The sequence below is a fragment of the Colossoma macropomum genome, unplaced genomic scaffold (assembly GCF_904425465.1).
Source record: "Colossoma macropomum unplaced genomic scaffold, Colossoma_macropomum, whole genome shotgun sequence".
Taxonomy (NCBI): Eukaryota; Metazoa; Chordata; class Actinopteri; order Characiformes; family Serrasalmidae; genus Colossoma; species Colossoma macropomum.
In genome coordinates this window covers 15,082,796-15,204,691 of record NW_023494802.1, presented here as the reverse complement: position 1 = coordinate 15,204,691, position 121,896 = coordinate 15,082,796, and the positions used below count along the sequence as shown (strand labels likewise).

The 121,896-nt window shown below is 38.6% G+C and overlaps 7 protein-coding genes and 1 pseudogene across 7 annotated transcripts in view; 3 read left to right on the top strand and 5 right to left on the bottom strand.

The window, feature by feature from the left end:
• Nucleotides 1-749: 749 nt before the first annotated feature.
• LOC118822127 (acidic mammalian chitinase-like) lies at nt 750-7,291 on the top strand. The gene is made up of 11 exons (XM_036591002.1): nt 750-857; nt 970-996; nt 1,167-1,371; nt 1,640-1,696; nt 1,787-1,952; nt 2,129-2,253; nt 4,040-4,163; nt 4,275-4,457; nt 5,175-5,291; nt 5,375-5,507; nt 6,617-7,291. Exons 1-11 carry the CDS (start codon nt 833-835, stop codon nt 6,889-6,891), a joined length of 1,437 nt encoding a protein of 478 aa, XP_036446895.1. The 5' UTR covers nt 750-832; the 3' UTR covers nt 6,892-7,291.
• A 1,955-nt stretch (nt 7,292-9,246) lies between these two features.
• On the top strand, nt 9,247-15,607 carry LOC118822128 (annotated as a pseudogene).
• A 6,785-nt stretch (nt 15,608-22,392) lies between these two features.
• On the top strand, nt 22,393-28,800 carry LOC118822852 (acidic mammalian chitinase-like). Its single transcript, XM_036592164.1, has 10 exons — nt 22,393-22,429; nt 22,542-22,568; nt 24,783-24,987; nt 25,327-25,383; nt 25,474-25,639; nt 25,815-25,939; nt 26,739-26,862; nt 26,975-27,157; nt 28,373-28,489; nt 28,573-28,800. The coding sequence occupies exons 1-10, from the start codon at nt 22,408-22,410 to the stop codon at nt 28,783-28,785; spliced, it is 1,239 nt and encodes a 412-aa protein (XP_036448057.1). The 5' UTR covers nt 22,393-22,407; the 3' UTR covers nt 28,786-28,800.
• Nucleotides 28,801-34,787: 5,987 nt separating this feature from the next.
• Nucleotides 34,788-51,440, bottom strand: LOC118822599 (N-fatty-acyl-amino acid synthase/hydrolase PM20D1.2-like). The gene is made up of 13 exons (XM_036591750.1): nt 51,167-51,440; nt 45,978-46,064; nt 45,602-45,837; nt 45,416-45,502; nt 43,493-43,626; nt 43,266-43,385; nt 41,025-41,100; nt 40,839-40,900; nt 38,679-38,757; nt 38,519-38,590; nt 36,111-36,276; nt 35,695-35,794; nt 34,788-35,610 (listed from the first exon to the last, which is right to left on the bottom strand). Exons 1-13 carry the CDS (start codon nt 51,384-51,386, stop codon nt 35,481-35,483), a joined length of 1,569 nt encoding a protein of 522 aa, XP_036447643.1. The 5' UTR covers nt 51,387-51,440; the 3' UTR covers nt 34,788-35,480.
• A 503-nt stretch (nt 51,441-51,943) lies between these two features.
• lemd1 (LEM domain containing 1) lies at nt 51,944-61,125 on the bottom strand. Its single transcript, XM_036592344.1, has 10 exons — nt 60,617-61,125; nt 59,569-59,680; nt 57,952-58,095; nt 57,563-57,624; nt 55,659-55,724; nt 55,238-55,321; nt 53,686-53,772; nt 53,432-53,536; nt 53,004-53,068; nt 51,944-52,278 (listed from the first exon to the last, which is right to left on the bottom strand). The coding sequence occupies exons 1-10, from the start codon at nt 60,809-60,811 to the stop codon at nt 51,984-51,986; spliced, it is 1,215 nt and encodes a 404-aa protein (XP_036448237.1). The 5' UTR covers nt 60,812-61,125; the 3' UTR covers nt 51,944-51,983.
• Nucleotides 61,126-92,767: 31,642 nt separating this feature from the next.
• Nucleotides 92,768-101,134, bottom strand: mfsd4ab (major facilitator superfamily domain containing 4Ab). The gene is made up of 10 exons (XM_036591309.1): nt 100,824-101,134; nt 98,928-99,126; nt 98,387-98,629; nt 97,361-97,514; nt 97,162-97,277; nt 96,235-96,408; nt 95,489-95,636; nt 93,542-93,612; nt 93,077-93,197; nt 92,768-92,961 (listed from the first exon to the last, which is right to left on the bottom strand). The coding sequence occupies exons 1-10, from the start codon at nt 101,051-101,053 to the stop codon at nt 92,768-92,770; spliced, it is 1,650 nt and encodes a 549-aa protein (XP_036447202.1). The 5' UTR covers nt 101,054-101,134.
• Nucleotides 101,135-111,607: 10,473 nt separating this feature from the next.
• On the bottom strand, nt 111,608-117,600 carry nucks1b (nuclear casein kinase and cyclin-dependent kinase substrate 1b). The gene is made up of 8 exons (XM_036590927.1): nt 117,128-117,600; nt 115,754-115,803; nt 115,589-115,640; nt 115,260-115,288; nt 115,031-115,159; nt 114,671-114,838; nt 114,054-114,197; nt 111,608-113,605 (listed from the first exon to the last, which is right to left on the bottom strand). The coding sequence occupies exons 1-8, from the start codon at nt 117,142-117,144 to the stop codon at nt 113,304-113,306; spliced, it is 891 nt and encodes a 296-aa protein (XP_036446820.1). The 5' UTR covers nt 117,145-117,600; the 3' UTR covers nt 111,608-113,303.
• Nucleotides 117,601-117,821: 221 nt separating this feature from the next.
• LOC118822089 (acidic mammalian chitinase-like) overlaps nt 117,822-121,896 on the bottom strand; it is a 5,010-nt gene continuing 935 nt past the window's right edge. Inside the window, exons 4-11 of the mRNA XM_036590926.1 lie at nt 121,499-121,555; nt 121,232-121,397; nt 120,122-120,246; nt 119,822-119,945; nt 119,462-119,647; nt 119,212-119,331; nt 118,518-118,659; nt 117,822-118,383 (exon numbers count right to left, since the gene is read on the bottom strand). Coding sequence (XP_036446819.1) covers nt 118,085-118,383; nt 118,518-118,659; nt 119,212-119,331; nt 119,462-119,647; nt 119,822-119,945; nt 120,122-120,246; nt 121,232-121,397; nt 121,499-121,555 — 1,219 coding nt within the window. The 3' untranslated portion in view covers nt 117,822-118,084. The remainder of the gene's footprint in view (nt 118,384-118,517; nt 118,660-119,211; nt 119,332-119,461; nt 119,648-119,821; nt 119,946-120,121; nt 120,247-121,231; nt 121,398-121,498; nt 121,556-121,896) is intronic.

Sequence of the window (121,896 nt, the reverse complement as noted above, 5' to 3'; positions counted from 1 at the left end):
TAGTAAACAAAATGGAATATTTGCAATATCATGATTTCTCGTTCCCAACTCAAACCACTGTAAAGAAATGAGTCACTTTCTCTGCAAAAAAAAAACACATCAAACCACTCTGGATGACTGTTTACATCAGTGACTACACAAAAATGTTGAAAAATCAGTGGAATCCCCCTAAGTGAGAAAAACAGGTAAGGGGTTGTGATAGAAACTGTATGGGGAAGTGATTTCTAGAGGAAATGAGTAACTCTGAGGCCACAACATCTAGACTTGTTCTTTCGGCTGGTTGATTTTATACAATCACCGGTGCTGTTTGGATGTTAGCTTGACAAACAGAATGTGCCACTTTTTTCATTTAAACATGGTGAGTTTTGCATTGATGAAATGTTATTGTGTTTTCAATATATGATATTTTGTTGTTTTGTCTCCTGCAGATTTATTTTACGTAATAAGAGGTAATAAGAGGGGAAATGTTGATGCAGTCTGTACTGTAATACTGTAATAAAGTAAATACTGATGTTTCCTGCTGTAAAGTTAAATGATAGTCTATTGCATTGATAACATGCTTAGATTATTAAGTAATAATTTCGACTAATGGAAAGTCATAATTACCTTTAGACCCTGGGTTGTTTTAAAGTCATTTATAGTTATGATTGCACAACACTCTTTTTTTTTTCTTCATATGACGTGTGCGACACAGAGAGACCACATGACTGCTCTAGCGAAATCAGACTGTGCGTCTTGGTTAATCATTGTCACATGTAAGTGGGATCAATATAACCAAAGGATTTCACCTCATTCTTGCAGAGGCTGTGGCAGGACTAACACTGGGGCTACAATGACGAGACTTACTCTCCTGGCAGGTAGATACTGTGCAGCTGGATTTGGCTGAAATGGTTTTGCTGTTTTCATTTTATATGAGCTTTTGTATATTTTTTGCTTGAACATTTTCTCTGTTTTTGCTTTACCTTTTAGGCCTTTGCCTGTTACTGTGTCATTTTGGTGAGTTTCTTATACATCAGTTGAATCAATTGATGAAGGATTAATGTGTTTGTGTTTCAATAATAATAATAATAATAATAATAATAATAATAATAATAATATGTTTATATTACAATGTATTTCTTTATATATACATATAACTAATAAATCTGTTTTTTTATGTAAATTAGGTTCAGCCTCTCAGCTTATATGCTACTTCACAAACTGGTCCCAGTATAGGCCTAATACTGGGAAGTACGTGCCTGATAATGTTGATCCCGAGCTGTGCACACACCTGATCTACGCCTTCTCAGTCATTAACTATGCAAATGAGCTGGTCACTTATGAGTGGAACGATGAGACTCTCTACAAGTCTTTTAACGGTCTGAAGCAGAGGTATGTTTTCCTTAGGGGGGCAGATGATTTGACATGATGATTTGAGTTTTATTCTGAAATACTATGTATCCATTTAGTTTTAAGCATAATATAGCATTGATATTTCTTATATGTATATGGCAACTCCCAACAATATATATCATGAAAAAAAATCCTGAAAGTCATCTATAATATGTTTTGAAATGAAACCCTTCATGTTGATGATGTTTTCTGGGTTATTTTGTCGAGCCTGGTTGCTAATGCTAGATATAAATGTCGGATTTAACAGAAACCCCAGCTTGAAAACACTCCTGGCTGTTGGAGGATGGAACTTCGGTACAGCTCAGTAAGTGATTTGAAATAATAATTCGACGAATCGCTGCAGAAGCCCAAAGCACAGATGTCTTACCACGAAACTACATGCTTTTCTGTCCAGGTTCACCACCATGGTGTCCACTCCAGCAAACAGACAGACGTTCATCCAGTCCTCCATCAAATTCCTGAGAACTCACGGCTTCGATGGGCTGGATCTGGACTGGGAGTATCCTGGAGCCCGGGGCAGCCCAGCAGAGGACAAGCAGAGATTCACTGTGCTCTGCAAGGTCAGCACTCCAGCTGTTATGTAGTGACTGGATTCTGCAGCAGTATTCAGGCAGCTAAAGGCTTCTATTAAAAACTGCATTAAAACGAGTTCAGAATGGAAAGAAATTCTGACTCTGCTCACATTTCATGTTTAATTATAGATTTTATGACCTGTTCATATGTTTCTATCCTGCAGGAGCTTCTGGAGGCCTACGAGGCTGAAGGCAAGGCTACTGGACAGCCCAGACTATTGCTCACAGCTGCAGTGGCTGCTGGGAGAGAAAATATAGACAATGGATACGAAATTGCTGAAATCGCCAAGTAAGCTACAAACTAAAACATTTTCAATGTATTCAATATGGTGTGCAAAGTTTGGGCGCCCCTGGTCAAATGGCATGATTTGTTGATTTTCTAAGTGAAAATAATTTAACACATCCAGATCCGTAAATAGGATCATAATTTTGGTGAGGTTCATTTTGTAGAAGTGTGACCTGCATCTCATAGCGAATAAAAATAACTGCTGAATATGAGTATCACAGCAACCATATGTTTCTCCTTCAGCACACATTAAACAGATGTTATATAAAGCTGTCTGTACCAAACCCCAGCTAAAGGAAAAGTTAGCTACTCATACAGTTGATGAGACAAAATACAGCCTGATGTACCTGATGATTTCTTAATAATCTTAGCTACCTGATATTATACCATCAATATGCTGGTTAACAGTGAACTTGTAGTATATTATTTGTAGATAAAACAATACAACTTTCATTTCTCATCCCTTTGCTAATATAGCTGACTACAGAGCCTGTAGCCTAAACTGAGCAGCTATTGAAACTAGACTAAAGCAATATTATAAGTGGTCCAAATAAAAAAAGAAAAAAAAAATATTATGGACTTTGCATTTTACCAGCATAATTTGTGAATTATGGGCTGAGAAAATAAAGCGGAGCTTGGCAGATTTTGATTGGCCATAATGCAGTGACATCACTCACAGAAAACAAAACAAATTAAATTTTCGTAAAATAATAAATACAATAAATATAATAGATATTCTGTCCTTGTTTAATTGAGTAGGCTTGTGACACTGTGGCTGTGCCCCTGAGTAGACTAGCACACTATCTTAACAGCACTGTTTCTACATTTAATCTCATGAATGGAGAAATGTAAAAACTTCATAACAAGTTACGGCCATGAACACATCCCATACAGAGAACACACTTCGGCACAATTTAAAGCACATTTACTGTTTGTATGCTGAATTTAACTTATTGGAAAGAAAATAAAATATGAAATGTGGCATGTGCAAAATTTATGGTACATCTTACATGTTTTTTCAATGTGTTAAACTCCTCAAATGAATAGAAATACTGAACTAAAATTTGCAGGAAAAACACATTTAGGTGTGTTCTCTGTAGAGGACATGCTAACTTATTTTCACTTAGAACATCAACAAAATGTGTAATGGGTGTTTAAACTGGGGGTGTTTAAACCTTTGAAAATGACTGTATATTTTATTCAGTTAGAATCATGTACGTTTTGATGGAATTTAAGTAGTGAAGCAAAAGAGTCCTTTAATAGTATTAAATACTATTATTCATAAGTTTGGAATCACTTCTTACATTAATAATTTTTGTTATTTTATATACAATAAAAACTTTTGTATTAAATATAAATGTAGACTTCAATGCTACATTTTAAGAACCAGATGTTTTATTCAGTATTACACATATTAAGTTAATAATTATTATTAAACTCCACATTTACAGATTTTTTTTTTTCATTGTTGATGGCTATTTTAGATGAATATAGTCATCATCCTGGAAACACAAACATTAGAGCTTGTAGGCTTCCTACTAATTATTTAAAACTGTGAAGTAACACAGGACTAGCATACTACAACCATTATGTAACATCAGAATTTTATAGCTAATATACTTCTGTATTATTATATTATATAAAGTTATAACATTTTTGAATAGTACATGACATATATATCCCATTTTGTAGCTAAGAGAAAGAGAAAGTGATGTTTTTTTTTTTTTTTTTTTAAATTAGATTACCAGCATCACCCAAATGATTACAATGACTTCTATTTCTCAAACAGGTATCTGGATTTCATTAATGTGATGACCTATGACTTCCATGGGGCTTGGGATAGTTTCACTGGGCACAACAGTCCTCTGTACCGTGGTTCCCATGACCAAGGAGAGCTCATCTACTTTAACACTGTAAGAACATGCCTTTTGCTACTTTAGTAGGACCTTAACGCCACAACGGGGGCAATAAGAATAACAGAATGAAGAAGCACAAATTTACGCACTCTCGTGTTCATTTTTCAGGATTATGCAATGAAGTACTGGAGGGATCAGGGAGCCCCTGTGGAGAAGCTGAGGATGGGTTTTGCCACGTATGGTAGGACCTTCCGTCTGACGTCTACAGCCAGTGGAGTTGGAGCTCCAGCCAACGGTGCTGCTTCTGCTGGGACTTACACCAGAGAGGCAGGATTCTGGTCCTACTACGAGGTCTGTACACAGCTCAGTCAGCCACACTCACACATGCTTCATCATCTGCTGAAGCTCTTCATACAGAGTTTAAAGCAGTCGTTTGGTGAAGCATCAAGTGGACACACTATTGGCCTTTACTCCACATGTAGTTGATCAGGCAAAATACATTTGACATTTGAAGTTTAGTTTTGCACTGGAGCAATGAGGCAACGATTAGCATTGTGCAAACTGTGTCCCGAAATCACCACAGACTTCCCTCAGACTGTGCTGAGTTATATAATCTCAAATAGACTTCCATGTGTGGTTTCTGACACTGCACGGCATACAGTTATCTATAAAGGTAGAAATCTATTTTTATAGACAGCAGCATGTCGTACACTGATAACGGTACAACACACTGTTACAGTATGTACATTGTTATAGATAACAGCATGTCATACACTGTATGACTGTTTTATGGATAACAGTATGGCATAACAGTATCAAGCCAGTATGTCTATCTGCAAAACTAAAGTAGCACACTTACTAAACACCTTATAAATCTTTGCTGCTTGAATATATTTGGGGTAAAGGGAAAATTGTGTCCATTTGATTCTTGCCACACTATCATTTTAATAGACTGTAATGAACATTCATTCCCTATTAGATTAGATTTTTAGGGAAAAATTGTGTCCATTACATTCTGGCCAAACTATCACTTTAATAGCATTTTAATAAATGTTCATTCCCTATTAGATCTGCACCTTCCTTCAAGGAACCAGCATACAGTGGATTGAAGATCAGAAAGTACCTTACGCTACCAAAGGAAATGAATGGGTTGGATTTGACACTCAGGAGAGCTACGAAACAAAGGTATGTACAAAAGTTTGTCTTCTGCAATTTTATGTTTCTTCACAGGTTCTAGGAATGTCTTACTGGTTCCTGTCCTGTTTCAGGTGCGCTATCTGAAAGATAATAATTTTGGAGGGGCCTTTGTCTGGGCTCTGGACCTGGATGACTTTGCAGGGCAGTTCTGTGGGAAGGGAAACTACCCCCTCATCAGTCACCTCAAGAAACTCCTGAATACAGGTGCATTACACAGCTTTGTTATGGTGGAAAGTAATTAATTACACTAGAGTTAAGTACATTTCCCACTGTAATGGTACATTTTATTGATAAAATATTAAATTGCAATCATATTGTTGTGTATTACAACTGCAATATGCCTTGCCCCCTGTTTTGCACATTTTTGGGTTTTCCAGCCAAAATACACCCACATCATACAGTATTCTGTAGCACAGCATTATAACCCTCAGCCTTATAGTTGATAGAATACATTGGGAATCCCTGCAGTGCTCAACCAATCCTGACTGCTAGCCTAGCCACTGATTAATGGGCTAAATAGAACCAAGCTTGCATTACTGTAACTTTTACTTTGGTTATCTGACAAATTAGTATAGAAAACAGTGATTCTAACTTTATTCAGGACAAAATGGATACCAGAGACTATTTTCCTTTTTTTTCAGCCAGAGAAAAGAAGCCAAACTAGTGCTACCTTGCTAACTATAGATTTTAGCTTACATCCTCCTGATGAGTCATTTCAGTCATTTGAGTAATCCAGTCTGTTTAAAGACAGTCACTACAGTTAAATGGCTGCAATGAAAAAAAATATTTACACTTAAATCTTACCTCAAAAATCTATACCTATGCAGTTTTTTAAAAGGTCCTTCCACATTCAGGATACATCAGCAGAAGGGGGGTTTTCTAAACCTTTAAACCAAAAAATCTCACTGTAGGATGTGAATAAGCAACAATTTTTTTTTTTCATTTTGGTCGAATAAAAGAAGAAATAGCATTACTGATTCAGGACAAAAACACAGATTAATTCATTTGGAAAAGGAGTCCAAAGCACAGCCAATGTTACAAAAAGTTCTTCTGCACTGTGCGTGCAATTATACATTTCTACCAGAGAGGTCTCCAAATCCCCAAAACTTACATAGCGCAGCTTTAAAGTAGTAGATTTTCAGTTAACAATTTATTGACTTCTGTTTGAATTTATTAATACTTTTACTTTTGTTAAAGAGTAATGTCACTACAGGAGCAGTGCTCTTGCTTATGTAACGATTTCTAGCACTGTTTCTTCTTACGGTTATAAAACTGTGGATAACTAATGTCCTCTCTCTGCTGTTCTTGGATAGACCTGCCTCCTCTGCCTTCTCTCTCTCCAAACCCTACATCTTGGCCTGGAGCGACAGAAACCACACATGCTGAGCCCCATAAAACTACTGCACCCCTTGCTCCTCCCTCTGTAGCTCCAGTCTCTGAGTTCTGCGAGGGCAAGTCTGATGGTATCTACTCAAATCCTGATGACCAAAAATCCTTCATCCAGTGTGTCAGTGGCAGGACATTCACACAGAGCTGTCCTACAGGAACTGTCTACAATAGCGACTGCAAGTGCTGCAACTGGTCATAGAGCTGTAACTAGATGCTGTAGGCATAACTGAACACAGGCCATTGACCTGATACACATCCAGAAGCACTTTGTTTGAGTATATTAATATATTTGCAAAACATAAAAAGTTACATTCCTAGCATATATTAGTCATGGTTTATCTACTGGCTTGATACTGGTATAAAAAGTATTGCATGTATACTACTTAATGGTCACTTACATCCTTTAGTGTAAAAATTGTGTCGTTTGCCATTCGTTGTAAGGTGTAGACTTATACTGTTGAGCTAACTGCAATTAATAATTTTGTACTGTACAGAGATTATATGTCAAGTCTATAATAATAAATGTTAAAATGTTATTATTCAACCAGAATAAATTCTGAGACATATGCATCTGAGTCAATAAATATCAGGAAAGAGAATGTTTATTGTCAATTGTCAGTGCTTTCAGATCCAGCAATATCACATACATGAAAAAGATCCCAAACAATTTATTTCAAAGATGAAACCTTTGATTTACAACTTCATTTCCAAAAAAGTTGGGATGCTGTGCAAATCATTTAAACCCTGTATTTAATTGAAAATAGTACAAAGACAACATATCAAATGTTGTGTTATGTTATTGTTTTTTGAAAAATATATGCCCATTTTGAATTTGATGCCAGCAACATCAACAAGTTGGGACAGGGGCAACAAAAGGCTGGTAAGGTTGTGTAATACTTAGAAAAATGTTTCTCAGTGTAAAATAGCAAGGAACTTGAGGATTTCATCATCTATGGCACATAATATCATTAAAAGATGATAAAAGATGAAAAGAAAAGAGTGGTCTTTGATATTCTTAATTAACTAAAGCTGCAGCACTGGTCTGCCTTCGGGTGGCGCTGTAACAAACTGCTTCATTCAGTTGGTCCTTCATAAACTAGCAGGTGTAGCTATGCCTCTGAAAACTTTACAACATACTGCAGCATGTTTGTAAAAAACACTTGCTTGGTTTCCCAACTATGGTGGAAACAGTGAATTGTTACTCATTTCTCAAACCGGAGATGAAGAGGAGATGTGTAAGATCTCAAATAATGTGTTTAAGGCCACATTACCAACTAGAATAGAGCATTTTCAGAAGAGGACTTAGTTAAACCAATCAGCGCCACTATGGCAGGTGATTTAGCTGTTTGACTTTCTTTACAAGAATTTGAAATGGACATTGATGGAACCTCTACTAAGAAAAAAATATTGATTTTAATTTTAGCAGTCAATACTGAACACCAGATCATATAATCCCTTTAAGTATGACCAGGGCCAGAAAACAGTCAGGTTTTGATTTTATGTCTGCTGGTATCTGATAAAGTCCACAATATCATGTATCCAAATGAACTGTCCTTTAGAAGAAAGACAACCCACCTCTGCAATGGCCATCTTTGTGTCTACTGCAAACTCATCTCTGGTGTTTGTTGCCAAAAAGTTCTCCTTTGGTCTCAATCTGACCACAGAACACGGTGCCACTGAAAATTCAAGTAACACTTGGCAAACTTTAAGCGCTTGACTTTAACTGATGAATTAACTAATACATAGAACAGATTGGCTTCCTTCATGACAGCCAATAATATTCAATAAACGAAAACAGAATACATTAAACAGGATGGCATATTAACCGGTGTACGTCCCAATTGTCAGAGAAATAAATAAAGACAGCCATTTACAAAAACAGTCTCACCAAACCATTTGAGGTCACTCTACAGCCCACATGTCAAACACAAGGTCTGCGGTCAGGTCTGCGGCACAATCCTGTTCAGCCTGCAAAATTATTTTCATTTTCTATTAATATTAGCCCATTTCACCATGAGCTGAAAACCTATACTGGGGACACAGTTATCTAAAGCTAATGTAGTCTATAGCTTTATATAAGACAATGTGTTCTTTATTTAAAATTAATTTTGAATTGTTCACGTATTCAGCACTCATTGTTCAGTGCCTATTTTTTCCCATTGTGGTTTTGGCATATTTTGAACAGACAATGTCCAGTTGGGGTCATATCAAAATGGTTTGTCCATCTGAATTTACATGACCAAATCGTATGGCAAAGTATTCAGTAACTGCATGAAATAAATGTACATTTTTATTTTATTTATTTATTTATTTATTTTGGTAAAAGCTCCCCTCAAATGAACAGAACATGTGTTTTATGATAATACACATATTGCTATATGCTTACAATTTACTGCTGAAAGCCAAAAGGTTAATAAAAACACAGCTGGCCCACAGATTTGTTGAGGATTTTTTATATGGCCCTTTTAGTGGTTGAGTTTGACACCCCTGCTCTACAGGTTGAGTCCACCGCTGAACAGGACAGATGATGTGTAGTTGAAAGGTGTGCAGCACTTTCAGTTTCGCTGGATATAAAGGAAGGACTGCACACACCTGTTTTTCTTGTAAGGTGAGGGCAGATAGAAAGGCTTTGCGACACATCGCTGTATGGAGTAACACGTTAATCCGAGAGAAGCACTGGCCGAGCTAGGCCATGGGTCACCTGCGCTCCGGACTGCTGGTAAGGTTTGGGTAGGATGTCTTGCCTTTCATTGCAGTGCAGCAACTTGAAGGTTAGTATGTGTGGCTAATAGGTGTTAACATCCGGTATAAACTCGATGGGCTCTCTATCTCGAACGCATCTATAACACCTCTTCCTTCTTCATTCTCTGGTAGGGAGATTGGAGTGGCGATTGCGGTCTTCCAGTTCTCAGTAGTTTAGAAATGCTGTCGTCAGCCTCTTGATAGCATCCGGGTTCTGCGTTTGGGCTGCTTGAATATCCGTACGTTTGCCCAGCGTTCAAAAAATGGTTTATCCTCATTCTCATTGCCGAGGCTGTAGCGGGACCAACACTGAGGCTCCAACGATGAGACTTTCTCTCTTGGCAGGTAGAGACTGTGTAGCTGGGTTGGGCTGCTTTTATATATTAACTTTTTTATATTTATATTATATTTTTATGTATATTTTTATATCTATATTTTATATTTTTACTGTTTTTATTTTACATTAACTATTTTTGCTTGAACATTTTCTCTCTTTTTTGCTTTACCTTTTAGGCCTTTGCCTGTTAATGAGTCATCTTGGTGAGTTTTTTTTTTTTAGAAATCAATAAAAGAATCATTAATATTTTTATATTTCTATATTTTTATACATACATACATATATATATATATATATATATATATATATATATATATATATATATATATATATATATATATATATATATATATATATAAAACCAATGAATCTGTTTTTGTTATTGTAAATAAGGTTCAGCTTCCCAGCTTATATGCTACTTCACAAGCTGGTCCCAGTACAGGCCTGGTCCTGGGAGGTACATGCCTGATAATATTGATCCCCAGCTGTGTACTCACCTGATCTACGCCTTCTCCGCCATTAACAGTGCAAATGAGCTGGTCGCTTATGAGAAAAACAATGAGACTCTCTACAAGTCTTTTAATGGTCTGAAGCAAAGGTAAGTTTTTCTTTAGTAAGCAGATGATATGAAGAGTTTAATTTTGAAACACTGTATTTCCATTTGTAACAGTTTTGGACATGGAAAACACATTTTAATTTCTCCTGTAAAGGTGGTTTTAGTCATAATATAGCACTGGTATGTCTTGTATGTATATGGCAACTCACAACAACATATATCCTGAGAATAAAAGGAAGTTCTTGAAAGCCCTTACTAAAAAGTCACATATATTTCACACGTGAAGTGTGCAAAAACCATGCGTTTATGAGTGATCACACATTTTTTCACACTGTTAACACATTTTTAAAATGTGAAGTGTGCAAAAAACTTTTTTTTCACATGTGAAATTCAGGTGACTTTTTTGTAAGGGAGTGGTCTGTAATATGTTACCCTTCATGTTGATGGTGTTTTCTGGGTTATTTTGACAAGCCTACTTGTTTTTTAATGGATTTAACAGAAACCCCAGCTTGAAAACACTCCTGGCTGTTGGAGGATGGACTTTTGGTACAACTCAGTGAGTGATTTGAAATAATACTTTAATGGATCTCTGCAGAAGCACAGACATCTTATCATGGACCTACATGCTTTTCTGTCCAGGTTCACCACCATGGTGTCCACTCCAGCAAACAGACAGACATTCATCCAGTCCTCCATCAAATTCCTGAGAACTCACGGCTTCGATGGGCTGGATCTGGACTGGGAGTATCCTGGAGCCCGGGGCAGCCCAGCGGAGGACAAGCAGAGATTCACTCTGCTCTGCAAGGTCAGCACTCCAGCTGTTATGTAGTGACTGGATTCTGCAGCAGTATTCAGGCAGCTAAAGGCTTCTATTAAAACTGCATTAAAACGAGTTCAGAATGGAAAGAAATTCTGACTCTGCTCACATTTCATGTTTAATTATAGATTTTATGACCTGTTCATATGTTTCTATCCTGCAGGAGCTTCTGGAGGCCTACGAGGCTGAAGGCAAGGCTACTGGACAGCCCAGACTATTGCTCACAGCTGCAGTGGCTGCTGGGAAAGAAAATATAGACAATGGATACGAAATTGCTGAAATCGCCAAGTAAGCTACAAACTAAAACGTTTTCAATGTATTCAACATAGTATGCAAAGTTTAGGTGCCCCTGGTCAAATGATTTGAAGATTTTGAAGTGAAAAGAAGTTACACATCCTCTACAGAGAACAAACCTCTGTACATTTAGCTACACATTTACTGTTTATTTGGAAAATGTAACTAATTGGAAAATACAGCATCAAATGTGGCTTGTACAAAATTTATGGTACGTTTTATATTTATGTTTTTTTTTTTTAATTTTAACTCCTCAAATAAACAGAAATTCTCTGATAAACTTTGCAGAAAAAACATATTTAAGTTTGTTTTCTGTAGAGGATGTGTCAACTTTTTTTCACTTAGAAGAAAGACGTAATTTGACTGGGGCTGCCCAAACATTAGCATGCGACTATATCTCATTAACTTAATTTGTTATCACTTGTTATATTAAAAGGTTTGTTGTGTTGATGACTTTTTGTTATTTTATATATAGTAAAAACTGAGATTAAATCTAGATTTAAATATTACATTTTAAAAATCAGATATTTTATGCAGTACTACAAATATTTTTTGAGTTAATTATTAAGCAATTCCATATTAAAGACTTTTTTCCTTGAATTTCATTGTTGATGACTATTTATTTTAAAATAATCTATTAATTACCCAGGCTTCTTAGTAATTATTTACAACTGTGAAGTAACTCAGGGCTAGCATGGTTCATTAATTATCTAGTAATATAGTTTTATAGGTTATATAGTTTTATATTTTTGAAAACATTGTGATTTTTTAATGGTACATGGCATACAGAGCTCCTCCATCCCATTTTGTAGCCGAGAGAAAGTGATGCTTTATTTAAAATTAGATTAACATTATCGCCCACTTGATTACAATGACTTTTATTTCCCAAACAGGTATCTGGATTTCATCAGTGTGATGACCTATGACTTCCATGGGGCTTGGGAGAGTTTCACTGGGCACAACAGTCCTCTGTACCGTGGTTCCCATGACCAAGGATACCTTATCCACCTCAACACTGTAAAAAAAGCATCCAGCTTCTAGTAGTATTAGTACTAGTATTAACTCTGCAATAGGGGCAAAAGGAATAACAGAATGAAGAGACACAAACTTACTCACTCTCGTGTTCATTTTTTCAGGATTATGTAATGAAGTACTGGAGGGATCAGGGAGCCCCTGCGGAGAAGCTGAGGATGGGTTTTGCCACGTATGGTAGGACCTTCCATCTGAATTCTACTGCCAGTGGAGTAGGAGCTCCAGCCAGCGGTGCTGCTTCTGCTGGGACTTACACCAGAGAGGCAGGATTGTGGTCCTACTACGAGGTCTGTACACAGCTCAGTCAGCCACACTCACACATGCTTCATCATCTGCTGAAGCTCTTCATACAGAGTTTAAAGCAGTCGTTTGGTGAAGCATCAAGTGGACACACTATTGGCCTTTACTCCACGTGTAGTTGATCAGGCAAAATACATTTGACATTTGAAGTTTAGTTTTGCACTGGAGCAATGAGGCAACGATTAGCATTGTGCAAACTGGTTGCCAAAATTACCACAGACTTCCCTCAGACTGTGCTGAGTTAAGTAATCTTAAATAGACTTGCTTGTGTGGTTTCTGACACTGCACGACATGCTGTTATCTATAAAGGTAGATATCTATTTTTATAGACAGCAGCATGTCATATAAAAATAGATATTGATTTTTATTGCTAACAGTATGTCATAACAGTATCAAGCCATAAGCATGTCTACCTGCAAAACTAAAGTACCAAACTTCAAACACCTTACTAATCTTTGCTGTTTGACTGTATTCAGGGAAAAATTGTGTCCATTACATTCTGGCCAAACTGTCACTTTAATAGCATTTTAATAAATGTTCATTCCCTATTAGATCTGCACCTTCCTTCAAGGAACCAGCATACAGTGGATTGAAGATCAGAAAGTACCTTACGCTACCAAAGGAAATGAATGGGTTGGATTTGACACTCAGGAGAGCTACGAAACAAAGGTATGTACAAAAGTTTGTCTTCTGCAATTTTATGTTTCTTCACAGATTCTAGGAACTCTGGAAGTCTTACTGGTTCCTGTCCTGTTTCAGGTGCGCTATCTGAAAGATAATAATTTTGGAGGGGCCTTTGTCTGGGCTCTGGACCTGGATGACTTTGCAGGGCAGTTCTGTGGGAAGGGAAACTACCCCCTCATCAGTCACCTCAAGAAACTCCTGAATACAGGTGCATTACACAGCTTTGTTATGGTGGAAAGTAATTAATTTCACTAGAGTTAAGTACATTCCCCACTGTAATGGTACGTAAGGTGGAAAAACATAGATAAAATATCATATTGCAATCATATTGTTGTTTATTACGACTGTGATATGTCTTTCAACGTATTAAAACACATTAGTGCAGTGGTTCCCAACCCTGGTCTCGGAGAACCCCCTGCCCTGCACATTTTTGGACTTTCCAGCTAAAATACACCCACTCCAACTCAAGAAGGGCTTGTTAATTAGCAGATAAGTTGTATAAGGTGTGTTGGGAGCAGGGCATTCTGGCCTAAAACTAGTGTTTGTCATGTTATACAGTGTTTAACAGCTCTGACTGCGAGCCTAGCCACTGATTAATGGGCTAAATAGAACTGAGCTAGCATTAGTGTAACAGTGATTCAGCACAAAATGGATACCAGAGACTATTTTTATCTTTTTTATGGTCAGAGAAAAGAAGCCAAACTGGTTTTATGTTGCTAACTACAGATTTTAACTTCCTCCTGGTGTGTCACCTCTGTCATTCAAGTAATCCAGTAATCTGTTTAAAGACAGGTATATGAATGCAATGAAAAATATATACATGCAAAACCTGCCTCAAAAGTCTGTCCCTATGCAGTTTTTTTCCTTCCACCTTCAGGATACATCATCAGAAAGTTTTCTAAATCTTTAAACCAAAAAATCTCACTTTTTTCATTTTGGTCAAATAAGAGAAGAAGTAGCATTACTGATTCAGGACAAAAAACACTTGCTAACACATAGTGTCCGTGCGCTGCTGCAAGTTGCCCTGCAAAGCCTGAAATTGAATTTACAAGTAATTTTAAAGTCAGCATACTGACCAAGATATGATAACAGTAGTAGATAATTCACTTACATCTACAGAATTCAAGTCCTTCACTAGGTTTTGACTAAGTTCTCTTTGAATACACTTTCAGTGCGCTCACAACCATCAGATTAATCCACTTAGAGAAGGAGTCCAAAGCACAACCAATGTTACAAGTTCTTCTGCACTGTGCGCGCAATTATACATTTCTACCAGGGGGGGTCTCCAAATCTTACATAGGGAGTCCCCAAAACTTACATAGTGCAGCTTTAAAGTAGCTCAAAATAATTACCAAAGTAGTTTTTAAGTGAACAATTTATTGACTTTTATTTGAGTTTATTAATACTTTTACTTTTGTTAAAGAGAAATGTCACTACAGGAGCAGTACTCTTGCTTATGTATAGATTTCTAGCACTGTTTCTTGTTATGGTTATAATGATAAAATTGTGGATAATGAATTTTATCATGTGCTGTTTTTGGATCAACCTGCCTCTTCTGCCTTCTCTCTCTCCAAACCCTACACCTTGGGCTGGGATAACAGAAACCACACATGCTGAGCCTCATAAAACTACTGCACCCCCTGCTCCCCCCACTGAACCTCCAGTCTCTGAGTTCTGCGAGGGCAAGCCTGATGATATCTACCCAAATCCTGATAACTGAAAGTCCTTCATCCAGTGTGTCAGTGGCAGGACATTCACATAAGCCTAACTGAACACAGGCCATTGACCTGATACACATCCACAAGCACTTTGAATGAGTATATTAACATATTTGCAAAACATAAACAAATTGGTTTAACATTCCTGGCATATATTAGTCACGGTTCATCTACTGGCTTGATACTAATGTAGAAAGTATTGCATGTATACTACTTAATGGTCATTTACATCCTTCAGTGTAAAATGTGTCGTTTGCCATTCATTGTAAGCTGTAGACTTACATTGTTGATCTAACTACATTACTGATGTACTGTACAGAATATATATTGAGTCTATAATGACGTCTATAATAATAAATGTTAAAAATGTTATTATTCAACCAGAGTAAATTCTGAGACATATGCATCTGAGTCAATAAATATCAGGAAAGAGAATGTTTATTGTCAGTTGTCAGTGCTTTCAGATCCAGCAATGCTTGAACATGAAGTACATGAAAAAGATCCTGGACAATTTATTTCAAAGATGAAACCCTTGATTTCGTTTTTATTTGGTCACATTAAATAGACTATGGCTTAAACAATATTTTTCAGTATTATAGAATTGTAGAAACATTTATTTATGTTCTGGTTTGTGTTCAGCTGGATGAACACCTTCCCAAAATATAAGCAAGTTTTAATATGTTAATGAACCTTAATGATTTTGCCACAATTTTCCTGTTATATACATAACATTTAATATGACACATGACAATGCATATAAGAAGCTTATTAAAATAAATACTCCAAAAATAAGGCACAACGAGAGTGTAGCTGGTAAGCTACACTGAGTGTTGCAGCCTGCGTTTCTGTTTCATTAGTAGAAAAAAACACTAAATATAAAGGGGTAGTTGTTCCGATGTCAAGCTTGTAAAAATAGAGGAACGTTTTTTGGTGCTATATAGGACTCTTTTCAAAACGGTTCTACATAGAACCATATACAACACATTCTCCCTCAATCTGAAGAACCATTTCATGACACAAAGAATCCTGTAAGCTTGCAAATGAGTGTTCACGGTTCATGGTTCTACTTTGTGGCAACAGTTTGGGGAAAACCTCTCCTGTTTCATCATGACTGTGACCCTGTGCATAAAGTGAGGTCCATAAAGATTCACAAATTTGATGTGAAGGAACTTGAGTGGTCTGCACAGAGCCCTGGAGGCCCCCCACTGAACAACTTAAGGATGAATTGGAATATTGATTGTGAACCAGGCCTGTTCATCCAATATCATTGCCTGACCCCTCAAATGCTCTTTTGACTGAATGGGCACAAATGCCCAGAGACACTCTCCAAAATCTTGTGGAAAGACTTCCCAGAAGAGTGGAGGCTGTTATAGTGAGGGCCAACTCACTACAAGTGAGTGTACAACAACAAGCTCATATAGGTATGATGGTCAGCTGTCCAAATAGTTTAGCTGATAGGTAATCTTGAGAAATACCTCATACAATTTAAGACTTCATGACTTTCTCCACCAAGAATAATACAACTTGCTCGAATACCCTAATAAAGACTGAAATCATAATCCAGGTGTGAAAAACAGGGACTCCCTATTTAACCTCTTAGACCCTTTGAATGTCTCAAAGACAAAATTCCCTGAAAATAAACTATTTAAGTTATACTGTCCATTAGGGAATAACAGATGCTCAAATGCCAATTCAGGGAAAGGTCATTGTCAAGCTGCTTCTTAAATAAAACTGCGCTTCAGTCTTTGATATTCTTAACTAACTAGAGCTGTAGCACTGGTCTGCCTTCGGGTGGCGCTGTAACAAACTGTTTCACTCAGTTGAACCTTGATAGACTGTCAAGTGTAGCTCTGCCCAGGATACCTCTGAAAAACTTTACAACATGCTGCGGCATGTTTGTAAATCTAAAAAAAACTTGCTTGGTTTCCCAAGATGTTGGTGGGAAGAGTGAATTGTTACTCATTTCTCAAACCCTCAAACCGGAGACAAAGAGGAGAATCTCAATTAATGTGTTTAAGGCCACATTACCAACTAGAATAGAGCATTTTCAGAAGAAGAGTTAGCAAATCAGCGCCAACACTGGACAAACCAGCCAACATGGGACCATCCAAATACTATTTCACACACTGATTATAATAATATCTCCAAATATCTATCAGTGTAAATATCCAGTTAACATGAACTGACATTATTTTGATTCTTCATTGTTCTTGGGAAATGATAACTGGCCTAGAAATCTGCATAAAACAAACACATCCTTGTACAGTCCAGCGTGCCAGGCTAACGGTCATTGGTAATGCAGAGTTATTTTTTGTCTACAGCTGCCGTAACTGTGTTTGGTGGAGACTTTGTCAGTGCCTTTATTATTACAAGAGCTCATCAATGCTACATTCATAACATTATAAGCTTTTCTACTTAAGAGGGGTCATTCCTGAGACTGAATGTTTATCATAATTTAGCAATATGGATAAAATTTCTGACTGACTGTTCTTAATGGAATACTCCAGCACTTTTCAATCTTATCTCAATCTCAGGGGTGCATAACTCTGGTCCTGGAGGACTGGTGTCCAGCACAATTTGGTGATTTACCTGCTCAAACACACCTGATTCAACTCTTCTGTTAATTGCCAGGTTTAGTGGGTCTGTTTGAGTAGGGAAACTACCAAACTGTGCTGGACACCGGCCCTCCAGGACTGGAGTTGTGCACACCACAGACATTCTCAACACTTTTCCTTATACTTAGTAAAAGACTACAATGATTGACTGCTTCAGCACCCGGCCATTGGCGTCTATTATTATAGTGTTTTGAATGAACAGGATTATATTATGATGAAAACTGGAAGCAAACAGGACTTTTGTCTTTGTAAACATGCAATGAGAAAGTACAAAAGTGTTTTTACTGTGTTTAAATACAAATTTTAGGGGCAGCTGGTATAAATAGGCTAGTGGGGCTGAGCTCTCCCTCTCTTTCAAATATAAAAGGCAAAGGAAATTTCTTTATGAGAAGAATAAATGGAGTTTTGAAAATTGACTCTGTCGCAACTTTTTTTGAACATCACTGGGTCCTCTGAATTATGAAGTAGTTAAAGAGATGAAATATATATTTGGCTACATCATGTTAGCTAATACTACTGCGCACTGAATTAATGTCATCAGATTTGTAGCCCCATTAGATTTTGTTCCCCATTAAAAGATTCTGATTTTTGCAGCTCAACAACCTTTTGTCCTACATCACTGCTGTATTCTCTGGTCTTTCTCATAGTGATGGATGACTGAGGGAATTTGGCCTGTGTTTCATACATATTTATGGCTGACCATTTAAGTGTTCCTAATCTGTGAACTTGCTCAGGTGAACTTAAAAACATAAAATATAAATGGGAATTTACTTTAGGTTTCACTCTTAAGAATTTCTAGAGGTGCCAACAATTGTGGCATACATAGATATAACAAAAATATTTATTTCATAACAAGAATTAACTTTTATTTCAACCATCATACCTTAAATAAAGGTTAATGGTTAGATTTTTGCTAATATTTTGAATGAAAGGAATCAAAAGAATAAGTAATTAAGAATATTTTACAGTTCATTTTGCTCATGATTACCAGGGTTGTCAATATTTGTGGAGGGCACTGTATTTGTATATAACATAATATGACACAAGACTTAAACAAAATGAGGGAATTATAATCTGTGAGCAAATAACCATCATATAAGCAAATGATAGTGGCATGAATTATCCCAATTCTTAAAGCATAAACTGATAAAATAGAACAGATTAGCATCCTTCACAACAACCAGTAATATTCAACTAGAAAGGGAAGGTTCATGAACGAACTTTAAGTTGGCTTGAAAAAGCTAGTTAATTACGTTAAAACATCAAAATGGTTGAAAACTGTTGATAGTTGTAAAAATGTTGCCAAAATGTTGCTAAGCAGAAGCTGCAGTACCTGTGATGGATTGTAATTCGTTGCTAGGTGCTACCATGAATGAAGTTCCACCTTAAAGTCTGTGGCACCTTAAATTTAGTGCTACGTTATACTAAGTTCCACCTTAAATTCTGTGCTGCCTTAAATTTAGTGCTATGCTAATTTCAGTTCCATCTTAAATTCTGTGCCAAATTAATTTTCATATCACCTTAAATGGAATGCCACCTTAAATTCTGTTCCACCTTAAATTTGGTGCCAGCTTAATTTAAGTGATACCATAAAATGGAGTTCCACCTTAAATGTAGTGCTATCTTAATAGCAGTTCCACCTTAAATTCTGTTCCTCCTTAAATTTAGTGATATGTTGATAGCAGTTCCACCTTAAATTTAATGCTATGTTAATTGAAGTTCAACCTTAAATTCTGTGCCATCTTAAATTTAGTGCTACATTAATTGAAGTTCCACCTTAAGTTCTGTTCCACCTTAAATTTAGTGATATGTTAATAGCAGTTCCACCTTAAATTTAATGCTATGTTAATTGAAGTCCCACCTTAAATTCTGTGCCATCCTAAATTTAGTGCTATGTTAATTGAAGTTCCACCTTAAATTTAATGTTATGTTAATTGAAGTTCCACCTTAAATTTAGTACTACCTAAGTGCAATTCCACCATATATCGGTACTACGATCCTGCAAAGTTTCGTAGAATAATAATAAGAAGATAAATTGGCTTTCAAGCCAACTTAATGACCAAAGCAGAACAGACGAAAGAGAATGGCATATTAACCAGTGTAAGGGCCAATAGTCAGAGAAAGAAATGAAGGCAGCTGTTTACAAAAAGAGTGTCACCAAACCATTTGTGGTCACTCTACAGACCATAAGGCCCGCAGGCAAAGTCAGGCCTGTGGCGCAATCCAATTGGGCCTGAAAAATTATTTGAATTTTCTATTAATATTATATGGAAGTCCAGAGAGGCCATGAGTTGTTGCTATAATAACAAGATAAGTAACTTGTTATCTCAAGATTACAATTTTGTTACCTTGAGATAACATGTTATTTATCTTGTACAAGTAACTTGTTATTTCAAGATAACAATTTTGTTATCTTGAGACAACAAGATAAGTAACTTGTTATTTCAAGAGAATTTTGTTATCTTGAGATAACAAGATATCTCAAGGTAACAACTTTGTTATCTTGAAATATCAAGATAAATAACTCATTATCTCAAGGTAACACCTTTGTTATCTTGAGATAACAAGATGAATAACTCGTTATTTCAAGATAATGTTGTAATCTTGAGATAACAAGATATCTCAAGGTAACAACTTTGTTATCTTGAAATATCAAGATAAATAACTCATTATCTCAAGGTAACACCTTTGTTATCTTGAGATAACAAGATGAATAACTCGTTATTTCAAGATAATGTTGTAATCTTGAGATAACAAGATAATTAACTTGTTATTTCAAAATAACAATACAGAAAATGCTAACTACCTCACGGCCTCTCTAGACTTCTGCAATATTAGCCCATACGTCATGAGCTGCACTTGCCAGCATGCGCAATGTAATGTGCTCCCACCCTTTGCCTTTGTAGTTTTGGCATATATTTTGAACAAAAATAAAAATAAAAAAACTAAAAATAAATGACTTAGTAAATTAATATGTGAAGTAGAATTGCAAAGAATAATGATGATAAATCTAAAAATAAATGAATGTACACAACAATTAATATATTAATAAATAAAATCTTCATTAAATCTGCATTTATTTATGTCTATTTAGTAATTTCCCCTTCTCACAAATTTTTGTATTTATTTTTTTTATTATTTATGTTTCTTTTCTATTAATTTATTTTATTAGTTCATTTCCATAACTATTAATTTCTGTATTTATTTATTTCTGTATTTCCTTGTCCTTATGCTAATAAAGGGGTTGTCAGTCAATGATGTCACAGCGTCTTAATATTCCTATTGGTTGATCGATGTCAGATTCTGTAGTTTGATTGTTCATGTCTTGCTCTCTCAGCGGTAACTAAGGACCAGACAGTGCAGTGGTGTCTTCTTACAGCAGCAGACAGTCAGAGATCTGAGAGTCTCGGCTGATCTGGCTGAAAATGAAGGTCCGGATTATTGACTCTTCTGTTGGAGGCTGTGGGGACAGTTTGGTCCATTTTGCTGATCTGCTGGTTCAGAGGTCGACCCAGTAGTGTTCAGAACTCTGGAGGAGGTGGTTCATCGTCTTTTTCTGCAAATTTCAGATCACACAGACACACTTCTCACATACGGCCTGTGGAGGCATCGAGAGTTATTTATCGGCAGGTTTGTCTGTCTGTGGCACTGCAGCTCTTTATGGAGTGAAAGAACAGTTTAATCAGCTCTTCTCCTCCTGGGCTTGATTGCTAAGCCTGAACGTGAAAGGTTTCACGCCCCCCTTATTATCATATGAACGAAAAAATATAGAAATAAATAAATGAATTAATGAAAAAAAAAATGAATACATGAATCAATGAATAAAGCGAACAATTGTTAAAAATATAGATATGGAAAAATATATAAAAATGGCATTAATAAAACAATAAATAATACAGAAATAAATAAATTGAGAAATATATAACTGCAGAAAAAGGAAATTTGTATAATTACAATCACAATAAGCAATATATACTTTATTTAGGTTTTTTTTATTATTAATGAATTTACTGAGCCATTTTTTTTATTTTATTTATTTTTCAATTTGGCAAATCTGGTCCTCCATACATGGCAACATGGTAAGTAAAAATAAAAACACAGCTGGTCCACAGATTTGTTGGGAAATTTTTATATGGCCCTTTTAATGAGTTTGACACTGATCTACAGGTTGAGTCCTCAAAGAAACCCTGAATTGTGTAGCTGAGAGTTTTGCTTTCGGTTTCACTGGATGAAGAAGTGCTGCACTGCAGCGCTACAGAGTCAAGAGCTCAGCGGGCATGCTGTAAGAGCAACGACATCATCACCACTCAATGGGCTCTCTATCTCGAGCGGGCCTTTCCCCATCATAGAGAGGGGAGCCAGGTGGGAAGGCGCCGGTGGAGAAACGCAATAGCATCTCCTCCTTTATTCTCTGGTAGGTTCACCAAACTAAGGGTGGAGTGGCGACGGCGGTCTTCCAGTTCTCAGTAGTTTAGAAATGCTGTCGTCAGCCTCTTGATAGCATCCGGTTTCTGCGTTTGGGCTGCTTGTAATATGTGCATACTTTCGCCCACTGTCCAAAAAAGGATTTATCCTTATTCTTGCAGAGGCTGTAGCAGGACCAACACTGAGGCTCCAACGATGAGACTTACTCTCTTTGCAGGTAGAGACTGTGCAGCTGGATTTGGCTCAAATGGTTTTGCTGTTTTTATTTGATATGAACTTTTATTTATTTATGCTTGAACATTTTCTCTGTTATTTGCTTTACCTTGTAGGCCTTTGCCTGTTAATGAGTCATTTTGGTGAGTTTTTATTTGTTATTTCAGAAATCAATTAATGAAGGATTAATATGTTTATATTTCTGTACATTACATATACATACGGGTCATTCTCCATTTGGAGTGGGAATCCAGGTGGATAAATTTTTTAAAAATCAGTTTCTTTCATCCCAAAACTAAAAAATCTTAATATGTCCATTAACATCTCTTATCATATATGCTAAAAGGAGAGCTTGATTCCAAACATATGTTACAGCCACTGGTGTTGTATGAATATGGTGTAACTATGGAGTTTTGTGCCAAAATGTTTTATTTCAGTATTATGTCTAGTAAACAAAATAGGATGAACTGAAAAAGAGTTTTTTTTTTCATCAGTATTGTTTTTTGATGACGCCATTATACAAGATAAATATACAGGATTAACAAGATGAGCCTATGAAGACGAGCTCTATAGTAGAGTTCAGTAGAACACTGTTAGATACTGTTAGCCACATTCAAAGAAACCCTGCTAACGTCAGCTTAGTTGATTAATGTTAAATTAAGTGGGTAGCGCTGTCGCCTCACAGCAAGAATGGCCTGGGTTCGATTCCCGGCCGGGCGACCAGAGTCCTTTCTGTGTGGAGTTTGCATGTTCTCCCCGTGTCTGCGTGCGTTTCCTCCCACAGTCTAAAAATATGCAGTCAATTGGACGTGCTAAATTGCCCCTAGGTGTGAATGTGTATGTCTGCCCTGCGATGGACTGGCGACCTGTCCAGGGTGTATCCTGCCTTTCGCCCGATGACAGCTGGGATAGGCTCCAGCACCCCACCGCGACCCAGAAGGATAAGCGGTTTAGATGATGGATGGATGGATGGATGTATGTACCGTTATGTACCTGGTTGGGAGCTACCAATTAGATTAATACGTCATTATTTATGATGAGCATTACTGATACTGATCGTTTCTATTCATTTGCTATGAGAATGCCAGAAACCATCTAGCTAATATCGAGGCTACAAGCACACTAGCCGACTCAACACCACAGCCACGAACGCACCTTGACCAATTGGCATAAAGCTGCTTAAGAAAGGACACCATGATTGGTGCGCTGGCAGGAACCGCCCCCCGGCAGCTCTGATTGGCTGGAGTTTTGGCACAAACATTCAGACGTTTTACAGCGAACAGGTGTGAAAGTTGAGCGCGCGCTGTGGAGCTGAGAGCAGAAATGATTTGCGCGCCCGTGCGAGTTTTGATGGTAAAGAGCGCGATTGAGCACGTTTTCCAGTTTAGAGTGAAAACCGGAGTGTTTTGTTGAGCAAATCCGAAGGCGGTTACCTGCGCACCTCGTGCTGACAAGTGCGTTCAAGTTCATTATCTGCGCGCTCAGAGCACCGCTGTCCTCTCAAACCGGAACATTCCTCTCTCGAACATCAGGATCTTCTCTCAGACATTTTGGCACAAAACTAACTCCATATGTAACACCAGTGACGGTGACTCCAGTGACATTCTGGATAAAACTGAGGATTCTGTAAACTGGCTGACTCGTTGGTGGTCAGGTGACCTTGTGTATTTAAAATCAGTAATAAAAATGATATTTGGCATTATTTGGCAAACTTTTAATTACCCAGCCATTAAAGCACATAACACTGGTGATACAAAGAGGTTCTGTGCTGCCTGATAAACAAAATTATTAATAAATGAATGAAATATAGAGAGCAGGTGTGACTCGCCTTCTCATGCCTTGAGATGCTTCCTCTCTGATGAGCCTCGACCCAAAGAAGCAGTTTAATAGAGCTGAAAATACTGTGTTAGAATGAAATATAAGGGTCCTGATAACACCAGTGACCACAATCTCTGTGACAGATGAATTTTTTTAATAAAACACATTTTTTAAATGAAGTATAGAGTTAACGATATAAAAAACAAACATTAATCTGTTTTATACAAATTCCTAAGTTAAACCTCTTAAAAAATATTTTTATATTAAAAATGGTTTCTGAATTGCTGAAAGTTGGTTTTGTGATGAGTTGTTTTACAGAGGCAAAGCGATTACGAAACAGGATAAAAAAAGAAAAATCTGAGAAAATAATAAGGAAAAAGTCTTATTTCATCCTAGGTCGACTCTTTTGGTGTACATACAGACTTTTGGAGCTGTGTCTAATATTTTAAGCATCTTTTTAAGCCCTGCAACCTTTGTGACACGGTTTCCCACTACAAATGGAGACTGACCCATATACATATGCTGTAAATGTAAATTAGGTTCAGCCTCTCAGCTTATATGCTACTTCACAAGCTGGTCCCAGTACAGGCCTGGTCCTGGGAGGTACATGCCTGATAATATTGATCCCCAGCTGTGCACTCACCTGATCTACGCCTTCTCTGCCATTAACAGCGCAAATGAGCTGGTCATCCATGAGGGGAACGATGAGACTCTCTACAAGTCTTTTAACGGTCTGAAGCAAAGGTAAGTTTTCCTTAATAAGCAGATGATATGCTCATATTATAGCATTGATATTTCTTGTATGTATATGGCAACTCCCAACAACATATATTATGAGAAAAAAAGGAAGTTTTTGAAAGCCCTTACTAAAAAGTCACATATATTTCACACGAGAAGGGCGCACACATTCGTTTTTATGTGATCACACGTTTTTTCACAGACGCACGTTTTTCATGTGACTATTTTTATAAGGGAGTGGTCTGTAATTTGTTTTGAAATGAAACCCTTCATGTTGATGATGTATTCTGGGTTATTTTGTCAAGCCTGGTTGCTAATGCTAGATATAAATGTCGGATTTAACAGAAACCCCAGCTTGAAAACACTCCTGGCTGTTGGAGGATGGAACTTCGGTACAGCTCGGTAAGTGATTTGAAATAATACTTTAATGAATCTCTGCAAAAGCACAAAGCACAGACATCTAATCATGAAACTAAATGCTTATCTGTCCAGGTTCACCACCATGGTGTCCACTCCAGCAAACAGACAGACGTTCATCCAGTCCTCCATCAAATTCCTGAGAACTCACGGCTTCGATGGGCTGGATCTGGACTGGGAGTATCCTGGAGCCCGGGGCAGCCCAGCGGAGGACAAGCAGAGATTCACTCTGCTCTGCAAGGTCAGCACTCCAGCTGTTATGTAGTGACTGGATTCTGCAGCAGTATTCAGGCAGCTAAAGGCTTCTATAAAAACTGCACTAAAACGAGTTCAGAATGGAAAGAAATTCTGACTCTGCTCACATTTCATGTTTAATTATAGATTTTATGACCTGTTCATATGTTTCTATCCTGCAGGAGCTTCTGGAGGCCTATGAGGCTGAAGGCAAGGCTACTGGACAGTCCAGACTATTGCTCACAGCTGCAGTGGCTGCTGGGAAAGAAAATATAGACAAAGGATACGAAATTGCTGAAATCGCCAAGTAAGCTACAAACTAAAACGTTTTCAATGTATTCAATAGTATGCAAATTTAGGCGCCCCTGGTCAAATGATTTGAAGATTTTGAAGTGAAAAGAAGTTAAACATCTTCTACCTTTTGCCGAATTTAACATTTGGACAACATAAAATCTGTACAAAATTTATGGTACATTTTGTATTTTATGTTTTCTTTTCCTAATGTAATACTGCACTAAAAACATATTTAAGTTTGTTCTCTGTAGAGGATTTGTAAACTTATTTTCGCATAGAAGAAAGGTGTAATTTGACTGGGGGTGTTCAAGCCTTAGCATAAGAGTGTATATCTTATTTAGAATTATGTAAGTTTTTTATCTTTTGTTGTTACTTATTGTATTGATAATTTTTGTTATTTTTTATATAATAAAAACTGAGATTAAACTTAAATGTAGATTTAAATGTTACATTTAAAAAAATCAGATGTTTCATTTAGTATTACAAATATTAAGTTCATAATTATTAAGCAATTCCATATTTACAGACTTATTTTTCTTGAATTCCATTGTTGATGACTATTTTAGATTAGTCCACTCATCATTTGGGAAACACAAACATTATTACAGATTCCAGGCTTCTGTAATTATTTAAAACTGTGAAGTAACACAGGACTAGCATGGTTCAGGCATCATATAAGGTTATATAGTTTTATATTATTGAAAACATTGCACATTTTTGAATGGTATATGGCATATGTAGGTCATCTATCCTAAATTTTTATTTTAATTAGATTACCAGCATCACCCAACTGACTTTTATTTCTGAAACAGGTATCTGGATTTCATCAGTGTGAAGACCTATAACTTCCATGGTGCTTGGGAGAGTTTCACTGGGCACAACAGTCCTCTGTACCATGGTTCCCATGACCAAGGAGACCTTATCCACCTCAACACTGTAAAAACATACTTTCTGCTACTTCAATAGTAGATTAATTTCACAATAGGGGCAAAAGGAATAATAGAATGAAGAAATGCAAAAATACTCACTCTCCATGTTCATTTTTCAGGATTATGTAATGAAGTACTGGAGGGATCAGGGAGCCCCTGCGGAGAAGCTGAGGATGGGTTTTGCTACGTATGGTAGGACCTTCCGTCTGAATTCTACTGCCAGTGGAGTTGGAGCTAAAGTCAGCGGTGCTGCTTCTGCTGGGACTTACACCAGAGAGGCAGGATTGTGGTCCTACTACGAGGTCTGTACACAGCTCAGTCAGCCACACTCACACACGCTTCACCATCTGCTGTAGCTCTTCATACAGAACTCATAGCAGTCATTTGGTGAAGTACTGTACACATTATTAGCCTTTACTCCACATGTAGTTGATCAGCTGAAATACATTTGACATTTGAAGTTTAGTTTTGCACTGGACCAATGAGGCAACGATTAGCATTGTGCAAACTGGTTGCCGAAATCACCACAGACTTCCCTCAGACTGTGCTAAGTCAAGTAATCTCAAATAGACTTCCATGTGTGGTTTCTGACACTGCATGACATACAGTTATCTATAAAGGTAGAAATCTATTTTTATAGATAGCAGCATGTTGTACAGTGATAACGGTACAACATACTATTACAGTATGTGCGTTGTTATAGATAACAGCATGTCGTACACTGTATGACATTGTTATCTATAAAAAATAGATATTGATTTTTATTGATAACAGTATGTCATAACAATATCAAGCCATAAGCATGTCTACCAGCAAAATTAAAGTACCGAATTTCAGACACCTTACTAATCTCTGCTGTTTGATTGTATTTAGGGGAAAATTTGTGTCCATTTGATTCTGGCCAAACTGTTACTTTAATAGCATTCCGTACACAGCTCAGTCATCTGCTGTAGCACCTCATACAGAATTCATAGCAGTCGTTTGGTGAAGCATCAAGTGGACACACTATTGGCCTTTATTCCACATGTAGTTGATCAGCTGATATACATTTGATTTAGTTTAGTTTTGCACTGGAGCAATGAGGCAACGATTAGCATTGTGCAAACTGTTTGCTGAAATCACCACAGACTTCCCTCAAACTGTGCTGAGTTATGTAATCTCAAGTAGACTTCCATGTGTGGTTTCTGACACTGCACAACATGCTGTTATCTATAAAGGTAGATATCTATTTTTATAGATAGTAGCATGTCGTACACTGATAACGGTACAACACACTGCTACAGTATGTACATTGTTATAGATAACAGCATGTCATACACTGTATGACTGTTTTATGGATAACAGTATGTCATAACAGTATCAAGCCATAAGTATGTCTATCTGCAAAACTAAAGTAGCACACTTCAGACTATCTTTGCTGCTTGAATATATTTGAGGAAATGGGAAAATTGTGTCCATTACATTCTGGCCAAACTGTCACTTCAATAGCATTTTAATAAATGTTCATTCCCTATTAGATCTGCACCTTCCTTCAAGGAACCAGCATACAGTGGATTGAAGATCAGAAAGTACCTTACGCTACCAAAGGAAATGAATGGGTTGGATTTGACACTCAGGAGAGCTATGAAACAAAGGTACGTATAAAGGTTTGTCTTCTGCAATTTTATGTTTCTTCACAGATTCTAGGAATGTCTTACTGGTTCCTGTCCTGTTTCAGGTGCGCTATCTAAAAGATAATAATTTTGGAGGGGCCTTTGTCTGGGCTCTGGACCTGGATGACTTTGCAGGGCAGTTCTGTGGGAAGGGAAACTACCCCCTCATCAGTCACCTCAAGAAACTACTGAATACAGGTGCATTACACAGCTTTATTATGGTGGAAAGTAATTACAACCCCAAGTCCAAAAAAGTTGGGACGTTATGTAAAATGTGAATAAATGTAAATAAAAACAGAATGCAATGATTTGCAAATCTCATAGACCCATATTTTATTCACAAGACAACATAGAACACATATCAGATGTTGAAAGTGAGACATTTTACTATCTCATGAAAAACATTAACTCACTTAGAACTTGATGGCAGCAAAACAGTCGGGACAGGGCCGTGTCTACCATTGTCTAGCATCCCCTCTTCTTTTAACAACAGCCTGTAAACATCTGAGAAGTGAGGAGACCAATTGTTGGAGTTCTGGGAGAGGAATGTGCTCCCGTTCTTGTCTGATGTAGGATTCTAGCTGCTCAACAGTCCTGGGTCTTCTTTGCCAGATTTTTCTTCTTTGCATGATACAGCTTTAACTTGCATTTGTGGATTGCACAGTGAACTGTGTTCACAGACAATGATTTCTGGAAGTGTTCCTGAGTCCATGCAGTGATTTCCAGTACAAAATCAGGCCTGTGTTTAATGCAGTGCCGCCTGAGGGCCCCGAAGATCACGAGCATCCAATACTGACCGTCAGCCTTGTCCCTTATGTACAAGGATTTCTCCAGATTCTCTGAATCCTTTTATGATATTATGTACTGTAGATGGTGGGATATCCAAAGTCTTCGCAAATTTACATTGACACAATTTTCTCACAGTTTTTCGCAGATTGGTGAACCTTTGCTCATCTTTGCTTCTGAGAGACTCTGCCTCTCTAAAATGCTCTTTTTATACCCAGACATGTGAGTTAGTTGCAAATTACTCCTTCAGCTGTTTTTTTTATTAGTACCACTTACTTTTCCAGCCTTTTGTTGCCCCTGTCCCAACTTTTTTGAGATACGTTGCTGCCATCAAGTTCTAAATGAGTTAATGTTTTTCATGAAATGGTAAAATCTCTCTCACTTTCTCAATCTCACAGTCTCACTTTCAACATCTGATATGTGTTCTATGTTCTATTGTGAATAAAATATGGGTCTATGAGATTTGTAAATCATTGCATTCTGTTTTTATTTATATATATATATATATATATATATATATATATATATATATATATATATATATATATATATATATTTTTACACTTTACACAACATCCCAACTTGGGAATTGGGGTTGTAATTACACTAGAGTTAAGTACATTTCCCCCTGTAAGTAGGGCGGAAAAATACAGATAAAATATTGTATTGCAATTATATTGTTGTGTATTACGACTGCAATATGCCCTGCATATTATTAAAACACATTAGTGGAAAGCTACTGGTTTACCTTAGGTAGCCTAGTGAAATCTAGAGAAACACTGAGCATTGGACCTTCTTTCTATATGGTAAATATTATCTTAAAGAGACATTCTGGCCTAAAACTAGAGTTAGTCGTGTTAGACAGTATTCTGTAGCACAGCATTATAACCCTCAGCCTTACAGTTTGATAGAATGCATTGGGAATTCCTGCTGTGCTCAACCAACCCTGATTGCCAGCCTAACGCCTGATCTTTAAGCTAAATAGAATCGAGGTAACATTAGCGCAACTTTTACTTTCGTCATTTAACAAAATTATAAAGAAAACAGTGATTCTATCGTTCTAGTCGGCACAAAATGGGTACCAAAGAGTTTTTTTTCCCAGCCAGAGAAAAGAAGTCAAACTGCCAACAACTGTGCTATTTACACATTTTAACTTCTTCTTTTGAGTCATTTCTGTCATTTGAGTAATCCAGTAATCTGTTTAAATACCGTTACCCCAGTTATATGGCTGAAAAAATATATACATATAAAACAACCCACCCTAAAAATCTACTAAAAAGCAGTTGTAGTTTATCAAAAGTTCCTTCCATTTTCAACACACATCATCTGAAGGGGGGTTTTCTACTCTTTAAGACAGAAAATCTTACTTTAATGACTGTGGCACCACTGTAGGATGTGATTAAGCATGTTTACAACAAATTTTTTATTTTGTTTGGAGTGTCCCTTAAAGTTGTAAGATTTTTTTTTGTTAAAATTTAAAGAAGTAGAATTACTGAATCACGAGGAAATGATGCACTAAAATAGGGTGTCCATGTGCTGCTGCGAGTCAACCTGCAAAGACTGAAATTAAGGTGTTTCAAATGTAAAACATACTGTTAAGATATGATAACAGTAGATTATTCACTTACACGTCCTTCACCAAGTTTTGATGGAGTTCTCTTTGAATACTCTGTCAACTCGCTGACAATCATGAGATTAATCCCCTCAGAGAAGAGGTCCAAAACACAACCAATGTACAGTGTTCTTCTACACCGTCATGCAATTACACATTTCCACCAGGGGGGTCTCCAAATCCCCAAAACGTACATAGTGCAGCTTTAAAGTAACTGAAAAATTCTGTAAATTAGTAATTAAACTGTTTGAGTAAATAAAAAATTACCCAAGTAGTTTTTCAGTAAACAATGTATTAATGTTTAGTTGAATTTTTGAATACTTTGTTATATTAAAGATAACTATCACTACAGTAGCTGTACTGTTGCTTAAGTAGAGATTTCTAGCACTGTTTATTATTATGATTATAATAAGTGACTAATTTCCTGTCTCTGTTATTCTTGGATATACTCTCTCTCTCTCTCTCTCTCTCTGGGCCACATAAAACTACTGTGCCCCCTGCTTCCCCCATTGTAGCTCCAGTTTCTGACTTCTGCGAGGGCAAGCCGGAGGGTATCTATCCAAATCCTGATGACTGAAAGTCCTTCATCTGATGTGTCAGTGCCAGGACATTCACACAGTACTGTCCTGCAGGAACTGTCTACAATAACAACTTCAAGTGCTGCAACTGGTCATAGAGCTGTAACTAGACGCTGTAAGCATAACTGAACACAGGACATTGACCTGATACACATCCACAAGCACTTCTTATATTAATGTACACTGATCAGGCATAACATTATGACCACCTCCTTGTTTCTACGCTCAGTGTCCATTTTATCAGCTCTACTTACTATATAGGTGCACTTTGTAGTTCTACAGTTACAGACTGTAGTCCATCTGTTTCTCTGCATACTTTGTTAGCCCCCTTTTACCCTGTTCTTCAGTGGTCAGGACCCCCATGGACCCTCACAGAGCAGGTACTATTGTGGGTGGTGGATCATTCTCAGCACTCCAGTAACACTGACATGGTGGTGGTGTGTTAGTGTGTGTTGCGCTGGTCTGAGTGGATCAGACACAGCAGTGCTGCTGGAGCTTTTAAATACCTCAGTGTCACTGCTGGACTGAGAATAGTCCACCAACCAAAAATATCCAGCCCACAGTGTCCTGTGGGCAGCGTCCTGTGACCACCAATGAAGGACTAGAGGATGGTGCATCTGATAGAGTGTTTAAAAAGTCCAGCAGCACTGCTGTGTCTGATCCACTCAGACCAGCACAACACACACTAACAAACCACCACCACGTCAGTGTTACTAATGATCCATCATTCAAATAGTACCTGCTCTGTGAGGGTCCAGTGGGGGTCCTGACCACTGAAGAACAGGGTAAAAGGGGGCTAACAAAGTATGCAGAGAAACAGATGGACTACAGTCTGTAACTGTAGAACTACAAAGTGCACCTATATAGTAAGTGGAGCTGATAAAATGGACAATGAGTGTAGAAACAAGGAGGTGGTCATAATGTTATGCCTGATCAGTGTATTTGTGTATTTGTATGACTATCCATAATGATTTCTGACTAGCATAGCAAAAAAAACTGGCTTAAGGTTACATTGCTAGCATATATTAGGCATGGCTGACCTTCTGGCTTTATACTAGTGTAAAAAGGTGTGGTTCGCCACATTCACTGTAACATGTATACTTACATTTTTGAGCTGGCTCCATTTATAATACTGTACTGTAAAGAGATTATATATTGAGTCTATAATAAAGTCTATAATAAATGTAAAAATGTTATTATTCACCAAAAATTCTGGGACATATGCATCTGAGTCAATAAATATCAGGAAAGAGAATGTTTGTCAATTGTCAGTGTTGATCAAGCAATATCACATACACAAAATGATCCCAAACAATTTAATTTCAAATATGAAACCTGATTTATTTTTTAAAAAAATCATACCAAGTCACACCAAAGAGGATATGGCTAAAAAATATTTTGCAGTATCATAGATTTATAGAAACATTGATTCATGTTCTGGTTTATGTTCAGCTGGATCAACAGCTCCCACAAATATAACCAATTTTAATATGTAAATGAGCCTTAATGATTTTGCCACAATTTTCCTGTTACATGCATAACATTTGTGATGCCTGACAATGTATGTACTGTGTTTATTAAAATAAATAATCCAAAATAAGGCACAACAATAGCATGACTGGTAAGCCACAATGGGTGTTGCAGTCTGTGTTTCTATTTCATTAGTGGAAAACATATGGAAATAAATTAGAGGGGTACAAGGCTTTTGTAATTAAAAAGTATACAAATATGACTGCAGATGTTTGGAGGGTCCCCATGCATGCAGACCCTTCAGTGATCAATAGATGTTCCTCTTAAGAAACATCTATTGATCACTGTATTTTTCACTATATTTTCAGTGACAGATTTTGTATTTGCGAGTACCTGCTTCCCATTTGCACTGATGTGTGAACCACTAACACCAGTGACAATCAATCAAGAGAGAATTAAAGAAATTTAAGGTTAAATCAGATGAAATCAATGTATGATTATTATTATCTACACTAGCATTTAGTCCCTGCCTTTGCGTGTACATTTTTTAAAAATGCCACAAAAAGAACAAACTAAGTGCCAGACTGACCCTGTATGCACCATTTAGCATGTGTTCCTATAAACACCATTAATTCATGGTCCTCATATGGGAAAATATACTATATGACCAAAATTATGTGGACACCCCTCCTAATTATTAAGTAAAGGTGTTTCAGCCACACCCATTGCTAAAAGGTGTAAAGAATCAAACACATTTCCATGCAGTCTCCATAGACTAACACTGGCAGTAGAGTGGGTCATACTGAAGAGCTCAGTGATGTGGCACTGTCGTGTGATGCCACAAGTTAGTTTGTGAAATTTCTTCCCTGCTAGATCTGCCCCAGTCAGTTGTAAGTGCTGTTATTGTGAAATGCAAGTGTCTAAGAGCAACAACAGCTCAGCCACAAAGCGGTAGACCTCAGAGCGCAGTGCTGAAGTAAGTAGCATGTAAAAGTTCCATAGTATCTGTTGTATCACTCACTACAGAGTTCCAAATTGCCATGTTAGACAAGCTTTACAGAATGTCTCATTCAACGTAATGAGAGTGCAGCACACTTAGTTTCCCTACATGTTGTTGAGTTTCCAGTTTAAAATGCTGTGGCTAACCAAACGATGACAATTATTGCCCTCATTTGCCATGACATTAGCTAATTTCTTTAAACTATCTAAGGGTGTGACCTCTGTCACACATGCAAAATAAATAACAAACTGTAGTGTACAACTCATTTTTGAGTTGTACACTACAGTTTCTCAGTGTGCTGAAAGGCATTTTTACCACTGGTAAAGTGTTCAACCTGGCAACATCAGCACATGTACTGAGCACCAGGAGTTTAGCAGATGCCAGGAAAACACTATCTACTGGATTGCACAGTGCCAAGTTTGGCAGAGGCGGGATAATGGTCTGGGGATGTTTTTTAGGGATTTGGCTAAGCCCCTTAGTTCCAGTGAAGGGTAATGTTAATGCTACAGCATATAAAGACATTTCAGGCAATTATATGCTTTCAACTTTGTCGTAACAGTTTAGGGAAGGCCTTTTCCTGTTCCAGCATTAGTGTGCCCCTGTGCACAAAGTGAGGTCAATGAAGACATGGTTTGACAAGTTTGTTGTGAAGGACCTCGAGTGGCCTGCACAGAGCCCTGACCTCCACCCCACTGAACACCTTTGGGATGAACTAGAACACTGAGTGTAAACCAGGCCATCTCATCCAACATCAGTGCCTTTTGACTGTGAATAAGCACAAATACCGCCCCCCCCCACCCCCACCCCCACCACCACCCCCACCCCCACCCCCACCCCCACATGCCAGTCTAACAGTCATTGGTAGCATAGTTTTTTTTTTTGGTCTAAATATGGTCAGTAACTGTGCTTGGCGGAGACTTTGTCAGTGCCATTACCATTACAAGAGCTCATCAATGCTACTTTCATAACAATTAGCTTTTCTACTCAAGAGGGGTCACTCCTGAAACCAACTATCTCAGTTTAGCAGTATTGATAAAACTTCTAGATAACAGGCCTGAATCAACAGGCCTGTGTGTCAACAATAGATTAATTAATTAATTAATTAATAGAATACACCACTACTTTTCAATCTAATCTCCATTTCATACAATATTTAATAATTTCAACACTTTTCCTTGTACTTAGTAAAAACAGAACACTTGTTCTCTGCAAGAAGGTAGATCTCCAAGACCTGGGTTGGTGACTACTAGTGTTCTCCTACATATCATTTAGAATTTTCTATATCATTCCATCATTCAAGAGGATTAACTCCTGACAAGGCCAGACTCCTTATTTGCAAGGAGTTTCTGCTATATCATTCCTTTCCTGTAGCGTTCCTGAGTAATACATGATCTTTCTCACTGTTCTAGATAATTCCTGAGTAGATCAGTTGTCCAACAAAAGAAAAATCACAGAAATATTTTATCAATTTTGTATGAGCATCTTAAAATAAAATATTGATCAGCTAAAACTGGCTCTAAAACAGGCTCACAGCTCATGCTGACTGGCGTGAGGGGTGGGCAAGTTTCTGATGTCACAGTTCTGGAAGAGCTGAAAGTAAAACACAACAAGCTCCTCGTAGTTCTTAGGAGAAATTCTCTCATTGATGCCATGGAACCTAAACATGGGCATAAAAAAGAAAGAAAGGTGAGTATCTGGAGTTCCTTCCTGTCCTTCGCCCTGCTTAATTCCAGTGTCTTACCTCTGGGTGTCACCTGGTTTAAACCAGGTCGGAGCAAAACGGTAAATGTCCTTGGTGAGGTCAGTGTAATGACGGCTATCAGTGTTGCCAACGCAAATCCCTGTGAAGTGGACAAAAGCAATAGAGGGAAAACGCAGAGATTAAGCAGTAGTCTGGGCTTCTTCAGTGGCAAATGAAGCGTGTAAGTAGCTCTTCAGCCACTTGAGCACTTAGAGTGGATTAGGCAGAAGAACAAGGGATAAAAATCCACTGACTTTGCTGAAACTTTGATTAATTTAAAATCTGTATATAGTCTGTGTGAAACTTTTGATGGATTAATTTGAGGTTTTCAAATGTATCGTGTCTGAAACTCCTTAAATAAGCTTATTTTAAAAAGCAAAGCAGGACTTCTCAGGCCTTCTCAGCGAGAAGCTTACCCGGGGCCACCGTGAGCTGGGGAAACATGTCCAGCACTGTCTTCTTAATGACCTGGAACCCAAAGGACTGCTCAGTGTAGGAGCTGATGGGCAGGGGGTTGAACCCACTCACCAGCTCGATCTTCACACGATCATCTGCTACGGTGGACTTGATCAGCTCCATCACCTACAGAAGAGATGTACAGAAAAAGTGGCAGAGAGAGGGACGTTTATGTCCTTAATGAGACACTGCTGTCATATGTTTGCTTCATTCCTTTTGAACTGGAACTACAAAGCATCAACATGTTTCATGTCTGGAATGATTTCATTTACACTTTTCACTAACATGCATCCCCCGTGTGTCCAGATGAGATCCGCTTTTACTTTCACTTGTAAAGAGTATAAATCATATTAGAACGGATCATATTACCTCACGTGTGCTGCCAGAGTGGCATAATTAGATCAGAGAAATGAGGAGTTAGAAGCTTACAAGTGCTTTCAGGCTTAAAAATGCATCAAATGTTGTTATTTTTTATTTCTCTTGCACAGAATGGTGCTTTTGTAATTGTATATTTTGCTGTTTGCTTTAATTAGACATTGTTAGATTTCTGATAAAACAGACCCCATCCTAAAAATTATTTTTAAAAAAGGGCTTGCGGCACATTCAGTCAGAGGCACACTATTACAATCATCAATTTATCTCTTCTCGTATTGTTATTGTGATACGCAGCAGCTTTATCAAACATTGCATTTTATGTTCACATCATGCAGCTCTAGTAAAATGTACATCAATCATGTTGTACATCCATTTGATGTGGATTTACAATACAAATTGACAAGCTTGGTTTGGACTGTTTCATTGGCCCAGAGTCCAAGATTCCTTGGTTTTGTTAAACTCCAGCATCACGTATGTTACTGAGTCTTGCATACAGTATTGATTGTATATGCAAAAAAAGCTATTTAGAGATTGTATTTGATTAGCAAACTGAAGGGGTTTAGGGTTAATAATAATATTTTGGAAAAAGTGTACATCAGAGCATCCTTGTGTGTAGTACAGACATCAGCAAATAAAAATAAATTGATCAAGATCATCCAGATGGTAGGGACAACAATCATTAGATGATCTTTAAACGTGATCTTTTAACATAGCTGCAATCAGAAAAACTGATAATAATTGATGACCCAAAGCATCCTCTTCATCAAGACTGATCCCTTCTGGGGTTCGCTACAGAGTGCCTCTGATAAATTAAAATAAATGTATAAGGGATTGATTATCCCTAATACAATCAAACCTACCAACAAATTGTATTAACTTGCACTAATTTACATCTTTGTGATGAGTGTCTACTGTGAGTATTTAGTGATGTGCTATGTGTTTATTTTGAATCCGAGAAACGAAAGATGATTATGCTGCCTTGGCGGACAATAAAGTTCTATTCTATTCTGTTCTTTTTTGTTCTTCATCTTGAGTTACCTTGTTCACCCTCTCATTTGCTAGTCGGCACTCGGCAGAAGCATTTCCACTAACATCCGACCTAATCACAGTGCTCTCTGGGTATGTTTACACTTGGCTTTTCACACAGTCAAGTGAAATTCCAAATGTTCTCCAATCACCAGAAATGCATGCTGTTATAAGGTGTAATCAGCCTCTATAAGGCTAATGTAGCCAACAAGTAATGGAAGCTTGGTTAGCACTGTGCAAACTGCAAGCCTAAATCACTACACACTTGACTCAAACTGCACTGAGTAATCTCAAACAGACCTGCTTATGTGGTTTCTGACACAACATAACAGACTTTCAGCCAAAATGGCCAAAAGTACAGACAACATTCAGACTTCAAGATGCAATTTAGCATATTTGAATATACTCAACAAGGAAATGTGTTGATGTAGTGCATGCAGTTAGTCTAAAGCTGATGGATGGGTATATGCTTCCACTACTTGTTAGCTACATTATCCTCACAGCTCCAGTGAAAAACTAAAGAAGCAAACTTCAGACACCAAACATGTCTTAGTTGATTGACTACATCTGGGGGGAAAGTAGGATGAACTGAAAGGAGAGACAGCTATTTTTCTTTTTTCTGATTGTACAAAGAGACAGATTGCCCTGCAGTCTCTCTGTGAGCTCTCTCTCCCCTGAATGTATTATCTCCTTTGCATGACTCTGATTCATGCAAATCACCCTGCACCATGATTATTGTCCTTGAGGCAGAAGAAGGAAAGTCTTAGGAGAAGCAACATCTGACTGTTCAAAGAACAAATTTTTACATCCTAAAATGAACAGAAAATTGTGGCGTATGTGCTTGAAACCTTCAAAGTCTCCACTTTAAAAGATCTGCTCGTACTTAGTACAAAGAGCAGTAATATGTTCCCTTTGAACTTGAATGCACAAAGTCAACATCTCCATGACAACAGTGGTGACATCTCACCTCCTGCAGTGTTTGGGCAGAGTGGATGCGCAGATTCACAAAGGCCTCAGCGTGTGATGGAAGCACATTGATCTGCAGAGGGAGAAGGAATGAGGTGCCTGCATTCAAAAAGTTTGAGAATATGCGTTTATATGGGTGTTAAAATGAAGAAATCTTCTACCTTCACACCAGAGTTAAACATGGTGACTGCTGTAGTAGTCCGGACAAAAGCATTCGTGTCAGGTCTTCTCTCCATTACTCTGGAAACCCATTGTGAGGTTTGTTTGTAAAACACAATTTATAAAACAGATAAGCCTTGTTCTTTAATATGATTGCCTGAGCCAACTTAATTCTGTATTAAAGGTGCAGTATATGATTCTGGGGAATGACTGTTGATATTTGAACTCAACAGCAAAACAAATACACCCTTCAGTGCTTCTTCAGAAGATCTGCCCCCCCAAATTCAGGGACATGCATTGCCAAGGCAAAAGTAACAGGACTAGCAAATTTCATAGCCATAAAACCCTTTGCAAACTTTGTACGGACAAACCACACGTTAGAGCAAACAACCACACAGGTAATAACTAACGTTAGCTAGGTTGTGGGTTAGCAACTGTCACTACAATTGCTGCTATGAAGCTGACCAGTTGCTATCGCAAACATCATCAACGGGACAAGACAGTCCTGACTTGGTTCTGTGAAACCACAAAAATAATTTAATCCACCTGTCAACTCTCGATGAAGCTGAAGTCAGCTTCCTTTTTGCCAGCTTCTTGTTTAAATTTTCCCGTTCCACCTTAAATGTTGCAGCAGTTGCATTCCAGCACCTCAGCTTCTTGTTCGAATTTTCCCGTTCCACCTTAAATGGTACAGCAGTTAGGCTACATTAAGGTGCCTCAGCTTCTTGTTCAAATTTTCCAGTTCCACCTTAAATGGTGCAACAGCTGGATTCAGACACCTCAAGCACCAAAATGGAACTGCTGCCCGATTTAGGAATAGGAAGCTCACTTCAGCCTCGTCAACTCCCGGACGTCTCTCCAGCACTGAAACGCCTAATCTAAGAACCTTTTTTCTCAATCTTTGTTTAGCAGATCTCCTCTTTGGCCATTTCTCCTTCTTGACATTGCATGGAGTTCAGCAGGTAGCCACTCCTCTTCCCCCATCCTGCACAGACACTCCCTGTTGCTGATTGGCTGGAATAGTGTTGTGTTTCTGATCCCGAACCACTTTGGTTCCCTTTTTACAGAGCCAGGGTGTGTGTATGAACACCAGGTGGTTTTTTCAGCTCGCACACAAAACGGACAGCTAGCAGAGATATGAACTGAATTTGACAAAAAGTGCACTGGAAGAAAATCGTATACTGTGCCTTTAACGCAGCAGGTCATTGTGCTGTACAGTACTGTGCAAGTCAGAGACCACCTCTCATTTATTTATTTTCCAGCCAAGTAAATTCAAGAGATATTTCTGAGGAGATTATATACAAGATTGTCCACTTAAGGAAGGGGAATGTCAAAGGAAAATGAGTGAAAATAAACAGGAGTTTCCAAATCTGGAGTCTGAAATAATTAAAAATGATAGTACCTAAAGCTTCATTGAGAAACCAAGCTCCACTCTTACTTTAGGTTTAAAAAAAATCAACAGGTATTTCTGTTTATCCTTCCACTGCGAGAAAGCGACTCAACACTATGGGTCTGAAAGGATGTTTAGCTGTAAAGAAGCCATTACAGAGAAAAAAGGAAATAATCAACAAAGAGGAACCTTTGCAAATCAATCAAGGAAGCTGCTGGTGTTCTCAGAACAATTGACGGACCAACCCAGAGTCCAGACCTCCACTTAACTGAATACGTTTGGGATTACTTGGATCTTGAGAAGCAGAAAATGCAAGTCTGAATTTTGGAGGTCTCCTGAAACAAACGGCTGAAAAGAAAGAGTGGATACACTAAATACTAAAAATGTAATATTATATTTAGTTCATTATATTAAGGCTTTTGTGTAATTTAAATATGCGTTTTCTGTTTGTTTTGCTGATGTTGAGAAAGGAGTAACCTAAATATTTAATGGTTATTTTGACTGTAAATCAAATAAATGAAGGGAGGTCTCTGATGTTTGCACAGTACTGTAAATAGAATAATCTTTTAGCATTATGTTGCTTGGCAACTACAACAACTATTAATTAACTATACTACTTGGCAGAACTGGTTACTGTGTATGATACTAATAACCATTTAATTATTTACTGAATACTGGTGCGTTATTTCATACTGTATTTGGCTGCCATTTTATACAATCACTGTATCGCATGGCCTCTCACAGCTTATTGCTTTAATGACACAAGACGTACCTGCTCAGCAAGGGGGTGAAAAGCCACAAATTGGACATGATGAATCTGAGCGGCAGGCCAAACTGCAACATAAACCAGAAAATTAAGCTGAGTATTAAACTGATACATATGCCTGTATAAAAGAATCATACAATGACAATAACTCTTTGAAATGTCCGCAGGCGGGTTCGCCCAGGTGCGATTTACCTTATGTGCCAGGTGTTCAAAAGTGGCTCGCTCAGGACCATAGCCAAACAGTCTGGGCATCGGGTGTTCCTCCAACCTGTAGATGAAACGGTGAAAAACAATCTATTGCTCAGTTTCCTGAAACTTAAGTTAGATGTAAAACTTTACAGGCAATTTTTAAGTAGTTATAGGGTAAGACATTTGTAGCTAACTTGTAGGGGGTAAAAGAGTGAACATCTTTTCAAAACTCTTCAATTTTTCTACCTAACCTCTGTCCTCCACATCTGTAGCACACCATCAGTTACCACTGACAATTTTGACACGTTGTCCTGTGCTTAGAAAACCTGCTGAGTTGAAATACACGCACACTGTAAAAAATGAGAGATAAGCTTAACTCAAAATGATAGAGTAACTGATTTCATGGCTTTTCTTAAGTTGACTCAACTTGAGGACACCAGAGTTCACACAACTCAAACTTCTTAGTTGAGCAAAAGTTCTCTTAAGTTTTAGTTCTGCATTTCAGTGAGGTCAATAAAATGAACTTGTTTTTATACTCAACTTCCCCACTAGCCGGGACTCTCTCCATCACACAATCCAGCTAGACATTTTTCCAGTTGGGTACTCACTTACAGATGGCTATGGCATCGCTGGGGCTCAAACTCACAACCTCCTGTTGGGGTGATGTCTGCACCACTCAGGAACACATGAAGCAACTCAGATTTTGGGTCTACAAATGTTTAATACACTGGAGAAAATATTTGTTGTTTTAACTTTAAAACACAGCAGTGTCTCATGTGGTGTAACTGTCTAATAATTCGTCCCAACATCAAGAGACTGTGAGTTTGAATCCCAGCAATACCACAGCTGTCCATATCTGGAAGCCCAAGAGAAAAAATATACCAGATGGTATTGTGATAGAAGGAGTGCTAGCTTGTGAGTAACTGAGTAAAAAATTTAGGTTTTGTTGATCTAACTGAGATGCAGACCGAGAAACCATAGCTGGGAAAATTTTTCACTCAACTAAGAAGTTTGAGTTGGGTGAACTCTGGTGTCCTCAAGTTGAGTCAACTAAAAAAAAGCCATGTAATCAGTTACTATATCATTTTAAGTTGAGCTGACCTCTCATTTTTTACAGTGTATAATAGGAGTTTTTTTTCTAGAACACTCACAAATTCTTCAGTCAGTTAAGCTGCAAATCTGTATAATTTGTTCTTTCAGAGCTGATAGTGGTTTACAGAAAGAAGAATCTGTGATATGTTTAAAGCATAGTACTGCCAGATCATGCATGGATTCTCCACAATCATAGGACTCTTCCATTATGGTCCTGGAGGGATGGTGTCCAGCACAGTCTGAAGAATTCCCTGTTCAAACACACGTGGTTCAACTAATGGCCAGCTAATTGCCAGGGTTAATGGATGTGTTACAGCAGGAAAATCACCAAACTGTGCTGGACACTGGCCCTGAAGAGCCATGACGAACCAAGCCGAACTGAAGAACCATGCCTTAGGGAAAGTGAAAGTAACCGGGACTCTGTTTGTGCACTGTAGCTCCATTGTTTGAATGCTGGACATGATATCAATGAGTGTGTATACATGCACTCCATAATCTGATCATAATCGGATTTCTGCAGTTATCTAATTATACAAATGGTCATGTAAACACCATACTCCGATCTAGAAATCTGATTAAGAAATCAGATAAAGAGAGCTGGATTTTAGCTCAGCAATCAGATTTCTCAGTGCATGTAAACTCTTACTCTGATTTCTATGGGATTTCTCGGTCTGTGCGAGAACAGACGGTGAATGTTGCAAGATGGCAGAAAAAAGCTTTTAGAGCTACAGACGGTTTACTCTTTACCTGAAAATATGAACACCAAACACGAAAAAAAAGGATTTACATATTCTTCATCTTCTTAATGATATATGTTCATATTTTCAGGTAAAGAGTACGCAGCATGAGGTTTTACATTACGTTTGCGTTGGCTGGTTGTAAAGCAGAAATCTGATTACTGTCTGACTCATGTAGACCTGGATTTTTCCAATATCTGAATATGCAAGAGCATGTAACCACGTTGATCGGATTACTGACAAAATCTGATTTTCTGCAGTTATCGGATTATTAAGTGCATGTAAATGCACTCAATGTGGGAGACTGTCAGGTGTTCATATGGAAGTGTAGAAATTCGATCAAACAATGCAAAATGGTTGTGCGCAACTATAAGGACTGTATATCCACTATGATGTTGTAGGCTGTTTGTTTCACCTTGTGACTGCAGCTGCCAGGATGCCAATACTGCTCTCTCTAGGGGGCATAGAGGAATGCCCTGGCTTCATGGTGACACTCAGCTTCACTGTGGCTGATCCCTTCTCACTGACACCTATTCTACAACACACACAAAAATAAACTCATTAGGTTAATCTGAGGCAGCATGTTAAGCCATGTATATGGTTTTGCATATCAAAGTGAAATGACTCAGTAAAAGATCTCACAGCGCAGCCGGCCCCTTCAGTCCATTTATAATTCCGTCCAGCACTGCCAGGCCTTCATCTAGAACATACTGCAGTTTCACTCCACGGCTCTTCAGCACTTTAACTATATTCACCGCCCCACTAAAGCCGCTCACCTTCACAGACAAAGCAGAATGGAACTTTTCATCAAGACAAACTTGCACAGGCTTCTGCTTAACAGGCTGCAAACGACATGGACGTGTATAGGTTTGAAGCTTTGATCAGGTGTAAAGCAGAGTCACATGACTTGGACTTGAGTCACGAACTTGCTGACTTGAGACTCGACTCCACAAAATCAAAAAAAGACTTAAAACTGTATTTATGCTTGGCTTATTTTATTTCAGAAGACACTTGAAGCGTTAAAGTTCAAGTTCTCCGCTGTACTCTGGCAACAAGTGGAGCATCAGCAGCATCAATAAGCCCATACTAGAGAAACTTACCAGGAGAACTGACCATTTTCCTCATAGTAGCCAATCAAAAGAAACAACTCTCTCTATTTGAAGGATTTTAACAGCTTCTGCAGGTAAATCAAGCACAGCATTCGACACAAAACTGAAACTGACTTATTTGCCAGCTTCATATTTGAATTTGCTCTCCTACCTTAAATGGTGCAGTTTTAGCGCTGAGCTAGCTTTTATTTTAATCCTATTCGCCTAAACGTTCCCAAAAATCACATACGTGTGTGTGTATATATCATATGGTATACATATACATATATGGTGAATAAAATAAATAAAAAAATTAATTAAAAATTAATATACAGCCACATACTACTAACAAGCTGTCATTAAAAGGCTGTGGGATTAGGACTTGGGACTCGTCTTGAGACTCGCCTGTGCTGACTCGGGATTTGAATCGGGTCTTAACTTTCTTGACTTGGAATTTGACTCGGGACTCAAGTGTCAGACTGGTTACTTGCAACTTAGTGACTTGTTCCCACCCCTTGTGTATAGTATACTGACAATGAAGCATATAATCACATGCTGAGCTCATTCAAAGGATTTTTTTTTGCCATGAATGTTTTCTCACTTCAAAAAGTTTGACGGTGTAGGCTATGGACAAGGAAGTTGTCACTTATATTTTATGATAGCTCTGATCAACATTAGCAGATACATTTTTATTGATTCCTTAAATGTGAAAATGATGCATTTACTCTTAAATTTAATGTCCTGTGAAAGATTTCCCTCACATGCCTCTTGCAACAAAGACAAACAGAGTGGCTGAGAGGTAGAGCTGGACTGAAGAGGAGATGAGAGAGCTTTTAAATTGAATGCTAATACTTTTCAGCACTTACAGAGGAGATGTGTGGAATAGAAAGAACTCAAACAGCTCTACTTGGAAAAGAAATGTGATCTCTTGTTTAATGGTGCCGATGGAAAATAACCAAATAATAGATAAACAAAAAATAAAATAGAAAAGAATGTCCTTATTAATAGGTTTTAGGGGAGACAGGGAAGTCAAAGGCACACAAGTTGTGACATACAAGAAATTAGAGATGGAAACATATCAAACACAGTTTCTTTTAATGATAAACTAAAACTTATGCAACAACAGTTCTTTGCAGGAAACGACTTCATTATGTGAAGCATTTTTATCAGTAAAAGATAGATGTAAATAAGCTGCTGGGCAGCAAAATCGCATTTCTTTTAATTCATTTTCATTTCCTCGCTTGCAATTTGCACAGAAAGTTGATGTTCTAATTAATTTGAACATCAACTATTTGAATAAGCCAGCTGCCCTTTATGCTGTGTGAAAATTTCATGATAAAAACAAAAATAGTTCAAAATGACCTGAAATAAAATGTTTAACATACATCAAATTTAAAGAGCGCGTCTACCGTCTTCTTTAAAGTTATCATTTCAGACATACAAGGTTTTATGGATGCAAAGTGTGAGAGTGCCTGACCTCTTCATCGTGACCCAAACCGATGTAGAACCCTCGCCGTGGAACATATCCTCGCTGTAACAAGTACTCCAGCGCCTGAAGGATCCCCTTCAAGGACAGACGAGATCATATTCAGCAGCAGTTTCCACAGAACAAGTGTAATATTGTTTAACAAAAAGAAAGCGCTGCCCTGCAGGCTCGCCATACCATGACAGACTGTTTATTGTCGATGGTCCCTCGTCCATAAATAAACCCATTCAGCTCTTTAGCGGAGAAGGGAGGGGCCTCCCACCCGTCCGCCTCATTCGCTGGCACCACGTCAATGTGTGCCAGCAGCATGTAGGGCACCAGTTCCGGCTCAGACCCCAGCACGGTGAACAGGTGGCTGTAGTTAGCCACCACCTCATGCTTAACCAGGCTGGATGAGAAGACTGTGGGGAAGACTGACGCAAACAAGCACCCAAAACACAGCAGTTATGGAGGAAACACTACATGTGGAGTTAAAGGGGAAAGGACTGTTCAAATGACTGTTCAGTTTTAGTGAAGAACATAAATGTTAGCAATGAATTAATTAGTTTCTAACCTTTTCTCAGAAGCTGGTCAAACTCTCGCAGAGCACTTGTGTTCTGTTCAGTCTCAGAGAATGACACTGTGGGGATCTGAATGGCCTCTAATGAATCAAACAGGAAAGATGGAAATGCTTGGGTTTATTAATCATTGCATGATTCAGTGGACTAAATGTTGAAGATTTATATTTGATGAATATTTGACTCAGAAATCACATTATTTTCAAGAACGTCAGTTACTTCTGACTTATTTGACTTTTATCTGACCAATGGGGTCAGCGTGCTTCAAAAGGGGTGGAACAACAGTATCCACCCGCATCCTACAAGACACGCCTCCTGCCTACTTGAGCAATGTCATGGAGGTGGGGTCGGATGGCATTGTGTAAGTGTTTTACCCTGAACCCTGGCTAACCTTACACTCGAAATCTCTGAAAAGACTTTGAAAAGACTTTGGAAAGACTAAAGTTTAATACCCGCTCACATCTAAAGACAATGTCACAGAGGTTTTAGTCACAGTCTATGATTTTGCAAAGACTGGGTATCTTGCAGGATCTAGATTTTTGAGATTATTTCCCATCATGCACATCGTGGAAATTACAAGACGAGAAACCCTTTTCCTTCTCTACTCTGAAGTGGTACAAATGGGAAAATACAATGGCGGGAGAAGTAAAAAATCTGGGGCTCCGCCCAGTTCACTGTGGAATTGTATATTCTGGCAGATCATCACCCAGTAGTTTTTAATTAACCTGCAAAATACGCAGTTTCTTTTTTTATTTGATGTAAAGATTTACACATGTAAAAAAACATGAAACATGTAACGATTCAGCATTGCTGATTGTATGTCATGTTCTAAACCAGAGGTCACTAATAGGCGGACCGCGGCCTGAGTCCGGACCCAGACACTGTCCTATGTGGACCTGGACTTATAACCAATAAACTATGGAGAATTATTTAATTTTGACTGGGTGGTCCTATTTTAATCGGCGTAACCTTTCTAGTCATTAAGGTACGGCTTAAGCGGTCGGAGACTCACAGACCAATCGCATGCATTGTTAATATCACATGTGACGCTACTCAACCAATCAGATCTGTGCATTACGATGAGCACTGAGACTGGAGTGAGTGACGTACACAGGGGAGGGACGAGGCGAGAAACAGCAGTCGGAGAAGAAAGTGAGTCATAGGGAAGTTCTAAAAAGAGAAACCAACAATAAATGTTGTTAAAAAACAACTGAATTGTACTTTATTTGATTTGACATTCAGTTCTTGACTGCATAAGATGTTGATATACCTACTAGGCTACTTCAGTTTACAGTATATGGCACTGAACAGTAATGCAAGTTAGACTTTGTGATGTTCCGGACCTTTGCTTGAGGATATTTTCTCTAATTGGACCTTACTGAATTTTAATTAAAGACCCCTGTACTAAACCATAAAAAACAAACAGACAAAATAGAAAACCACTGCGAGAGAAAGGAAAAAAAAATGATGCTTCTTCAATAATGCCATTCTTTGTCTTCGGCACATTTCCTTGTTTTACTGTTACAGGCTCAGTGAACTTGAAATGTAAAACAGCTATTCTACATTTTTAGGTTATTATGATTATTATTGTTTCAACATGGAGCAGATTTGCTTTTTTTTTACATGCATTTTCTTCCTTGCACTCTCTCTCTCTTTTTTCTATCTATGGACTCATGATCTTATTCCGACATTGAAAAACTTGTCTGCAAGAGAGAGAAATAGCATTGAAAAGTCATGTGGTGTTAGGCCAGCATAAGATTTATTTTAGCACTGCTGCTAGCTTCTTGACCCTGGTTGTCAATTTTGTAGTATATTCTTATTCACTGTTATTGACAGTTATTTTTGTCATTGTGCCTTGAAGGCTGATTTAAGTAGATGATCTCTGTTCTGATTGGCTGCCTCGTTTTGTGCTATACGTTATAGCAGCCCAGGCTGAAAAACTCCTTGGCTGTGACTGAAATGGATCCTTATCTGTGTTGTCATTTTTCTCGTAGTGTCTGAATCTATCAGTCTTCCACAATGTACACATAATTTCTATTAAACACTTTAGATCTCCACTCAGCTGAATATACACCAAAGTGCACTGAGTCTTTTGTTAATAAATAACAAAGGAGCATTAGCTCACGTTGCTACTAAGTCAAAACTCTTCAGCAAAAACGTCAGCATAGTTGAAAACAAAAAGCCTAGATTCACGAAGAATTCCAAGAATTACTTCCTAGCAAAAACAATGCTATTGTAGATACTTTAATCATGGACCAAGTTTTGTACTTTTGCCCAAGACTACAACGATACAGCCAACACTAGCCTTGCTCAAGCAACTAATGTTGGGTTGTTTATGCAACTGGTAGCTGACATAGGTTGATGATGAGCGTCCAAATTAATTTATTGATTTATATGTTTTAACCGCTATTTAGAGAACTAATTAATTCACCCTATTCATCATAACACTAATGAGGGAGCAGGGATCTATTTCAGTCAGTCATAACGTCAGTGGGAACATGTGGGGACTAAGTGTAGGCTTTCATCACAAAAACAGTGAATTCAAGATGGGCTGTTTTTGAAGCTTATTTCCCATAAGGACAGCACTGTAAGCTTTTTAAACTTTACAGTGTTAACAGACTACATCAAAATATTTTTATTATTATTTCAAACAAGCGAGGAAAATTGAGTTTTCCTTGATATGAGCCCTTTAAGTGTTTTGAATAATAATACTGCGTCAGTTTTCACAGAAATGCATCCTGCATAACCTGATAAACAATCAAAAGTACACAAAGCATTTCAAAAATGCATCAATACATAAACTACATAAACAACCAACACACAACAGAGTTCATTCACCATGCTAACAAAAAGCACAAATTATACATATATTCCATAAACATATGCTTATATACACTAACCAGCCACTTCATTAAGTACATCTCCTTCAATCTACACTCTTTTCTCAGCTCCACTTACCATGTATGTGCACTTTGTGGTTCATCTGCTTCTCTGCATACTTTGTTAGCTCCCTTTCACCCAGTTCGTCGGTGGTCAGGACCCCCATGAACCCTCACATTACAGGTACTATTTGGGTGGTGGATCATTCTCAGCACTGCAGTAACACTCACTGTCCACTCTATTAGACACTCCTACCTTGTCAGTCCACCTTGTAGATGTAAAGTCAGAGACGATAGCTCATCTGCTGCTGCACAGTTTGTGTTGGTCATCCTCTAGTGCTTCATCAGTGGTCACAGGACGCTGCCCACAGGACGCTGTTGGCTGGATATTTTTGGTTGGTGGACTATTCTCAGTCCAGCAGTGACACTGAAGTGTTTAAAAACCTCCAGCAGCACTGCTGTGTCTGATCCACTCAGACCAGCACAACACACACTAACACACCACCACCACCACGTCAGTGTTACTGCAGTGCTGAGAATAAGCCACCACCCAAATAGTACCTGCTCTGTGAGGGTCCATGTGGGTCCTGCCTACCGAAGAACAGGGTAAAAGGGGGCTAACAAAGTATGCAGAGAAACAGATGGACTACAGTCTGTAATTGCAGAACTACAAAGTGCACCTATATAGTAAGTGGAGCTGATAAAATGGACAATGAGTGTAGAAACAAGGAGGTGGTCATAATGTTATGCCTGATATTATTTATTTATTTATTTATTTTAAAAAAGAAAGTAACTGAGGAAAGTAACTGAAACTTCTGATGCAATGCATGAGAGGAATCCCACACCATTTTATCAGCCAATCTAAAGGAATTATTTCTGCAGCTTTGAAGGAGTGTTCCCTGGATTCCCGTATGGCTTCAGTGCACACGCCGAGGGGCCGTAAGATCCTGGCCTTAAGCTGGGTTGTAAGGTCACTGAAGCAGACCGAACTTCAATATGCCAAGATACTTTGAATGGTGCAGCAAAAGAAAAGGGTAAGGATTTCCCTTCTGGCTCCAAAGAGTCTTAATCGTCTTAACCACCATGAGATCTATAAAGAAGGGTTCTTCAGACTGATGGAGAATGTGCTGTATATGGTTCTAAATGGCAAAAAAGGGCTCCTCTATTGTTATGATGTCAAGAATGTATCAACAGAAGAACCTTTATTGATCCTATATAGAGACATGTTCAAGGAGGTTATTCATTCACTCTTAAAAAGATGGTTCATCAGGAGTTCTTTAGTAAACAAAAACACTCAAAGAACCCATTCTTCAGAGTGATGGAGAACGTATTACATTGGATTCTATATAGAACCTTTTTGAAAAAGTGTTCTTCTATTGTGATGTCAAGCTTGTAACAACAGAAGAACACTTTTTGGTGCTATATAGAACCATATAAGACATTTTCCGTCAATCTGAAGAACCTATTAAATGCACCATTAAAGCATGGAATAATTCTGTATTAAACTTCATTCTAAACAGAAAAATTCCCTTTACCAAAGAATGTATGAAGAACCATCTTTTTTAAGAGCGTAGATCAGGGGTGCACAACTCCGGTCCTGGAGGGCCAGTGTCCAGCACAGTTTGGAGGTTTCCCTGTTCAAACACACCCACTTAACCTGGCAATTAAAAGATAAGTGTAATCAGGAGTGTTGGAGCAGGTAAATCCACAAACTGTGCTGGACACCAGCCCAGGACCAGAGTTCTGCACCCCTGGTGTAGATTATTGATGTGTAATAACTGGGACTGTAGATATCTGTGAGGGTCTCCTAACAGAATTTAAGATTGAAGGTTAATGCTCTAAATCCAAGTTTAATACGTTGCTATATTACTTAAATAAACTGTTTTTAAATATTCCACCCACCACAACCCCCTAGGAAGGTATAGGTGAGGCGTATCTCGTTGTGGGCGGGTTTTAAAAGGAAGTGTCTTGGCTTGCAGGTAAATCAGAGTACCAGAGAGGTAATAAACTGAGTAAACATACATGAGCTCTGACTACACTGTACTGTCTCTGCAACACCAGACATGAACTTACACGTGTCTGTGGCTTGTTCATTTACACCTACAGTACATTTTCGACGTACATCTGTGACAATCCGGTCAAACACGACAGAAACCGAAGTTACATTCGCAGCGTGCCAATTATTTTTAACGCTAACGTTATATGTTTGTTTACACATGTCAGACTTGGACGACCCTCTAAGCCACATGAGCACCGAGCAGGTCATCGCCTTTGCACATCTGAGTTTACAGATTTACAGACGTTACCTTTGAAATTTGCCAGCAGCACCGCTCTCTCCTGTTTACTGATATTGGCTGATATGTTGGCTGTTTTCTCCCATGGCGCAAGCTGAAGACCCGCATTCACCTCTAACGTCAAAGTCCTAACTGCAGCCACCAAAAATAAAATAAGCAATATCAGCAATAAACTTAATAACACCAGTTTCAGAAAGCGGATCATTCCCCATTTGGTGTTATGGCCAGTCATTTTGCAGGAAGCGAAAGAGCCGATCAGGTGCAGACAGACGGGGAAAGCTTGGTCCAAGGGTTGACCGACACATGATCGCCCCCTGCTGGTTTGGAATAAGTGCAATCAGCAAGATCGTAGAGTGACCACAATTTACTCGCATAGCAGTCTGTAAAGTGGGAGAGTGAGACATGTTGAACATTTGATAACATATTTGTCCATTTATTTATTCAAAAATAAGGCATCGTTAGACAATACAATTAAAACAATGTACAATGACTCCTCTGGATTAGACATGGGTCCCTGTTGCTTTCTCAGTTCATCGGTTTGCTGAAGCAGGGTGGATGAAAAGGAGATGAGGTGAACACACTAACGTCCTATAAGATGGTAAAACGTCTCAAGAGAACCAACCATACACATTTTAGCACATTCCACATTTTCTCATTCATACACACATTCAATTTTATAATCTCCTACTGTGGTAATAGTTTAAAAAAAACAAAAAAACAAAAACAAACACAAAAACAACACAAACTCACTATGGCTGTTCTGTTCTAATATAAGCAAGTGTAACACACTGAGGATCACTGAGGTTTCACAAAGTACTCTAGGTTCTCTCTAGGCAGCAACCTCGCTTGTGGATATGTCCTGAGAGCTGGGGGTGAGGGCGGGCTCCTCAGTCAGACTGTCCAACAGCGCACTAAAAGGATTCTCCAGCGGGTCATCCATGGATACGTAAATGAGGTAGAGAAGAGCCGCCACTAAGAGAAAAACGACAATCTGCACCCACAGAGGCACCAGACGCTGCTGGATCTCTCGTCTCTCCAGTGTGGCGGGACTCAGCGGGGTTTCTAAGTATTTGAACTGCACAGGACGACCTGCTGCCCCCTTTATAGACCGTCTCTTAGTAGCGCTAAAGAGCAAGAGAATCTTTGTCAAAAACCATTCACTTTATATGAAAATTAGGTAGGGATGCACCGAATACTCCGCAACCGAAATGATTCGGCCGAAAATGGCAAAAACAAACACTACTGGCCGTTCGTGCCGAATAAGTGAAAAGACAGAATAATTTATACCGAACAATGACGTTTTTAAATGGTTCTTTCAGCTTTTTCTAGTACCCAGCCATAGACGGGAACCAGAGTGGAACTTTTACCCCTTAGCTCCAGGGTTAAAGCCAACTGCTCTAGGCTAGTACCCACTTTAACACATTTACTGCAGCGAGTTACACCGGAGCACACTGAAGTTTCCCAGCTTCTATTCAGTTTCAAGCATTCGAGCCAAACGTATCTCCAGAAAGAGTAAAGAAAAAAACAGAGCCGCTGTGTTTAACGAACAAACGCTCTCTCACTTTCTCTCACTCTCTCTCTAATAAATATTTTTAAATTGCAGTTTAGTAATTGTCTTTTTTTGTTGAAAACCAAGACAAAAATACATTTAGCCCACTTAATTTATGCAATGGTGAAAAAGTGGCAAAATTAATGAAACACAGGGAAAAACAGTGTTCGGTATTTGGCATTTGGCCAAACGTTTCATTTTGTTCGGTTTTGGTTTCGACCAAAAATTTTAATTTCGGTGCATCCCTAAAATTATGTAAAACAATAGTTATGTGTAACATTTGCAATCATCTGCACTCACGTGATTCCAGTTGGAGTAGTAGCAGCTTCTGGGAACAGCTCCGTCAGAATATCAATCACTGGTTCCTACAGTGGAATAAAGAAAATCTAATTAAGAAGTAATGCGACTGGGGCAAAGAGTGGCCATCAGATCAGCGAAATAATAGTGACAGGGCTGAAAGAGGACAGCAAACATCATGCAAAGGTGAGTATAAAATAAAAGCCCATGAAGGTGATACATGTCTGGTTGGAAAAAGCAGCCTGGCTTCAATGGATCACTCAAGAAGAACCGCAGCAAATATGGAAAAGAAGAAAGAAGAGTGAAGAGAAAAGGATTGCACTGAGGTTAACAAAGTGAAAAAAGCCTATTAAGCTCCCAGGGGTGCAACAACATGCACTGGAACACCAGAGCGTGAGGAGAGAGCTACATCAAAGAAAGGGCAGATTTACAGGAGCTGGTTTTATTGTGGTAGTTTGTTTTTGATGGGGCAAACACTCGGGGGTGAGATAAAGAGACGTATTGGTCATGGTGCTCTTGTTGAGCTGTTGAAGGTCCTGATAACACACACAACATTGACATTTTAAAAACAAGTCCCCCGACCCCCTCCCCTAAAACACACACACAGACCGAAACAGTCAATAATTAACAACCAAATAAGCTATAAGTTTAGACACCAATGTGTGTTTTTAATAGGTTTACTGACCCAAAGCACCCGGATGTCTTTTGGCGTCTGGCTACATCTCCTTTCAGTCCCTGCAGGCTTTGACTGAGGACTCAACCTGTTCTCAATCTACAGGCCAGACAACCCTTCATTAGAACTCCTTTTCAAGCACAATCAGTCAAAGCCAAAGCAATTAATCCACAGCTTTTTACAAATTAGCATCATCACCCAAAAGTGGTACTTGCAAAGGAAGTATCTGTGTGAACAGTGCACTGCAAGAGCAGAAGCATGCATAGTCCAGCAGGACTGGACCAATCATGATAATCATTCTAATGTACACCAAAACATGAAAAACAGTATCCAACACCTACAGTGCTTTTCACAATTAGTGGGACAGTAAAGTCAAAATTTCTAATGTACAGTTACAGGTGTAGAATGTCACCATTCATCATTGGATGTTTGGTCATATTTTCTTTTTGGAATTTAACCATTTAACATGAGTGAGAGTGAAGTTATAATTAAATATGAAGTGTGTTTAACTGGTTCATTGATTCAGCACACATTTGGGTCATCGTATGCTAGCTTTAAATAAAGCAATCTGAACACCTCAGGTATTGTAATTCTATAGACTTGGCTGCTCTGAAGTTCAAACTGAGATTCTTGAAATAATGCAAATTATTGCAAAGCTGCAAACATGTTTAGGCAGGTGACAAATTAAAGGGAAAATCTGAATTAAGGAGTAGATAAACAAAATATAGAGAATTTTAAATAGGTGTGCTTCATGTCACTTTAGGTCACAAAGACTGCTTGAGTAGCTAGTGTATCATTAGGAACAGTAGAGTGACATCAGTATTTAGCTCTATGGAGAAACATCAGTAAATATGGCTGGAAATTGGGCTTAAAAGCACACATTCACTGACTGTGTTGGGAGCGGGGGGGACCTACACAACAGTATATTGTGCTCAGGTTGACAGAGAATGTCAACGGTCTACACAGATGTAGTAAAAAGTGATATGGTCAGATGATTCACTTGTCACCATATTCTCCACAAGTGGGTGAGTGCATGTGTATGCTGGTTATTTTGCTGCCGTGGTTTGGGTTCACTCAAAGGGTCACAGCAAATCAATACAAAGTTATTCTGACTGCTAGACTTTAGCTTATGATGAAGCTTCTCTATCCTAATACAAGTGGTCTTTCCCAGGATGACAATGACCCCTCAGGGCCATATAAACTGAGGGAATACATTTTTTGGAATAGTGGTATTTCATCTGTAGTGTCAGAGTTGCAGAATCGATGCTAAGGCATATTGAAGCTGTTCTGGCAGCTCAGGGTGGTGCAACAACGTACCAGGATAGTTCAAGTTAGTTTGGCCTTTCATTCCTGACCTGTCTGTATCTTAAAGAAGCACAATAGAAGTACTGTGATTCTTTTGATGTTTTGATGATTAGAGATCCGTGAAAACAACGGGATGTATTTTGAAACAAGCATGTCCACTCCTGCTAGACTATGACCCATACAATGTCACAAAACTTTCCCCATCTTTTTCTCACTCTCACACACACATAAACACACACACACACACACACACACACACACTTCCCTCCTCCACCAGCTCAGTTATGCTGAAAGACTGGGAGCTACTTCGGGTGCTTTCCAGTGACTCCTGTTGTTTCTTTCCCTGTAATTCACAGACATCCAATCAGCCACACTAATGAACATAACTAGCAAATGCTTCTACACAGGCAGAAAACAACATTATCATTATCATAACACAACAAAACACAATGAGTATCCAGTACATTTCACTGAAATATTCATTTTCCACTAAAAGCAACAATTATTCCCATATATCGCCTAACAACAGTGCAATGAATATGGTGCCTCCATGCAGTCAAAATGTGATTTCACATACAATCAAAAAAGTGAATGGGGAGAAAAAAAAGAAAAGAAAAAAAAAAAGAAAAAAGTGGACTTTATAACTCAGTGAGATCACTGATCAGGTCTTAATACTGTACCTGTCTCAGGGTGGGGAAAAAGCACTGAGGATAAAACAAATCTTTGCTCTGACTGTACAGCCCCACCTGTGAGTACAAAATGAAGCAAAGATATTCAACAACCAAGTCCAAATTAAAAACTCTGGCCACACGGTGGTGACAAAGTCTGTGCTGGAGTAATTAAGCTTTATAAGCTGTTAAATCAGCTCCCCAAACACAATGCAGTACGCCAGCAGATTTTAATTTGGAAAAAACTGAACATACTGCTGTTGTTAGAAGAGACATATTTAAAAAAGTAATCTCAGAGCAAGTCCATGGAAGAGGCACACAAATAGCCACAGAGGTACTAGGCCTGACATGATCATGAAATTTTAGCTGGTGCTTGAGTGCCATATAAACAACTAATATTACCACTTATTTTTTCTTTTTGCTTATTGTATGCAATTAAAGCATAAGCCCAAAGGGCCAAATTGTCCATTAGGTATTTTGCTTCATAGCTTTAGCAAACATTACTCACTACAGTCCTCTAAACACAGAAATCACAACTTTTTTTTTATAACTTAAGTCCCATGTCTCAGTAAATGTGTTTTCTGTTGGTTTATTGCATTATTGTTTACGTTAACCTCAACCAAACTGATGAATACACCGAACTCAATATTTGTAGCAACATCTGACTGAGAATGCTAACTGTGGAAAATAATAGCAATAATAGTAATCAGCGGATTATATAATATCTGAGAGACCTAATAGGTAGCTCAGAGAGAGAGAGAGAGAGAGAGAGAGAGAGAGAGAGAGAAATATGTAGGGAGTAACTGCAGACTTTTAGAAATAAATGCAGTTTGGAAAAACTCAGCTTCTTGGGAAACACAGCATTTCACCTATGATCTGTTTATTTTACACACAGACTGATTTAAAAAGATGAAACTGTTTCGCATCTACACAGGCAAAGAATCTTTCACAGCCAATCAAAGCTCATTAAAGGCAGGAGCCGTGTCTGTGTCTCTTTTACAAATCCACAACACTCTCTGACAGGTATTCTTCAAGCTCCACCAATCTCAAGTAGACCTACTTCTTTATTCTGTATTCATTCTTCTGCCAAAGACTGTTATCAACACTGTGTTTGCTATAAAAGCGGCGTATGGCAAGCTTGAAATGAAACTGTGACATTTCCATTTCTCCAGAGTAAACAAGAGGTTGGTTTTAACTTGACTGATGGGGCATCCAATTAGTTCTGCTTTACATTTCTGTAGTGTCTGCTGCATTCAGTCCAGCATTTCTGGTCACAAGAACACTATTCATGAGATCAGTGTGCTAACGCATCAGTGCATGCGTGTAATCAGGGTTAATTGTAATTAGTCTTCATGATCACTTGACCGCTGAAAATAATCACTTCCTTCAAAATAATGCAGCTTCTATTTGATTGCCAGCTATTCAGCACATCACAGGCACTCTACCCTATCCCACTCTACATGATCACTGGCTGTTTTAATATGAGTCTATTTTGTTCAACTGTTTAATATTGCTGTTTCTTAGTCTTTGTTAATATCTGATTGCAGTTGTTAATTTTATTATAAAAGCTTTCTCTGTTATAAAGGCTGTGTGTCATGTTTGTATTCTTTTACAATAGAAAGTCTGTATTTTTAATGACTGATCTTCAACCAGTGTTCGAATATCTTTGACTTAAAACATTTTAAAATTACTACAGCTATCTGACGCACACCCACATTTATTTTTTAGCACCTATTCCACTTGGCTCAAAGTAGCAAAATGATTAAAGGTCTTTCTGCAGCTACAGGATTATCAATAATTCAGTAAATCAACAGTTGTTTCTATTTGCCATCCAGTAATCCATAAAACATTTAAAGTACAAAGGATCAAGAGCTGTCAGGATTGTACAGAAAGATATAAGAAGAGATTATACACACCGATCTGGCTGTCGCACTAGTCTCAGTCCGGGACACCGACTCTGGGCCCAGCTGTTCTGATCCTAAACAAAAGCACAAGAAAAGAATATCAACAAATAAAAGATTTTTTTTGTAACTCACAATAGTCCCAGAACCCCCAGGGTTATCTATCCATGCCTACAAGGACAACTTCACATTTTTGCTGTGCCAGGTAGTGAAGAGCTGCAGATACCCCAGATGTGTTCAGATGAGATACAGTGAAAAATGTGGATTGGTATGACTGAAGACTGAATTGAAAAACCTCTCCCAACCACAGCTACCAACATGAGATGAACATAACTGAAATAAAAAAAAAGAAAATAAATAAATAAATAAAAATGTAGGAAAAAAAAAAATGCATAAGTCCATACCAGACTCCTCCTCATCCTCATCCTCCTCCTCCTCCTCCTCACTGTCAGAGTACTTTGCAGCATCACTTGTACCGTTGACTTTGAACTGTGAGGAATGTGCCATCAGCCTCTGCAGCTTCCTCTCATACAAAGCTCTAGTGCTGCCTGCCTCCACAGACACACAAAATATTTACAGTAAGATTCATGCACCTAGTGGGGTGACATTAATTGGCATGCCCTGGGGTAAACCTTCACTGACTGTAGGGGTGCGGCGTATTGACTCGCGCTGTCTTCAGACAGGCAGCAAAAATCAGATTTTTGGTACATCTAATGTAAGCAGGATACTTTCTGCAGCTGAACGGCAAAAAGCCACATAAACTTTAACTTTACAATCAGATCAAAATCAGGTTCCTGGAGAAGCGACTCAGTTTGATCAGTCAGATCAAATTTCACAGCGTGTTCGTCATTTGGGGTGTGGCGGTTCTTGACATCAGAAAGTGATGTACATTCACATATACAAGCTTAAATTTGGAGAGTTTTTGGATGAACCAAAATTTCAGCCACCAAAACATGTTGGCTGATAATGGTCAAAAGCAGTACTTTCAGGTTTTAGCAGAAATAAAAGAAATAAAAGGCAAAAATTTTGGCTAAACAAACTACAAAATATTAATTTTAATATCACATTTTTTTTTAATCAAAATTAAATTAATTCTTTTTTATTAAAAATCTTTTTTCCTTTGCTCTCTTGCGCTGGATAGCGCAGATGCATTCAAACTTCTTGAGCAGCAGCAGATAAACAGTGGAAAAAAGTCAATGTGTAAACCTTTTTCCAAATATATTTGGTTTCATTGACATATACTGTAGCCTACATATTGTAAGCATTTTAGTATGTTTGTTTCTAAACTATTTACTGTCACTCAGGTTTTGTTCTATTGAAAGCAGATGTCTTTATTACTTTGTAGTTTTTATGTTTTGTAATTTATTCAAAAGCATAACTACAAAAAATAAATAAATAAATACACAAAAAAATGGGGGGTTTTGGCCAGGAATTTTCATTTTGCTGCATCACTACAATTAGGTAACATTTTTACTTTGTATATTGTAGTTTTACAGTAAGTGTTTCAGTAAAGATTAGAATGTAAAGTATGTCTCTGAATATTACTGGAAGAGCCTATTAGTCTGTTTGTCATGAAATGTGGTTAGGTTCCCTTCTTGAGAAACAGTCACCGAAATTTCACTGTCTTTGCTTAACCAACAGTGGATCACTGGATAGTCACCGAAAGATATTTGAAATACACAAAGCTATTTTCAAATTAAAATTCAAATTGTAAGAGGTCCTGCCATGTAAGAGATATTTTGTTTGTTTAACCAAGAGTAGTAGATCCATCTGTGAGACCCAGCTTTTGAAAACAGCAGGCGAGACTAATACAGTCTGGCTATGATGACAGATGGTTTGATAGTCTGTCTACCATAAAAGATGGTTGTTCTCAAAAACTCTCTTTATTCAGTGTAAATAAGTTAAACTCTATTCAGAACTGATGGAGAAGCACGACTAATTAATACTAAACAAATATAACTGAAGAAATGAATAAACATTAATTAAATTTACTTTGATTTAGTAAGAACATACATACTGACCCACAATTGGTCCAGCTTTGACTCCATACTGCAGCAGTTGCTTTTTTAACTGATCATCAGTTAGTGAGCTCAAATCCACCATGTCTGCCTCCTCAATTTTCTCTTCTTCGTCCTATCCAGTGAAACATAATTCAACATCAGTTATACACAATTTAATTAAACTGCTTAAATCTGAGTTCAATGGAAACAAAGTATGTGTGTGCGCTGTGTCAGATTTGAAGACCTACTGAAAGCTAATTTCACTCACTGTGTCCCATGTTTAATAACTTTTCTAGTTGAACAAAAATGAGGAAAAAAAATTCCTTCAAAGTGCAGCCAGTCACTGCAGCTCTCCTAACCTAGAGCTTATTATCTAATAACCTTAAAACTAATAATTTTATGCACTGGTCTAAGAGCAGTCAAGTATTCGTACACTAACAGGTCAATATATAAATGCTCATTTTCAGAGTGTAAGTAAAGCACTGCAGGTCACAAAGTGTAAATCTGATATGAGAGTGGGGGCGTCTGGAGTGCGACCCAGATTCCCAGTCATGTGTCTGGGGGGGTCCCCCTGCCTCACACACATAGCAAGTTATCTCCTGGTACTGCATTCTGGTGCAGCTGAGGCAACAATTGCGTGTAAGTGCAAAAGACAGCTGCAGCAACGCTCTCCAGTCCTCTGGAGTTGGGTTTCAGAACCATGAAGAACAGTAAAACCTGTGTATTTTCATAGGAAGTTACTATTACAGTTCATTTGCATTTCACAAAAGGGAAAGAGTTAAAATCAATGACTTCATAACTTGTCAGGCTATACCGGTGCTAGTATGCAAGCCAAACAAGAGCATGGATACTTACTTCAATTCTTATTTCAACAAGACTTTCCAGTTCAGTGAAAGATTCGATCGGTCAATCCAACAGAAACACTTAATAGTCAACAATCTGGCCAGGACACAAGCTACTTATCCAACTCACATTTTGGTCACATGAACACAGTTCAAAGATGAAAGCCACCCTTTAAAAAGTGTTTGCACAGACTCCTGAATTCTGTTAGAAAGCATCACAAACTCACAGTGCCATCCTGAGCCGGGTCCTCGTCATCACTTGAGAAATCAGCGTTGCTTTTATTCCAGACATGTTTCATATAAAGGTCCACATACACTTCCTTCTTACTCTCTCCTGGAGGCAGCTCCACGCTGTGCGATATTAGTGCCGACTTCAGTCGCTGTTTGGAAAACTGAGTGGGATCCTCTACAAAGACCGGCATGTCAACTTTTAGGGGGAAAAAAGGTTGAACACACACTTTTCTCTGCTGAGGACACCAAAGAGAAGTGGACTTGCTGCTCTCTCAAGCCCCCTGCAACCAACACTTAGAGCTAAACCCGGACACAGAAACCTCTCAAATTGCAAACAGCCACGTTATGGTATGGACGACAGGTGGTCGCAGACAGAACAGACAGCAAACACAATCTAGCTACACTATATCTCCAAGCGTTTGTAGACATCTGCTCACCCAGCGTTTAAGGGTACTAACAGGGAGTTTGTCCCCCCTTTTCTGCAGTAACAGTCTCTACTCCTCTAGGAAGGCTTTCCACTAGATCTTTAAACATTGCTGTGAGGGTTTGATTCCATTCAGCCACAAGAGCATTAGTGAGGTCAGGCACTGATGCTGGATGATTAGTTCTGGATCACAAATGCCACTTCAACTCATTGCAGAGGTATTGGATGGTGCGCTATCACTCCAGAGAACACAGTTCCACTGCTCCACAGCCCAATGCTTGGTGGAGGGGGGCTGTATACCCCTCTATCTGAGACTTGGCATTGGGCAGGGTGACCTTTGGCTCTTGTGCAGCTGCTCCAGAGACTACTATTCTATAGGTCAATGCTTTTCTATGTACGTTATAAAAAGTACGCAGTTAAACAGCCATGTGCATCTCAAGACAGCTGAATTCAATGAGAAGGTGTGCCTGGATACTTTTGGACATAATTTGGACATTTTACATTAGTCACGTCATCTTGCATTTTTCTGAGCTTTTCATGAGCTATGGGTAACTAAGCTAGGTAGTGCTATGCAACATAAAGATATGACATCTACTACAAACGTTTTTCATGCAGGAGCCTAAATGTGAAGTATGTACTGAAATGACTCAGTTAACAGTTAACGTAACTAAAAAGATTTAACATCTTACTTTTTTTTTTTTAAATGTGTCAAAGGACACATCAAATAGTATTTTTTTATTTAACTTGCTTTTACTGGAGGTCGTGGGTTTAGGTCTTACGTTCATCCGGGGAGAGGTCAGTTGTAACTAACCTATCTTAGCTAAGCTAACGTTGACAGTAAGCTAGGTTAACTGTTAATTAATTTTAATAAACCTAAACGTTGTTGGTGATTAATAATTCATAAACCCTCAAATGCTATTTACTAAACAGTATCCCTTCTTGAACAAAAGGAAAGTTTTTCTTCTGAAGCAGAACAGGAAACAGAATGCAGGCCTAAGTTAACTCCCGCACCATTTAAGGTGGACCGGAAAATTCAGATAAAAAGTTGGAGAAGAAGCCATTTTTAGCCTGGTTCTAACGTTATATTTTTAGCGCTATTTTCTGATGAAATACTGATATGTTTGATAGGGACACATAAGGATACTTGGGTAAACCCCCTAAATGCTTCATACACAGCAACAACGTGGCTAAAGTTGTGTTTCTTTTTCGTTTCTCGGAAAACGAAGTAGCTTGCTTAGCTAGCTAGTTAGCCGTCGCTGCTAACGTTAGCCAACGGTACCCCATTCGTAATAAGCGGTTGGTGTAGCGTTCATTCACGGGGCTGATGGATCTCTATACTGGAAAATGCAGCTTTACAGACAAGCTAAAACCTTCTTGCTCTAGTATGACAGTTTAACTTCAGTATTAAGTCGCGTTCAGAATGAACTCACCGCACAGTTTGCTGCCTTATTCCTCGTGAACAACAGTTCGGCAGCAAACAACGTAGCTTAGCAAGATTTTTTTTTTCGCGCCATTTTTTATAGCGTCGTAAGCTGAGGAGGCTTCTCTCTCTCAGTGGGCGGGACTGCAGCAAAGACCAGGCCAAATCAGCCGCTTTTACGAGATGGTCCTCGCTGCGGAACCAAAAGTCCAGTGGGTGCGGCAGGGTCTGATCCAACTTCTCCCTCGTCGTGTTTTAATTGGTCTGAACTAGAGTGGAGCTGATAAAATGCACAGTGAGTGTAGAAACAAGTAGAATGAGCTAATAAAGTGGCTTATCAGGGTATATAACATTTAATATGATTTTTTTAGGCATATTGAGTCATTTTTATTAGACTTATGGAAATGTGTGGCAGTAATACCAAATCCTTTTAAATGTAAAAAAAAAAAAGTCGTCACAAAGATTTTTTATTATGAAATTCTAGGATTTAGTTGATAAAACTCAGTTATGTGGGTTATTTTGACCGGTCATATGTGTATTCTAGTGTTTAAAAACGTTCAGCGTTTTCAACTAGAACCCGTCTATCATAAGTACACCTGAGATGTAGGCCTACAGAACGGACTTTGTACCGGAATGTGAAAAAAGCTTTTCGAGTTTTGACAAATGAGTGAACATCGTGAACCATGAGCGATTATAACGGCTGTGTTGTGGCGTTCAGGACGGAGCAACATCGAGAAAAACACAAAAACACCAGCAACACCTGCGGGTTTCCCACAGGTAAAAACGCGACAGGGTAGACCAATGAAATAAGTCGTAGGCGGAAAACGTAAGCGACACATACTAGTTTAAAGACCTATAGAAATGCGATGATTTTAGACCAGTGAAAAGAAGACGTGGGCGGAGTTAGATCAGGTCCGGCTCCACCCCTTTGGACTTCTGGTTTTGCAGCGAGTGGTAGTTGGGGCTTTTACAGTAAGAACTCACTCAACCGGGCCAGCAAACACAAACTTTTAGTATTAAAGGGGAAGCATGTTGTTTATAATACAGTGGTTCCCAAATAGCAGACAGTTTTGGGCCGATTCTGACTTTCCTATGTGAATGTTGGTTGACTGCCAGGCAGATGTTAGACATGAGGGCCAGAACAGGGCCAGATTCTGGACAGCATCATGCCTCAGGTCTACATTTGTGATATAATTCTGGCGTGGAAGTTGTGGACTAAAAATGTAGTTGGGCCTGACTGGGGCCAGATTTGGGCCATATCCTTTAGTTCTGCTCATTTTACAATGTGTGGGCCCGATCTGGGCTGAGGACCCAGCCATATACTGGGCCAGAACAAACCAAGGATGTGGCCCACAAGTGGGCCAGACAAATTTTGCTAACTGGGTTAAATACGGAAACGTTCTGTTTACAAACCCGTTTTTAAGACTCTTGATATTAATGATAGTCCTCTCGTTTACAAAATTTGATTTAGTTTAGAATTATTTTGATGCCATACTGTTAAATGTAAATTCATATAATTGTCACATTATGATTATCAAACACTGCTCTCTCTCCCTCGGTCCCTCACTCACTCTCTCTCTTTCTCTCTCTCTCTCACTCTCTCTCCAAATAATCTTTTTGTCACAGAAATGTGGACAACATTTATAAACAAGTGGATTTTATCTGTTGACAAAATATAATAAGCTATTGCCAATTGAGGGTCATCATTATGGCAAATTCAGTTAGTAAGCCGACCAGTTCCAATTCTCATGACTTCCATACACCAAGCTACAACCTTTCTAGGTAACAAATTAGTTTGTACTTGGCTGTAGACTACACTGTCTGTACTCGTTGGTCCGTGTGTCATTGTGACATACTAATTGCAAATTATAGGCTGCAATTGTTACGTTTTTTTCCTTAACCCCAAATTTAGTAGATTAGACAAAACATGTTTCATGTTATTTTTCATCATATATATATATATATATATATATATATGCATTGTGTGCAAAAAATTAATGTAAGCGCGTCTACTTGAGATTACCTAACAGCTTGATGTGGTTTGAAGAAAATGTGAATGCAGCTTGCACAATGCTACCTGGTGGGTATAAACTTCCATTACTTATCAGCTACATTAGCCTCATAGTTCCAGAGTAAAACTAAAGAAGCAGACTTCAGATGCCAAACATGTCTTAGCTGACTGACTAAATTTGTAATAAAGAGAAAGTGTTTAGTTTTGATAATTAGTTGAACTATTCCTTTAATATGATTCAGAAAAAAAGACGTCAAGAATTCAGTCTGCTGGTCCTCTATATTTATAAAACTGGTATATTATAACTGGTATCAAATTGTAGGAGTCTGGTGGCCCATTCGACTTAAGTATATGATTATATTTATTTGTATGTCTATGAATAAATATGTGGTTGTGTGCAAGTTTGGGTACCCCTGGCCAAATTAGACGTTTTGTTGCTTTTTCTTAGAGAAACTAAGTTAACATGTCCTCTACAGAGACCACACTTCTGCACATTAGGTGCAGAATTACTGTTTATCCATTGAATTTAACATATTGGGGAATAATTATACATAAAATGTGGACTGTGCAAAAGTTATGGCACATGTTCTTCCAATATGTTAAGCTCAGCAAATAAATTCATATTGAAGAAAGATGCCATATTTAAGTGTGTTCCCTGCAGAGCATGTGTTGACTTACTTTAATTTAGAAAATCAACAAAACATGGGGTTGTTGAAACTTTTGCATAGATGCGAACTTCACTGCAGTAAGAATGACCGCCTTCATAATCACTAGACTTGCCCCAGCTTTTAAGTCAAAACAACAGAACAGTGTAAAAGTAAAATAAGATTTATCAAAGAAAATATAACCCCACAAATATTGGAAAATATTCTTCTTGGTGTAAACAGTGCTTTGTGCCTGAAAGCTGTTTGGTTAGAATCTTTCTTGGGCTGAAAATGGTCCCAGCTTAATTTGTCTGTGTCCAGAACTGACCAAAGCTTCCACCCAGCAGTGCAAATAAGTCATTGAGACAAGAGAAAGAATTGCTTTTCATTCTCATTCCTCACACACACTCCGGGCTGTGAATTCCGCGCGGACCAAATTGTGTTTTGGTTATTCATCAGGCTTATATCTTCCTGATGCATTACTGTGCCCGGCTCCGTGCAAAAGGATTATCCTGTACTACAAGACACTTTAATAGGCTCCTACAGTCCAGAAGGATCTGCCAGCAGGAAACGTGCCCAGCATTACAACTGCACTCCTTCTCCCGCATGTCACCGGCAAGTGCGGGCGCAGATGCCCCCGTCTTCCTCCGCCGTGGTGCATCCCCCAGTGTACGAGCCCTGAATCATTCTGATCCGCATTCTCCAAATGTGGCGCTTCGCCTTTTGCCCAGATTAGAGGGCCACGCTGTCGCTCATCAGCATGCGGGGCCCGTCCGCATGTTTTCTCTGTTTATTTTTTCTCTTTGTTTCTTGAACGGCCGTGTCCGTTCTCCTAGGAAACCATGATGCAAGGAGCGGGGTGAACGTGCTGCCTCCTTCACATTCGTTCATCAAAATTCAGAAGCGAGGCTGACCGCAAAACATACAGTTCAGACGGGTGGCGTAAACATCAGAAGGGAAATAGATTCAACAAAAACAAGTTGGCTGAACTGCAGGCCTCAGTGAGGTGCAGCCATTTAAAATCCTCTAAATAATCAGACTGGAACTCCAGGAAAGCAAAATAGGCACATACTCATGCGGGTTTGTGACCCAGTAAGGCAAATAATTGTGATACCGAAGCTAATGAATAATTCATTCGAGCACAGTACACCCCCACCACACCCCCCCTTGCCGATCTGCCACTCCGTACCTAATGGCTTTGAACCCTACATGACATTATAGAGCAATCACATAGGAATAGAAAGCCATAAAACACAGGAGTGATTTCTGCTGCATTTCATTAAATGCCAACAATAAAGCAAAATGGCAATAAGTTGCCCTGTACTGAGTCTCTTATTGTGGTGCTTTATCACAGCCAAATATATATATATATATATATATATATATATATATATATATATATATATATATATATAAACCACTTGAGCCAAGTTGCAGGCAGCGCAGAAGATTAAAAAACTCACATCAACATGAATAATTAAACAAAAGGAGCTGTATTATTCAGCTTTTTTTCTGGCCTGGGAGGATTAAAGTGTTTGTATCTCATTATTCTTTTTAAAATAACTCCTCAGAGAGGGTTCACTGGGTTTTCTTTTTTTTTTTCTTAATCACACCAAGCCACCTCCAAGCTCCTCTTACTGCTTCAGTAGTGAGATCTGACTGAAAGTCACTGGCTCCCAGAGGCCATTCAAAACAGCCTTTGATGAAACATGGTAACCATGCCACAGAATGAAAGGTACAGTGCTAATCAAAAGGGGGTTTTGTAGTTGCCATGGCCTGGTGAATGCTGCGGGGATTACGCAAACGTTCGTTTTCAATTTGATGCCAGAACTCTTCTTGACTCTACGCTCCTGACAAAAGGGCCTCGAGAATTACCTCACTGATCGAGGCCGCTGCCTGGGGAGCTCAGTAGATTTAGATAATTAACAGAACCTTTGTGTGAACAGCTGAAAGCCAACTCACGGCGAAGAAGTCGCTGTATAAATTCAGCAGAAGTCTGCTCTTTTGTCACGCATCTGTGCTTCGTGCACTGATTTGTTTACACAACCGACTTGTGGGTTCCGACTACACTTGGCATCCGAAAGGAACACGAGCGAATACATTTTACTGACTTGTCTTTACAGCCTTTAAAACTGGGTCAGGGCCTGTTCGCACATTTACTGTTGTATTATTTAGCAGATATTCATGATGTTCTTCTGATGTTTGCTTTTATCAACATAAATATGCTTCTGATATTGTTGTCCAAGAGTGTTTTCTGCGCTCCTTCTCATTTCTGTAGCCTCAGGACTCCATCAATGAGCCCCTTTGCACAGTAGCTGTGAAAAGCAATTGCTGCCTGTTTTTGGAGGTCTTTCAGTTGAGCTGTGCAGTATTTTTCTTCTTCAATACATTTTGATGGAGATGTGTATGATTTGCAAAACCAGAAGAAAACTGCACTTTCGTATTTATAGATAAGAAAGCAAAGCAAAAAAAGTGTTTTTTCAAAAAAAGTGTATTAATGCTATTTTTTAATGTATACAATTGTTTGAGATCAAGCAAGCTGTAGTTGTGCTGTCTGTTTTATCTCAGCACAGTTGTCTTTATGGAGAGTGTGAATTGTTTTCACAGCAGCACATTTTCACCTCTCCTTTTTAACCCTCATTGCTCACTAGCAGCTCAACACACCCATTTCACGCACATGCAGCCAACAGTGTCCTAGATAATCTGATAACAGAGTTACGGGGAAAAATATTTTGTATGATTATATGAATTTGAAATATTCAAGTCTATTTTGGAATGGCCACTAGGGGGTCTGCAGAACGAGGTGGCAAGTTAATTTAGCTTTAGAACGTTCATTTAGCTTTAGCAAGTTAATTTAGCTATAGAACAAATCCTATGAAGCTAAGCTACGCTTAGTACAGTAGCAGCAGAGGGGGACCCTCAGGGCCTTCTAGGCCTTCAGAGAAGGTCTAACAATTTATGTGACCCTAAAAAATACACGTCTGTAAATTTTAGTTCATTTTTATTCAACAGAGTCATGCTTATATTTCAATTCTGCAAGTATTGCAGTGCTACTCTTGTTTCATTGTTAAGTTCCTGATAGAAGCAAAAGGGTTATATTCTTCAAACGGCAAGTGTTAAATTGGCCAGTCAGGATTCGTTTTTCTCTGTGGTTTTGAGGTAGATACAGCTAAGAGAGCTCTCCTATTGGTTAGGACTCCAAGAGCTGAAGAGAAGTCCTTACACATTAGATTAACCATCAGCATACTTAAGAATGAATAGTGGAATCTACAAGTCGCAGTTTGATTTCCAATTGTTGAGACTAATTTTGTGAGGAAAATGGTCACTCTAGGTCTTTTGGATGTTGTACATACGTCACTGACCATGAGCACCAACGGCAGCCTAATCAGTGGGTTGTTAGAAATGGAAAACAGTGGTGGCAGCTCTATACAGGCGTCCCTACTGAACAAGTCACTGTGAAACTGCTGTAAGGTAAAAGATATGCTAATAAGTCTGTCACAACCAAGTAAAATATAGAATGTCTTCTAGAAGCTTCAGTCTGTGTTTAATCTAGAGCTGTCAATAAGGTGATGTAAATTCTTGTTAGCTTAGTGCTCATAAATTATTAGAATCCCATAGGGATGCTAGCAGAAATTAGCATTATCATAAAGATGGGATTGTTTCTCATGTTTTGACCCAATTTTGACAGTTATGTCCCACATTGAAGTCCTAGCTCTAATAGTCATGGTTCATCACTGGGTAGTGGTAGTTCGGGTTGCTTGTTTCCTTCTGCAGTGAAGCTGTTGTTATAAGATAGTGAGGTCCCCAAAATCCCACTGTAATGTTCACAGTTTATCCCCTGTACCCCCTCATGCATTCAGGCTAGGGCTTACGCTGTCAGGTCTTTCTCTTTGTGGAAATGAAAATGGATCAACTGCCATGGCCAATTCATCTTCATACAGTGTGTGTGTGGAGCTGATGGGAACGTGTCTGTTCGTGTCATGAGACCCCCATGCCTATCTGAGCTAATTAATATTTGATTAAGCTTACCATTAATCTTTTTCTGAGCTGAACGAGATCAAGTGCGCTTTGTGCTTTGTGACCACATTATATTCAGAACGTTTCCACATATCATGGCTTTATGAGGAATTATCTTAGCTCAGGAAAAGGGCTTCCTGTCTTCTGATAGAGACTGCCCTTCAGAGTTATTGGTAAAGATGAAAAATGTCTTAATTGTTTATCAGCTTGATCTTATACTGGAGTGGAACATAAATTATTCAATAAAGAAAAAATCCATCCGTAGTCTGTGTCATGCCTATATTAGGAACTTCAGGTCTGAGCAGATTTTCTATATGAGAAAAAATTAATGGCATTTCAGAAAATCATTGCTGTTTCATCCTATGGAAAAATAAAAAAGGTTCCAAACCTGAACTTTCTGTATGTATATCACCCCTACAGAAGTCCAGAGAGGCCATAAGGTAGTTCTAATTTTCTGGACTGTTATCTCGAAATCATGACTTAATTGTCTTGTGATCTCAAGATAACAAAAGTTGTTCTCTCTGTATCACAAATTATTTGTCCTGCATTCTCAAGATAAGTTGTGATCTTAAGAAAACAACTTTTGTTATCTTAAGATCATGACTTATTTGTCTTGTGATCTCAAGATAAATTGTGATCTTGAGAAAACAACTTTTGTTACCTTAAGATCACAAAACGATTAAGTCATGATCTCAAAAATAACAGTCCAGAAGATTGTAACTGTCCCATGGCCCCTCTTCACTTCCATAACCCCCAGCTATCACTGGATCCTCTAAATTACAAGGTTGTTTAGCATTTGAAATAGTAATAATATTGCATAGATGTTGCAAGACAGCTAACACTAGGTTTACATGGTGGAAAATAGGTTAACTATTAAACTTAAACACTGTACACAATATTCAAACTGCTAGCAGCTATTCAAACTGTAGGCTACTACAGCCAAAGCAACTTATCACATTTGACAAACTGTCCTGGTTTGAATGGGCTGTTTTGGTGAGGTTGTCAGTGTTATGTTGGTTGAGTGCGCAGCAGTGTTAGTAATATTCATATTTTGGTTCCTTCACAACCTAATAATTCAGAGGATCTGGTGAAATTCTGTTTACTACAATGCAAGCAGTGTTTGTAAAAAAAAAAAACTGCTTATTAAAATTCCTGAATGAATATGGTCTAACTGATGTATATTGCCATTTATTTTTTGACGGCTTGGAACTGGAGAGGCATAAGTGACAATTTTACAGGACAAATTTTAGCCATACTTTTGCCTGTCTGTCTTTCTTAAAAGTCATCCTTAATATTAAATCTGCATTCAAATTTCAATGCACAAATGTTTTTTGGTATTAGATAGATCAAAAGCTTCATACTGATATGTATAACTATTTTTTTTCCCAATAATGACACTTACACTCCTCTGTTTCTGAGCCCTTGATTTACTTTTTGGTCAACTACAACTTCTTTCTGTATTTGAGTGTATATATGAGGTAAATCACAGGCCAAACACCTTTAGTCATCCATCTGCATGGGAGGATCAGAGACTGCAGAAATGAAATGAGACAAACGGTGGTCTTCAATAAACAGGGTTAGCTATTCAAAATAGCTTCACACCTGAAAGCACCATTTCTACTATCAGAGCAGGACTGAAACAGGGCTGTGTCTTTGTGTGACGTCATAGAAGAACCATTTTTGGTTCCCTAAAAAAACACTTCAATGGATGGTTCTTCAGAGAATAATTAAAGTAATATCTGTATGTATGAAGAACCTTTTTAAAATGTGAAAACCCCACATTTTGTGAAGGTAAGGTTCTAGGAAGAACACTTAAATTGAATTGACGTAAAGGGTCTTTAAACCTTTTAATTGTTCTTCATGCTCAAATCTCTTTTCAGACGTTTCTTTCGGGAGCCACAAGGAATTTGTCTATTGCATCACTTTAAGAACTCACTTTTTTAGAGTGCAGAATGAAAATGAGAGGAGAATGGTTTGAGAGACAAACTCATAGAATTAGAGATGAACAGTTGGGCAATTGCAGGAAATATTGCTTCCTGGGGTCATCAGCTCTTCAAAACCACAATTAGACACACAATTTAGTGTTCACGATTTTGGAAGGCTTGCCAAAAGATAGCCTCTGGTAATGTCAAACCAAAACATAATCATCTGTAAGCTCACTAAATATTCAGAGGCACTGGACTCTGTGGTGGATTGAGACAAAAGTTGTAATTCCAAAGACCCTGAGGCTCTTGTTAGGCTACACGGCATCATGGACGTGCAAAATGCCGGCAGATAAGATCCAAATCTGGCTGCCTTTGCCACGGACACCAAAACTAGATTTTTATTGGTTCTTCCAATGACATAAACCACCATCTCCAAACTCACACTGAAATTGTTCAAAGAGCACAGAATTAAGAGTTTAAAGCTGAGAGGAGGAGCAAAGGATCTGGAGAGAAGTTTACCATTGAGGAATGACCTCAGATGCATTTATATATCTTTATACGTTCCTTTATCATTATAACAAAAGTGGTGGGGTGTATAAGGCACAAAATGCAGGGTCATAATTGTGATGCACATTTTCAAGAAAATTTATTTTTTTATATAGTTACTATATTTTATATAGTTATATGTTTTTTCTTGTAATAATTTTACCTGCTAGGATCTATTCCTATTTCCAATGTAAGATCAAGCTGATCAGCAGCAAGGACTTACGAAAGTTATCAGTAATTCTCAAAGCCGCTGTACAATTGTAACAGACTTATTCAGCCAATGAATACACTAAAGAACTCATATTCCCATGTTTCAGCTGTAAGTGTATAGAGCCTTTCCAGGCTGAGTCAGTGTAAGTGAGCTAGATGGTTTTCTGTATTAATACTTTGTAAATAGCTCCAAGTAGTTTTGATGAAGTGAATCATTGTACCTTCAGTTGTAACATTACTCTAGATTGTCGTGATTTTTTCTGTTGGCCTGCTACTGTTACAATTCACATGATTCACATCATCCATTTATAATTAAGAAACTTTATATGTGGGAAAAACTCATATCTCATAGTATTATGGCAGTTTGGAAATAAGTAGTTAACCAGCCACACAATGGTAACCTTGTGATTTCTAATTATTTCTCTTACTCATTCTTTTCCATTTTTGCTGTCACACTCAGTCAGACTGGCTGTTCTTGTTGTCTTGCTCTAATAGACTAAAACGGTTCCTTAGATACTATGTTGTATACAAAGCACTTAAGAGTTCACCGGTGTCTGATCAAATCAGCTTGGTTGACCTCACTTTTCTGGTTAAGTCAGTCAGAGAGAGAAGCCACGGTGACCCACTGGGAATTCTGTAAAAAGACCTTTCAGTGTGATATGAACAGGTCTCAATGTACCAAGCACATGCCATTAGCTTCAGCATCCAGGATTTGTTTATGTAGGATGTGAACAGCATTCTGATCCAAAACCTGTGACATTAGTATCAGAATGAACATGTTCTTTCTGAATCTGAGATGTATAAATTATAATGGCCAAAGGTGTCACAGGCAAAATAATATATTCTCAAACAAGATGAAACAAGCCTGCGTACTGTGAATACAGCCTGTGGGGAATGTTGAAAGACTGAATCCATTGATCCATGACTTTCTGTCCAGAAATGCTGCCGGACCATCTTTTCATGTAGGTCCCAGAAGATACGTCTTCCCTACTGAAAGTCGAGACCTAGAGCAACGTTTTCAGGCTCTTGGGCGATGGCTAGGCCCAAAACACAGCTTGTTAAATTGAATCGTATCAGGCAAAAATACTGTAATTTTTTGTTTGTTTGTTCGTTTTGGTGTCATACTAGATGCTGCTTCTGCTTTGCTAAATCCCTGTCCTTTCAAAATAAGCAAAAAGTCATAGAGGTATTGGACATAGAACTGTTGAATAGGTGCATAAATGCCAAACAAAATATTTGTAGTCTATTCCTTTTGTATTTTATTTTTATATATTACGAATGTTTTTTTTTATTGTTTTACTATACGAAATAAAGCTACACAGGCCTACTAATCACTAACTCATAAACTGTTGAACAGATGTTTATTTTGAACCACCTTAGTAGAGTGCATGAGAAATCATTAACATGATGTTCAAATTTGACAGATATTTCATATTTTGCTGCTATTGGTTATGGCTTTCCTACTAGCTTGCAAAATGTCCTGCTACTTTAGCTAGCCAATAATCTGCAAATATATATCCCCAGGGGAGCACGGTGGCGCAGTGGGTAGCGCTTTTGCTAGCAAGAAGGGCCTGGGTTCGATTCCAGGCCGGGCGGCCAGGGTCGTTTCTGGGTGGAGTTTGCCTGTTCTCCCCGTGTCTGTGTGGGTTTCCTCCGGGTACTCCGGTTTCCTCCCACAGTCCAAAAACATGCAGTCAGGCCAATTGGACATGCTAAATTGCCCCTAGGTGTGAATGTGTATGTCTGTCTGTCTGCCCTGCGATGGACTGGCGACCCATCCAGGGTGTATCCTGCCTTCTGCCCAATGACAGCTGAGATAGGCTCCAGCACCCCACTATGACCCAGAAGGATAAGCGGTTTAGATGATGTATGTGTGTATGTATGTATATATATCCCCAAACAAAGCTAACCTTAGAGAAAATCATAATTCCTGGATGAGATCCATCCAAATAATTAAGTAAATATAAAAGAGCTTGCTATGATTAGGAGATTAGTAGGAGAGCACTGGTCCCTCTTTATTGTAGCATTTAATTTATTGCTGCATTTAATTCTAGGCCTGTTTTCTCTTTGTGAATTTGCCTGTTTGTTATTCAGTGTTAATATGTAAGCCCTATGTTTTGCCAAGGCTTGGGCTACCGTATGCCTGGCCAGTCATTGTCAGGTCTTGTATTAAATAAATGAGTGGTGAAGTCTGGCTTTTGCACAGTATTGTATCACCTAAAGGGGATTCTGCATAATTAAATCATTAAGATCTGAATAAAGTCATTCAGAGTGGTGTGATGTAAAATAAGCCATTCTAGATAAACGTATCAATTCAGAAATGTTCACAGTGGTAGTGATAGGAACCAGACGTCTGAAGGGTTTAAATGCCACTAAAAGCTCTATCACACAAAGCCATTATATGAAATGGTTAAAAAATATATTGCCTGATGCCTGAGACCTTGTTTTCCAATAATATTGAGGTAAGATTTTGGCCTAAATGGTATTTTTAAGACCATTCATGGTAGAGGATTACATGCAAGCCCGTTTAAGGTGAAAACAGTTCCCCAAAAACATATTTTTTTTAAACTTTAATCACTATTTAATCTTAATTACATATAAAAACTGGGAAGACATGTATAGACTCACTGGCCATTTTGGATAACAGTGGCTATATATGCACTGACCCCTGCTTCCTCTTACTACACCAGTAAAGAAAATCCAAGTCAGTAAGTTCAGCCACAATGCTTAATATGTAGCTACAATATTTTAAATGCTGCAGTAAATAAGCAGGAGCATATTATTTACTGCCATTGTAAATGTGTGTAGTATGTAATACTGGATTTTGGTTGGAATGGAACTTGGGCAATGGCAGATAAGACGAGAGGGTCCACAAGAGTATGCAAGAACTCACATTTTCTGACCATGAGTTGACCAGGGCTGCACAATTAGGATGCCATTTGGTGCAGAAGCATAATGACTTAAGTGGAACTTGAAAAGCCTGAGTCAAGATCTGGCTCTAAATGAAGAACAGATGTCAGGGTGTGCTTTTGCTTCATTAAACATAAAAGCTTCCTGCTCAGTTTTCCATTCAAATTGCTTGTAGTCAGAATTAGCCATAAAGGCTGTGGTCACCAAGAGCGAAAATATTCAAATTAATAAATCCACCTGATCTCCAAAACCTTTCAGAAGAGGCCTAAGAAGCTAATTATTATTATTATTATTATTATAGGGATACTTGCTCATGGTTTTAGGGCTCAAGCAGAGCCTTTGTTGGTGTGACTTGGGCTACACATTTTCACCATTCTTTCAGAACGGATAGTCTAAAATGGAGAGCCTGCTATGCTATAAAATACCACAGATAGTAAAGAAACCTCTTCAAACACCCGATCAAAACAGCAGGATTGCCAGCCCTCCAAATATCTGTGACTGGGGGCTCATTCAAGCACTGGTGCACTGGTAGCAACAAATCAAAAGAATAAGAATATTACTTCGGCTGTTCATGCATTCCTAAATTAATCACATATATGTAGTAGCCGCACCGAAAAGCATTTCTCTGGGGTGAGATTGAGCAGAAGTAGCTTTGTTTTCCTCCTCAAAACAGCACTGATCTCGTGTTTGTGTGAGTAATTTGGTCCTCAGGGACGGATTAAAGGGGTTGGCTTGCGCACAGCCTCAGTGACAGGTTGTTTGAACACTGGCCTTGACAATTTTATAGGAATGTGCAATCATTTGTAGGTTATACAGGCTCAGATCCAGAATCCAGTTTTGCTCAGAATCAGTTCCGACCCTGTGTTGTGCTTTAGCTTCATTACATACAGCTTTTTTCTGGACATTATAATTAGAAAGACCAGATGGTGTTATGACAGTGTGTTTAATCTGTGAGTGTAAGGCATACGTCCTTGATAATAAAGGTGCCAGAAAGAATTTTGAAAGAGTGATACTATAAAAAAAACACATTCGGTTCCCTGAAGAACCTTTCAGTGGATGGTTCTTTAAAGAAACAGTTTTTAAATGTGTGTGAAGAACCTTTTCAAAGTTTAAAAGATCTCTATATAATAAGTTAAAAATCTTTGCTACACTTTTAAAAATGGGCTCTTTGGGAGGTCTGCAGTAAAGGCGATGGTTATATGTAGAACCACGACAACTCAAAGAACCATTTGAGTGCAAATTGGTTCTTTGCAGGGTTAAATGTTTCTTCTTTATGATGGAAAACCTATTCTATATGGTTCCGTATAGCACCAAAAAGGGTTCTACTATTGCTGCAGGTCATAGAACTCTATTTTTGGCACTATAAAGGACCCCTTTTTTCTTTTTTTCTAAGAGTATAGAACCATACATCAAAGCCAAGAGCCATTTAGGAGCGTTTAAATGTAAATGCAGTCCATCTATCATGTAGTCAAGAAGTCAATACATATTATACAGCACGGTGCAAAAGTCAGAGACCACCATTTGCTCATTTAATTTCATGGCAAACAGCCACAAAACACAAATTGCTAATGTTTTATGTTCACATCTCCAAAGTTCAGTCTTAGACGGTGGTTGGTTGGTTGCATTCTCTGCTTTTCACAATCTATGAAATTCCAGTTAGAAATTCAGGCTCATCAGTCCATAAAACCTTACTTCACATCTCAGATGTCCTTTTACAGTGTTCTAGTGTAATTCTTCTTTTTTTGTCTATTTAATTTTCTCAGTAACAGCTTCCTGACAGCTACACATCCTTTCAGACCTCCGAAGTTCAGTCTTAGAGGTTGGTTGGATTTTCTGCTGTTCATTATTAGCAATCCCAATTACACATTTAGACTCAACAGTCCATAAAACCTTACTTCACATCTCAGATGCCCAGTTTTGGTGTTCTACACTCTCAAAAAAATGTTCTTTAGTAAAGGGAAAGGGAATTTCATGCTTAAATAGTGCTTTTCATGGTGAAATGGTTCTTCAGATTGATGGACAATACGTTCTATATAGAACCTTTTTGAAAAATGTTCTATATAGCTCCAAGAAGGGTTTCTTCGATTGTTTCAATGGTGCTATATAGAACCATTTTCAAAAAAGTTCTATGTAGAACCATATACAACACATTCTTCATCAATCTGAAGAATGATTTCACCATGTAAAGAGCCTTTCGAGCATGAGATGGTTCTATAAAAATCATGGTTCTAAATAGAACCATTCCCTTTACTAAAGGTCCCTTTGTTATTTCCCCTTCTTTATACAAGTTTTTTATGTTATATCTAAACTCATCAGAAATCAATAACTTGTACTTGATGGCTGCTTTATAAGGTGGTCTCTAATTTTTGCACAGTACTGTAGAGGCCAGTAGAACACAATGAAACTCTAACACACGTTCCTGTCCAACCCTTTTTGAGCTTTACTTCTAACTACTATGCCTGAACACGGTAAGAAACATAAAACACACATACCTGCAGTCCCACATCTTCTGTGTATGAGCTTGTGTGAGAGAGCGAGACAGAGAGAGTGGTGGTCCTATCCTAGCCTGGTGGGTATAGGGAGGGGGGGGCAGAAACAGGAATTCAATTGAAGAAACCTGGTCAGATAAGACAATTGTAAAAATTCTTAATGCACATATAATTCACCTGCATGCAATAATGCACTTGACAACCCATTCTCCTGGAAGAGTTCCAGTTTCCATTGCCTTACCTGTTGTGTCGAAATTCTCCTCAATTTCTTTCTTTTCCTTTTTGCTGAAGTTAGTCAGCTAATGCTAAATTGATCAATAGATGTTACTATTTTAGTTCATTGTCAGAGTCAATCCACTAGATTGGTGTGTCTATTCAGATGAGAGCTGTTGCTCTGATCACCCTCACCTAGACATGTAGTTACAGATCATTTTTAGTGATAAATAAGTGCTAAACATAAAATGCATTTTGCTTTTGGCTTGTTATTTTGTGATTTTTAGGCTGTAGAAAAAGTGTCCAGAATGCAACAATGCAAGAAGTCTCTGAAGTCCTGGGCAAGGACCCTCAGGCCCCTCTCTTGAGTTGGGAAAATGTCCCTGTTTCTGAGTTCTCAAGGTTGGCAAGTATGTGCAGCATGGCAAGTTAAAAAAAAAAGGAACAAAAAAAGAGAAAGGTTTAAACCTTCCTTAAGAGTGGAAGAAAGGAAGAGAGAGAACGAGATTGGGCCCCAGCGTTGACCAAGCCTCTTTCTTACTTTCTTCAATGAGTCCTTGTTCTTTACCTTGGCTGTATGCCCCTGCTTCTTGGATGAAAAGAATACAGAGTGGGGGGGGTCCTTTTGTATACACACCCCCCTCCCGCGCCTGCTTCTCAAGAATGGAAGTCCAACTGATATTCGAGCTGCACGGCCATCAGAAGCTCAGCTTTTATAGTCCATTTCTGCTTATTTTCTTCATTCATATGTAACTCTTTTGATATCCTTAGAAAGGAAAATATACAGCGATCATTTTCATCATTCTTGTTGGAAACAACCAGCTTGAAATTTCATCTGGCACGACAGAAGAAGGTTTCAGTTCATTTGGAAATACGTACACACTTCCAGGGTTAGAAATTGCCCTCACCTGATGTTCTCCTAGGGTCAAAGTTCTCCATTATAGGGCTCACTTCAGCTTCCTTGCTTTGGTGAAGCCAGTGATTTGATCAGAAGAGGAAACCACTCTATGTTCAGTGCTGAAGAATGTGTCCATGCATTCTTTCCCCTTGTCTTCAGTGGTCTTTTCCTCTGTACCAGTGCTACAGGGGCAGCAGGTGCTTTTCCCTCCATAGAGCCACATTCCGTTTCCCTCCTGCATACTTCTCTCCTTTCAGTCCCTTTCTTCAGGCCTTCATTTCTCCATGGAAATCCAGTCGGGCCCCTCGAGGAGACCCAGCATCGGTGCTGGAGCAAAAAATTAAAAAAAGAGAGAAAGAGATGGTGAAGAATTAAAGTTGGAGACGCTTCCATTGTATGTCATCTTCAGAACTATGTGCCTGTGGATGAGGAGCGAAGAGGAGGGAGAAAAGGAATGAAATGGGGAACGTAAAGGAATGTAAAGACAGAGGGATTATTTTGCTGCCTCCATTCTCCTCTGCATCCCTCCACTGCTCTGTGCTTTATCCTCACAGCTCTCTCCGCAACAGTACACACACACACACACACACACACACACAGACCCTCCTCTCCTCCCCCCTTTCTCTCTTCCTCTGTCAAATAGACACAGCAGCTTAGTTCATTACTATTCACCGGCTCTCCCCGAGACACGCATCGCTACTCTACAGAGAGAGAGAGAGAGAGAGAGGGTGGTCGAGACAGGGAGAGAGAGGGTAGGTGAATGCACAGGGAGACATTTATCTTTATTCCAGTAATCCCTTGTTTACAGGTATGTTCAAGAAATAATGCAGGTTTGTTGCATGTTTTACATTAATACACATAACAGTACCAGAAAAAGTGATGCTCTGTTCAAATGTGTACATCGTTTCCATTTGAATACAACAGATTACCTCAACACAATGTCTTTCAGTTTACTTATTTTGCCAATAATTGGCAATAATATATTTTATTCATGAGGAAATGACATAAACATTTGAATCACAGTTGTAGTGCTGGGCTATATGTCCGCCCACAACATAAACACAAACGGAATGTTTGTGATGCAACGTGTTGCAATGTTGTATTATGGTATTGCCAGCGTTGCGCGGCATGTTGGTCCACCACCATCCAGGGATTGGGTTGAAGTTTGATTTGAATCTCTATGCCTTACACTACTTATTAAAAGTTCTCCTTCCACCTTCCACTGAAAACTGTCACAACCCATTGGCTAAAGCCGAGGAGGGGGGCGACTAAGCCTCTAGTGCCGCGTCCCTCTCCCACCGTAGGCAGCAGGATGATCAGTTTTGCATGGCTGAGCAGTTGGCAGCAGAGTGGGAGTTAAGGAGGGGGAGCTAGAGAGACAGAGTGCTGGGGTCACCCATGTGAGTCCACCTTCAGACTGCTAACAGCCAGCCGTGCTCTCCAGCGGCCGCTTCTGGAGGGCCTGCCTGGTGCGCCCACTTCCTTCAGAGGAACACTTGGCAGGCCAGCAGATCTTTTTCTGACAGTTTTCTGATACATTGTTAGCATTATTCATCGGCTTGTCTCGTGGAAGTTTCTTCTGTATGATCCAGAGTGTTTCTGAGCTGATAAATCCAACACGTGTGGAAGGAGGAGAACATTCTACAACAGTGTGAATGGAGGAGGACATTCTAGAATAGGGGGATCCTTCTAGAATAATGTGAATAAGGAGAGAACATTCTGGGGAGAGCTCTCTAAAATGGTGTAAATAAGGATAGAACATTCTAGAACACTGTGAGTGGGGGCAGTACAGTCTAGAACAGGTTGAATGGAGCAGAACATTCTTGAACAGTGTGAAAGCGAAATAAGAAGAACATTATGTAACACTGTGAATGTGGAGAGCATTCTAGAACAATGTGAATGACAGAGAACATTCTAGCTCAAGTGGAGAACATTGTAGAACAGTGTGGAAGGATGAGAATGTTGTAGAACAGTATGAATGTGGAGAGCATTCTAGAGTAGTGTGAATAAGGCAAATCCTTGTAGAACACTTTGAAAGGAGGTGATCATTTTGCAACTTTGTGAATGGGAAGAACATTTTAGAACAGTTTGAAATGTTAGGAACATTCTAGAACAATGAATGGTGAGAACAGTCTAGAACAGTGAACGAGGAAAACACCTAGAACTGTGAATAGAGGAGGACAGTCTAGGACGGTGAAAATTTGAACATTGTCGAACAGCACAAACCTTCTAGAACAGCATGAAAGAAGGAGAGCAATCTAGAACAGTGTGAATGGGGAGGGACTGTATTCTTGAGCATGAATGGATGAGAAGAATATTCTAGATATTCTAGGATGAAGGGGAAGGAAAACATTCTGTAGTGTGAATGGGGAAGGAGAACATTCTAGAGCAGTATGAATGGGGAAAGAGAACTTTCTAGAGCAGTATGAGGGGGGAAGAAAAACATTCTATAGCAGTATGAACGGGAAGGGACACCATTTTGTAGAACAAACGGGGAAGGAGAACACTCTAGAGCAGTATGAATGGGGAAGAAGAACATTCTAGAGCTGTATAAATGGGTAGGGACACAATTCTGTTGTGCAAATGGAGAAAGAGAACATTCTAGAGCAGTATGAATTGGGAAAGAGAACTTTCTAGAGCAGTATGAGGGGGGAAGAAAAACATTCTATAGCAGTATAAACGGGAAGGGACACCATTCTGTAGAACAAACGGGGAAGGAGAACACTCTAGAGCAGTATGAATGGGGAAGGAGAACATTCTAGAGCAGTATAAATGGGTAGGGACACAATTCTGTTGTGCGAATGGAGAAAGAGAACATTCTAGAGCAGTATGAATTGGGAAGAAGAACATTCTAGAGCAGTATGAATGGGGAAGAAGAACATTCTAGAGCAGTATGAATGGGGAAGGAGAACATTCTAGAGCAGTATGAATGGGGAAGGAGAACATTCTAGAGTAGTGTGAATGGGGAAGGAGAACATTCTAGAGTAGTGTGAATGGGAATGGAGAACATTTTAGAACAGTATCAGTGGGTTAGGAAGATATTCAAGAATGCCATGAATGTGGAAGTGGAACATTCTAGAGCAGTGTGATTGGGGGAAGAGCATTGTAGATTATCCCAACAATCAAAATCAGGTCCAATCCAGTGTTTAGATGTGTTGGTGTTTGTTGGGCTGGTGTTCTCTAGCCTTCAATCACACTTACTGAATTTGTAGTAACTGTGTCATGACTGCACTGCTGTATCTATCCCTGGATCAAAGGAGTCATGGTTTTTTTACAGATGCACTCTTAAAAGTTAAAATATTCAAATAAGTGTTTTGGATCAATTTTGCAAATGTGTAAGTGTGAAGAACAGAGTTTAAAACCTCCTCATAATGTAAAAGTTCTACATCAATTAAAACTTTTTTCCTAGACCCATGTGTCAAAGCCAAGAACCATCCAGGAACCTTTATTTTGAAGAGTTTATAACGTCCTCCATTTGAACCATATTGGACATTTTATTCCACATTAATGGAAAAGTGAAATAAATTTGAGTTGAGCATTTCAAACTGCTGTTTAAAGTCAGACTAGAGCTTGTAGTTTAGGCTGGCCACTTGAGTTAAGAGTGTCCCTCAGTGCTGTCGGTGTTGCTGATATCTGTTTCTCAGATTTGTTGCCTCTTCTATGCCGACACACTGCTGAGATTAATGTGGCTTGGTTTTAATGTAACTAAGAGGAAACAAGCCATCCAGCTGAAGGATGGTAAATGGTTGTGAGATCTAAAGCAGGAGTTAAAATGTAATGCTTTTTAAGACTTGAACACACACTACAATGCAATACTGTGCAAAAGTCAAAGACCACCCTTTAGATAGTTTAATTTACAGTCAAAATAGCCATTAAGTACGTTATTCATTATTTCCAAAAATTACACAGACACCCCCAACAAGTATAATACCAAATCTGTCAGTATTTACTTTGTTCAACCTTTACTTTTGTGCACCTACGGCCTCTTTAACTCTTCCATCCATCTAAACCTAAAACCCACCAGTTACAGCTCCTCAAAGCTGTCACTGACATTATGTTCCCCTTTAAAGAGGCACTAACACAAGCAACTACCCAAACCTACCTGGAGTTCTATATAGAATCATTTCATGCTTAAATGGTTCTTCGCATGGTGAAATGGTTCTTCATATTGATGGAAAATTTGTTGTATATTGTTCTACATAGAATCATTTTTTTTCCAAAATGGTTCTAAATAGAACCACTGTACCAATAGAAGAACACCTCTTGGTGCTACACAGATCAATTATCAAAAAAGATTCTATATAGAACACATTCTCCATCAGTCTGAAGAACCATTTCACCATGCAAAGAACCATTCAAGCATGAAACAATTCTATATAGAACTCATGGTTCTAAATAAAACCATTCCCTTTACTAAAGAGACCTTAAAGAACCATGTTTTTTGAAAGCGTGCAACACCAAAACTGGGCATCCGAGAAGTGACGTGAAGTAAGGTTTTATGGACTGATGAGCCTAAGCTACATTCACATTACAAGTGCTCAAATCTGATTTTTTGCTTAAATCCGATCTCTCTGACATGGTGGTTCACACTTGTTTAGGTAAATCTGTCATTAATGTGAATGAACTGGCATTGAAATGACCCACATGCACACATCCTACTCAGTGACATCACTTGAATGAATCATGTGCATCATCAGCACAAACTAATGAGCAGAACGAGCTTCACTGAGATCATTAACTCTGATCAGCTCTCAGCTGTTCGTTATTAAAGCGAGACAAAGGCAAAAAGGTGAGATGTGTTGCTTTTCCACTGTTTACAGGTTTACCTTCTGTTCGGCGCTGCTGGCATGGTAACGGTGAATGACTGCACACGCGCAGTGGAAAAAAAGGACATGAATTCTGATCTGGGCGTTCACGTTAAGGTCGCATGGCCATGAATCAGATCTAGGATCACATATGAAAGTGGCTCAGGTCGGATTTGAAAAGATCAGATTTGCGTGTCCACACAGCTCTGAATACAATCAGATTTGTGCCACTTTAACCTGGTAATGTGAACGTAGCCTAACTGCAGAATAGCGATTACTAATGATGAGCAGCAGAAAATGCAACCAACGTCTATGACTGAACTTCAGAGGTGTGAAAAATATCCCTGCAGAGTTTTTTGAAAAATAAAATCAGCTGAAAATGGAAGCAGTAATTAAGGCAAAAGCTGGACATAGTAAACAATAAAAATGTGATACTGTATTTAGTTGTTGAAGCTGCAGTGTGATCCTCTGTTAAATACACAATAATTTGTAATTAATGGCTGTTTTGACTGGAAATTAAATAAATGAAAGGGAGGTCTTTGACTTTTGCTCAGTACTGAACATGGAATTAAAATAGCATTTAAATTTGCCGTAGCAAGAGATTCATGCTATGTTGGCAAGTGGATACTCTCTCTCTCTGGATATCTCTCTCTCTGGATATCTCTCTCTCTCTCTCTCTCTCTCTCTCTCTCTTTCTCCCTCCCTCTCAGCTGTCAGTCTGCTCTGGTCCAGTCTGGCTGGACTCTATTTTAGGCAGGAGCTCGCTGGGGGGATGGAGACTCCTGGGGTGAGACGGTGTTGTAATGAACAACTCGTCCACACAGTCCGGGATCATGCTCTACTCTCGTTCTTCATACCCCAACGTCTCTCACCTCAAATAATCATTATAATCAATCATTAGAAGTCAGAATCATCACTGGTGACAACAAAATCATGTTGCAGCTTGTGTCATATTATGTCTCACTCATAGTTCCTCATATCAATCAGAAAAATTATGTCAAAAATGAAGAACCTTCAGTCAATACCACATTTGTGTTTGTAAACAGATGAGGAGATATTTTATTCTCATATGAATTTGATGAAAAATTACTGTTGTGTGTACAGTCTTTTTTTTAGAATGAAAAAGGATCATTTTTATATCAGTTTATATTGTTTGTTGACATTCAAACAAATGAAAAAGGTGTGAAGTGCAGGCTTAAATCTGTCTATACAGAATGTAAATATGATGTAAATGCAATTGTTATGCAACTCACAATCTAATAAATTACATAATTACATTAAAAAACTAACACTTGACTAAGGGTTAATTGCAAGCAATCCTTGGAGGTTCAGAAATCTTTTAATTAAGATTCATCTTATTGAAGCAATAGAACATGAGAGGGGGTGTGTTGTTGCAAGTAACATCATGGTCTATTGCTTTTAAGAACAATTCTAAAGAAAATAAGGAAAAATTAACCCATAAACATTGTATCCAATGTGCATTAATAATAGCAGTTACTTTCACCACAAAAAGTAATAACAGTTACAACTAAAACTGTCTCAATATCAGGTTCAGCTCAGTTTTTTCAATATTTGCCACACTGTAAAAAAGCTGTAAAAAGTCCAGAAGCAGGAGTGCCAGACAAAACCCATAAATTAACAGTAAAAGTGTGTTTTCTCAATGATGGTAAAAATCTGTAAAATGACAGTCATTGATTTGTTAGAAATATTGCCTTTCATCATAATTCAGCACTTTCACCAGTTGAGCTAGTTATTCTGACTACAGTATTTTACCATAATAACAGTAACAATCACTGAAATGAACAGAAACAGTCTGTGAAATAAAATGAAACTTGGTTTTTGTGAATTCTACTTCTGTAAATTAACAACAGCAGTGTTAAAGTACAGTATGTATGGTATATTTACGCACCTTTTTTTTTAATCAAATGGGTCTTGATAAATGGATATTTTACAGTACTTTTACAGTGAAAATATTTTTTATAGTGGAGATAAACCTGAATTTTGTCTGTTCCAGCCAGTCTGTAAAGCATTTCACAGCTCATTTTGTTTCGTTCTAGCTAATCCCTTAGAACAAAAAGCTTGCTTATTGGCAAGTTCAGAATTTGATGTTGTCCTGCTGTTGCACTTCCTGACCAAACAGGCTGCAGGTCACATATTATCTTATAGAAGTTTTCTAAAAAAGGTCAGTTTTCTGCTTGTGTATGTGCTGAAGTATGAACTTAATAACGGTTAACCGCAGCATAAAAGGAGCTGTTACTTAGCAACCAGTGCTTGGCACTTCTCAACCAATCAGACTGTGCCATCAGAAAGAGCTGTTGTATATTGTGCAATAAAGAGGATTTAAGAGGCTGTTTAACACCATATTGATTCTGATGCATCCTACACCCCTGTGTCTTATAAGGTTGTGTATGTGATGTCGTCCTCAGTCATTTCTGTTTGTTTTCTCATTATCTTCACACATCTTGGTAAACTGACTGTGTAGAAAGCTTCTGAAGCTGATTATCAAGGCCTTGTCTTTCATGTAGCGCTGAAAGGCAAAAAATACCTCATCGCTGCAGACAGTCTGGGCAGCGCTGTGGCCATCTTATCTCTCCTCAGCCAGCCGGCCGCATCTGACCACCATCTGGAACGTCCTAGAACCATCAGAGCATCCCGCCTAAATCTGGACATTCGAATGGAGGCCAGCGCGACAGACAAGGCTGACCAACACACAGGCTCACTCTTGTGTTAAAGGGCAGCACGCAGGCTTGCTCTTGTGTTAAAGGGCAGCTGTCAGTGCCTCACATCTCCATGGACTGTTTCTCAGTCATTTCAAACCGCCACCCAAATTCTGGCAGTAGAAGAAAGGACGATGGCTCCTCTCTCTTTCCCTTCTGTTACCCACAACATCAAACACAAATACATTTCAGCAAGCAGCAGAAAATTAAGATCTGGTGCAGCTGGCAGACTGGGGTCCGGATGTGGACCCAGCAAAGTATTTCAGTATAAAATTATCTATTAAAACTGATTAACATAAATAAAAAATTATATATTTTAGTGACATATGTGAACATGAACCAAGGCAGCTCATCAGAACAGAGACCACAGAGCTAGATATCAGGTCAGAAAGCAAATAATTTCACAATTTTATGTAGATTTTTAAATTTTATTTACTATTTCTGGTCTGCATAGTGAAGAGACAACATGGCTTGGGAAACATGAGCATGAGAAAACAGAGTGTTTAAAAGCGAATGAACAGAGAGTTTTTCCAAATTCAAAACTGATCTGCTTCAGCTGTTTTGGTGACATTAAGCTTCACTGAGAAACAAATCACTTCAAATTAACCTACTGACAAAATCCGGTTCTGAAAATAAACCCAGAGCTCAACATGAAAGGTCCACCAGAGTGCTCGTCCATCCCTGACCACGCAAGAGTGTGAAACGCTCATTAAGAATAGCTTTTTTTTATTTTAATTGCATTTTGTTTTTACTGAATTTATTTTATGAAAAGATTATGAAAATGTTGTCTTCTCTGGACATTTTTAAAAATATCTTTTTTTAAGATTTTTTCCTTTCAAGAATATTTTCTGCATTTTTTGAAGATAAATATTAGCCATACAATTTGGAAATGTTTATTAGATTAGAAAAGTATTTTCAAAATAAAAATAGTTTATTAAAATGAAAAGTATTTTATTTCATTACTTGCCTGTCCTAATCATTAATGGTCAAGCATTTAAAAGTAATGCCTTTGATGGCGTTGATTCACTTATGTTAGTTGGTTTATCTGGACCATTGTGAGCAAGAACTTTAATGTAACTGGACCTTTGCAAATTTTAGCTGAATATCCCTGATCTAGAGGCCCTTGGACTGTGCCAACAAATGTGTTTGTCGATACTGTGCAAATCTTGAGCCATCAAGTTAAATAATATGTGCTGGTACTGGAATATAACAAATCTGTGGATGGCCAGGGTGCAAAACAAGAACTCCTTACTACTTTTTATAGAATTCATGTTCAGTCTATAGGAGGTCAGAGCAGGTTTGGTTGGCAGAATTTCTCTGCTGTAAATATGTTCAGGGGGATGTGTGGGGTAGCAAGATGGTTGTCAAAAAGTATACTACATTATATTATTGATAATATTTTCTATGAAATCTCACACACCAGTCAAATTTAGTTGTCATTAAAAGCTAAAACAGAGGGTGATTGCATAATTGAAAGCACATGCTTGCATTGAGCTGTACCAAAAATAATCTGTCTGTGTGCAGCAGCACCTAGAGAAGCAGCTAACTTCACTACCTTTCATTTATATCAACATTCATTTCTATCTACACTACAAAGTGCCCACAGATGTCTTGTTAATAAAATTGCTTGTTTTTAGTTTTGACATATAAGGCATTAGATATCCTAAGAATGTGGTAACCTGCCACACTTATATGCAAGAAATCTGCAACTTTTTGTGAAGAGATGTCATATTGGTATCAGTGAGAATCAATATCAGGCCAACATCAGCCGAAAATGTTATATATATTGTAGCATTCACTGCTTTTAAAAGAGATACTGCTTGTGGTGCTTTATTTTCCAGCTGTGATTGGCCACAGCCACACTGTACCTACGATAAGGTTTTCTATAACAGCTCGCTCTCTGACTATGCTCATATCTCTCCTTGCTCTCTTTCTCTTAGCACATACACACACACACATATATCACACCCCTGGGGCAGTTCCTCTACAAGCCCCACCCTCTACACGAGTCAAACAAAGAAAACAAAACAAACAAAATAGATGTCTTTGGCTGTGCTATACAGTATCATATTCAAAAAGCAGCCCAGGCTGAAACACTCCCTATAACTTCAGTGTGAATGGGCGGGGCTAAACTGCAGTAAGCAAAAATTTCCAGCTATATAACAACTGTTGGTTTTTGTGACATCACAGAAACAGTGAATTCACAACGGCTGTTTTTGCAGCTTAGTTTCCATAATGAACTGTATGGACTGGAGAATGAACGTTCTGAATGAATGTTAGTATGTTTTGAAACTTTAAAAATGTGTTTGTACTATTTGATAAAAGTGAGGAAAAGTAAAGCTTATCATTTAGTTTTTAATGATATGGGCTCTATCATATGGTCCATTGCGATTTGATGTCTGTCAGTGTGTTAGCTGGACCCTATCCACACTTCTGCTTGAAGCAGCCCAGTAAGCCATTTTCAGTAGCCATCCTGTACCTGGTTTGGGTAATCAGTACTGCATTAAGGTGTGCTGACAGTGAAACTGAACAAAGAGTGCAAAGACTGGGTGGCATAGAGGAGAACGGGAACTAAACCTGAGTTCTTCTAAACATCTGACAAGATACAGATGATGAAAGGTACCAGGAAAAATTCCTGTTTTTTACAGTATTCATGTTTATTTAGTCTTTTTACACGTAGAAACACATTTACTGCCAAAGTCTTTTGCACAGCACTATAATTATAAAAAAAAAATAGAATCTTTTATTTGTTTGTTTGCTGCTAAGTTAAGTGATCCTTTACAGTTGGTGAATCTGGTGAATCAGTAGAGACGCTTGCTGTTTAAAGGAATACCTCAGTGTTTTTCAACCTAATCTCCTTCTGCTGTATGTGTGGTGTACGGTCAGTATTAGGCAGAATTCTTTGAGAAAGTAGTGATGTCTGAAAACTGAATCCACTGTCCTAAATGTATTCAGTAATGTATTCCATCACAATACGTAAAAAGGTAATGTATTCAGAATACATTTGTAATGCATATTGATAAGACACAGGGGGAAACTGTGCTGTTGTAATTTATATTTAATTCACATTGTTTCTCACAGTTACTGGTTGGCAGTTTTCTGCACATAATTCTTCTGTTAATATGTTTAATGAAAAATTAATGAACGAAGCTACAAAATTTTCAACATTATTTTGGCTCTCAGCAGCTGCTTCAGTCCACTGCTGCTCCCATAATCCCACCACTGCTCCCATAATCCTTCTGCCTTCTCATGAACTAAGGAAGCAAATCCCAGTAACAAAATCTTTTAAATGTGAGTAGAAAGTGGGTAGGTATGATTTTAAGTTAGTGGCATTTAACTTGCCATGAAACACATGCATGAGCCCAGTGAAACAGAGATGCTAAGCTTATGTCCAGTACTGAGGTTCAGTTCCATCATGCCTCAAAAGAGAATAGTAATTGACTGTGTTGATTTATCAGTCTACTCAGGCTTTAGCAGGAACTGCAGTGTTTGTAAAGAAGCTTGTTTTGAGTTCTTCTTTAGAGTCTGTCTTTACATGCAATATATAAGATATAATATTTATTTAAGATGTAAAAAGTAACTGTATTCTGAATTCTACCTCTCCAAAATGTGACTTGGACTGAATCCAGATACTTAATTTCTATATTTATATATTCTAAATATATATTCCTCTAACTTGTATTCTGTAACATCCCATTCCTGCGTGTGGTCAGTTACTACAGACAATAATTATGACTCATTTTCCTGCATTCTGTAAGAACAGAAAACCTGTTGACTCAAAACACAATTATAATAGAAGCCAATAAGCAGATTCAGAAGCAACATCTGAAGATTATTGTCACTACAAATGCAGCAGACAGAGATTAGCGTAAAACACGTAGGAGTTTTCCTTTAAAGCTCCCTATATCAATGATATTTGCGAAAGAAGAGCTGCATTCCAGTCTTCCCGACTGCAGTAGAGCTCAGATGGCCAGCACAGCAGCGGGGGACAGACAGAGGAGTCCAGAATGCTCACTGCCTGCGCACGGCCCACTGAAGCCCATTCTCACGCCTGTCAGGGCCTGATTTATCTTGTTTAGATGGGTGAGATTGGCTTTCGGATAAAGCAGAGGATATAGTCCTGCGTTTGCCTTGAGGCAGTGAGATAGATAGGCTGCCTTGGTGTGTCACGGTGCAAAGGATTGATTTGTGGTTGGTCGTGGTCTGAGGGTTATAGGATTGTGGAAACACACTGACACTGAGCTTTTATTCTTTTTAAACCATTAGTAGAGTTCTTTTTGACCAGCATTGTGTGGACACTAGAATTAACTAGATACAGGCTTACTTGACATGAAAAACTGAATTTTCTTTCTCTATAATTTTGGTCTTTTTTATAAGATTGATAAGCATTTATAATGTTGAAGTTCATTGTATTGAGAGAGACACAACTAGACTAGTGTCTGGTGTAAGAAAAATACATTTTAAATAAAACAATCTTTTAAAATTAAGCAATAAACCCTGACAGACCTTACATTACTGTGAATTTAGCACAGGTAAGGGCTGTTATTAGGCACCCTTACTCAATAAAATTACTATAATACACAATCTCAAGTGGCTTATTGCCTTTATAAAATGGGAGAAAAATAAAATATGTTAAATGCACACAGTTTGAATAATATATTTGATTTATGAATAATAATAATGTCAAAAACAATTCTCCCACCAAGAAATATAGTTTGTTAGAGTAGAGTATGCATTGACTGCTGATAGTGGACAAACAGTTTCAGTTTCAGTTCATTCTATACTGCAGTCATTTCATGAAATACTTTGTCATATAATATTGAAAATATTATAATCCAGAAGAATATAATGCAGAATCATTTGCCTTATAAGAAGCTTTGGTTCTCCAATTACGAGCACAATGATAATGCTCATTTACATTAGCATCTCAAAGTAATTTCTTGTACTGTGTTAGCATTAAGCGAAAGATGTCACACTTTTGTTTCCTCACACTACTTAATAAGGAGCCCCTAAACTGCCTTAATGAAAAAAGTTTTGCAAAATTTTTGCATTCCCTTGCAAATTCCATTGCATTCGCAAAACATTTGCAAGAATTCCTTCCAAAAATTTTTCAGGAATTTAAAGGGATTTTTTTTCATTATCTTTTAGTTATTTTGCTGACCACAGCCCACTAGGGGCTTCATAACTTAAGGCAGATCCAGCAAACATGCATTACGAGTGTAAGACAGTCAAATAACATATTCTTTACTTTTTATATCACAGTTTTACAGTGAAAAACAATCAGTAAATACTTCAACTCAAAAGACACAACGCTGAATATTAACAGATGTTCTTACTTCATCCATCAATGCACTGGATGGTCCATGTGAGCAGCATAACAGTCCATTCACAGCACAATAGTTGAAGTGACATTGATACAGAATTCAACTGGTGTGCTTCCAGTCAGATTTAAGGACAAGGACTGTCTTTTATAATAAGACATTTGATGCTTTGTCGATCTTACTGATCTTACTTGTCACAGTCTAATTTATAGTGTGGGATTTATGATGTAAATTCTGCTAAACCATACATATCGCTGTTGTCGGAAGAAAACCTCGTATCTCCAGAATGGTAACTTTACAGGGGAAGAAAAAACATACTTTACTTTCTATGTAAGTCAGTGGAACCAGAACTTTTTCCAAGTGGGCTGTTTCTTTTGGTCTATTCATCATGAAATTTACACACAATGTAAAGGGCAACCAGCATTTTCAAATTATGTCAAAAACTGAAAAACGACAAAAATGGAGATACGAGGTTTTCTTCCGATAGCAGTTAGGTGATGTAGAATGAATTCAACTGTGTTACGGCACAGTGTCAACGGGTTTTATGCAACATATGGTTGCAAATCCGAGTCTAGCATTGCCACTGATATGATAGACTGACGGCATTTCCCTTTCACTATAAGTGCTCCAGTTCCATCATGGACTGGTGTGTCAGAAAAGTGAGTCTGACATCTAGTGTTGGAAATGATGAACAATCACTAACCTTTTCACTCTCTAAAAAAGATCAAACGAAATGGACGGACAAAACAATCAATAATGTCACTATCTGCAACCAGTCTGACTTTTTGCATTTCACAGCCCTCAACTAACAATCAGAGTTTTAGGAACTCCTAAGAAGTCATCAAGGAATTGCTCATAAATAGTAGGCCACGCAAAACGCACCTACAAAAAGCACTTTGTCCTCATAAATTAGACAGTGTCTATAAAAAGCTGTACATCTGCAAATACTGTTCTCATTTGAAAAAAGTTAATTATGTATTTTACACTCCATGCAGGCATGAATTGATATATTTTTCTCTATGAAGTTCTGCTGGATTAAATTCAAGAAGCGAGAAACTTGTTCTCTGAATGTAATATGAATCATAAGTGATCCTAAATTCTGACAGGTTGAGATTACTTACAAATGAATTCTGTCAAATACAGAAGGAGAAACCTCTGTGGTCCTGTTCAGTGATTTCATATGAAAGTCAAATACTGACATTTCCAAAGAGTTTATTATGGTACACCTGTAGCCTGTAGCACAGTGACCACTGAAGAGGAAATAAAGTTACGCAATGGATTCCAGAGCGGACTCAATGGAGTGGAAATAGGTTCAGATCGTCTCTGACATCAGTCGTAGATTGCTGGGTCACTGTTTTGTCAGCATCTAGTCCACCATTCAAGCAGCAGGAATATCACGGTTCACGCTTCAAGACACACCTGCTGCTTGAGCGCGGTGTAACATTTTTATATTTTTTGGAATAATGACAAATGAGCAAAATGTTCTATTATTTTTTGTGCAATTGTTTTGCTTAACCAGAATCTAATGTACGATACCTCAGAGATATGTGTGTAGATTTTAAAACACACCCCATGATGTGGTTATATGAATCATAAATCAAAGATCTTCTGCTTTTTCTGGTACTGGTGATGAAGTTGGAACTGGTGCTGGTACTGGGTCCGATTCTGGAGCTGGCACTGGTACTGGTGATGGAGCTGGTGCTCGTACTGGAGCTGGAGCTGATACTAGTGCCGGTACTGGAGGTGGTTCTGGAGCTGGTTCCTCCGCCATAGCTGTCTTTTTAGATGTTCCTTTTCAAGGAAAAAAAAAACAACAGATATGTAGTGACAGTGTGATATTGCTGGTAAGCTCCACATAATAGGATGTGTTTTGGTATCAGTATGAATAGTAATGTTGCATATTTACCTCTGAGGTAGTTTCTGTGGTAGCGGTGACACAGCACCAGGCCAAAGAAGAGGGCGAAGCCAATGCAGCCGGTGACCATCCCACACAAAAGGAAACTATAGCTGCCCGCTGTCTGCATTATCTACAGCCAGTGTGGTCACATGGTTAGAATAAACTCACACAAGTTATAGAAATGCATGCATTAGAGTAGTGCTTCTCAAATGGGTCCTCAGGGCCCCCCAGACATGTGAAACATCTGTAGGGCCCACTGTTAGAACAGTGTTTCTTAATCCTGGTGACGTACAGTCCTACACAGTTTCTAGTTCTCTTTGACTCCACACACCTGATTCAGCTCATGAAGAGCTCAATAAGGAGTTGATGAGCTGGATCAAGTGTGTTGCGTCAAGTAATGCCTGAAACTGTGCACAGCTGTGTCTCCAGGAGCAGGACTGAGAAACACTGTGTAAAAAAAAAAAAGATTCTCACCGATCCGACCAGCACCTGCAGGACCATTTCACCCATTCCAGCACAGGTCACCAGGACCGTAGTGGCACATCCTGAAAAAAAACAGAGTGATGAGCTGTTTGTGTCTGTGTGTGTGCGTTTGTGTTTGTTATTGTCCCCACATTGAAAGGAAGATGGCAAAAATGACTTTTTTGGTTACTGATCTGAAACAGAAATAATTTCTGCATATTTCAATCACTGAGGTCATTCAGAGTGGTTTGCATTGCAAAGAAACACACCTTGGATTTCTTTACAGTGTTGTTAATACTATGAAGTATTCGGTACATTTGCACCTCAGATATTTACAAATATTGTGTTACGATCTATTTAAACCCAAGGCATTCTTTGAGATTGTAATATGCTAAATATATACAAGAAAGCAGAATTTGTAAAATATTTTCTATTGGGAGTTGTCTAAGTGTATGTACATTCATGTATATTTCTTTTAAAGTGAAATATTTAGATTTACCCTGAGTTTAATTTTTAAATAAAATTTGTTTTAATGCCACTACCAAGACCCAGAGTTTTGTATGTAGGCGGAGCCTTATTTCAGCCACACCCCTGCGTTTTAGAGCAGGAAGTGAGACTGCATCCCTGTCCCTCATGGCTACATTGTGAGCAGTTAGATCCCGTTGTTCTGAAGTAAATGTGTCCTAAAGTCTGAAAATTATCATGTAACATTAAGAACTGTCATTACTAAAACACACATTTTCTACAGTTAAATAGACGTGTTTGTGTTTTAATGAAAAATATTATGTTGTTACGTGTTACAGCTGTTCAAACCTGTGTGTGCTAGTCATGTACTAGCTGGCATTTTTGAGTTCTGCTCAAAATTATCAGTCACTACCAAAACATTTGGTAAAGTTTTAGTAGTGTTTGTATTGTTTTGGTAGCAACAAAATGAAATATTCAATCATATGTTTTATTAAAATAAACATAATTAAGGTGCAGGGTCACTCAATACAAAAGGATTTTAGTTGAAAGTCCAAATCAGTTAAAAGTCTGTTGTGTTTTAGAATGATCCATATAAATTGTATTTATAATCCAAAACCACATATCTTTTACATGTGCATTTTCCACGAGTTCTTATAATCAACCCCTTAAGATCCCAGTCTTATTACATACTGAGGCTTTTTATTCAGTAACTACAGGGACTTCGGTGCAAACTGGTTTAGCTATTCTAAACTTATAGAAGTGTGTAATAAAACTTTGGGCCTGGCAGAGTTAAAGTTAATAATGGTGAAATAGAGGTCAATTACAGTGCCCTGCATGTACCTCTCCACCATAAATGGATTAGAAAAATACATTTTAGGCCAAAAACTTATCTCAGAACTATCTAAAAAACACTGTCTCAAGCATCAGGCTTCATATTCACAACATTTACATTACATTTCATGTAATAACTTTCCATGTGGTCAAATTTAGAGGCATTCAACTCCTCAGATGTCTGGTTCCTATCATTACTACTGTGAACTTTTCTGACTCGGTAAGTATCTCTAGAATGGAGCATTTCATATCAGACCACTTTACATGTTAGATCTAAGCTTTGGATTAAAGTGGATTAAAGTAAGGTTTAGAATTTGCCAAAAGTAAAGCAACATAAATGTGTGTGTACTTGTGTTTATAGGTATCTCACTGCTCTTAGGATATCATTTTCCCTTACACACCCTTACTGATAGATTGATACACTGACACACACTCCCACTAACCATTCCTCAATGAATCAACATGATTTGATCAGTTCTACTAAAATATTAGAATGTTACACGCTGCAAGAAGCTAGTATATGTTAATGTAGCTTCGCTCTACCACACATTCTGACACAGCGTCCAGGTTTTTCATGTTTTTTCAGGACATTATTTACTAATATGTCAGTGAAAATACTCCAGAAAGATAGGAATACAGAAGTGGCTGTGTGTGTTTGTATACCCTGGTAGTCCAGAATGTCCTCAGTATAGGCGAGCATGCATGGGAAGATGCTGCTGAGAAACAGGCCCAGTAAACACGTTCCTACAAACAGGAATATGCTACTGGTGTAGAGAATCAGCAGCAGGAGGACGGTGATTATCACACCAGCCTGAGATACACAGCCAGAGAGAGAGAGTGTTTTTACTATTACTGTGACTTACGCATTAACTAAAAAGGAGAGATCTGTATTTACAGACTGTTCACTGTATATAGAACACAACACATAACTGCTTACTCTAACAGTACATAACATACCTTATATATTGTGTTTGTAGTATTATGTGTATATATACACATGTATATCACTGCTGTCGGATAAAAACCTCGTACCTCCATTTTTGTCGTTTTTCAGTTTTTGACATAATTTGAAAATGCCTGTTGCTCTTTATATTGTTTGTCTTCCGACAACAGTGATATATCATTCATAGATATACTTATAATTGTGCATATATTGTTCATATAGTTATATATTTCATAGATACGTCATATTTGTGCCTGTTATTGCACATTTGCACTGTCCGTTTTGCACTATTGCTACTGTTTGCACTTCTGGTAGATGCTAACTGCATTTCGTTGCCTTATACTTGTACTGAGCAATGACAATAAAGTTTTATCTGTCTATGTATCTATCTATCTATCTATCTATCTATCTATCTATCTATCTATCTATCTATCTATCTATCTATCTGTACAGATACAGTCATTACCAGGCTGATTATGAGCAGGTACAGTGGTTTGAGGCGATAGGCGAGCGGGATGGACATTAGCCGTCCTCCAGTGATGGCAGCCCAAAAGATGCAGGGTAAGTAGCCGGCTGTTTTGTGATGTAGTGACATCGGAGCTGACACAGCGTATGTGTACGCAAAACCAGCATAGGCCCCCTAGAACAAACAGTTTCAATTTGTGTTACAAATTCATCACAAAAAACGATACAATTACTTGATTTTAAAATTCTAATCGTTAAAATCATCTGCAATGACTTGTTGGCAATTTACATGATAATAATGTATATCTGAAATTCTCCTGCTGGTCTCTCTTACAGTAAGAAAGATCACAGCCTGATCTGATTGATATGTATTTTTGCCATATAGTGTGTGTGTGTTCTTATATTGTTTCAGATTAAATCCTTCCTTCCTAGTTTATCTATTTACAGTAAAGTATTTTGGTAGTTTGTTATTATTCAGCACCTTTATTGTTTGGCCTTTTGTTTATTTGTCTATTTTATTTGTTTATGTTTAGGATCTCTGTTAGCTGCTATCATAATAGCCGCTATTCTTCCTGGGGTCCAGTAAACATACTATACATTATAAAATAGTACAATAACAATCAACAATACAAGTGATTCAAAACATGAGTAAAAAAAATGAAAGAAAACAAAACACATGAAAAATGGAAAATAACACAGTAGGACAATTGAAAACATTAAATAACAGCAGAAAGACGGTTGAAACGGAAAAATCATTCCAAAAGAAAAGGGTCATTTGGTATCTTTGCTGGCCTTTGTCACTGAAATTACTTGATTTATTGTCAAAATTATCTGTAAATTATTCAGCTACTAATATAATCCATAGTGGCAGCTCTAAAATGTCCATAAGAAATCTGGGACATCTACATTACTGCCCTAGCAAACTCACCACAATGCCATCAGTCATGAAGAGGACAATCCCACCTAGAATATGGACTCCAAAGAATGAAGCAGGAAGTTCGCGAAGGTTAGTGTTCATACAGCAGCTGAAGAGGTCACCATGGCCTGGAGACAATACAGTCAGGATAAATTAGGTTAAAACCAGTATGGAGATTATGGAGATATACTTTTCTGTTCTTCATCTGTACCTCCTGCATCCTGTTCAGGAGCCTCTGCTGTCTCTGGCATTTGGGTCTCCATGGCCAGCTCATCCTTGTCCAGCAAACGTGGAGAGCCATTCGGGCAAAACGGGATCAGCTTCTCTCGGTACATCAACACAAACACTGCAATGGGCACTGGCAGCTATAGGACAGGAGAGACATGGTGCACGCCTTAATGCCACAACCAAAACAGCATAGCGCACATTGTTTAAATCTCTATTTGTTGCCCCTCCTGGGCCTCTTGCGGTGCTAGAGCCTATCCCAGTGGTCATTGGGCAGAAGGCAGGAAACACCCTTATCAGGTCTCTAGACCATCACAGGGCAGACACACAGATATAAACATTTACACCTAGAGCCAATTTAGCGTCTCCAATTGGTCTGACTGCACATCTTTAGACTGCGGGAGGAAAATGGAGCACCTGGAGGAAACCCACACAGACATGGGGAGAACATGCAAACTCCACACAGAAAGGACCCTGGTCGCCTGGCTGGCAATTGAACCTAGGCCCTTCTTGCTGTGAGGCAAAAGCTCTACCCACTTCACCACTATGCTACCCGAGAATGCCATATTGATCGATTACCACCACATTAATTTCATTTTAATATATGATATCAATTGTGAGAAGTCAGGAGGATGTCAAACTAAAACATTAAGAGAGAATAGCAAGCATCAGGGAGGTGCTTATGTAAAAATGTGTGCTTTTAATTGGAAAAAAGGTATGGCTATATAATTGTTTCTGCTTTGTTCTATATAAATTAATGACCATGATAATCATTTATGGCATCTGGCATTCAGTCCTATCCATTATGACATAAAATTATTATTTTTTAATCATGTTACTGAAGTAGGTAAACATAGCATTAGGAGTCTTGCCCAGGTGGAGAAACATTTGGTCTGCCAGATAGAGGGCAGCAGTGTCATCCATTATGCTATTCCAACTGCAAACGAGCAGATGAGATGAAAGCTATCTCTTAAAAGAGTAAAACTCCTGTTGAAAGTAGTTAGTATCCTACATTAATAAGAGCCATGATCCAGAATGCGTAGGACACGCTGGACTGCTCTGTGATCGGCGCAGAGTGTTCAGAGTAGTTGAGAGGTACGGGGCTCCTGAAACCGGCAGCCAGGCTGTGTCTGAAGTGGTGAATCAATCCTGCGTCATCCTCTGTGCTGTTGATACCGGGGCAGTGCTCTGACAGGAAGGGGTCTGCGATCAGAGGGCTGACCAGGGCCCCAAAGCCAATGAAGAAGTGCAGTGCCTGGGAAAGGATGAAAACATAGAGGTGCATAACACACCCTAAATAAAACTGTATTATGATGTATTAAATATTTTTTGCTTTGTTTATTTGCATAATAAAACTGTTTTTTTGCATACCAATTTCATTATATTTATAGTTATAGCAACATATTATTCACAATATATTTGATTTGATAGTGGTATCTACTCAATCTTACACATCACTAATTACTGTTTGTACGTTTTGATTTGAATTATGCAAATTTAAGCAGTCTCTCTTGTAAGAGAATGCTATTATAAATATGTATATGTTTTCACACCTGCAGGAAGATTGCAGAGTCTTTCTGGTAAAGAGCCACCAGTTGAATGTTTGCAATAGTGTCGATGATGCCCATTGCCAGCCCTGACACCGCCATGGCTACAGCTAATAACAGCACATTGTAGCAGAGAGGAATGATGGCAAAAACTAGAGAAATTACAAGGGAGGACAGGAGGAGAGCAGCAAGGGCACTGAACAACCTGAAAAAGAGAGAGAGAGAGAGAGAGAGAGAGAGAGAGAGAGAGAGAGAGAGAGAGACATTGCATTAGGCATAGCTCAGATGTTATGATTATTGTTCATATTAGAGGTGGGTAGTTACATTTACTCAGTGCTGTGTACTGAGTATTTTCAATTCATATTTTTTTTTACTTCTACTCAAGTAAATAGGTCTGTCATTGAATTTTAGACTAAGAGTGCATCAAAAAGAGAGGAATGGAGCCTAAAAAACTGGAGTTCCTATGCTGATAGATACTGGATGTACTAAGATTCCACTGTAGATGTATGTGTTACTCAGTACTTGGATAGTTTTTTGACCTGACACTTTTGCACCCCTATTTAAATTGTGAATAAGAGGACATTGATGTTAACTTCTTGAGGGCAGCTGAGTATGCATTATTTCAACCAAATAACAATAATTTACTTGAGTACAGATTTAGACTGCTCAACTCAGCTATGGCTCATACTAAATTATATATATATATATATATATATATATATATCATTGTCCATTTTAGTGGCTACCAACATTGATATTTGCCTCTTTTAAGACAAAAATTTGGGCACCCCTGACATACACATTGTTCACAAAAGAGTGACAAACATATGTAAATATATGATTGATGAATGTTTCTATATATATATGAATGTTTATATATATATATATATATATATATATATATATATATATATACTCATTGTCCATTTTAGTAGCTCCACTTACCATAAGGGGCACTTTTGCACACAGTTGCAGAACGTGGTCCTGCATACTTTGTTAACCCCTTTTAGCTTTTTCTGTAAAGTGTAAAGGTCAGGAGGACCCCTCACAGAGCAGGTACTATTTGGGTGGTGGATCATTCTCAGCACTGCAGTAACACTGACGTGGTGGTGATGTGTTAGTATGTGTTGCACTGGTACGAGTGAATCAGTGCCCACAGGACGCTGTTGGCTGGATATTTTTAATTGCTGGACTATTCACAGCCCAGCAGTGACAATAACGGTGACAAAAACTCCAGCAGCACTGCTGTGTCTGATCCACTCATACCAGCTCAACACACACTAACACACCACCACCACGCCAGTGTTACTGCAGTGCTGAGAATGACCCACCACTCACTCTGTGGTGGTCCTGTGGGGGGCGAAATAATACAGAAATCATTCTGAAAGCCACTTCAGTCTATTTGTAGACAGTTATTTTACTGTCTGAAAGGTTTACAAATGGAGAAAGTGACAAACCACTGGCAGCCTGCCAAGGCCAAGCAAACCCATCAGACTCAGTCTAAGAAATAACCAAAGATGCTGCAAAATAACCTGAAAGGATTTACAGGAAAGTTTTTCTTTGGTCAGTGTCAAAATGCACAAGTCAGACACCTGAAGAAGCTATGCAATTATGAAAAGGAATATAGATGCATTTAAGTGCCTGTCAACATTTACATGAAGATCAAGGCACATTAAAGTTTTTCTTAGCAGAAATTGGCTTTTTTATTTTATTTTATTTAATTTTTTATTTATAGCCATACAAATATCTATGCATGCAAATGAACCCTTTCATAAGGAGTGCTTCCTTTTTCACAGCACTGCAATTTCTAATCAGACCTGCAGTTTGTCCTGAAATCTTTATAAACATGGAGAAAGACGTCTTCTGGAAAGAGCAGTTTAGAATCACCAAAGGAAAACTCACGTCTTCTTGAAGGCGCCGCCAATTGAACTGCCGACGAGCAGACAAAACTGCTGTGAGAAGAAGACCCAGGTGATCTCCTGTAGCGTAGAGTTCGTCTGGCATTTCAGATCTAGAATAGTGGGCCCCAGGAAGGCTATGCAGAGTCCAAAGCTGAAGAATACGCTCCAGTACGTGAGTGTATGCTGACAGTTCCGTTTAAAAAGCGTTATTAGATGCTCCTCAATGAACATACTGTCCTCAGAAAATGACTCTGAATCAGATGATGGACTGATGGATGTCAGTGTTTCTGAAGGCTCTGAGGGTCTCCTGCTCACACGTGTACTGACTCAGCACCTTTCTGACTCTGCTCAAGTCAAGAATGTTACAACTAGTGATATTCCATATTTATAGAACCGGTCACTCCCTCCCCTCTGATGGTACATGAGAAAAATACATTTTAAGTTAATACTTGAAAACAAAGACTCATCTAGAACTGTCAATGATTTTCAGGTGTTGAAATCAGATTTCAGCAGAAGCAATTATGGTTCCGTCTTCCTATCCTGTCTGTTGTGGAGTTAATTTGTGTGTGTGTCAGGGAGGGGGACTGAGGACTGAGGTGGCTTTTTCTGGCCCGTGTACATTTAAAGACCATTTCTTTTTATCATAAATTTGAGTAAATACAATTCAATGACTGTAAAATATGTACAATTTTTGTTTAGAGTTGTTGTAAACATACGTTACTGAAACATTCATCAAAAAAACATTGTTTATTAATGTTTGTCACTCTTTTGTGAACAATGTGTGTGTCAGGGGTGCCCAAATTTTTGTCTTAAAGGAGGCAAACCTCAATGTTTGTGGTGGACTGAGGAACAATTTTTGAAATATATACGTTATAATGTTACACCATATTTTGTGGCTGGTAAATTTTAAAAATAAAAGTTTAATAAGCGTCAAGTTAAATATAGTATCAAATATGTCTGTTCTCTCATTGGGTGAGGACTTGGGGATAGGGTACTTTTTTTTTTGGAAGGCAAATCAAACAGTTTGAGCAGCGCTGGTAAAAGTATTTTTAACAGATATACTAGTTTTTACATTAATTATCATATTCTCTAATCAGACAGTATATCTATCAATGACCTTTCTGTTCGTTTTTTGAAATCCAGTAGATGTATTGTGGTGTATTGTGCATAAAATGAAGGTTCAAATGCTATTCAGACTTACAATACTTGCTGTTCTCTGTGTGGGTCCTTAGAAAAGGCCTCACTCTTCATTTCAGTTGATCCTGGGAAAAAGACTAGAGACAGGGGAATGATTAGCTTTACACATCCGCAAAATGTTACTTATGTTCCCTAGTCCTGGTTAAGAAGTAAGTTCTTGCTGCATTCTAAGAATGGACTGGTCAGTCAACACTAGACCAAGTGTATTACATTCTCAACAACTACTTACATCAGAAAAAATAACTTCCTGCCTTAGTTAGTCTTGTCTAGACAGCAGCATTAAAACACATACTTAACACATGTCCTATTTGATATGCTGATGGACATTATGCTCCTGCTTTAATGCTGGTTTTAACAGGCCCTGGTCCACTTGGACTTATCATTTCCCCTCAGGGGGGACCCCATAAAGCCATCTTACAGGTTGTGGCATTACTTTATTAGCTGAAGTGAAGGGTGTTACATGAGCCCTCAGATGGGCAAGGGATTGAGCGAACACCAGAAATCTTTGCAACCTGACGCATTTGTCTTTCCAAAAGCCAAAATAATGGGGTTTAATCACAAAGCTGTTTATTAGCTAATATTTAATATTTCAAAACCATAACATTGAATTTACTGGGCTTTAGGTTACAAACTACTTCATGACTGCTGATACAAATTCATGATATTCCTCTGCTAGCTGGCTTGATAGCATGATAACGGCTACACGGCTAACAAGAACAAAAATAAAGCCACTACATCACAGTTCTACTCCAAATTTGCAGCCAGACAAAGCAATTACTCTCACACAATATATGAAATATGCTCAAAATGCATAAAAAAAAACATTTTGCATTGCAAAGTTTGCATGGCTAGCTTTTTAGCTCACTGAGGCTGACCTGCAGAGGGCGAGTGTGTCCTGCTCCTGAATCTGCTCCTCACTGTCCCCTCCATCACTTGTGTAATGTAGAAGTTTTGCACATTCGAGTAGTGAGTCGAAGAGAGTTGAAGTTAAAAAGAGAACAGAAATGGGGCCTATATGTTTGCGAAAAACCAAAATAGAAATTCTTAACATAAAGCGAAATGCAGGACACTAAAACTGAAAGTTTTTATATTTTATTTTATTATATTTAATTTAATTTTAATGGTTTTGAGTTAACATAATAATGCTGACGATGCTTCAAAGAAATGAAAAAGTTCAAATCTCAAATGATTTAAGAAATTTCAATCAATTTGTTCTAACCATAGTATTGAGTCAACATTGGTCCGTTTTGTGAATGAGCTCAAGCATAGTAATAATGCGGAAAATCATTCTATTTTGGTCTTGTTGGATCTTAGTGCAGCTTTCAATACTGTGGATCACAAAATTCTAATCCACCAAACTAGGTAGTCCTCTCAGGCATTATTTTCAAATGGCTTAAATCATATTTAATGAATAGACAGTTCTTGGTTCGGCTTGGAAATCATTGAAAAAAGTAATATTTCTTGTGGAGTGCCACAAGGTTCAGTTTTAGGGCCTTTGCTTTTCTCTTTGTGCATGTTTCCTCTAGGTGATGTCATTAAGAAACACAACATCAGCTGTACTGATGATACACAATTATAATTTTTTATTCTTTCTGATTATCAAGACTCTGTTGACAGGCTTACCAGCTGTGTGTCAGTGGATTTCTCTAAGTGTTAGATTTTGACACTTAACAACTATATATATATATATAGGGTAGCGCTGTCGCCTCACAGCAAGAATGGCCTGGGTTCAATTCCCGGCCGGGCAATCAGGATTGTTTCTGTGTGGAGTTTGCCTGTTCTCCCCGTGTCTGTGTGGGTTTCCTCCGGGTACTCTGGTTTCCTCCCACAGTCCAAAGACATGCAGTCAGGCCAATTGGACATGCTAAAATTGTATATATATATATACATATGTGTGTGTGTGTGTATATAATATATAAAAGTATATATTGTACTCATATATAATCTTTTGTATTTTTGAGTGGCTGAAATTTCGGTGCGTCCCTACTTCATGTACCCCTTCATAACTTGATGTGGAGATCAAGATTTAGTTATACTTTTAGGATCAATGTTGTGGTATATTTAAACAGCTTTGATGCTCCAGTAGACCTTCACAGTCAAGCTTTTTTAAAATGTGCAGTTCTCAGTTTAGTTTTCTTTTACATCCCAACGAAATGGAGCAGAAAAAGGGCTTCATACAGAACAGCTCCAGGGCTTCCCCTGACTGGTTTAACACTGAACACTAACAATGACTGCATGAGTTGAGCACCTCCGTGTCACTTTCACTGACTTCGGAGTTTCATCCCTGAGCACTGTTACTCCAAGAATGTAACAGATGCTTATTATGCGGACTGAAGTTCCCTTCTTTCTGATTAAATCCTTTTACTTGGTTGAAATAGTGCATTTCCTTTCAACATAGACAGAGGTGATCTCAGGAAGTGCTAAGCATCTCCAGCCTGAGAACAGTGGCAAATGTTTTTTTATTATTGATACTCATTAACAACCTTAGCTCTACTCCTACTTCCTCTACATGAGTTACACTGGCGCAGAGTAACTTATTGCAAAGCAGTTTTAACTGAGAACCAGTGAGACAGCACTCAGGGTGCACTGTGTGTTTTCCTTGCATGCTGGCAACAGTGGCGATACATTCAAGCGTCACCAAAATTTGTATTAATATTGTGATCTTGATTTTTCACTTTAATTTAAGAACAGTGTTGATTCTGCAGGCTGTTTTAGGGCTACAACGATCATTGGAACTCCTGCACCGCCACACTCCTGCTTGCAAAGTTCACCCCTGTTCTATGCAAAGTGCAGCCATTTCCTATTTGAAAAAAATGTACAAAATACTCCAAATGTTATTGCCTTTGCTGGCATCTAAAGCAAGCTTAAATACATGATAAAGCCTAAGCATTTAGCCTACTTTATCAGTGGTCAGAGTACAGTACTGGCTAGCCTCAACCAGCTGACAACATGAACCAGAAGTAATTACCAACCAAATATTAGAGAAAGTTCTTAATGTGTTCATAGTGAATATTAAAGCTAACTGGATTCCATCTGAGAACAAATACATGTTGGTAAGTAGGCCTATGCATGTCCCATTGCTTTATCACGGTTTGCTATTGTATTGACTGAATGAACAGAATGTTGGGTAAAAGTGACCTGAAATCTGAGCACGCTGGTGCATTTATGTCTTATTTCATTAAGACATAATGAGAGGCCACCCAGGTGCTAGTTCAGCCTCTTGTCATCTCAAGGCTTGACTACTGCAACTCGCTCTTGGCTGGTCTTCCTATGCAGCCTCTGCAACTCATCCAGAATGCAGCAGCACGGCTCGTCTTCAATCTCCCCAGGTTCGGCCACGTCACCACACCGCTGTGCTCCCTTCACTGGCTCCCTTCAAGACGCGCGGATGACAAGCATCAAGACTTTTCTCTGTGCTGGCACCCAGGTGGTGGAACGAACTCCCACTGGCTGTCTGTACAGCAGAGTCTCTCGCGGTCTTCAAACGCAGACTGAAGATCCATCTGTTTACACAGCACTTAAATGAGTTAAGTGTTCATTGTAATCTACTGTACTGCACTTATTGAAATGTATTGTATTGTATTGCACTGCGCTGTGTTTAACTCTGTTCCTTTTCCTCTGGGTATCAACAAAGACTTTTTGTTTCTAGCAGTCTCTGAGCTCAGGACTGGCTTTCTCTCTGACCTGTTGGTAACTAGCAAAGATACTTTCTCTAGATAGACAAAGCACTTTTTGTAAGTCGCTCTGGATAAGAGCGTCTCCTAAATGCTGTAAATGTAAATGTAAACTTCACTTCACAGAATATCTGGTGGGTCGCAGTGCAGACTGTTACGACCTCCTATGTCTAGGGGAACACTTAAGGTCGTACATAAAAAAAAAAAAGACAAGCCAACGTCATCCAACTGCCAGACCAAGACACCACCAACTACAAATAATTGATCACTTATCAGCATTTATTTCTTTTAACTTGAACAAGTTAAAGGCCCCATCTTATAGAAGTTGGTAAGTCTAGTTTTAAACTGATCAATTGCAAATGAGCTTACACAAAAGATAAACTTCAGGGGCTGAGATAAAGTCAAAACAAACTAGAAATAAAAGATAACTAAGCTAATCTAATTCAAAACAAAATTACAATTATAAGACTACCTCCCTGTCCCAAACCAGGAGAAAACAATATACAAAAAAAAACATAAGGCACTCACCCCCTTACTTAGAAAAGGAAAGCTTTACAGGTATTTAAGCAAACTCAGACAACAATGACACAAGTACAGCCCTCTCCTCCTCCTGCAGCGCCGCAACAGCCCTTAAGTAACTGGAGAACCCCCTGCTGTATCCAATCAGACCCTCCAGACACCATTCCTAGAGGGAAAGTGATTACAAAAAAAAAACACACCATACGCCCCCAGGATCGTAACAAGACACAACATCTATATGTGGGTCTTGGCATGAAAAAGTTTGGGAACCCCCGATTTAGTAGATTCAGCAGTGTAGCTGTATGTTTGAGAGTGTGTTGGGGGCTCAGAAGGGAGCAAACACCTTATAGGTCATGTTTAATGTTGGAAAAATTTTAAAATATGTCATATTTAGCAAGTGCATTTTCATGTGTGTTATTTATTTCTTAATAATATTTTAATATTGAAAGCACATTTGAGCAGTCATGTTGGAGGGTGGGGGGTGGGAGGCGATGATCAGAAGGCTGAGACAGTCAAGGGGCTTCTGTGGTGGTGTAAATGGTTTTAAGTGAAAGATTGCTACTATAAATATTGTTTTTTTTTTCATATTAAGTATATTTGGTCATTCTGCAATCGTTCAATGAATGATTTGAGGATCAGAACAAAAAAGGTTTCTTTAAAGCGGAAATGGAAATACTGGATGGCTGAAATGAGAATACACCAGTTCTAATAACACTTAGACAGTTAGTGGTATGAAAACTGGCACACAATAGCGCAATTTCCACTTTAGATAAACTTTAACAGCTACCACTTTCAGACAGTTAGCTAGTTAGATCAGTCTGACTGAGAGACACTTCAGCAGAATCAGCCCATCTGATTCAGTGCCCTTCTTAAATTGGTAATGACACCTTGGCATTACTAGAACTCAAATAGCTTGTGGTGCTTTATGAGAGCAGTGCTTTGCATCACTGATACTGTGTCCTTGTTAATTTAATTCAGAAATTATGCGGTTCATAGAGATGATGCAGTTTTAAAGTGATTAATGGGAAAAAAATGAGTTTCACATCATTAGCCCATAAATTCTAGCTAGTAAGCTATTGTTTTTGGCAACTCATTCATAATATTGTCTGTGTTTTTCTCTATTTGACAGACCTTAATGGTTTCCCACTCACCTTGCATATTTTGTCCCCATCACAGTGCATAATACTCAGACTTGAACCTGAGTCTTTGCTGGTTTACAGTTTACCACTTTGTTTACATAGCTTACATTTAACTGCAGCTTGTGGAGCTTAATTTGTTGGCATCTTCTTCTCTAACTGAAGGCATATTCATGCTCAATAAGCTTGGTTTACTTCTGGGTAATTTGTGGATGTGATGTATCTAATGCTGCCTTCAAATCCTCCTCGGAAGTTCCTACTTATGACTTCGAAGGTCGTAAGTACGACTTGATTAGTGTTCTGGTGGTTTTGGTTAAAAAAAAATGTTTTTGGTTTTATTTTTCTGTTATTAAAGAGAGTCTAAGTATATGCATTATATCTGTATTTCCATGTGTGGATGGTTTCAGTCAGCAGTGTTAATGTTGTGGCTGATGAATAACTAAAATAGGCCGGTTATCATAGTTTTTTTGTTGACACGCCCCCAACTTGGGGCTCATTGAAAAACTGGAGCTTCCCACTAGTAAATACGACATCGTAGTGCTATTTATGTGCCTCCATCTCGTAAATATGATATTTCCGACATGAAGGCAGCATAATATCCCCACAGTTACTTCTTATGATCTTGCAAAATCTTAAAGCTGTTGAAATGTAACCCTCAATTAAATAAAGCTCAATGAAACATATTATACTACTATACTATACCACTATATATACTACAGCCACTATAACCATGAAAATAACATTGTTATTTAACACAAATGCATCTGTTCCTGTATCAAATGTAAAAGTTTAATATTTTTCAAGTGAATTAAGGATGAGAGACTGTTAGACTGGAACACGACTTGTCAGACCCAGGTTTGTGCTTTTTCAAAGAACGTGCTTAAATGTGTTTGCTTCACTCCTGCCTTACTGCCATGCTGAATTGTAAGCATGATAATATCCAGTTTTTTTTTTTATTGGTGCTTGTAGAGCATGGAAAGGAAAAAGGGCACTAGGAGAAAACATGAAAACATTGCACACATGGAGAGCGGCTATTATTCGGCACATGACTGGACGAGCGTGAAGGATTGGTCCATTCAGTCATGGTCAAAATCAAGCACAGAGTCACAGAAAAACATACTTTGCTATTTGTAAGCGGATGTATGCTAAATCAGTCTCCTCTGAGGTGGGTTTACGCTGAATATCTGCACATACGCACCACTGCACTAGTGAAGGAAGGTCTATAATGAACAGAAAATGAATGTCAATAAAGCAGCACCATGATAATATCAAAAAAACAGTCTACTTCAACCAAATGTGTGTTGTTGCCAAAGCTAATAGAAGTGCTGTACTTGTACACACAGTACTTGCGAAATCAGGTTGCGAAATCAGGTCTTACACCCAGAAAAGCTGTAAAAGAGTCTGCTTTGTACAGCTTATATTCAAGATGTGTTATTTTTCATTCAGGTCATTTGCAAACAAATTATGTTCCTGCATGGCTCAGAGGCTACAGTTCTCAGAATATAAGAGTATTTAAATTAATGCGGTCGTTCATGGATTTCTGCATGTTGACTCCTTTTTTCTGGAATCAGTTCTGAACCATGTGGATGACTTTCATTTGGATCGCGCAAGTTAACTTTTTTTACACTAGAACAAACTGGAAGGAGGCCAAGGTTCTGTACATTCAGTCATGTATGCTTGCTGTGTAATGGTTATCAGCATTAGTTTTGTAGGCCCGGTAAGGCCTTGCCTTGCAAGGAGCTTGCTTTGGCGGGTGCTGATATTAAACAGGAAACAAGACAATTATATCATACTGCCACCCGTAAAGTTTGGTGGAGGAGGGATAATGGTCTGGGACTGTTTTCAGGAGTTGGGCTAAACCCTCTTAATTCCAGTGAAGAGCAATGATAAAGCTACAGCATACAGTGACTTTTTAGACAATTATATGCTTCCAACTTTGTGGCAAGTTAGAGAAAGGCCCTTTCCTGTTCCAGCATGACTGTGCCCTTGTGCACAAAGTGAGATTTATGAAGATATAGCTTGATGATTTTGGAGTGGAGGAACTCAGGAACTCCAGTGGTATGCACAGAACCGTGACCTCAACCTCACTGAACACCTTTTCGATGAAGTAGACCTTGCAAATCGCTGCTGTCGGAAAGAAAACCTTGTATCTCCATTTTTTTCGTTTTTTCAGTTTTTGACATAATTTGAAAATGCCTGTTGCCCTTTATATTGTGTGTAAATATCATGAAGCATGGACCAAAAGAAATGGACCAAAATTACTTGGAAAAAAATTCTGGTTCCATTGACTTACATTAAAACTGAAGTGGGTTTTTTCCTTTAGTTACCATTTTGGAGATGCAAGATTTTCTTCCGACAACAGCAAAAAGCTTTTCACTGAATGGGCACAAATTCCTCACAGATACACTCCAAAATCTTGTGGAACACCTTCCCAGAGGAGTGGGGGCTGTTTTAGCTCCAAAGCGTGGGGGTGCAACTCCATATTAATGCCCATAGTTTTGAAGCGAGATATCCAACAAGCTAATGTAGGTGTGATGGTCAGGTGTCCACATACTTTTGGCCATATAGTGTAGTTCTGTGACAAGTAGTTTAAATAAAAAGACAACAGCGCATACGTAAAAAGCTTGTCTCTGCCGTGTGCTGGATCTCTCATTAGAGGACATGATAAACTGACAAGGTGTTCTGCCTAGAGCAGCGGCCACCCTGATAAGTTTGGACAATGTATGCAGATGGCCTACAAGGGTACACTGTCAGAAAAGGTACTGTAAAGGTATATTTTTCGTTCATCAAGGTACAAACAATGTAAATATACACTGAAAGGGACAACAATGGTTATAAGCTCCAGTTCTTTGAATTAATTTTTCCCAGGTGAAAGGTACATGCATACATTTTCAAAATAAAATTGCAATGTATTATGATACAATTGTGTTCCCTAATTAAAGGTACTGAAGACATACCCTTGAGGGTGCCACCAGTGACAGCAGGAGTACCTACCACTCAGTGACGGTTTAGACTTTTCTTCTGAGAGTCTAAGTTTTATTTTAGTCTCAAACTTAATCGCTGATGTGTTTAATGTGGCCATTTATGTTGATGTGGTGTAGCAATACCAGTACTTGCCACAGACTAGTTAAGGCAAAATATTTTTTCCAAAGATATCTGTGTGTAACTTATTACAGATGATCCATGTGCTCAGGATAGACCTGTAAAATCTGGCACCAAATAAAATGCCTTCACTATTTAAGTTAAAATAGCAGTTGAGAATCATTAAATACTTTAAAGTCCAGATTATCAAAGTAAGTTTTAGTAAATGGCCAAGTTTGATCTTTCTGACGAGTCAGAAAACTAGCTGCAAAATCAAATTAGAAAAGTTTCAACAGTTCCAAACTATTTGGGCAAGAAAATGTTTTGTTTGACAATTGCGCCACCTTCTGGTGGCATCTACTTATAGCATGACGTCTGCTTGTAGCATGATAACTGCTTTCTCCAACCTTTTGCACACCCTTAGCAAAAAAAGCTCCATGTGGTACCAAAACTAGTTCTATATGTGGATTGATTTTGATCTGCTTTGTTCCCTCAAGCTTCCTTTTGTGTGTGCCAGAAAGGACACATAGAGACCCACCCTTTACCTTGGGACCTCCAGATATTAAAGATAGTGAATTGTTTTTGTGATTGATTTTTTGTTTGCTTTAAAAAAAAATATCCAACTACTTTGCAACACTGAAATATATGTGTGTAATGGGCTATTGTTCATATAAAATAAAAATCATCAGTGCATAATTCATAGTCTGTTGACTGAAAGGCCATATCTGTATCACTACTGTCCAAAAAAGATCTCCAAAATAGTAACTTTATAAGACAAAAAGATTTACTTTCAATGTAATTTAATGTAAAGAGATTTTATTTCAGGCAGTTTTCGAGCAGTTCTATTGGTCCATTCTTCGTGAAATTTTCAAAGGACAGGTTCTTTTCTCAATGATATGGAAAAATAAAAACTGGATTTTACAGCAAACGATACATTAGTCTTCTTATGAATAAAAAGAGCACTCCAGTTACCATTTTTCCAGGATGGAGGCAGTTTTTTTTCTTCTATCTTTCCTTTCGTTTGGGTCTGAAACATAAGCCTGAGACATTTGCAGTAGCTAAATTCATAAAACGTATAATAACGATCTAATATCATTCCCTCAGTCATTATTATACTTCGATTCGTGTGTGAAGCATAAGAAAAAAAGCGTTGAAAAAAGCTACGAAAAACTCGTACAATTCTTTAAAGGCAAGATACATTTTATTTTTTTCCTTGTAAAACAAATATTCCAAAAATCAGAATAGCTTAATTAAAACAAAATTGTTTTAGATAAATTATGATATAGATCGAAAGGCTACATAATAGGACAAAGATAGGAGCCATGAGAACAGACAAAAGATGCTGAGAAAGCTCTGGATGGTGTGCACTGAATTACAGTCTGTCTGACCACTCAGCTGGCTCAGCAGACCGTTCATCTGAAAGGCATCTATGAGCATCAAAATACTTAAAAAATACACATACGAAGCGTCACAAAGTCAATAATAAGTTTGCCACTAGCTCTCTTCTGACATCAGGCTTACATCATTCTTCAGGACACCCACATCATCTCACACGCTACCTGGTCTCTCATACTGTCTAAACATAACGCGCGACACACGAGTAAGAATATACCATCCCATGACAAAGAGGTTTATCACAGCCATAACAAAATGCAATCATAGGCTACGTTTAAGCTGCAGAAATGCTCAAATCAAAACAGTTCCAAAAAAAAAGAGCGCTGTAATGTTAACACCACCCAAACTGTTAGTGAACGTTCATGGTGATACACGGTTTTCTACTTGTTTCCAGCACCTTTTTACTACGATGAATTTGGAAAGTAGGTCTCTGATTGATTTCAAGCCAAACCTCGACTGGCTTTTAATCGTATGCTGAAAAGCATCATGTGGACCAATTCAGAACTGAATAGATTCTGTGTTTAAAATTTCAAGGAAAAGATCAGAAAAATGGGGGGAAAATGGGGGGGGGGTTATAAATCCAACTTATCTACATGACTAAACCCTGTCAGATAAAGTGGCAACCTATGGCTAAAGGCTACGAAACATTAAATATTCATGTAGCACTGGGACTGGTCAGATGAAACTGCACTGGCTATGTTGGAGCCACACAAATCCACAGAGCAGCTCAATGACACAATAAATCTTAAGCACACATTCACTGAATCATAAAACTGAGTCACAAACCTGTTCACTGTCCTTACAGCACAGCTATGCTCAAGATCAAAGCGCTTAACAGTTAGATCGGAGGTTTTATTACACAGGGGCGAACTACAACACTCTTCCCTCTCAAACAACAGATACCTGTCGGCAGTATTTCACCATGTTTTACTAGAGTTTGTTTCAGGAGACAAGTGGAAACAGCAGCGTTGTTTCACAAGTCTACATTCCCAACAAGACAGTAAATCACCATCCTAATATTCATACGATGAAGAATTTGCATTTGAAAATCTTCACAGGGTCGTGATGCTGGATCTTCAATGAAATTATCGTAAATTTCAGCTTTGTACATAATAGAGTCTTGAAGGGGTTTCATAATTGTTCCCCCTTTTGTTTTGTAGCTAGTAGCAGAAATCTAATAAAGATGAACTTAGCAAAAAAGATCAACGACGCTAGAGTTGAGGCAATGACCAATATTAATATAGGTAACCAGTCAGGTGGAGAAAGCGAAAGGGGTATTTAAATGATACCATTTTAGAATAGTGTGGATGATACTTCACAGAAAGTTTTTTCTTTTCTGAAATATTGTATTTACAAGATGAAAGAAATAAACAAACATCCAAAACACCCGGAGCACTGTGGAACATAACTTCCGCTGTTCCACATCAAGAAAAGACAAAAACAGGTAAAACATTTCCCCCCCAATCAGGGAGAAGACGCTCAGTCTTCACCTGATGGAGCATCCTCCTCGGATACATCGTCCTTTTCTTCTTTCTCTTTCTCGCTCTCTTTCTCCTCCTTCTCCTCGCCGTCGTTGTTGTCCTCCCCTTCTGCAGCACTCTCCTCCGCTTTCTTGGCTGGGGGTGAATCTTTCTTATCTCTGTCTTGCCCTTCCTCCTCTCCTTCTTCCTCTCTGGGACTCTCGATGTCTTCATCCTCTTCTTTACGCACAACCTTCTTCGACACAACTCTCTTCACCTTTGTCTGCCGTTTCCCTCGCTTCTTCTTGGGCCCTCTGCTCACTGACAAGAGACCATTATGTATATTACATATTAAAAGGATTTACTGTGTATATTACCAGCGCTTCTACTGATCTATTCATCATGAATTTTTTACACAATGTAAAAGGAACCTGTTGTATTCAAATGATTCTAATGAGTTGGAGGTATATGTTTTTTTGGACAGTGACAACATATTTTGCAAAGGCATTGCTGTTTATCCAGTAGATGAATTCTAAATCAGGGGTGCCCAATCCTGGTCCTGCAGATTTACCAGCCAGGAGAGTTCAGATCCAACACACCTGACTCTAATATGTCTCTGGATGCATCATTACCTGGATTAAGTGTGTTAGATTAGGGTTGGAGCTAAACTCTGCATGGTGGTAGATCTCCAAGACCAGGACCTGGTACTGCTGCAGTAGATGCAACAGAATATACAGTAGATGTAACTCCTGTCCCCATCTGGCTGTACCTGAAGTTCTTATTTTTGGTTTTGTGGACTTCTTATCCTTGCTCCTCCTCCTGCTGACTTTCGAATTCCTCCTTTTGGGTCGCCCATAATCACTGTCGTCATCATCGTCTTCAACCATGAAGTCTTCATCGCTGCCCGAATCCTCTATGGGTAAAAAACATACAACGTTTTTTTTTTTACAGACAGCTCACTGTATATAGAACACAACACATAACTGCTTACTCCAACAGTGGTAACATACCTTATTTATTGTACTTACAGAATTATGTGTATATATACAAATGTATACATCATTCATAGATATACTTATAATTGTATATATATTGTTCATATAGTTATGTATTCCATAGATACGTCATATTTATGCCTGTTACTGTGCATTTGCACTGTGCATGTAGCACTATTGCTACTACTTGCACTTCTGGTAGACGCTAACTGCATTTTGTTGCCTTGTACTTGTGCTGAGCAATAACAATGAAGTTCCATCCATCCATCCATCCATCCATCCATCCATCATATAGCTTCACCTCATCACAGGGTTCTAAACCATTACTTTTCAGTATATAATGTAAGACAAATTTTCTGAGTGTACTGAAAATAAGGAAAAATGTCTGCACCTCCTGTATAGACATCGCTGTCCTCTTCCTCTTCTTCTTCTTCTCCCTCCTCTTCCTCACTACCTCCATCCCCAAGAAGAATCTCTCTCTGTTTAGAGACTGCTTTACTGGCAGCCTGCCGCACCTGCCGGCCCTTCTTCTTCACCACCTTATCATCATCGCTGTCAACTGAAGATCCAAGAAAACAAGATATTACACAAACTACACACCTTTATGCTACAAAGACAGACACATGGAAACTGTCTTTAATGTAACGATAATCGTAACAACCATAACTTTAATGATAAACATTATTTTCTCTGATCATTTGTTTTCTACATCTTTACGAACAGCATTTGCCTGTAGAGCGACAACAAATACCTTCAGCTCTTTTCCTTTTAGCAGTCGCCTGCCTTCCCTTGCTAATCTTTTTAGTCTCATAGTCACTGTCACCGCCGTCGTCATCCTCCTCCTCTTCGCCATAGTCATTATCATCATCACTCAAGTCCTCTGTAACACAAGGTTAGAAAAACAACAGGGCTTCTGATGAATGGGCAGTGGCTTTTTTATTCAATATGCTGGAAAAAGCAGCAACAGGAACTCGACTTACTCTTGCGGTCTGTGCACCGAGACTCCTCACTGTGCAGGAGAAAACACCGGTTACACTTAATCTCATTATTCGCCATCTTATTCATCATCATCATCATCATCTAAACCGCTTATCCTTCTGGGTCGCGGTTCGCCATCTTATTATTTTGTTTTAATACTTCATGCATACATAAACTTACTGTTACTGATATCCATATGGGAAGGTAATATTATATCTCAAACTGAATCAACCATGCAGCACCCTAGAGCTGAGTCTATGTTTACAGGTGTATTTACATTATTATAGAATTACTACATAAACACATATATCTCTTTTCTAGGAACACCAACCTGTGTTTCACTGCCTTCTTGGGTCTGTCGGAATCCCCTTCATATTCCTCATCTACGTTCAAGCATTCAGAATAAGGAATGTTATAACATAATACTTGCAATTTATCTTAGAACATGCTGCTAAATATGGCTTGTGCATGAAGTACAAACTAATCTGCAACTTACCAGCATCATCAGACTCCTGAAACTGAGCATAGTCAACCACTCGCTTATTCCTGTAGGGACATACAGAGATATCTACATCATAATCCACGGTAATATAAAGTTATGTAGGTTTTAGGCATTAGTTATTTAAGAAGTTGTTTACTAAATCATTAATAATACTAATGAGATACTGATGCTCAATAAATCTAAACAAAAGTGAAAATAACAAGTAACTCAGAAGGATGAATGGGTGCTTAACTGCAGTGGGTGCATGCACAACTGCAGGAAACAATGAATGAGTGAATGAATAAATTAATGCTGGCCAATAGAACACACTGGCGCCAATATCGACCCAACACGGAGGCCAGTGCGCCCAATTTGTCTTTTTTTAACATCATAAGGTCTTTCCCCTCCTCACAAAGACAGCTTTAGGCATCTGTGCTGCAAAGATACAAAGTCTACACATTTAAAACAGACCCAAACGGGGGGGCGGGGCAGCGGAGAAACCATGCTTGGCGGAACTGCCCATAAATTTAACTGTTCTGGTGAACAGTTTGAAAATATGACGGGATTAAGTTGTCCTGACTAACTAAAACGGTTCGGTTACGTTACCTGCTACACACTATTACCATTAACAGTCTATCGATTAACAGCCACGCATCCGTACGATAATAAAGCCATAATAGCACAGCTGTAACAGCTGAATAAAGAAGAAAGTTTGTCGTAAACAATGTGGGCAGATGCGTGTTTACACACTACCTTACAGTTACATGTTTGACCTTATCTTATGTTATATATGAAGATGAACCAATACTTTAGCCACATTAGTAGGCGGAGAGCGGGACACGCACATCCATGAAAGTAACTAACGTTAGCCAAACACGTGAACGCTGAACCAGGCCAGCAAAGTCTCTAGACTACTAAATGTGTCAAACAGTTAACCACGTTAACTCTTTACATGATTTGAGAGTTAAACTGACCAGTTTTAATGTCTTGTTCAGGAGCTAATTGGCTACTCAGAGAGGGAGCGAGCGTTTACAGCGTTTACCCTGCCGTCCGTTTTGTTCAGACGGCTTGCGTATTCAGCGTATGCTTTAAGCACTTTTTAAAGCAATATCATATTTTCAAGTGCAGAAAAATATCGATATCGTTTTTTTATTATTTTAACAAGTCTCTGTCCTGGTAAATAAGCTAACCAGCAAGCAGCGGGTCTTCTCAGTTTCACCGCTAGCCGTTAGCATCCGTGTAGCTAGCAAATGTGGGTAGGTGCGAGATGTACAGCGTTAGCAACAGCCAGCTAACGTTAACGTAGGGACATTATCAAACATTTACTGGCGGGATGCCTATTGTTTATTTGGCATGCAGTGGCGCAAGTGACATGAAAAATCAACGCACCTCGAAGGTCTTGCCATTGCGCCGATGAGAATCCGTAACTTTTACTTTTCCTCCAGTGCCCAATAATGTTCGCAGAATATTGGCGGCAGCTTTGGTTACACAAGACGGCTCCTAGCTGGGTAGCTGGGTAGCTCCGTACAGGCAGCGTGCGCTGTGCCCTTCGCAGCTCAACCAGGTGTCTTTCTCGCCGAACCTCTCGGCAATGATGTACTGTTGTCGTAGCAGGAGGCTAAGCTAACTTACTTAGCTAACGGTAGCTGGCTAAGTTAGACAGAGAAATGTCAAACGTAGGCTTTTCTCGCCGTCCTAACTGCATTTAAACAGGGGACGGGGGGAAACAAACTGGCTCGACTAAGTAGAGACGGAATTGACCCGCCTGCGCCTATCGACGAATGGTAGCTAACTAGCTAGCTAGCTGCTACTGAAAGCATAGCGCCTGGCCTGTAGCAGCCAGGAGGAGCTGAGTGTGTGTAAAGTGGGATGGGACTGAGAGGCTGAAGACTGCAAGATGCCCGCAAATCAGGAACGCATGGCAAGTCTGGGAAGTATTGGGAAATACTCAACCCTTAGCCCGAACGTCCCGGCGCTAACTGGCTCTCAAACTGGGATCATGAAGTCTTCCCATCTAATTTTTAGTAAACACTGCTCTGCTAGAATGCAGGGATCAGAGAAGAGGCACGAAGAACCAACAAAATCTGTTTTATGAGCTTTATTAAACAAGCCTGAGCACCAAGGATGTGAACATTGTTGCTTGAGAGACATAAGGGCTCTGTAGTCTGCCTTTGGGGGGCCGACTGGAGTTTCTTTACTGGTAAGAACTAAACACTTTAAACACTTTACTGAAAATCAACAGGACTTCATTTTCCTTTTAATAGGATGGTATGTTTTTAGAAAGAAGGTGAAACAAAGTAACAGTGTTTAAGGCAGTAAGTGGCTTAATATGGAAAGATTGAGGCTTTAACTCCAGTTGCAGCATGAGCAGCTGGTGTCAAACACCAGGCCAGTTGCACACTGCTGGAAATAGGTTTTCCCTCCATTGCACTCATAGAACTTGTTGCGGTTGGAGGAGTCTGGGTACAGTCCATTGGCTTTGCCGACGCAGAATGAGCTGTTCATGCCACTGGTGCCACTGGAGCTTCCCCCACTGGAGCTTCCCCCACTAGAGCTTCCCCCACTGGAGCTTCCTCCACTGGCACTGGGGGTGGTGCTGGTCACACCTGGTATTGGGGGGAGTGGGGTTGCAGGAGGTGTGCAGGCTTTAAAGAAAACGAAACAAAAATAATTGTTAGCACAGAGGAAGCATGCCAACGTTAATAACTTTGAGCAGCTTTGTGAAAAAAAGTCTATCACAGTCAGCTATCATTGCTTATCAGTATGGTGTCGTATTTACCTTGCTGGTCCAGATTAAAGGCCTTGTGAAGCACATTAATCAGGGGATATTTGCCCTGGTTGCAGAAAGTGCCCAAAAAGTCATCCATGTCAATGGTCCACACCATAGCTCCAGCAAAGTTATTCTTCATCAGCCACTGAGCCTGTAGAAACATGTTGACTTGCTTAATTCTTTTCTGCACCCTTTTATAATTGATTGTTTGCCAATGTTTCTTCATGTGCAGTTGAGTTTGAACATCACTACTTAACAGTAGCGGTGTAAGGTTCAGTATGATTTTCCAGCTCCATTTAATTTTGGGTGCTTTATGTACATAAAAATGTCTGTTTTTTAGAGTTCTAATTATCTACTAAACAGATTGATTTGCATCAGATAAACACTGTATGTTCTCCAGTAGAACGTTTTTCAATGCCTCTCACTTTCTAACAAACTAAACTGCTCTAGCCCCTAGAATTTAGAAGCATCTACAAAAAATGTCCAGTTATTTTGGTCACGGGGCATAGACAACAAAAGCCTCTCCCCTTCCTGTCCACTTTATTTTGATAGGATGCACCCAGATATCTAATTTTGATCATTGGCGGTGTTTCCCACAAAAGATGACAAATGAAAGACCCTCTGGAAAACCCAAGGGGTTTAACAGCATTAAAGTTCTGTACTCTGTTTTAAACACCTTTACTACCCAAGACATTATGCTTACCTTGATCCCAAAGCTCTTCATGTTGTCATAGCCAACCCACTGGTTTCCATTATAGGCGTATGGCACATCTTGCTGGGAATTCCACACCTCTGTCGCTCCATCTTTCAGGAAGGTACAGATCTACCATGCATAGGCACAAAGATCAGAAAAATGTAATATCACAAATATTTATATATATATATATATATATCATATTTACAACTTTGGGACTACACATAAACAAACAGACATAATACAGTAATTAGGGTACCTCAAAATAAGCAAGTTCTCCTGCTTCTTGAGTGTATTTTCCTGCTGTCCCAGCTCCAGAGCTGGGCGCTCCAATTCCGTGGTCAGCAGGGTTTTTAAGAGTGAAGGTGTTTCCATAGGTGGGGAACCCAACTAGTAACTTCTCTGCAGGAGCCCCATTGTTCCTCCAGTAGTTCATGGCATAATCCTAAAGAAAACCACTAGATCAGCTTTCAGATCTCAAACCAACCTTTAACACTACAAAACTAGGGCTGGGAAACGTAGGCAAAGAGTATTGATTGACCTACTTTACATACATTTATTTATTTATTTATTTATTTATTTATTTTACATATCTTAATGGAAACAACTGCAGACTTACCACATTGAAGTAGATGTAGCTTCCACTGTCAAAAGAATCCCTGTACAGGGGGCTGCACTCTCCTGTGAAAGGGTCCCAAGAGCCATGCATGTCATAGGTCATCACATTAATCATATCCAGTGATCTGGTTGAGGAGAGAATCAGAAATAATATCAGCGGTGTCACCTACGTGCAGCTAGTGTAGTTTGTAAACTCCATGGTCCCAGATTGAAACCACATAGATTTTTTATGCAATTTAGTGCATTAGGCTTAATACACCTCCAAGATTTTCAAAGGGAAAAGGGACTGGGTTTGACTCACTGTCCTAGCTGAGGAATCTGATAGGCAGTCTCGATGGTGCCTCTGCCTGACGAGACGGCGGCAGACATCAGGAGTCGAGCTCTGTTGGTCTGCTTAGCCTCTGCCTCGAATGCGGCCCTCATCTCCTGTTCATCACCACAAAAAGGAATACAAAGTTGTTGCAGTGATGTTTTACCCCCTTGAAGGGGAATTTTAAAAAAATTCATGCATAATTCAATAATTGAGTTGTTTTTTTTTTTTTACAGTGGTGGTGAAAGGAACCAGAGGTTACAGTGTCTGCATTGCAAATGTAGCCATTTTATTTACTGTCCAAAATGATAAGTGAACCTACATGCATCTTCTTTATTTGTAATGTTGATGATGGTAAAATAGTGTTAAATCTGAAAAAGTTGGTCTTTTTTGGGACTATTCTGCCTTTAACACTCTGCATGTATCTCCACACCACCAAAAATGACATTTTAGACTAAAACGTTATTTCAAAACTATCGTGAATCAATGTCTCAGGCATCGGGTAATGCATTCATAACCATTTGATGTAATAGCTTTCTGTCAGGTAGCGATATTTAGAGATATTAAACACTTTCCTGTCACCACCACTGTGAACAGTTCTGAGTCTAGAACAGAGCATTCCACATCAAACCACTCTGAATGACCTTGTTTACATCTTAATAATTTATATATAACCCCAATTTTCCATAGCGCACATTTCAGTTCCTCAAACTTATGACTACATTACTTACATTTTAGTTTCATAGTAGTAAATACTTCATAGTAGAAACAGAATAATGAGCCCTATGATTAATAACTGGAGTCTGGGGTTCTAAGGGGGATCTAACGTTTGCTTTGCGCATTCTTTCAACAGAATTTTGTATATTTGGATTTGGATTGTCCAGTTTTTAGCGCTGTGGTTGATTTCCAATAATTAATCTTGATGAAAGGTGAAATATGTCACCGTCGTTACAAGACTCCATTTTTATTTATGTTTTCTCCTGTAAAATTTGTTTTGTAGACATACAAAGTTTGTTGCAACAGATTGTTTTAAAGTTAATGGAGGCTTACAGTAATATTTATATGCTTCAACGTTGAAAAAAGAAAAGTTAGCAAACCCACTTCCAGCAGAACGGAGAACAGCTGCTGATCTTGAGGTGGGCTTCCTCTGTTTGCTGGATACTCCCAGTCGATGTCCAACCCATCAAACTCATACTTCCTCAGAAACGCAATGACAGAAGTGATGAAGGTCTGGCGGTTGGCAGCAGAGGCCACCATGGCAGAGAATCTGGCAAGAGTGATGGGGAGAACATGCAATTGATCTTCATATTTTAAGTGCTTTAAACATTAGAAAACATTTGGAGCTAAAATGGTTTTAGAAGTTCTTACCCTGACGAACCAAAGTTCCACCCACCAACTGACAACAGAGTTTTCAGGTTGCCATTCCTGCAATGATGAAAGAGAGAGAATTGGTCACAATGGTAGTTAAAGGAAACATGTCTGAAGTTAATTCCTCTAAAAGCTAAATCACAGAAATTTATGACACAAAATAGTTATGAATATGCTGCCCGATGCCTGGGACATTGTTTTCCAATAGTTTTGAGATAAACTTTTGGAATAAAGTGTATTATTAAAGGCAATTCATAGCAGGATGTTACTTGCAGGAAAAATAGTATGCAAAGAAAATGTAATTTTTTCAGATTTACCTCTAATTTACTGTTATGAACATCACATATAAGACACGTGTAGATTCACTAGTCATTTTGGATGGTAAATAAAATGGCTAT

Excerpts from the sequence above, each read along its gene's own strand:
- LOC118822127 (XM_036591002.1), top strand. The coding sequence starts at position 833 with ATGACGAGACTTACTCTCCTGGCAG. Across the intron at positions 1,372-1,639 it reads TTTAACGGTCTGAAGCAGAG|AAACCCCAGCTTGAAAACAC; the intron begins GTATGTTTTCCT and ends CGGATTTAACAG. Across the intron at positions 4,458-5,174 it reads GATTCTGGTCCTACTACGAG|ATCTGCACCTTCCTTCAAGG; the intron begins GTCTGTACACAG and ends ATTCCCTATTAG.
- LOC118822852 (XM_036592164.1), top strand. The coding sequence starts at position 22,408 with ATGAGACTTACTCTCTTTGCAG. Across the intron at positions 24,988-25,326 it reads TTTAACGGTCTGAAGCAAAG|AAACCCCAGCTTGAAAACAC; the intron begins GTAAGTTTTCCT and ends CGGATTTAACAG. Across the intron at positions 27,158-28,372 it reads GATTGTGGTCCTACTACGAG|ATCTGCACCTTCCTTCAAGG; the intron begins GTCTGTACACAG and ends ATTCCCTATTAG.
- LOC118822599 (XM_036591750.1), bottom strand. The coding sequence starts at position 51,386 with ATGACTGGCCATAACACCAAATGGGGAATGATCCGCTTTCTGAAACTG. Across the intron at positions 35,795-36,110 it reads CCAGCTCACGGTGGCCCCGG|GGATTTGCGTTGGCAACACT; the intron begins GTAAGCTTCTCG and ends TCCACTTCACAG. Across the intron at positions 35,611-35,694 it reads AAACCAGGTGACACCCAGAG|GTTCCATGGCATCAATGAGA; the intron begins GTAAGACACTGG and ends GCCCATGTTTAG.
- lemd1 (XM_036592344.1), bottom strand. The coding sequence starts at position 60,811 with ATGCCGGTCTTTGTAGAGGATCCCACTCAGTTTTCCAAACAGCGACTG. Across the intron at positions 58,096-59,568 it reads CAAAGCTGGACCAATTGTGG|GCAGCACTAGAGCTTTGTAT; the intron begins GTCAGTATGTAT and ends CTGTGGAGGCAG. Across the intron at positions 55,322-55,658 it reads TTTTCCCCACCCTGAGACAG|GGAAAGAAACAACAGGAGTC; the intron begins GTACAGTATTAA and ends TGTGAATTACAG.
- mfsd4ab (XM_036591309.1), bottom strand. The coding sequence starts at position 101,053 with ATGTTCATTGAGGAGCATCTAATAACGCTTTTTAAACGGAACTGTCAG. Across the intron at positions 93,613-95,488 it reads GGACATTCTGGACTACCAGG|GATGTGCCACTACGGTCCTG; the intron begins GTATACAAACAC and ends GTTTTTTTTCAG. Across the intron at positions 93,198-93,541 it reads TGCAGGTGCTGGTCGGATCG|ATAATGCAGACAGCGGGCAG; the intron begins GTGAGAATCTTT and ends CACTGGCTGTAG.
- nucks1b (XM_036590927.1), bottom strand. Across the intron at positions 115,641-115,753 it reads TCAGGAGTCTGATGATGCTG|ATGAGGAATATGAAGGGGAT; the intron begins GTAAGTTGCAGA and ends GCTTGAACGTAG. Across the intron at positions 114,839-115,030 it reads TAAAAGGAAAAGAGCTGAAG|TTGACAGCGATGATGATAAG; the intron begins GTATTTGTTGTC and ends TTGGATCTTCAG.